Source organism: Fundulus heteroclitus, chromosome 6 (assembly GCF_011125445.2).
Source record: "Fundulus heteroclitus isolate FHET01 chromosome 6, MU-UCD_Fhet_4.1, whole genome shotgun sequence".
NCBI classification, from domain to species: Eukaryota; Metazoa; Chordata; class Actinopteri; order Cyprinodontiformes; family Fundulidae; genus Fundulus; species Fundulus heteroclitus.
The window spans coordinates 28,117,332-28,261,510 of NC_046366.1; the positions used below are offsets into that span (position 1 = coordinate 28,117,332).

The 144,179-nt window shown below is 40.0% G+C and overlaps 4 protein-coding genes across 5 annotated transcripts in view; 1 reads left to right on the forward strand and 3 right to left on the reverse strand.

Annotated features, from left to right (window-relative positions):
* The first annotated feature begins 32,356 nt into the window (after positions 1-32,356).
* Positions 32,357-58,104, forward strand: LOC118563479 (protein APCDD1-like). Its single transcript, XM_036138501.1, has 5 exons — positions 32,357-32,713; positions 39,527-39,698; positions 41,468-41,993; positions 52,287-52,608; positions 57,588-58,104. The coding sequence occupies exons 1-5, from the start codon at positions 32,674-32,676 to the stop codon at positions 58,046-58,048; spliced, it is 1,521 nt and encodes a 506-aa protein (XP_035994394.1). The 5' UTR covers positions 32,357-32,673; the 3' UTR covers positions 58,049-58,104.
* A 12,133-nt stretch (positions 58,105-70,237) lies between these two features.
* On the reverse strand, positions 70,238-102,668 carry vapal (VAMP (vesicle-associated membrane protein)-associated protein A, like). Its single transcript, XM_012871343.3, has 6 exons — positions 102,426-102,668; positions 84,955-85,107; positions 81,467-81,570; positions 78,441-78,518; positions 74,287-74,454; positions 70,238-71,191 (listed from the first exon to the last, which is right to left on the reverse strand). Exons 1-6 carry the CDS (start codon positions 102,481-102,483, stop codon positions 71,027-71,029), a joined length of 726 nt encoding a protein of 241 aa, XP_012726797.2. The 5' UTR covers positions 102,484-102,668; the 3' UTR covers positions 70,238-71,026.
* Positions 102,669-108,633: 5,965 nt separating this feature from the next.
* Positions 108,634-127,708, reverse strand: LOC105932262 (ras-related protein Rab-31). Of its 2 annotated transcripts, XM_012871339.3 has the most exons (7): positions 127,490-127,708; positions 120,495-120,574; positions 117,637-117,718; positions 114,179-114,250; positions 113,843-113,949; positions 113,193-113,302; positions 108,634-109,840 (listed from the first exon to the last, which is right to left on the reverse strand). In XM_012871339.3, exons 1-7 carry the CDS (start codon positions 127,523-127,525, stop codon positions 109,743-109,745), a joined length of 585 nt encoding a protein of 194 aa, XP_012726793.1. In that variant the 5' UTR covers positions 127,526-127,708; the 3' UTR covers positions 108,634-109,742. The 2 variants fall into 2 exon arrangements, with proteins under 2 accessions (XP_012726793.1, XP_035994400.1); XM_036138507.1 differs by lacking the exon at positions 114,179-114,250.
* Positions 127,709-131,461: 3,753 nt separating this feature from the next.
* The window catches only part of LOC118563478 (ralA-binding protein 1-like), a 13,199-nt gene continuing 481 nt past the window's right edge, over positions 131,462-144,179 (reverse strand). The window contains exons 2-9 of the mRNA XM_036138500.1: positions 139,682-140,113; positions 138,476-138,825; positions 136,427-136,588; positions 135,091-135,222; positions 134,023-134,133; positions 133,810-133,931; positions 133,609-133,729; positions 131,462-132,655 (exon numbers count right to left, since the gene is read on the reverse strand). Of these exons, the coding sequence (XP_035994393.1) occupies positions 132,344-132,655; positions 133,609-133,729; positions 133,810-133,931; positions 134,023-134,133; positions 135,091-135,222; positions 136,427-136,588; positions 138,476-138,825; positions 139,682-140,113 (1,742 nt within the window). The 3' untranslated portion in view covers positions 131,462-132,343. The remainder of the gene's footprint in view (positions 132,656-133,608; positions 133,730-133,809; positions 133,932-134,022; positions 134,134-135,090; positions 135,223-136,426; positions 136,589-138,475; positions 138,826-139,681; positions 140,114-144,179) is intronic.

Consider the following 144,179-nt stretch of genomic DNA (forward strand, 5'->3'; position numbering starts at 1 on the left):
AATCTGACTTTCATATTTTCATGCAAGAGTCTTCACATGTTTGGGAAAAGGTTTGCTTCTCCAGACTTTAAATCTGAATCATTTAAAAGATACAAATCAATTTCTGGGTTTAAAAGTAGATCCGATGTTTTATTCTAAAAATAATACAGTTTAAATGTTTCAGTATTGTAGATCTTCACTGAAAATAAAAAAATAATAATGAAACACTGCTGAATTGGAAGCAGCTTTTGCACCATTTTCATGAGTTGTTGGGGGAAAACAATAACAAAACACAACTAAATATAAAACCATAAAAACCTCACAAAGAAACTCTGGCAAACTGTATCTTGAGAAGTATTTTATTTTAGAATGGGAATATTCTAGAAACAAAGCAGCTTTCCATGAGGTTAATCATCTTAACTGTTAGACATCAAACATCAATTTGTTAAGATAAAAGTTGAATCAAAAAGTGCTTCAATGAACTTTAAGGCTGTGCTTACTTATGCCACCAGGCTGTTGTTTCTTTTTAACGTCTCTACTCAGATTTGTTTTTTATTTTAATCGGATGTGATTTGTCACATTTAAGGTGGAAAGTGGATGTTAAATTATTTATTCTGGACCTTTTTGCCAGCAACCCCTTCCCACCCAGAGAGTGATTTCTGTGAATTAAAACAGAATAATGACACAGTTAAAATTCCAAAGCACCTTCCCTCACTTACCTAGCACTAGTAATTCTATTTTATTATATCTTATTTACCCTTTTATATGGACATTGTATGTAGATTTTATCTGTAAGATGCACTGATATGAACTGTGCTAGTTAGCATTAGCCTAGCAAAGCAAACGCTTACAAAACAATAGTTGTGGCAGTGAACTTTATTTAATTGCATTCCATCAATACTCAAGACTAAAGATTTCAAGCTGTCAGAAAAAAAAGTTAACGTTTCATTTTATTCTGATTTTTTTCATCATCTTGCTCCCGTAATCAACTAACCTGCGGTTTATCTGTCCTTTTTTTTTTTTTCTTGCCATTTATTAAATCTGTTGGCCAGGCCCCCTTTATGTTTGCTTAGGCAGTGTTTTAAGTTTTTCTTTCTTTAAAAAAAAGCTGCAGGATATTTAAATAAAGCATCCATTTGTTTTAAGAATATGGGGTCTATACTGTATGTATGTCTCTTCAGCTGTTTAATTAAAGTTGATTATTTTGTCATAAATTAACTCCAACAATAAAATGAACTAAATTAACATCCTCTGGGATTATTTTACGTGTGTCTTTGCACTCACTTCGATAATTGACAGGTGGCTCTGACCCCTAAACTCCTTTTTTCTCCAATTTACCTGGAGCCTGAGGGATTTTGACCCTTTGTTAGATGTTCAAAGTCAGGGGGTCAAAGTTTGGACTCTAAATGAATAATTTGTAAAGAGCCTGCAGATCCATTTACAACTATGACCCGGCAGGGGCAGCGTATAGCTGGTGTGTGTGTTACTAAATAACCTTCCTACATTGATATTTTTCATCCCTTATTCCACATCACTCTCTGTTCACTTCTTTGTTTTGTGATTTATCCTTCACTGGGGAGCCACAGATCAGTTCTGACTCTCTGAAGAAACATCTACCGCTACTGGGACGTGTTTCTCTTTACTCAAAGCTAAACTATTTCTCAGCAGATTCAAGATCTGGAAACAAAAACCACTAAGGGCAAGGGGAAATAGTAAAATAATCTTTTTATAAAGTGAAATGCAACTTTTTAAATTAGTCAGACATAATAAACTCAGATTCACAGAATAATTTACTGTTTTCAGCTTGATTGGCCCTGACTGGTGACTGACTGCTCAGAAACTATTTTTGTTTTTTTTTAAGTGCACCAACTTTAAAAGCTACCAAGTGTAAAAGTGACCAGATGGTAACGACGACACCAGGAGGGAGGAAGACTCCTGAATAAACCACAAGACTGTGCGGATCTCAAAGGTAAAGGGCTATGTTATCTAGGGAACAGACACAAATTTGTTGTTTTTGTGATGTCAGCCATGTTAATCATTAAAAATCATTAAAATAATGAGTGTTTAAATTGTGAACTCTGACAACTTTTTCTCTAAAATATAAATAAAACCCTTTGTTACAGCTCTTACATCAGAAACAGACTCGTATCTGTGATTCGGACTTGAAAACTAAGATTTTAGATTTAGCCGTGCACTGTGCTCTGAGTTTATTATTAATGTTCCTGTTCAGCTACCGTAGTGTATGCTGAACAGGAATACACTACATGACAATATGTACCACTAAAAGTTAAAAGCACCTTCCATGTCTATTCTTGTTTCTGTTTTTTTTATTCAGTGCATACCACACAGATGTTTGTCACATTGAACTCTTTGGGTTGTCTCAGGCAAGTCAAGTTTATTCCTCAACAGGATATTAAAGGAAAGATAAAAAGAAAATAACACTGACCTTTAAGAATTTGGTTGAGAGCGTAATCTTTCATACAATTAAAAGGCTTGCATAAAAGAAACTGATGTACAAGTGCAGCTATTTAAAGGAAAGTTTGAACCCTACTTTAGATTTAATGGAACAGTGTGCAACTAATTTGGCTTTTAATTGGCAAAAATTAAGTATTGCTTTTATAAATACATATTCTGGCGAACTCTAATAACATTTAATTGAAAATTAAAGCGTTCTCATAACACAGTCTATCCCTTGTGGGGTCGTGAGGGGGGCTGGCGCCGAGAAGCAGGGTACATCCTGGACAGGTCGCCAGAACAGAGAGAACATAGAAACCCCATGCAGAAAGACCCAGGAACCACTGTGCAGCTCCAACTTAGAATTAGTAGTTTATAAATACATAGGTTTCGTGCATCCACTGGGAGGCGCCACCTTGTGTCGCTATTTCTGATTTAAGAAGCCAAAAGGAGTCCAACTTGTCAGCCATACACGTTTTCTGTCTGAGGAGGAGTGTAAACAAGCAAAGACGACCGTAGATCATTCTATTTGCCATTTTTCTTTTGAAATGGAGGACTATCCATACTTTTCACCCAGCGAGAGGGAATAGAGAGTAACCAAGAAAGAAAAAAGAAGTAATAACTGGCCAAAAATGAGTCTATATCGGCGCATCTGTTATTACCAGGTGAGGATGATTCATGAGGGAGCAGGAATTAAAAACTGGTTGCAGCTTTCTGCTGGACAGGTCAGTTAATTCAACGTAACGGTGAAGTTATGGGTTTTCAGGGAGTCTGTTCCAGAGGCGAGAAGCATTGAAACTAAATGCTGCCTAAATGCTTGTTTACATCATAAACACACTGAAACGCTCATAGGTTGTGAGACCAATAACAAATATTACATTTTATCAAGTAAAAGCATCAATACACATCAAATATGTAATGTTCCTGTTATTATGCGTCTAAAGCAACTCTAAACAGGTGGGTTTTCAGTCTTGATTTAAATGAACTCGGTGTTTTGGCTGTTTTGCTGTTTTCTGGAAGTTTGTTCCAGATTTATGGAGCATAGGTATTAAACGGTGCATTTCTGTGTTTGGTTCTGGTTCTGCTTCTGGGTGAGCAGAGTAGACCAGAACCACAAGATCTGAGGCGTCTGGAGGGTTGATACTGTAACAACAGGTTTTTAATGTATTTTGGTGCTAAGCCGTTCAGTGATTTATAAACTAACAGAGGTATTTTAAAGTCTATTCTCTGGCTTACAGGGAACCAGTGTAAGCACTTTAGGACTGGAGTGATGCGCTCTATCTGTTTGGTTTTAGTCAGAACACGAGCAACAGCGTTCTGGATCCACTGCAGTTTTGGGAAGACCTGTGAAGACATTGTTGCAATAATTAATACGACTAAAGAAAAACGCATGGATGAGTTTCTCTAGATCTCATTGGGACATCAGTCCTTTAATCCTGGAAATGTTCTTCAGGTGGTAGAAGGCTGACTCTGTAACTGTCTTTATGTGTCCTTGAAAGATCTGAGTCCACCATTACACCCAGATTTTGGGCCTGATCACTTGTTTGTAGTTGTAACAACTGAAGTTGCGTGCTGTCTCTAGTTTGTTCCTCTTAAGGTCCAAAGGTAATAAGTTCAGTTTTGTTTCTGTTCAACTGGAAAAGGTTTTGGCACACCTGAGCACCGTTCATTGCATTGATGGGTTCAGAGTCACCTGGTGATGTTGTAATGTAGAGCTGTGTATCATCTGCATAGTTATGGTAACTAATCTTGTTTCTTGTTATAACCTCAGCTAGTGGCAGCATATAGATATTGAATAGAATGGATCCCAGGATTGAACCTTGGGGTACCCCACATTCGAGTTTTGTCCGTTCTGATGAGAAGTTACCCATTGACACAAAGAAGTCCCTGTTCTTTAGGTAGGATTTGAACCAACTGAGTGCTGTTCCAGAGAGTCGGACCCAGCTCTCCAGTCGCTTTAATAACATTTTATGGTCACCAGTGTTAAAAGCATGCACTGAGGTCCAACAGATCTACTGTGGTTTTTCCACAGTACTCCACAGTATTTATATGGATTTCATTGAACACTTTGACAAACGGGGAGCAACAGCAATGATTGATGAACTGGAGTAATATGATCTATAGTTTTTGGAACAACTCACCTCTAACATCTAAGTCTGTCGCTGTTGAGTTAGCATCATTACACAGACTGCTAGGATGTTCAAAAGTAAAAACATTTCCCCTTTGACATGCTCAGAAATTTGACATTCACTTTCCCTCACTACTTTGTAGTTTTAAGTCCACTACATTGGAGTGTATTCCAGCAAGACCCATCTGTCTAAGGTCACGCAACATCATCTCAGTCAGATTCAAGTCGTGACTTACAGGCCACTCCATAATCTGCTGCTCCGACTGCTGAGCTTTAGGTAAATGTCCTGCAGCAAACCTCAAGCGTTTCAGCTTAAGGTCACAAGCTGAGGGCCAGACATTTTCTTCAGCGTTTTCTGTTGAAAGAATTTAAACATCACGTTGCCACCACTTTGTTTGATGCACATATTTTACGCGGAGCTTTACCTAAAACCCTTGCAAAAAAGAAGTGTTGCAAAGCGTTTTGTCAGTCTATTTTATACAGTCTGACAGTGACACGTGATTCTTTCTCTTCAGTTGGCACAACCTGGTAGTGCTTAGATATGGTGCGTTCACTTACCATTAAAGATCAGATATTTTTATTTTCCAGTTTATGTTCAGGGCCAGTCTAGTGTTACGACCTGCAACGTTTGTTTGTCTGTATGATGTCGTTCTTTTGAAACGCGGTTTGATTTTCACCAGATGTAACGGGACGCATGCCTTCTGAAAAGTTTTCACTAAATATTTTCCCACAGGTCTTGAGTCCAGCTGTTTTTGGCAAACATGGGACTGGACTTCCTGTTCCTATTTGATCAACAGTGGTTCTGGCCTTGGAGCTGCACCATGGAGGCCATTTTTGCCCAGTTCATGTCACGTTCAGTTCTGGTTTATGTTTATTATTTGGTTAAAGTAGCTCTTTTCGCCCTTGGATTAATTTACGTTTTTGGATTCTAGTTTAGCCCCTTTATTGTGTTGGTTATCTTGTCCCTGTTTTAGCTCTGCTTTTAGTTCTGTGCTTGATTTGTTTGGTTTTGTCTTAGGGTTATTTTCTAGTGTCCTGTCTGCTACCTTAATCACTCCCACCTGTCCTTGATTAGTTTCCCTCCGCTCACCTGTTCTATCAGCCTATTTAAACCTGCCTTAGTTCTCTGCTCCCCGTCGGTTCGTCACACTTGTCACCCATGCGTCCGCTGCCTCAGTTTGGTAAGAGCTCCCAGCATATTGATCCTGTCTGTAACCTGATCTGTTTTGTTCTGCCCAGTTCTGTTGCCGGTTCCCTGTCAAGTTGTCTGGATGTCTGCCTTACCCTTTTTGGACCCTGTTCTGTTTGACTGTTTTGATTCCCTCTCCTCACCTTCCCTCCATTAAAACACCGTCAAAAGCATTTCTACAGTGTTTGGCTGAATTCTGGGTTCTTCACCACATCATTCATTACAGTTCAATCCTGAAATCTCAATCTAAACTGAGACAACCGAGGCCGGCAGTGCTTTAGATGTTCGGGCGTCTGTTGTGATTTCCTGGATGAGTTGTTGAAGCTCTCTTGGAGTACTTTTTGTAGGTCAGCCACTCCTGCGAAAAGTTTTGTTTAGTGTTACATGTTTTCTCCATTTGTGGATAATGTTCCTCACTGTGGTTCACCTTGTAAGCTTCTTTCAAGCCCCTGATAGATGTCAGAGACTGTTTCTCACCTGAACTTGAATTTCATAAGACTGGGGCACAATGTGCTACATTTTAAGCTCTTTCAACCTACCTCATGTTATCAGATAGGTTATTTTTTTTATCCTATAGGTCAGGCGGTAATCAGGTTTGGATGTGGATAGTGAAATTGAACTCAGGTGTCTGTAAAATGTGGTTAATCGCAGTAAATTCATGAATTAAAGACTGGTGGCTCAGTTGTATTTTCGCGTAGGTTGGTTTGGAGGTTTTTTTTATTTGTTATTGAATGAAAGCATCATTTGGAAACTATAGTATTTGTACTTGCCCAGGTTATATTTATTGGATTATTAGAATCATTTGAGCGTGACAAAGCAAAAACAGAATGCGTAAGGGGGAAAAAAATGTTTCATCTCTGTCAAGAAAAGGAAGAACACAACGTCTGGAACCTCGTTTGTGGTTAATTTTTTCCTCCCTGCAATTTTAAGATGCCAAGGATATACATTGCTTTTCTAGGGCTTCATCAGCCAATACCTGTTCTTAAATGACTTGGGTCGGTATCGGGACAAAAAAATAAAAAAATCCTGATTGGGACATCGCTAGTTTGGGCCTCTCCACAACCCCTCTGCTCCATCTTTTTGATATCTCATAAGAATTCAGATCGCTCCAGCCACAGTTGAAAGAGTAACTTGATATCGCCGTTTTTACCTTTTGCATTAGTTGCGCGAACCTGTCTCAACAGAGTTTAATTTGTTCCTTTAGATCTCAGCTGTCAGGCCCAAAGAGCTGCAGGAAGCGGCACGTACACATGTTTGTGTTTTGGTGCCACTGATTGACAGAGGATGTAGCGCCAAGGTCATATTTCCAAAGGTAACGACACAGCTTTCAACATTTGATCTTAGGACGGTTTAGAGGGCGTACGTGCCCAAGCCTGAAAACAGGAAGAGGCGTTTTGATCAGCCTTGATGTTTTTCATGAGCAGACATGTTTGTGACGGGATTTCTAAGCACACACAGACACACAAAGAAGACTGGGGCTGTGGTTAAATCTGGCAATTACAGTTCTATTGACATAATCTCTTAAAAATGATGCTACACTAATATAATAGAGACTGACAATAAACTTCCAGAGCTTTAAGACTTCTTGGAGGAGCCCCTAAAGCGTAGAAAGAGATGAGCGTGGGAGCCAGACGATCTGTATGAGGGAAGCGGTTGGAGCAGGAAGATTGATGGATTCTTAAAGCATGGCTATTGATGTGTGCTGCAGTTTTTCCATGTGGAAGGACAGATTTGTGGGGCATGTGTGTGAAACAGAATTTGTCCCAGATTTTTCTCTCTTCTTCTTCCTCCCTCTGAACTCTCTTCTCTCTGTTGGCTGGATTGTTTAGAAAAAAAAAAAAAAGCTTTGATGTGGCATTCTCAGTGTTGTGACCACAAGCCCAAAAGGAACCAGATGCTCTTTGGACTGGCTTGGCAAATTTATAAATAAAAAAAAAAAAAAGAAAGAAGATAGACTATGTTTGTGGGGGCGTGCTAATTGTAAATTTGGCCACTCTAAAGCAGACGTAGAGGACCGTCTTAGTAGCTTTACTGTCACCGAAAGTCAAAAGAGACTAACGGAGACATGAACTGAAAGTACCCTCTGTGTAACTGCTTGTTAAGTTGTTTTTAAAGTTTTGTGGCATAAAACCTAACATCGTCTGCATAGATGGACACTTTATTTTAAAATCACAGCTACAAAGGTCAAAAGTACCCGCAGGATGACACAGCATACCAGGGGTTTCTTTGAGAGACTCAGTGGAACTGAAAGCGCTTTGTGGCAGAGGAAAGCTGGTCAACAAGTTAATTTGAATTTTTTTAGCATTTCTGGACACGGTGATGTAAAACGGTGAGTTGAAATCAGGGGGGCGTCAGAATGAATAAGCGGGGCGCCCCACTACTGAGCATTTTTCTTCTGGATAACTTTCACCTAAACTAGTGCACTCTCACAAACACCCACAGGTGATGGGTTCCAGGTTCTAAGAGTTCACTTCTATACAGAAAGCCCGTGATTTATTTATTTATTTGTGTACTTTCTTTTCTCAGCTATGACATTATACATGTCAGAATTAAATAATAATACACATAATTCAGCAATGGTATCAAGGTGTTACTTTATTGTATCTGTTATACTATATCCGTTGGTTGTGCTTTTCTTTTTACATCTGATGAAGCAGACTGAAGACGTTTTATCATTCTTTACCTTTTATCTCTTCTTTCTTTCACCTCTTCTTTTTCTTTTTTTCTCTCTTCATGTTCTTCCTTTACTCTCCTACTTTCCCATTGTAGTGTCCACATAATTTGAAATACTTCCCGCAGGAATCACAATAAAGCTATTTACATGCATAAATCAAGCGGAGCACTATGGCGAAAGCTGATTGCTCCACTTGGGAAAGTAATATCTGTCGAGCTCTATCTGGCATTAAGACATTGATTCTTATTGCCACATTGCTAGACAGGACACTGGAAAAAAAAAAAAGAATGTATAAGCTTGGAGACAAAAAAAATGCAATCTATGTACACAAACAAACACAAAGCGACATAACCTTTCCACATTTTGTCACACGAAAGCCACAAATTTAACTGCATTTTATTAGGATTGAATAACTGAAAATGCGGCGTGTATCGGTAATGGGCCTCCCTGATTAAATATTGTGTAGAACCACCATTTGCAGAAACTGTAGTTGGACGTCTTTGGTAGTATGTTGGTGCGTTCCATTTGCCTCGGAAATCAAAAACAGGAGCTGGGAATGAAAAACGTTCCAGTTAACACAGTCGGAAAAGTCAGAATTCCAAAATAAAAACAATAGGTTAGTATTCCAATATGGCGAAGGCCAGGAAACCTGTTGTTTTGTTTGTAGTACCTCTTATAAACGTCCTTTAAAGCTGTACTTTCCACATTCAAACACCACTTTTAATTTGTTCTGTTCAGAGTTGCAGCCGCTACATGTAACATTGATTTTTAGAAGCACTCTTACAACCGTGTCTTGTGAACGAAACTTGCTTTATCACAGCTTACTGTTGTTAATCTGAGGGGCTGCCATATTGAATCAGACAATCACCTTTGAAAAATTTCTCCAGTTTTCCGAGGGGAAAGTCCAACAATAGTGTCCGTTACAGTTGATTTTTCCGACCGGAATTGGGGATTTCCACGTTCCAACCGTAAACGGAAAGCAACATGTGTCTAGCAACTTTCTTCTTCTCTAACCCCCAGTCGGTCGAGGCAGATGACTGAGCCTGGTTCTGCTGGAGGTTTTTCCTTCCTGTTAAATGGGAGTTTTTCTTTCCACTGTCGCTTCATGCTTGCTCAGTATGAGGGATTGCTGCAAAGCCATGGACAATGCAGACGACTGTCCACTGTGGCTCTACACTCTTTCGGGAGGAGTGAATGCTGCTTGTCAAGACTTGATGCAATCAACTGGTTCCCTTAGATAGGATTTTTTTTTACCAATCTGTATAATCTGATTGAATTTGACTTTGGAAAGTGCCTTGACATGACATGTTTCATGAATTGGCGCTATATAAATAAAATTTAACTGAACTGAATTGAACTTTCCAGATTTAGAAACTGAGATTTTGCCCATTCTTTTTAAATCAAATTCACTCAGATTGGTAGGAACGCGTCTGTGAATATCAGATAACAAATCCGGCCACACATTCTTAATTTTATTCAGATCTGGACTTTGGCCAATTTAAACACATTACTATGCTTTTATCTAAACCTATCCATTGTAACACTTCCTGCTTGGCGATGGACCTCTGCCCCAGTGTGAAGTATTTTTTAGCCTCTAAATATGCTTTCTTCTAGGATCATCCTGTCGTTAAGTTCATTCATCTATCCATAATCTACAATTAGCTTCACTGTTGATGCAAAGGAAAAAACACTATAGAGCTGCCACCATCATGTTTCACGGTAGGAACACTGTGTTCAGGGTTAATTTTCAACCGCTCACCGTCTAATCTGTACAGAGCACCTTCTTCCACATGTTTGCTGTGTTTGATTTATGGCAAACCAAATAACCACATTTCCAATAGATTTTTTCAACCCCACAATTTTACAAAAGGCTTCATTAGAGGTATGCAGAATCTCCCACCTGAGCTTCTTTTCTGGTTATTGCTCCCCTTGGCCGACCTGTCAGTCTACATGGAAAGCCACTTCTTGGTAGGTTTAATGTTGAGTCACACTCTTTCATTTTCAGACGTAGGATTAAACATCGCACAGAGATCAGGATATTGTTTTGTAACCAAAACCCGCTTTAAAGCTCTTTACAGCTTCAGCCCTGTCTGCTGCGTTCCCTGGTCTTTATGATACTGTTCGTTTACTGATGGCCACTAATAAAAAATGACAGTGACCTTTACAAAACGGCTACACTCAGGTGGACTCCATTTAATTCAATTCAATTTCAATTCAATTTTATTTATATAGCGCCAATTCATGAAACATGTCATCTCAAGGCACTTTACAAAGTCAAAATCAATCAGATTATACAGATTGGTCAAAATTTTCCTATATAAGGGAACCAGTTGATTGCTTCAAAGTTCCGACAAGCAGCATTCACTCCTGGAGAAGCGTAGAGCCACAGGGAGAGTCGTCTGCATTGTACATGGCTTTGCTGCAATCCCTCATACTGAGCAAGCATGAAGCGACAGTGGAGAGGAAAACTCCCCATTAACAGGAAGGAAAAACCTCCAGCAGAACCAGGCTCAGTATGAACGGTAATCTGCCTCGACCGACTGGGGTTACAGAAGACAGAACAGAGACACAACAAGAGAGACAAAAAAGCACAGAAGCACACATTGATCCAGTAATCTGTTCTACATTAGATGGTAGTAGCGGGTGATCTGTCTTCATTTAATCAGGTTACTTCTTGTTGGGGGAAAAGGAAACGTCTCCACTTTTTTCCCTTTAATTTTAAGCAGTTGTAGAAATTTAACCATTTACCGAAAAAGCACAAAAAGGGTCCTGTAAAAAAAGAAACGTTGCCGTAGATGTTGATGTTCCCTTTTAGAGGACCCTGAAGCGGTCTGAGTGTGTGATGACGCAGCTGTTTTTTTTTTTTTATATACGTTCATCGCTCCTCTGCTTGAGAACTGACCGCCGTGTCGCCAACAACCGCGCCAACATCAGCATCATTGCCCAACGAAAAACCCAATCGAATCCATCGTCATCCCAAAAGCGGCCTGCGCTGCACCATAGCATAAAACCCCACAACATTTATGATCCAGGACCGTAATGTGACACAAGCAGAATGGCAGCAGGCCTACGCTGCTCCATCTCCAGCCGCGGCCACAAGAACACAAAACCGTACATTAAGAATTTCCCCCCGAGCGGCTGGAGAGCAAAGAGAGCTTCATGCAGCTGAGGAGACTTAAAGACAAATTATACTTTCATCTCTGTTTGCTTGGAGAGGAAGAAGCTAGTATTACAAAGTAAAATTCAATATTCACTTTGTTTTATTTTTTTGCATGTCTGCTCTTTTGTTCGTTGGCGTTCTCTTTCAGGGGTGCACATGATGTGACGTGTTTATCTTACGCATCAGATGACTGTTTATACAGCGAGCCGGTCCACGGCAGGGTAGCACAAAGACCGGGCAGGAGCCTCTGGATGGTGAGTACAATGAAACAGCCTCGCTGTTATGATTAGAAGGCAATCAAACCCAGCGGAGAATAAACAGAAGAGAAACTGGGTGATTGTGTTTATTAAAATGAAGACAAATCAGGGTGTTTTTCTTTTTTTTTTTTTTACGAGCTGCAGGATCAGAACTTGTTTCGTTGTCAGTAAGCAGCGAAAAGTTTGTCTTGCTGACATTGGTGCAGAGGCGTACTGACATCTTAGATATAAACAATGACATGTTTGCACCAGAACCACATGACAATCTCTCTGAAAGCTGAGAGAACGTTTTGGCACCAACAAAAGCAGATTCCTGAATTTGGGTTTTTTCCTCCAACGGCCCCAGCGCCACATGTATCGGAGCTGTCAGCAGGAAGGCAGAAAGCCTCCGGGTCCCATCGTTGTGAAATGTGCCGAAGAAGAAGATGATGATGATGGGTTACGCTTTGATCTGCTTTCTTTGAAAAGCCAAATTGGCATTGGATTTCGATGTGTGGGGCCTTAATTTTATTGCTTTTAATTTGTCATTTTTATTGACAGCACGTCATTAAGATTTGATGGGAAAGAGGATAAAACAAAGTTCTTCAAAGTAACAAGCAATTTTAATGCCTTGGATTTTAATTACTCCTCTACGTTATGTTTTAAAGATAATATATTTTTTTTAAGATTCTGTATTCAGTTAATCTTTTAAGCCTTTTTTTGGACCATTTTTTTTCATGAAGGTACATTTAATAAGATGAGGTACATTTGTTTGCAGATTTTTGTGAGATGATTGATGATCCATGGCGTCATCATTTCTTGCAGAGTGCACTATAAAAAAAACATTTCTGCAAACTGCGGGAGGTTAATTTTGCTGGAGTTGGTATCTGTTTGAACATTGGTGGACCTACGGCATCAATCCATCAACTAAAACCAGAAGAAGAATTAGAAGAAGAAGAAATCCATTTGAACACTTGCTTGATCAAGTTGAAATTGTTGTGAAAGAAAACTGCTGTTGCACAGGACCTTGTAGCAACCTTGTAGTATGCAACGAAATTTCGTTGCATACAAAATGACAAATAAAGTTGTCTAAGTCTAAGTCTAAGCTCTATCCCCGCTGTGAAACATGACGGTGAAAGCATCGTGCTCAGATGACGCTTTTCTGCTGACGAGACAGGAAAGCTGGTCAAAGTTGACAGGAGGATGGAGCTAAATACAAACTCCAAAAGACTTGTGAACGGGGCAGAAGTTCACGTTGTAGCAGCACAATAACCCAAATACTCCCATCATTATATTGTATGTCTAGTTTTAACATTACTTTACTAGCACAATGCCATCTGGATGCTTCATTTCCTTCTGGATTCTGAATGTTCGAAATTGAAAGAACTTACCTTCTTGGTTAGGTGTTTGAATAATTTTAAAATTCAGTTCTCAGACACTCAGTTGATATTTTAATATCCATCCATACATCCATTCCTCTATTTTCTGTACCAGCAAATAGTTGCAGCACCACAGGGGGGGCTGGAGCCCATTTAAATCTGAATGGGAGTCTACAGTGAGACTTGAATCTGACTGATTTGGAGCTAGTTTGCAGAAAAGAGAGCAAACATCTCCAGGGCCGGCCCAAGCCTCCATGGGGCCCTAAGCAAGATTAGATGTTGGGGCCCACTATTTCAGTCATTATATAGGGCCAACCCCGAGAAGCAATCCAATCAAAGGTGAAGCTATACAAATACAAACATTTTAGTATGTTTTTTTTACTTTAAAAAAAATAAACTTCTCTTGCTTTTAACTATCTAATTTGCCATTAACAGCTTGGCTACACAATTCTCTTTTATAAACATTAGCCTACCAAGCAAGCCAAGATTGAAACCACCTGTGTTTTAGATGTGCGTTGTGTACGCATGTCTGGAGTCGGGACTTGGCGTACACTTATTTTTTTTTTTTTTTTTTTCTTGGCAGGAGGCAACGGTGCAACAAAGCTTTAGTTACAGAGGCAGTAAGAATAACTTGGCAGCACTCTGTTGAAATTGTGTTTTTGCACAATATCTTTGATTGTATAGATGTCACCATTTATAAAAAATAAAAAAATATTTTTTTGATTGCTCTTGGGGGCCCCCTAGTGGCCCTAAACCAGCGCTTATGCCTTGGGCCGGCTCTGAACATCGTACTCTAGATGCTGAACCAAGGTAGATGTAGAACCCAAAAGACTTGCAGCTGTTGTTGCAGCCACAGGTAGGTCTATGAAAATACTGACTCAAGAGGGCTGGACAGTTTCTGATTTATTTTTATAATGGATAAAAAGGTAAACCTGAAACTGTTTCCTTCCACTTCAATACTATGCAATAGCTTGTGTAGGTATATAACATAAAATCCCAATAAAAATACATTAAAATTGTGACGTAACGTGATAAACGTCATGATTTGAGTTATTGGTCTTAGTATTAGTCTAGTTTTAGTTTGGGTTTCTGTCTCAGGTTTGGTCTTTGTGGTTATTTATGTTATGGATTGGTTTAGTTTAGTTTCTGTCCCCTTCCACTTATTTTCTGTCAGCTTGTTTCCTCCAAGACCGCCACTGTTTGCCTTCCTTGTCCACCAGTATTCTGTCCTGCAATAAACCTTTACAACGTTAACTCTGTGTCTCGCTGAATACCGGGTTCACCTGGTATTCAAGGCACTATAGATCTGTGTTTATGATAAAGTCTCTGCGTGATTTGCAGTAAAATAGGAACCGTCTTGGGTTCATAAAAATTAACACGTAAATCAAAAATATTTCCAACACACTTTACTGTCAAAACAGGCATTTAATCATGTTTTTAGATCAAATCTTATTTCCCTGAAATAAATTATCAGGCTGTGTGATTAAAAGATGCTGATGTCACTTACAAAATCCACTAAAACCAGCGTTAAAGGATCAGAGTTGAACTCATAGATGCTTCCTTACTCCCTGAGGTCTTCTTTTCAGAAGAATCTGATGCTTTCTTGTAGGGAGCAGAATATCCTTTAAGTATAAAAAGCCAATTATCTGAACCATGCAGCTGCTTTTATCACCCAGGAGAAAATAATTTGAACAAAAATAGGATAAAATTTTTAACTATAGTTGACATGTCTTGCAAAATCCACTTTTTTTAGCCCTTAAATACATTCAGTTTTGTACTTGGAGTCTCTAGGAGTGCAGGAGGAAGTTATTTCCTGAAGATCTTAAACTGGAACTCCAAACGGTGACAAAAACAACACTGCCCATTACTAAGAACAAGAACATGCAGGAAAACATGGTGGTGGCAGCATCATGCTCTGAGTTTACTTCCAAATACTGGTCAGGTCAGACATAAAACCTTCAGGTGTCTGAAGACAAAAAGTGATTTTATTTTAGGCACCAAAATAACTCACATGCATCCCTGCAAAGAAACAGAGGAATATTTTGTTGAGAGGATTATCATCTCTCTCCTCTTTCAAGCCGCTGCCTGCTGTGATGTCACCGTCTCTGCAGATGCAGCTTCCCAGCGGCTTCAGGGAATCATGGAACAGAACCAGGAACCCTCCCGATATGCTCAGTGGCTTTATTTCTGACCAGGTCCTGTGCCTGGCTCATTACCCAGGAGACGTCACCATAATCTGAGGTAGTTGGAGACGTTTTTGCATGGTGGGGTGGTCAAATACTGTCGTGTTTGTAGGTGGGATACCTGTGCAGGGTTTTTCCCCGCCTCTCGCCCACTGAACACTGGAGATAGGCACCAGGACTCAGAAAATGGATGGATGGATGGATGGATGGATGGATGGATGGATGGGATGGATGGATGGATGGATGGATGGATGGATGGATGGATGGATGGATTGATGTAGGTGGGATGCTGACAGGCTCCAGCTGAAGAACTGAATGCTGAGTGTGCTTCAACAATGCATAAAGTTTATGGCCGTGCACATTTATGCCACAAGGCTATTCTATCAGATGCGTTTTTGCAGGTGAATTGTTCAGGGTAGTTATAACAATATATTTGGAGAAGGTTTTGAGTTTTTACATCACACAAACCAGGCCCGTTAACAAGGATGTACAGATTTTTCAGAATATCTATATTGTCAGTGTTTCTGTACCAGAAGTGTCTGCAACTGCAGGTTCTGTGTGTGAGAAAATGTATTTAACATGGTCTGGTTAAAAAAAATCATTACAAGAGCTGACTTATTTATGCTGAAGACATGTTTTTCTCTTTTTTTGCTCTTGGATGTGAAAAGAAAAAGAGAGAAAGCCCTTTAAATAACTGCAGGCTTCATTTCTTTCTTAAATACGTAATGCACAAAAGATTAAACCACTAATTCTCAGTTTATAACCTGGGCAACGGCTCCATTACTGCTGGCATAGACTGGTTTCTGGTCACTACAGGCCCATTTAGTGAGGAAAAAAAGTAGCTTTTCTGTTTGAATTGGAATTTTTTTTATAGTTTTTCTGTACTCTGATTAATAAACTTCTGTTGAACATCACTATCAGAGCCCATTTTGTCTTTTTTTTTGTCCTTAATCACTATTATCTGAAGGGGTGAAGGTAAAACAAAACCCTTAATTAAAGATATTTTGCACCTTTAATTGAACTGCTGAAGCTAAAACTGGACTCTGTATCACATGTGTCCTGCATTGTTTACATCTCAATTGCTGTACTGTGAAATCACTGTGCACTTTATTCTGGAACTGTCCTGCAAAATTACTCTTTTTAATCATGCAAAGTTACTTTACTATCCTGCAAAGTTACTCTATATCCTGCAAAGTTACTTTATTATCCTGCAAAGTTACTTTATTTTCCTGCTAAGTTACTTTATCATCCTGCAACGTTACTTTATTCTGAAATCCACTGCAATTCACTGAAATTCCTAAGCTGTATGCAAATGAAATGTAGTTCTGTACGCACTCTGTGCATACAAAATGACAATAAAGTTTGTGTAAGTCTAAGTCAAAGTCTAAGTTAATTGTTTGTTGTTGTTGTTGTTTTATTTACATGTTCTATGTTTACGCTCTGTGCTCTGCCCAGTGGCTCCAAAATATTGCATTGTGTGCATTTATGGTGGTACATAAATCACAGGCTGTTTCCTGTGCCGGGCCCTTCCAGAGTTGCCGAGTCAGCCTGTATGTTCACCGCGCAGCTGGCACCACAGACAGGGGCCCGTCAGATGAGGTCAGAGGCCCCCGAGCGGGCCGGAGGCCACAGGAACCACAAAAATCCTGACTCCAGCGTGGGACAGCGACTCGCTTTTAGGTCTGTTTCAAATAAAAAAAATAAAAGAAACACAGTGGTGCTGTATCATGGTCTTTATTGGATTTACAGGATTTGGTCTTATTTTTAGTTTGAGCCATCACTTCTCTTTTTGCTTTCGCTTTGTTCTTCAGAGCAGAGCCACAGCCAGAGCAGCCGGTTCTCATCCGCCAATGGAAGACGGCCTCAGCGGGCCTGAGAAAAACCGCCCACGGTAAACAATCCATCAGAGAGAACATGACAGCTAATGGGTTCTGCGAGCCATTCGGGTTTGTTCTGGCGTTTTCTGTAGCAGAGCCGGGCGTCTTCATGTCATCGCCGCGTCACGCCGCGCTCTGCTTACTGTCAGTCAGAGCGGCAGCAGAAAAGCAGGTTTAATGGAGAAATCAAGCGTTCGTATTCCATCTGGTTTTGTTACTGGATCGCACACACTGCACGGCAAAACGTATTCACTACTGACTTCGATATATTTTGTTAGAGTTTTTATGTGTCAGGACCAAGTAGAACTTAATTGTAAAGTGGTGTGATTTTTTTTTTACATTATTCCTGGGTTTTTCTTTTTTCCTTTATAAATAAAAATCTGAAAAGTGTGGCATGCATTTGTATTCGTGCCCACTGTGGAGCCATGAATGGAACTTCTTTTTAGCTCTTTTTAGCTTTCATCAATGGGTTTGTTATTATCGTACTTCCATAAGGACCAGATTAGTGGACTGCGTGAGCAATTAGTTGATTACCTGTCCTGTTTATAGATTCTCCCTTCTGAGCCGTAGATCTCTGCAGCTTCTCCAGAGTCTCAAAGGACCTCTTGGCTGCTTCTCTAATTGTTTCCCCGCCCATCAGTTTAGATGGACAGCCATGTTTTGGTAGATTTGCCGTTTTTGCCAGACAAATATCTTTCTGTTTTCAGACGATGGACTGATCCGAGCTCTGTGAGATGTTCAAAGCTTCTGAAGTTGTTTTACAACCTAACTCCACTTTAAATCTTCCCCCTGACCAGTCTGCTGCTTCTCTTGGTCTTCATGATCATTTTTGTTCACTGATGTTCTCAAACAAACATCCTAGGCCTTCACAGAGCAGCTGGATTAATGCTGAGATTAAATCACAGACATCTCAACTTCTACCCGCTAATTAGATGAGTTCACAGGGCCGCTCGCTGCATGCTCTAGATTTTATTAAGGGGTGTCAGAGCAAATGGGGCTCAAATACAAATGTACACCTCACTTTTCAGATGTTATTTGCAAATTTTAAGTATAATTTTGCTCTTGGTTGTGTTGCTCTGTCTCATAAAAATCCCAATCAAGCATATTGATGCTTGTTTTAAATGTGACAAAATGCTGGAAAGCACCCCTGAAGCCCGACCATAGTAAATGTCGTGACCAATGGCTTTGTCATATGCAGAATGAGTCCAACAATGGAAATCAGCCGTTCAGATTTCCTTTTATGGGGTGAAAAACACATTTGGCACAGTTTTGGCTCATTTGGCTAAATTGTGCCAAAATGACCGCTCCGTCTGGCACACTGCCCACGAAAACCATTGTGGATCAAATATGCTTCAACTGATTGAGTCCAAATGTGCTGCAGTTATAGTGGAGATGTTGATAAATACAATCTGAGGTGTCAGCTATGTTTTTAAAAGAACTTCTTCACTGTTCATTTGGAAAAACTTTAAAAATTACATTTGTTTCTTTGTTTAATTACAAATAAATCTGACTTAGCGACAGTTATCATAGTGGCTCCACAGGAAAATATTATTTTGTCTTAGCAGTACACTGGTACCAACAGGTTGAATTTAGACCTGATAATCGTGGAGCTATTCTTGATTTATGTCAGTTGTGAATTTTCAGGTGGAAAATGCTTCTAAAACACTCGGGGGACTTAACAGGCTGGAGATTAATACTCTTGCAAGGAAGTGAAGATGTTCTTGAGGACAAAAGTTTTAAACCAAGGGTGTCCAACATGTGGCCCAGGAGCCATTTTGGGCCCTCTAGATAGAAATTCAAGAATTATGCAAATCATTTCCCCCCAGCACAAGTAGTTGATTTACATGGGGACTTTTTATCTTTAATTAGTGTTAAAAAAAATACTTAACAGCTTAAAATCATCTAACAATGTAAAATGTTAGGCACAACACAAAGTACGTTTCTATTTATAACCACGGTTTATGCATTCTGTTTCATTTTATAGTAGATGGGACTACTTATATTCAGTGATTTCTACTCCTATCGCTGGGAATAGACTAAAATGTTTTCTATTATTTATTTAAATCGAGGCCAAAAGAATGTGCAATCTTTGTGCCTTGGTTTTAATGAGGCAAATATGCATAAAGCTTCGGAGCTACAATTCACACGTCTCAGTGCTACAAAAACAATCCGACTATTTTATTTGACCAGTAAAAAATACGGAATGCCTAAATAGTTAAAGCTTAGTTTATTGTTGAGCAATAAATGTGACAATTTCGGCCCCTCGTAACAAAAAGTTTGGACACCAGTGATTAAAGCAATCAGTCATTTTTATGTATTTGCTCTTTTCTATTCGGTTTTTAAGGAATACAGACATTTACATCCCGAGGGACAGTTTACCCTTGACCCGGGGAGCTTTTTTATTTTCCGAAGAGCTCCACACAACGGGGTCCGTGATTGCACATGGGGGTATTTACTGAGGTAACACAGATGAAAAGACCTCCCTCCTCTCCCACCTCCGCTGTCCTCTCCGCCTCAGTTTCCCTCTCTCCGCCTGGATTGATTTAAACGTCTTTGAGGCAGCAGATGTCGGCTGTGGCGAAGCTGAACTCGGGGCCAGTTGGGGTCTGGGGAACGTTCTCATGTTTGATTCAGTGTCTTGCTGCAGCTTTTCATTTTTGAACTGGAGGGTAAGACCAGAGGCGATGAATCAAAGCTGCTATGGTGCGTTGAAGGCAAACCATCTAATACAGTTTGTCTGTTGTTTCCCTGCTGACATAAGGATTCCTCCAGGTCTCTATTTCATCTTATAAAGTGTCACTTTGCATCAGACGTCAAGAGACGAGAAGCTGAAACTAACTAGAAAAAGCTTTTCCTGCGTAACAGCGAGTGAGAATGCTAATCTGCACAATGATTTGAGCAGAAGATCCCTGCAGAAGAGAAAAAGTAGCTGAAAAACATTGAAATCAGATTTAAAGAATTTGAAAAAAATTGAAGAATTAGAAGAAATAGAAGAATGTGAAGAATTTGAAAAATTTGAAAAATATGAAGGAATTTGAAGAATTTTAAGGAAGATGAAGAATTTGAAAAAGTTGAAGAATTTGAAAAAATTTGAAGGAATTTGAAAAAATTTAAGGAATTTGAAGAATTTGAAAAAGTTGAAGAATTAGAAGAAATAGAAGAATGTGAAGAATTTGAAGAATTTGAAAAATATGAAGGAATTTGAAGAATTTGAGAAAATTTGAAGGAATTTGAAAAAATTTAAGGAAGATGAAGAATTTGAAAAAGTTGAAGAATTTGAAAAAATGTGAAGAAATTTGAAAAAGTTGAAGAATTTGAAAAATTTGGAAGAATTTGAAAAAAAAATATTAAATTTGAAGAATTAGAACAATTAGAACAATTAGAAGAATTGGAAGAATTTGAAGGAATTTGTATAAATTTGCATTGATTTCAATGGGAACAGCCAAAAAAATCGCACAAAAAGTGAAATATTTTAAAAAGATTAAAAGTTTGCTTTACCATGAGATATAGCAGTCATGCCGGGAACAAGCTGAACGTTTTGATACCAAAATTGTTGAAATCGGTTGAAGAATGCGGGAGTAGTTAGACGGAATAATAATAATAAAGAACAGGAAAAGAATACGTGAGAATACTGTATAGCATTCTCACTGATAAAAAAAAGCAGGCCGTGACAACATAATCTACATGCATTTTGCTTCTAAGGAAGTCTAGCAGTCTTCATCAACAGATAGTCAGGCTATTTGAAAATCAATTAAAGTTTTTCTTTAGACTTTAGCTGCTTTTTCACTAACCCTCTTTCCCATCCTAGTACCCGGCGTGCCTAATATCAGCTTTAAGACGAAGGCGCTCCAAGTTGAAGCAGCAGGAAAGTCAGGAACAGTGAAAGTTTAAATAACACCATGACCCGATGGAAATAAAACAATTTTGAAACTCCATGAAAACATAGAAAGTTAAATCAAACTGTATCACGCTATGCTGTTGTCTATCATAAGATGGAAACAGAAGGTGTGTTTTTCTGACCAACAAGTGATCCTGGAGGTTTATTGTTTTTCTCTCACACTCTCAGATGGCTCTGCCTTGGTGCCCTTTTTGATCAAATCTCCTTTTGTACCCATTTACCAACATAAAGTAGTGCATAATTGTGAAGCAAAAGGTAGAGGGACATGTTTTTTTTTATCTATTTCTACAAATAAAGATCTGAAAAGTGTGGCATGCATTTGCAATCAGTCAACCTGAGTCGACATTTTGCAGAACCGCCTTTTCCAACCATCACAGCTGCACGGCCTTTAGGATGTGTCTCCATCTTTGCACGCCTGCAGACTGAAACTTTTCTTTTGGAAGAGACCGTACTTCCTTCAGTGGATACACTGCAAAAATGGATCTAAAAATAAGTAAAATGTTCTTAAAATTTGTGTTTTGGTCCTAGATTTGAGCAGGTAAATAAGATGATCTACCAATGGAATGAGTATTTTGACCCCTAAAATAAGATAATTAGACATACTGCACTTGAAATAAGATGATGAAGATGAGCTGTTCCTATTTTAGGTGCAAAAGTCTTATCCCATTGGCAGATAATCTTATATACCTGCTCAAATCAAGGACAGATACACTCATTTTAAGAAAATATTACTTATTTTTTGTTCTGTTTTTGCAGTGTACAAATAATGCTGAACACGTTGCCTCCTTTTTAATTTTTTTCAAATAACATCACGGTTCGTTGTTGCCAATAAAATTAAGACTTGCCTCAAAACATGTGTGACCAAGTGAGGTTTGGACAGACATGTTTGGTACTAATGTGTAGCACCAAAACATCAGGGGTGAAACGATTAACCCCTCATAACTTAGAGGGACGTTCCCACTTGACATGCAACTCTCCCTTCCTCATCTCGCCTTTTTACAGCGCCCTGCAAACATGATGCGAAGATCCGCGGGGAGACGTGAAAGCGGTAAAGTCATCCAGTTCTGCAGAACAACGGTTTAATAAGAAACAGAGAGACAGCAGCTTTGAAATGTCCCCAGACGCATTCGTCTGGCGCTGGCATGTTTAGAGACGCTAACGAAAGGGGGCTTAATGTGAAAAACATGTTGGGAGAGAAATTCATCAATCAGAAGGCAAACTCATAATCAACATAGCTGAGTTTCTGTGACACCGTTTGACCCTGATGCAAACAGGATGCAGGTTTTCAGGTGGCTTACTGTCCCTTTGAGCTCCTTTGACTATCAAAGCGGCCTCATTTCCACCTCATGTAGATCTCATTCCTGCAGCGGCACAAAGAGGGTGCAGCGATGCTTTGATTAGCCACACGGGACAACAGTGGGGTCAGCGCAGCAGAACAAGCCTCCAGGCTCTCCTCAATGCAGACTTTCTTATTAATACCCCTCGTGGGCTTCCTTCTAAATCCCATCACCGTGTTTGTCCGGATCTTGCTCAACGGCTTTTCCGGTGACAGAGAAAAGAGGCAGAAAGGAGGCCTGGAATCAGTCTCCCAGAGCGAGGATCCAGGATTAGAGCTAAAAGAGCAAACACTGTGGAGCGTTGCAGGGAAGGCGGCAGTGAGGGGTTTAGGACTCCAAACAATGGAAATTAATTAGAAGTCCCTCAGAGGAGCATTGCTCTTCTGATTAAGGAGGAGGGAGATTAGTGGTTAAGCGCATATGAAACACTGTTTTTGTAGTGGTGGGGCCTCCTTCACCAGGACTTCTGTGTCTGTGTGGAAACGTGGATTTAGACCCCACACTGCAAACAATATCCCAGCGCCAGACTGCACAAAATGTGCAGCAGATGCCCAAATCCACTTTTTGTCCTCCTTAGTATCTTAAATCAGGGGTTCCCAATGTGCGGCCCGTGGGCCACTTGCGGCCCTTGGGATGATCTTGTTCGGCCGCTGGCTGTAATTCACCAATCATACAAATTTGGCCCGTATGCACAGCCGGTTGATGAAGATCTATGTTTATTAGTTTGTTTTTTAAGGCGACACATCAAAATCTTCTGAAAATATAAGTTAAAGCACAAATAATTCATCTTTTACTAACACATTTTCTACCTTTCACTTTAATTTTATAGTAAATAGAATCACAAACATCCAGTGAATTTTACTTCAAAGTACATGTGGATGAATCCATTTTTTATCATGTCATGTCTTGATGACATCAAAACCTAGATGACTTTAAATTTCCTGCATCTAAATTCTGACCGAAGTTGTAATCTTTGGGCCAGAATCCTCAAAAAACAAACTTCTTAACCAATCACTTAATCTGGGTGGCATTAACCTGCCCTCTGGTAATAAAGTAAAAAATCTTGGTGTTATTTTTGACCAAGACATGTCATTTAAATCCCATATTAAACAGGTTTCCAGAGTTTCCTTTTTTCACCTCCGGAATATCGCCAAAATTAGAAACATTCTGTCCAGGAGTGATGCTGAAAAACTAGTCCATGCATTTGTTACTTCAAGGCTGGACTATTGTAATTCTTTACTATCAGGAAGTCCACAAAATGCAGTTCAAAGTCTTCAGCTGATCCAAAATGCTGCAGCAAGAGTTCTGATGAAAATCAACAAGAGGGATCATATTTCTCCAATTTTAGCTTCCCTTCATTGACTTCCTGTTAAATCAAGAATAGAATTTAAAATTCTTCTTCTAATGTATAAAGCCCTTAATAATCCAGCTCCATCATATATCAGAGCTCTGATTACCCCGTATGTTCCTAACAGAGCACTTCGCTCTCAGACTGCAGGTCTGCTGGTGGTTCCTAGAGTCTCTAAAAGTAGAATGGGAGGCAGATCCTTTAGCTATCAGGCTCCTCTCCTGTGGAACCAACTCCCAGTTTTGGTCCGTGAGGCAGACACCCTATCTATTTTTAAGACTAATGTTAAAACTTTCCTTTTTGACAAAGCTTATAGTTAGAGTGGCTCATGTTACCCTGAGCTACCTCTATAGTTATGCTGCTATAGGCTTAGAATGATATCAGGATCTAATTTTCTCACTCTATAGAGTTCTACTGTTCTTCAATTATGCATTGTGTGTCGTCATTTCTGCTTTAACTCTGTGCCACGTCGCCCCATAAAGAAAATCAGATGGGATAGTTTTGTTAACTAGGATAAATTGTGTATGGGAAACTTTTATATTGATCCTAAAACAAAAGTGTTCATCATCATGATGCTGCAGCCCCTTTGTTGGGAGCGGGGTTGGATCTGGACATTCGGGGACCCCAAACATAATGTTTTGGGGGTTCTACATTACCATAAGTAGGATGTTAAATATACTTGAAACCAAATGCTGTAAGCAATTATAAACCTTTGCATAACATTTGACCTCTATGACTGTGGTGTATCATAGTTAACTGCTAATTGAGCAGCTGAATGCTGAATGCATGTATGGATGAATAAATGAGGGCACAGATTGTGTTTGTAAAGCACTTTTGAGTAGCCTGGTTGGCTAGAAAGGATCTACATAAGTACAATCAATTTACCAATTCAATTCAATTCAATTCAATTCAGTTGTTGGCATAAGGGAGACATATTGTGCAAAATCCACTTTTTAGCCATTAAAAACATTTAGCTGTGTACATGAAGTCTTTTGGAGTGCAGAATATTTTAATATAGCTGGTTAGATATCTTCACATTCTTTTTGGGTCATATTTTTCAAGCTGTTCACTTTTCTCTGTTATGTTTTTTTAAACAATCATGTCACAGTATGTGCTGCAAAGCTGCTAAAAGTGCCTCCTTTGTGTTTAATGAGACAGCACCTCACAATACTTGTGGACGTTTATAACAACACATACAGCAGCCATCTCACAGAACAAAAGGAATGCAATCATAGATTAACGTATGTTTTTCACATTTAATCTAAAGAATTAACAAGTAACAAGACAAACAACTTAAATGCTAAAAAGAAACCTCAAAACTTCAAACTAACTAACTATTCTCACTAGTAATAAATAGGACTCCCATTGAAAGCTTAACAGTGTGAATAAGGTAAAAACTGCAGCAACAACAACAACAACAACAAAGAAATTCTAAACAAATGAATACAAAGTTACAAAATAAATAAACAAAAAAATCCTCTTTTTTTAATTTTAACAAAATGAACAAGTATTTACAGAGAAAAAGGCAATGAAATAAATAAAACCATTCAGAGAAAGAAAATAAAAAAAACTTCTTATGAAATGAGAAATATATTCAAAAACGAAATAAATAAAATCCTTCCATTGTCTTCCATTAATCCGAGATTGGGCCACAAGGAAACAGGTCCAGGAAAGAAACCCAGATTATCCCTCTTCTCATGGACATCCTCCAGCTCATTTTGGGGGACCCGAGAGGGTTACAGGCCAGAAGGGATATCTAGTCCCTCCAGCAGGTTAAGGGTCTCCCTTGGTTGGCTCTCCTCCCAGTGGGATGCACCTGGAAAACCCTCAAAGAGAGGCGTCCAGGGGGCATCCTGATCAGATGTCCAAACCACCTGAACTGTATCCTTTTGATGCGGAGAAGCAGCAGCTCTACTTTGAGCCCCCTCTGGATGATGGAGCCCCTCGCCCTGTCTCTAAGGCTGAACATGTTTACTCTCTGGAGGAAGCTCATGTCAGACGCTTGTTTGAATAAATAAACAATAAAAACCTCACTGCAGCAAAATCACTTCCCTTTTCGAATGTGTGTTCTCTTTAATAAATAAAGGTAACGATTAGTTAAAAAACATCATTGCATCATAATCTCTAAGAGTACCTGTCAATCAATTTACATGCATGTTTCAGTAGCTGTTGATTGAGCCAAATTGTACATGATTAACGTAGTCTCTAAGGTGTTTGTCAGGCATTGGAGCTACAGCGAGTCCGTTTACGGTGCATCAGTCTTGGGGGCCCCCTAGTGGCCGGGGGACCATAATCAGCCGCTTGCTCCGCTTAATAGCAGTTCCGGCTCTGGTGGGGAGGACTTGCAGGATCGCGGTACATTTGAGTAAAATTAAACTGAAAATATAGTGGATATGTTGGCTTAGGAGGACAAATGTCTCTGGGATCTCATAACTCATCTCTGAACTTGGGTGTTTTGGACATAAGTCAGAACAAAAGCTCTATATATAGTTTATACAAATGCGCTGTGGGATTTTGTTTGTCAGTGAGAAACACGCTTACCAGAATAACGATAAATGTACTGAATAACTGTAAACCATTGTGCTGACAATGGTCAGTGGTTAAAGGTAAATATTTGGGATTTGCAGTGACACAATCACACACTGGAAACTTTAGAAAAATACAACCTCTCTCTTTCTTTTATAACTGAATGCTTATAAAAAATTATCATCTCATTATGTTTATGAACTATTTTTCATTCTTCTTAAAAAAATGCGTATAATAATAAAAAATGCAACAATATAGCATTATTGTTGAGGTATTTGTATTTAATTCCATGAGTTTTTGTATCAAAATGTCTTTTTTTTAAAGTCCTCTTTTATTTCATACTGCCACTTTTAAGCAGAATCATTTCGCCTGACAATTAAGAGCAACAGGGCGTGGCGAGCAGTAGGATTGGCTGCTTCTTTACCCAGACCAAAGCAATCCAACACAGAGCTTCAAGTTGGGCCTAAAGGGCCCAGTTCAGAGCTGCATCCTTTGAAGGACCCAGTGTTTGTGAGCCGGGTAAGGAAGAGATCAGCTTATAAATTGGTTTCGGGCCCACATAATTTTCTAACTATCCAAACTGCTCTGACTGTAGCGGGTTTGAAGCTTCATAGCAGGGTTTGCTGCCAGGACGAGGTGCAGCAGCTGTCTGTGAGACTGCAGAAGGGGAAAGGCCATCATGGCTCCCTCAAGTAACTGGAGAACTGCTTTCACGGTGAAGTTGCTAATAACACAGTAAAAAAAAAAGTTCCTTAATTGAAAATGAATAAATCAGTGAAGCAGGAGTCTGAAAATTTGCTGCCATCAGCGCTGCTGTGACAGAGACAGCGTCAGCCTCCTCAGAGAATGAAAGCAATCTGTGGGATTCTATATAAGTCAATGGCACAATCGCTACGTCACAGTTTCAGTCTGGCAGATACCAGAGCGAGCCGGCGCATGATTAGCTTGGATTGTTTTTGTTGTCAAGAGCAATCCTAACCTTTGCAATCACTGAGCAGGCCCGGGCCACCAGGAAAACTCTTGGTGCTCTCGAGTCCTACCCCTGACTGTACACGGTTATTATTTTTCCCTTTGTGTATTCAATATGGCTCACAATCTTTTTTAATGCTGTTTTAATTTTATTCTCATGCATTATTCAGCCAAATGTGACGTCTGATACCTGTGTAATTCTCACTGCGGAAAGCCAGCAGGAGTCTGAAAGCAATGTGCCGGTAGAAAGCCGTTCTCACCTTCATCGCCCACTGGAACATCAGCGGTCTACAAATACGGCCTTCGAAGGATGCAACCCAGAACACTTTCTATAGTGAGCTGTTTATGGAGCTGCCAGGAAAAACTAATCACTGTTTAAGGATCAGCCAATAGGGAGCAGGTCCAACCCACTGACGCTAATAAGCAGGCAAAGTGATTCTGTGGATAAGTGGCATTATGAAATAAAAAGGCCATCAAAAATTACATTTTGAAATAAAAACTGCTGGAATTAAATAATAATGCCTCAATAATAATAAAATTATGCGAAATAGATTTTTATATTATCATTTTAAAAAAAGAATGACAAATATTTCATAATTATGAGGTGATACATTTGTAAGGGTTCAGTTATTTCAGAATTACATTGTGACTTTGAATATTTATATCTTATCTGTTCAAGTAGATAATTATTTCATAAGGTTTTATTTGCCTATTTCATTTTGAGCACTTTGGTGAACAAATGGAACAATTATTGCAAATAATGTTACAGAGCATTTTAAATGGCTAAAATATACAGGGGTTGGACAATGAAACTGAAACACCTGGTTTTAGACCACAATAATTTATTAGTATGGTGTAGGGCCTCCTTTTGTGGCCAAAATTGGTCACAGATGCGCCAGCAAGACGTGCACTAACAATTTGTCCTCTTTTGAACTCTGGTATGTCACCCATAATGTTGTGTGCATTGCAATATATTGAGCAAAACTGTGCTCTTACCCTGCTAATTGGACCTTCACACTCTGCTCTTATTGGTTCAATGTGCAATTAATGAAGATTGGCCACCAAGCTGGTCCAATTTAGCCATGAAACCTCCCACACTAAAATGACAGGTGTTTCAGTTTCATTGTCCAACCCCTGTATATATATATATATATATATATATATATATATATATATATATATATATATATATATATATATATATATATATATATATATATAAACATATATATATATATATATATATATATATATATATATATATATAATTCCAAATGATGTCCATACATCATTTTCTTTATATAATTCCACTCCCAACTCTTATTCTACTCCCAATTGGTGAATCCAGGCAGATTTCCTCTGCAGTGATGCACTGTTTAACACAAGGACTTCAGTGAACGCCTTGAGCCTGAAGTTAATGAATAAAGGTTTAGATGTGATCTATATGAAAACTGTTGTTGGCTAAGGAAAAACTAACTGCTGGGCTTTGCTGGACTATGTGTTTTGGTCAGAAGACACTAAGACTGAACTTCACAGTAACAAACGCTCCAGGTGAGTCTGGTGTGACACACTTGAATGTGTGGAAAAGCCCCTCATGTCCACCGTTAGGTACTAATTATAGGTACAGATCTGTGATGCTGTGGGCCTGTTTCTCCTCCGCAGGTCCGGTCCCACAACTTTGTTGAAACAGCTGGACATCTTGAAGGAGAATCTGGTGGAAGCTGACACAAAACTGAAAACGATCATTGGGTCTTTCAGTAAGATTATAGTCCAGTAGAGATGAACAAATCAACTCAAAAATGCTTCAACAGGCATAATGTGTCATTATTTTTCATGTATATAAATAAATTACAGAGGTCGGTGGCAAAGACTTTCCTGTCCTCTAAAAAACGTAGGATTTGCTCCTGGTATGGGTAGTTTTAATTAAATTGGGTTTGATTATATTTGCTTTAGGCACCTGATCAATTTCATGGGTATTAAAGACAGTTTCACACCCAACTAAAGGCACGCTTAGCTCTCCACAACCTAAACGCCCCGCTAGGAAATGGATTACAGCAAATTTAGAAAACCACTTTAATGGGTTTAGGATTAAACAATAAGGTTTACCTCTTCCTACTATCCTCATCAACACGAAGAAACCACAAAGACATCTCTGCAGCATATCAAAATATACCACACATTATAGGGGCCCCCTGGTCTTAATGTACCCCAGAAGATCTCACCAAGACCCTGCAGAGACCTTCATCCAGTACGAAGCCACCCTTGAAGAAACATCATGAGGTGCCGTAATATAAACTAAAAAAAACGTTTTGAAATGGAAAACAATGGTCTGAGTGCCAGATGCGATTAATTTTAACAGTTTGACCGAGGAACCGAAGAGCCGCCCGAGGGTCAAAAGGCCAGAGACAAATAGGAAAAGGAGCTCAAGTTCAAAAGACAGCTTCAAACTCAAGGGTCTCCATCAAAAATAGACTCAGCAGATGTTGAGGAGGAAAAACACTGTGAAGCCTCTTCTGGCTCCAGGCGGAGAAGTTACAGTAAGAAGGTGTTTAATCTGAGGGCCACAAAGAAGAAAAATGTGGCCTCCATCATGACTGATACCCGCATGGAGTGGTTCAGACGGAAATTTAAGCAAATATTTTTAATTTTTACGTTTTATTTGGGATTCTGCTGGTCCACTTTTAAACAACAACATTTGAAGATTAAAAACCTGTAAAAAATTTGTTTCATCACTTCTTATATTGTCAGTGATTTTGTTTCCCTTTGACTTTTAATACTATCTATATTAGGGCTGGATGATATAGAAAAAATGTGTATTGATTAAGAAGAAATAATATTGATCTATATTGATAATTATAAAAAAAAAACATATTTTAAGTGTAGCCCTGACCATCTTATGTTCTTGCTTGATGACCTATTTTTAAACAAAGAACACACTGACACTGCATTCAAACGCAACCTTTTATGTAACCAACTTTTTTACCATAACTGCAAGTTTTAAATAAAAATAAGTCTTTGAAGGGGCGGAGCTTGGTGACATAGCATTTGTGGATCTGTGTTTGTGATTGGTTGGGAGGGTATGATGACTCTAGCATTAACCTGCATGGCTAAAATGCAAAAGGAAGGAAGTTTTTATTGACCCCTTTTCTGTCCTACCACACGTCTATTGATCAATATCTATTATTATTGAATTATCGTCCAGCCCAAGTCTGTATCACTTTAATGTATAGCACTTTTAGTCTTTACACTTACCTTATAGACAGTTTAAATTGTATTGCTCCTGGTGTACAAGATAAGTTTATTAATCATTCTCCTTTCTCAAAAAAATAAATGTTAAAATAAATAATTTAGAAAAGAAGTAGGTTTGAAGGTTACGCAATTTACACACACACACATAGATAGATAGATAGATAGATAGATAGATAGATAGATAGATAGATAGATAGATAGATAGATAGATAGATAGATAGATAGATAGATAGATAGATAGATAGATAGATAGATATTGAGAACCAGGACAGTGACGTAAACCGCAGATTAATTTCTTGTTGTGAACATCGTTATTTTACAGGCATTAAAAGCCAATACAGTGGACACCAAGCGGTCCGCGGACAGTTTCTGAACTTAGCCTGAACAATAACGCACAGAACGAAAAGTTAGCGCCTAATTAATTATCTGTACCACTGGAAATGTGTTATTTTGATGGTCATGTATGCAGTTGGAGGTTCAAGCGCTCAGTATCAATTCTGGCCAACTTAATAAATTACCAAATGTTATGAAATGTTTTGAATGCTTAGCAATTAATCCAGGCCAGTTTGCAGACAGGAAGGAAAGGAAGACGCTCTTTCATCCATCATCCCCTCTGCTCTCACTCACCTGGAGATCAGATGTATCAGGCTGCTCCTCCTTCACTTCAGTTCAGCATTCAAAACGACTGACCTGCAGAATATAGTCGGCAGATTGATATGGCTTTTACCACCACCATCCCTCTACGACTGGTTAATGAACCTGACACACAGGCCCCAGTCAGTGAGGATCCACAGAATGTCCTCCTCCCTCATCAACAAAGGTCATCCTCAGGGCCGTGTACTCAGCCCCCTGCGCTACACTATGTTCACAGCTTCATTGTGAAGTTTGCAGATGGCATGGCAGAGCTCGATTTCCCATGACGAGGAGCCGTCATGCAGGCAGGAGGTAGAGGATCTGGTGGACTGGGGCAAGAACGTGAAGAAAACAAAGCAGATGGTTGTGGACTTCACACCCACTGCCCTCTCTTCATCGTGGTAGAAGTTGTAGCGATGATTCTCCTCCATCATCAACTGGTGTGTGAGCTGCTCATCTGCAGAGGGTGATGCGAACAGCACAGAAAATAACCTACTGAAGCATGCCGTCCATAGAGGACAAGCTTTACCTTAGTATTGACACTTGGTCCCTATATGTGTCTGGTGACTGTAACTTAAGGATAATGAGCTTTATTTGTCATTATACATAATAATGTGTAATGACATTGTGTGTACCTTGTATGTAAAAGGTACATACGGGTCTGGAAACGTGAAGCCAGTGATATTATTTATTTTTCTTTCCTTCAGGACAATATTTTACCTTATGTTGCTTACTTTAAATCTTCTCACTATTATATATTATTATAGATTGCTTCTTGCCTTGGCTTTGCATTTGTATCACAATATATAGGATCTGAAAAAGTGTCACGGTATGATTATTAATTCCACTAATTAATGAATTAACGTGTATATGTGGGGGGATTATTTGATTCCAGTTCTAATCTGCCCTTTTAAAAAAATCATTGAATATCTTTATTGAAATTTGGCCCCACTGAATCAGACAGACCTTGTTGGGAACATCAAATATTGTGCATGTATTTAATAACCTATCTAGACTGTTTCACTGACACAGTCTGGACCTCAAATGGGACCCTTAAACACAGCCTCCACGCCCAATAAAAGTCTCCTTGGGCGGGGCGATGACTCGGGTGTCTGAACTCACTCTTTAAACACTCCTACCGGGGCGCAGGACGCGTGAAGGACGCGTAAAAAGGAGCCCAGCTGCCTCTATTGAAAGCCACAGCGCTGAAGCGTTCGGACTCCTCTTTTACATCCATGTGCGCGTTTTTTTTTCTCCCCTGCGAACCTCGGATGCTTTTATTTCTTGCAGAATCGGAGGCCCGTTTTCTACCATGATGCTCGGATTTTGCGGGAGTTTTTGCCCCCAACTCTGGATTAAGCCGGGATTTCTGCGGCAATAACTAAAGAGGAAACAAGAGCGACGCTCTTCAGCGGGAGTCGCAGGGAAGCTCGTTCAGTTTGCAGAAGAGCGAAATGGAGCTGATTCCTGCAGTGGTTCTTGTTGCTTTTCTAGGTGAGATAACTTTATATTATTGTTTTTGCTGTTGAAAAAAAAAGCGGTGCTTGAGTTCCCTCCTTTCATACCATCGCACCTGCTAACTAATTCTTGAAGCTTTATAGAGCACCAACCAATATAAGTTATATTTAGTTAGGTGGTTCAATTTAAAACTTGCTTGCACGTTGTAGTTGTTCATTATGCATAGAGTGGTATGCATATGCGAGGAAGACTGCTGAGTTGACAAATGTTCAGCAGACCAGAGTTGACAACCTGCACAAGTCTGCTGAGCAACAAAAGGTAATCGCTGATGAAGCTGTGTGCTAAGCATGGTAATGGAAAATTTAGTGGAAGGTAAAAGGTGGCGGATTGAGATGCACAAACAGCAATATCTTATAGTAAATTAGGAGTAGGGCTCAGTTCATTGATCAGATGTGAGCTTTTATTGTGCAGATGCCACCAGCATTTTGACGCCCTGATTGAACACGGATGGTGGTGAAATGTTCATCTAACAGGAAGGTTACATAATAAAAGCTGAAAATTAGTTTGTAAGCTCCAGCCCTGCTTCATATCCCACCAAGTTCAATGTCCTTCAGCTATCGTTTGGGCAAAGAATCCATATTTCAGTCATCCAATTGGAGAACATATTGAATGTTGAGAGACAGCAGGTCTAATAATAAAGATGCTCTTAAAGCAACCTGGGCGTTTTTTTTTAACGCTTCAACAGAGCGACAGGCTCCACGCTATTGGTGCAGTAATTCAAGCAAAAGGAGGCCCAATTAAGGATTAATTCCATACAGGCTACACTACATTGACACACCTTTTCACCAAGCTGACGTTTCTGTTTTCAAATCCCTTTAGTTGGTTCAAATTTTCTAGGAAATGTAATTTTGTGTTTTCATGGGTTTTAGTCCAACAATCATCACATTTAACAACGTTAATCACTTGAAATGTATCACTCTGTGTGTAATCTCACTTTTGTCTGTAACTACGGGGGGGTAAATTACCTTTTAGATTGTATTGTAGTTAATTGATTCCTGCACCTGTTAATCAACAAGGCTTCCATAATAACGACTCCTTTAGTGACTCCTGTTTGAAGGTTAGAGGGCGAGACGAGCCCTCCCCGAGGCTGCTCTGCAGATGAAAGCTCCGGGAGGGTTAAGAGCCACTTTAAACATCCGTCCCTGATAAAAACCCGTGTCTGAGCAGCGCCGGATTATGGGCCCGCCGTTGACCCGCTCCATCTGCTGCAGATGACAGTACAAAGCAATATTTTGGCAGCAGGCTTAAAGAGCTGGTGCAGATAAAAAGGACGCTTCGGCGCTCCGCTTATTCTAAAGTGTCTTTAAGTGTCTTGAGGTCTAAATTAAGTGGTGTGTTATAGCAGGTTCTCATAGAGGCAGTGAATGTGCTCTGTCGGTGTGGATTGCAGTGCGCTGGAAATTTACTGGGGGAGAAAAACCTCAAAACTGACATGCCAAGTGTTTTTTTTTAAAAAGAAAAAAAACAGAAACAGCCGACTGAATCTGTTCTGTCACATCTTTATGAACCTCTAAAGTTAAGTTAACTTAACTATTTCATCAGTTTTAGGTGTTGCATTTAGTGTGAACAGGAAGTATAAAAATTGCACATTAAAAATATCCTTAAAATAATAAAAAAAGGGCTTCATGTTTGAAAAGATAGCTGTAATCACAACTATCCTTTATTAGTGTGTTTTGCAGTTAAAAATTATTCTTTCAGACCATTTATGACACGTTATTGCTTTCAGTTGTTTTAAATAAAGTAGCTGAATAAGGTCACAAGTTAGTTAGCCAATTAAAAGCTCAATTAGCGGCTGATTTCTGCACGTTTAGAGGAACCTGTTGGATCTGAAAATACTGGATAAGCGTTTAAACATCCGAGCCTAAATGAAGCTTATTTAGGAAATTTTATTTTCTTCTACACTAACTGAATTTCAGTCTGAGCGGAGCGCCACCTGCCAAATCCGATAAAAGCAGTCAAGAGTGGGCTTCTGGGAACAAATGCGGAGCAGCGATGCTCGTCAGCGGTCTGTTTCGGTGCAAACACGCAAGGAGAATCTTAACTCAGAATGCTATCAACACTAATGTGGTAATGATGGAAATTATCTTTAAATTTTAAGCCAATCTGTTCCTTTCTTTAGTCTTTTTCACACTCGGGTGTTGTACATCCCTAAATCGTACAGATACAGACGTTCATTATGAGCTCATGGCAGATATCTCTGCTGTGGAACCTCCTACATCCAGTGCAGACATGGACGATTGGATGGATGTGTGGAGGGTTTGTCAGACCGATGGATGACTGATGAATGCAGAGACAGAACGGTGGATGGATGGATGGATGGATGGATAGATTGATGTGTTGAAAAACAGATGGAAATAGTCAAATCCATGGAAAAATGGATGAATAAGCACGGACGGATGGACTAAAGATGGTTGATTTGGAAACGGACAGATCAATTAATGGGCAGATGGATGGATCTAGCTCATGGAATAAAGTCTTGATGTAAAATTTTTATTTTCCATACATCATTTTCTTCTTTTTTTTTATTATCCAGGCATTGCAGATTTTTCCCGAACCGTGTCTTCCTGCATGTCTGCGGCGCCTAAACTCTCAAACATGGTGATACTTCCCTGTGTTGTTCAGGCTTCCTGTCACACCGACTGACCTTTTGGATCCGCGTCCATGTTGCTCTAAAACAGTCAAACAGTCCTCAAACGAGCAACTGTTTTAACGTTGGCCCTTTTTTCGTCTCTGCTCCTCAAACTCTGAGATAAAACAAACAAAAGCCCTTTTGTGCGGTTTCCGGCTGCGGCGCTCTGGACCTTTCTCTTCCTATAAATGATGTGCCGTCTCCGCTGTTGTCAGCGCTCCCAGTGCTCTTACCTCACCGGTGGGATCAGGCCAACTGGAAATGTTCGCTGTGGTTTTTAGGGCTCTGGGAGTTTTGTGGTCACTTTGATTTGAGGTAGCTTGGGAAAGCAGCAGCAGAGAACGTCTCAGTTGTTATGATTATTGCCTTTAATGAAGGAAGAAGTTAGAAAAAAAAGAATATCGATGGAGCTCCGCTTGTTCACCTGTTTAATGTGTGAAAGGAAGATGTATGAGACTTCGACGGGGTACACTTGGGCTCCTTATAATCATTTTTTCATTCGTTTTCCCCCGCCGGTCTGTTTTTCATTTTGCAGTCGGTTCGATTTTGGCTCTAAGGTAAAAAGATGTGTAATTGTGATTTTAAAAACTGCTCAAAGTAATGTTCACCGTCTCAGTGTGAAGTTGAGATTCTTACAGGATGTGGATGAAAGCTGCTGAATTTGGATCAGGTCTGTCTGGCATCAGTGTAAGCAAATAAAAGAGACCAAACATCTCTGTCATCTGCCAGAAAGTGAACAATGTGATGCTCAGATCAGACAGACTGTGTAAAGAAAATCGCCGAGTCAGCAGAAAGCAAAAGCAGTATTGTGGTGAAAGCGACTCCCCATTGCTAAGGGGCGGACCAGTTTCAGTTTAATTTGCATGTTATCTAAGCCATAACAAGGCCTTTTTGGGCAATAATATAAATGATTTGAATTGAGAAAGATTTCTGGGTAGGAAAGCTAAACATCTTCAAACTTTGGAAAAAAGTCCAGTTGTTTTGTTGTTTTTTTTAACTTCATTAGAAAGCAAAAGCAGTATTATAACTATTATTATTGTTGTTATTATTATTAATTATTATTATTATTATTATTATTATTATTATTATTATTATTATTATTATTATTATTATTAGGAACGCCCCATATCTAAGTGCTAAACAGACAGACCAGCAGCATGATTGTCCTTATTCTACGTCCACATAGTTGAGGCTGTAGGTTGTATGAAAAAGACGTATAAAGAGTTCTTTTTGGGTTGTGAGAATATTGGCGTCGTGTTACATCGGTTCCTGACCGTAGGCACAAGAGCACTTGAGTTATGCAGCAGGAAAATGAGCCGACGCACAACAGCAAGCCCACGTGTGAATGACTAAAAAAAAACAAACAGAAGGTTTTGGTGTGGCCTAGTCAAAGTCTGAGCGTTAATCCGGTTGAGATGCTGACCTTAAAGAAGTTGTTCAGGTTTGAAAACCTTCCAATGTGCGTCTTCACTGATTACTCAGTTTGTTCAGGTGGCCAGATCAAAAGAGGGTCTTGTTGGGTAAAAACTTATTCAGTTTCCAAATAATGGCTTTATTTTTTAAAGGCTTTAACGACTGCCCATTACTAAGGGGTGGACCTGTTTCGGTTGAATTTGCACATTGCAAAAAAAAAAAAAAAAAAAAAAAAAAAAAGAATTTGCACATTGCCTAAGTCATTACAAGGCCTTTGTTTGGACAGTAGTATAAAGCTTGATGCTCCACATTACTCCAGACTTTTTGAATTGAGAAAGCTTCCTGGAGAGGAAGCGAAACGTCTTCAACTACGGAAAACAAGTCCAGTTGTTTTGTTTTTTTACGTTTTTTGGAAGAGTTTCCAAATAACCAAGACCACAGAGCTGTTGGGGACTTTCAAAGCTGCCAAAACCTTTTCACCCTTCCCCAGATTTGTGCTTCGTCTCTGAGCTCTACAGACAGCTTTTTTGTGTTGTCAGCTGTGAGAACCTGTGTGGTGAAAGTTTGGACCTTGCCAAGTCGTGTCCAAGCAACTGAACACCAACCGAGTTGTAGGAACATCTATAGGGGAATCAGGGGGACACAATTACAGTGTTCCCCCCCCCCCCCACACACACACACACACACACACACAATAAAGTAAATAAACATTTTCTTTGTAAAAAAAAAAAAAAAGATTTAAATCAAAAACTGTGATTTTAATAAATAAAAATGTATTCACATGAAAATGTTATTTATTTAGAGGAAATCTTCTTCTACAGTTCATTCATTCTTGCTGACAATAATAATAATAATCATAATAATAATAATAATAATAACACATTGTTTTATTATGTGTTCTGGTTATTTGAGCATGATTAAACACGCTGCCTTTAATGTGGCTATAAAACAATTTGTTGCTTTTTGGGGTGTTTTTTTTTTTTTTTTTTTTTTTTTTTTGAAGGTGTGGGGGATTGTGGGTGTGTGAACCCAGTTGGGACATAGAAGGGGTGCATGGCTAAAAATCGTTTGGGAACCGCTGTCCTATAACTACAGAAATGCAGAAGTGAGACGACATGAATACTTTCTGGATATGCTGTATGTTTTGTACCACTCATCCTATAGAATAGGGTCTCTCTGCATTTCAAAAACTTCCAAGTTTAATTCAGCATATTAATGTTTTTGGTCTCACCTGCATGAAATGGTTTCCAGTTGAAAACGAATAAACAATCCAGCTCCCCGAACGTTGTGACTCAGCCAAAGCAGTGTAGCTGTTGCGGCCAGCCGAGTCTCCACACCGTGATGTGTTGATTTATACGGACCAAGCCGGGGCGAGCCCTGGTGTCAGACAGCTGGTGGCAGCTTTGGTTTTCACTGGACTTCTGGCTTCTTTTAATCAGATGGTCCTTTTAGTCCCTCTTTGTCTCTTTGGTCTCAAGTTAAAAGCACCAGAACAACCCGCGCCGGCATTCCAGATATTCGGATGCTATTTCCAGGCGAGTCAAGTCTGATAGAAAGAATTTAAGGCCAAGTCTTCGTATTTCAAGGTAGATTTTTATTATATGGGGGTATTACATGGAATAAAACCTCAGTGGAATGTGAGCCTCAGGGCCAGTCTTTGTCTGCGGGCTTTGAAAAATGCTTTCATTTCCGACATTTTATCTCTCCGAGCTCATTCCAGCGCTGAAGTTATTGTTTTCCATTTGGTTGGATGGAGAGCAGGCCGGCAGGAATCAGACGGGGGTGTTTTTTTTTTTTTTTTTCTCTCTCGCTGTATCCCAATGTCACACCTTTACCATTCTTACTTGGTTAAATTGTTTATTCGTGCCGCAAATTATCACACGATGGGACACATTTTCCATTCAGAAGAGGCGTCACAGGCCTGCTGTCAACATGAGTTAAAAGGATCAAACTACTCACACAAAGAGGTTTAAAGCTGTAAACCAGGGGTGTCAAACATGCGGGCCGGATCCGGCCCGCCGAACAATTTAGTCCGGCCCTGTGGCTAAATGCATTATCATTATTAAAAAAAAAAAAGGAAGAGAATGATAAAACAGTTATTGAAAAAAACATGTACTTCGTTTAATTGAAAATATGCAGTTCCTATATTGTCCACGAGGGGCGCTGTGTTTTAATTAGCAGATTAAGCTTCAGGTGTGGAAAAATTGAAATCATTTCATAATTTTTATCTGTTTGATGTATTTTGTCATGCAGGACAGTGTTTTTAAGTTCTAATAAATGTGAATAAATGTTTTTCAACATTGTACAATCACTGTGATCAGTTCTTATGCATAATGCACAAGTAAATGTTTAACTGAGTAAAAGTATTGTTGAAATTGCACATACTTTTCTTAAAAATGCTGAGGTTATTCATAATATATTGTGTAAAAGTGAAATTAATTTAATATAAAAATCAAGAACAAGTCCCCATTTATTAGTTCTATTTAATCTTGCAATGAGTTTACTCATGTGGCCCTCTTGAGATCAGATTAAGCTGTATGCGGCCCCTCAACCAAAATGAGTTTGACACCCCTGCTGTAAACCAATGGTTTTCTTCTTTCCTTGTTTAATCTCACTCTAATTTACTAATTTATGAGTCCCATTGAAAGTAGTTGTGCTTAATTTAGTAGAGTGTGAACATTTAATGACCCCTAAGATGATCCTCTAAATGCAATTATCGGTACTATTTGTTTTTTTCCCCCCCTCAGTTTGGGTTGAAGGCTCAACTCTGCCTTACTCCAGTCACCGCTCCTTGAGGAAAACCTTCGGTCTGTCCTCCAAAGACTCCCTGTGTAACCACATGCTGAAGCACCTCCACAACGGCGCCCGAATCACCGCCCAGATGCCTCCCAACGTGGAGGGCCACTGGGTCTCCACCAGGTTAGCTTGTTTTACCGCTGTAGCGGTACTTTTGCAGAAAGGTTTTAGTCTGCGCGCTGAATGAAAATGTTGTTGATGGCCTTGATTTTTGGTTTTGTCACAGATTGTCTGCCAAATGCTAGACATAAAGTAAGCAATCACCACTAGGATTGCATTTCCAGGATGTTTATCAAATTGGGTATAACCTATTTTGTAAAAGGGGGTCAGTCCAAGGAATCTTATTAAGCAAAATCCCTTGATAAGCCTTGTTTACATTTTAAAGAAACAGCAAACCTGAACTGTCTTTCTAACCTATTTTAACCTGTTTGTAACCTTGTTAGCATGTCTGCATTGTATGTTTATGTATGTTTAAGGACAACCTCAGCAGCATTACTCAGCACCTCACAGTGATGTATTTACTACAGTAATACATTTTATGCAATTTAAAGTCTAACTCTTGGACTGAAAAAAAAATCCTGAAAACCGTTGAATAACTTCCAGAACAAGGTAAATTTTGAATATTCATTTATCAAATTAAGTTTAAAAATCAAATATCACGCATTTTTTACATCTATTATGGTATTTCGCGTTTGAGTGCTGCCTCCGTTTACGATCGGCCATTTCCGACGTGTGACGCAGTTCAAGAACACCGAGAATGCGCAAAGCGAACTTGCATACAAACACACATTGTTTACATTGTACAAGGATATATATGGATGTTTTCCAGTATCTTCTTTCACACACCAAATCTGCTGATCCACGTCTACTTTGAGCAAGCGCTTTTAAAAAAAAATCGGCGAACTAAGTCCACAATAAAATTCCTTCTAGGTGCGTAGTTGTTGGCTGTAGTGCAGACAGCGGTGAAGTTGGCTTGACATTGGAAATTCAAGCTCCACGGAGTCAGCGGGATCTAGCTCACGGTTGATCCGGTTGAAGGACTCCGATTTCAGCCAGCGTCTCTCAGCTGCTCCCTTCTCTCATACGCGGTGGGACCGTCAACAAATCTGATTTGATTTTTGTTTCTCAAGAGTGCTCCGCTGACTCTGAGGAGCTTGAATGTCCAATGTCAAACCAACTTCACCGCGGTCTAGTGCAGGCCAGAAAGTAGCACTACATAGTTGGCCGAGGGATCAAAAGGTCCGAAAGAAATGGGATAAATTCGTAAAAGAAACACGAATGGACTGGATTGCCGGCAGAGACGAAAGTGTTTTATGCAATTCACACTTCACAAGCGAGGTTATGAGGGTTACTTACAATGGAGCATGAGCTCTATGTGTTGGGCAGCGTTAGCTATAGTCTCAGGTTCACCTTGTTCAAACTCCGTTTCTTCGTATATATATTCGGTATCGGAGTCGCCGATGCTTGAGGTGGAGTTTGTAGATGTATCAGACATTTTTTTTTTATAATTTTTTTGTACGTAGAGTAAGAGTTATTAATTAAATTGAATAAATCGGGAGCAAAAGTCGTAGTGTTAGCAGCTGGATGCACGGTACTCGTTCTGTTTGTGACGTCACATTCCGGAGCAGCCCGATTGAGAAATGTTCGGGCTCTTTCGCTTATACAGCAAGTTTTATCGAAATTACTTCCAAACGGCGCACATAATTCACATATAATAGACATTTCTTTACTCTGGTGACTATTTGAATGCATCTGCGTTAAAATACATTCAGTCCAAGAGTTAGACTTGAACAAGGCAGAATAAAATAAACCGATCATCAGTTGTGCTTCTGGTTGACACGAAGATGAGTTTTACCAGGTTTATCGGAGTTCCTCTTTACTCTTTGTTGCAGCTGTGAGGTGAGACCCGGTCCAGAGTTTCTAACTCGCTCCTACAGGTTTTACCCCAACAACACCTTCCAGGCCCACCAGTTCTACTACGAGGACAACCACTGCACCAAACCCTCCTACACGTTGATCATCCATGGTCGGCTGCGCCTGCGCCAGACCTCCTGGATAGTCCGGGGCGGCACGGAGGCAGAGTACCACCTCCACCAGGTCCAGACAGTGTCTCACACAGCCGCCAAGGCCGAAGAGCTGAGCCAGAGGCTCGGCCGCAGTTGCAGAGGGGCTACGAAGGGCCCCTGGGAGCCCGACAGGATCTACGAGCTGTGGCACGAAGAGGGAGGCTACGACTGCTCCAGAGAGCTCAACTTCACCATGCACGAGCTGCAGCTGCTGCGGCTGGAGAAGCAGTACCTGCATCACAACCTGGATCACCTGGTGGAGGAGCTGTTCCTGGGAGACATCCACACCGACGCGACGCAGAGGCTCTACTACAAACCCTCCAGCTACCAGATCCCCCTGCAGAACGCCAAGGTTGGTCCCCAGTGCAATGTTTTCTTTTTAATATGCTTAGCTTGTCTGTTACCTTTAATATTTTTATGATACAAATGTGATATTTTGTTGGCAGCTTTAGAGAGAGTTATTTGCATTTCCAAAACCAGTAGCTGTCTTTAAATTTCATGAGCGCAATAAACTGATAGCTTTCTAAACGTAATTTAAACAACCTTTGAATCAGCCAGGCTGTCCGTGGTGTCACTGAACATGGATCTGTTCAGGAGAAAACAAAGCTGTAAACTGTGAATGTTTTGGACGAGAGTTTCCCTCCTTATGAGAGAAAAACAAGATTTGCAGAGTTTCCCCTTAAAGGTGAGGGCTTGGTGAGCGTTGTATTTGCACACAGGGGTACAGTTAGCTGTTATTGATCATTCTCTCCTGGTTTAAAGCTTTATTATAAACTAAAACTTGTACCCTTCACCATCAAACCTCATAGGATATTCTGAGTTGGTTCTTCTTCCTGGTTCTGTCCTAATTGGGCCTAATGGTGCCTTCTGCACGCAGGAAGTAAGCTTAGGTCGAGGTTTACATGTTTACATGTACAAAGCCACACCTCAGGGCACTTTTATGTTTCCTTGCCGATAAATGTAGCCAGAATAATCTGCGTGATGACTTTGGGTCAGTTTAAACAGAATCAATATTGTATTAGGGAGAAGCCCCAACCTTGTAGTTTTTTTTTAAGGGTGGCCGCATTTAAAAACTCCTAAAAGTTTTTTGGGGGGTTTTTGCATGTTACGGTCTGACAGATCAAGCTCAAAAAGTCAAGTCAGAGCCACTTTACTGAGAATTTAGCTACAATAAAATGTCCAGGCAGGGAGATATTCAGTATGCTAATTAGCAGATATCGTGCTCTGTTGATGTTTCTACGCTTCATTAATTAGCAAATGATAAATTAATGAAAACAACATTTTTTTTTGGGGGGGGGGGGTTTCTGTCAACTTATTTCAGAATGTTTTTGTGGTAAATTATGAAGAACTTGCACATCACTGACCTATATCTAATCCTTTTGGTAGCTCTGCTCCTATTGCTTGTCCTGATGGTGCGGTTGGTAAAAAAATATTTTGTTTTTTATTGTTTACATTGGTTAATGACCAGCACCAGGATCGGGGAGGTTCTCAAAGGGTTCACTGTGCTCGCTTATGAACAGTTTTATTAACTTTGTCGTATTCTATACTGTTAATATGCCCCCCCCCCCCCCCCCAAAAGGTGCAGCTGATGAACTGGGCTGTCATCACAAATAAGATTTACTGTTCTTTTAAAATGGCACCAGATGTTGATACTCCTTTTTAAAGAGTTGTTCAAAACATTTCCTGGTTTGTTTGTTTGTAAGTTGTTGTTTTTTATTTGTTTTTAAGATTTCCACCTCAGGTAACTAATTTTACCTGAGAGTTGCACGTTAAATAAGTAAACTGCTGCGCTCTTCCCTTGCGCCTGTTCTCCGTCTCACTCAGTGGAGTAGCAACACAGCAGCTTATGTGAGAAACTGCAAAAGAAAAGAACAGCTCACAACTGTGACTCCATTCCCACTGTTTGTGTTAAAGAGCCAGTCAGTGGATTCGGCTCATTGGTGAACTTCACAGACTCTAGATGTCGAACAAAGCCAGAACATTTCTTTCTTTTTTTTCTTTTTTTGGGGCTGTTGAGGCTATAATCTCCCTTACATGCAAGTACTACAAAAGTCTCCAAAGATTTTGTTTTCTGACATCTATTCCTCAGCTTGTGAGTTTTCGTTTCTTCAGGTGATGAGGGTGGAATCCAGATGCTCTTGGTTTGATTGGGCTCTGATTTATAACAGGAGTCCGTCTTTCACCAGCGGAGGGGGAAACAGTTTTCCCACCTGCAGATTTGACTTTAGTGTTTTGCTGGAACATTTTTCTGGGTCCGGGATGGGGGGCGTGTCTTCTATCTCGAGCATGAGACTTGGTATGAAACACCCCCTGTCACCTCAGAGACCACACACACATTTTCAAGAGCGTGACCTGACCTTTTAAAAATGTTTCTACAGCCAGAGCTGGGAAAGCACATTTTGAAACATGTTTAACTCAAACAGTCTAAAAAGGAGTGACCTTCTAAACAAGTGCAGGCCATCAACATGTCAAGTAATATTTTCTTAAATCTTGCTGTATTTTGAGTGAGAAACCCCCCACCACTCTTTGCATGTTGCTTTTCTTGTCAGAGCGTATGTTAATATAAATAAAGCCCTTTAACCTCGCCCAATTAGCAGTTGCATTAAGAGAAATCAGAGCCTGTGTTGATTTCATCTCAAAATCTAAGATTTGCAAACCCGTCTCTCTCTCTCTCTCTCATCTCTGCTGTGCTGACAGGATGTAATTTCTCTGTTTACACTGCTGAACAGGAGTTTCCCTGCTGGCTCAAAACCCAAAGTGATGTTTTCACTGTCACAGTCCGCAAAGATTACAATGAGATCCTGCTGGAGTCAGCTATATAAATAAATACCCTTTTTTTTTTACTGGCATAATGGGCCGTGGTGTTGCTGATCAGAACATAAACAGAGCGTGGAAGGATCACACGAGCTTCCCTGTTGGGCTGTAATGACCACAGCCTCGCTCCTAACGCACCCTTTGGCCTGAAGAGGCACAATGTGAAGCCAGGGCATATCTCTGGGAACAATTAGCATTCGGTATTCGTAGAATTTGGCATCACAAATCTGTGTTAAATATTGCAGCAAGCGCAGAACGGCTCTGGTTTCACGTGTGCCTGAGGCTCGAGTCAAGCTGTTGCCCGGTTCTTTCTTTCTTCCCTCAGTTTTCTTATTAAAATAAAAATCAGGTTTTATTCTTGGCACAGCGATCCATGTTGAGGTGCAGTCAGACCACAACTCTCGCACCTTTCCTTTTAATGCGAGGTCACCGACGTGATGAAGATAATTATCGTATTGTGGTTTCCAAATGAATTTATTCTAAATTGCAACTTGATAATGGCCTCTTTAAACGTGGAAATATAGAGTTTCTAACCTTAATGGTGCAGCAGGAGACTCTCACATTATTATTATTATTAACTGTAGAAAGAAGCAACAAATGTTGTTCTGTTGCTAAACATCTGTACTGTCATGTAATATATTAATATAATATTATAGCACAATACTATTGCATTAATAATGCAATATAATGTTATCTAAATATTGTATTTTATTACTCTTCTACTTAAAGCTAAAAATAACTTTGCTGTTTAGTTTTTCGGTCCTTATTTGTGGAAAAACCTTTTTGCTATTCTGCTTTACTTTAAACAACATGAATGTCTTTTATAAATGAATATGAAATGTTTTAAAATGGCCATGTTTGTCTCTCTTGTTAGCATAGGTAAAGTGCTGGGGGAGGGAGGGGGGTCATGTTAATGTATATGCTGCATGGCCAGAGCAAAACTGGTCACTGTGGCATATTTTTATGGATAGTATGGAGGAAATCTGATCATTTTAAAACCCTTGACACCTGTGACCAGCCTAAGCCCATTCTGTAGCTGTCCCATCAGTGTTTTTAACAACTCTGTTGGGGATCTAATGCAGTTTTACACTGTCACAGCAGGGACATAGCTGCATTTTGTGAATTGCTCCAAACACGCTCCAAATGGTCGATATAAGCAATAATGACGTGTCTATGCTGAGGATGCTAAAATATATCAAACCTTAATGAATTGATCTGTAAAAGCAAATATGTATTTTTTTTACCACATTCAATTATTTCAACTTAATCATGAATCAATTTTACACATGAAATATGTTTTTATCAGTTATCCCTTCATATATCCCTTCGTATAATTAAGATACTTGCGTCACAAAGAAATGCTAGCATGGAAAGTTTTAGCTGCCATAAACACCCAAGCTAACGGCGGCTCAAACCGAATTTCCTCCATCAAGACGATCTAAAAGTAAAACTTTTTTTTAAATCTTTTCACGTCGACTTTATTTCATAGGCAGTGTTTTTGTGCCCCGTTACTTTTAAATGTGGCGGTTTAAATTGAGCTACTTCCTGAGGCGAGAGCTTTCATGTCGCTACGCTAACTGTGTGCATGCCGGTTGCTAAACCAGCCAAAAAATATGCATACCCTGTCAGGACTTGTTCTTTCGCTATACAATATAATCTGACCTGTACATATATATAATTGCAGTCAAGGATTTTGAAGCCAAGCGTTGGAGGGGATTTGTAGCTTTTCTCCTGTCCTAAAATAGTCAACATTTTAACATAGGAGGTCAGATGTGTATAAATCCTCAAACATTATATGGAAATCCTTCATGAAGGTGCACATCAGAGACAAGCGTCTTGTATTACGTTGGATGGATGTTTGTCAACACTTCTTAGCAGTATTAGAGAAGTTAATTTAAATTAGTTGATTTCTTGTCCCATAGTCCCTACATTGTCAATAGGGTTGAGGTTAGGGCCTTGGAAAAGCCATTCAATCTTAAAATTAGCCTTCTCTATGTGTTTAGGTTCATCATCCTGGCAATTCACCCTTTTGTGCGCAATTTCTAACCACCTAGCTTTTGATTGGAGATAAAGGATTTTGCTGTAGACCTCCTCCGTCCCCAGTGCCTCTAGTAGGAAAACAAGCCCACAGCATGATGCTGCCACCATGTTTGATAATTGGTGCAGTGTGTTTAGGTTTTAAAACCTCACCTGCAATCGTCCAAACATTTTTATTTTTTTTTTACATTGTGGCCATAAAGCTTGATCTGTCTCATTTGACCACACAATTTTTTTCCCCAGAAGGTATTTGGGGGCTTGTCTGTGTGAACAGCTGCAATTTTTGGTCAAGCTTGAAGATGTTGATTTTAATGTTTTTTTTTTCTTCCATGTTAATGTTTAACTTCCTTCACCGTGGCCAGAAAAACCGGTTTGTCCAGCCGAAAAGCTCAAGTCCTGGCTGATTTTCTTTACTCTCAGGTTCACTTTGAATCTCCTATTTGATCTTGACAAAGTGGTGACGTACTTCTAACTAGCATACAGGCGTCTACAGATCTTAAATGAGTATCCTGTTGGGTATTGGTCAGTTAAATATCAGCTTACAAAAAAATGCTGGCACAGAGTAGCTGCCAGCTGCTCTCCATCATGATCACTAACAGGAATCTAATAGGCTTTCACCTGTGGAGGCGAGTTTACATTTTTCCCTAAACGAAGCAGAAACAAAAGTGATTATTGGAGACAGATTCATCTAAACACAGATGAATAATAATGTAACTAATAACTAATGTAGTAACTCATGGACAAGCCCAGTTGGAATTAGTTTTCCAGCTGGCTCTCAAGCTCTAAATGCTTAAAGTTAAGGTTGAACTGCCTGTAGATGTGTTTTTTTTTTTTTGTCTTATCAACCCTGATTTTCATAATTCTAGTTGTCTACTGACATGAAAGTGTAGCTGAATTATTTATCAGCGGTGAACTATCAGTAAATTTGGTTGTATTGTAAGTTTCTTGCCGTTCACATACTGTTCAGCTCCACCACTTCTTTAACCAACTTTTTTTCTCCCTTATTCTGGGGGTTTTAGTGACTATCCGATCCATTAATTTTAAGTTGCTGTGCCCAGAACATACTGGTCCCAGCCCAGCACACTTGCTGGTGCCAGGATGTTCATTTGTGGTTACTGGGTGGAGCCCAGCAGTGATGCAAGAGAGAAATGTGTTTCTTTCATTTTCTCTCGCCCTGCCTCACCGCTACGTCACTGAGGGGCACTAATGACTACTTGGTCATGATCTATTTCAGGTCGCACCCTCTGTTTTTATACGTTCGCCTATAAGCCGTTTACCAAGCCTTCCTATGTTGCTTTAAGTTAACCTGACGTTGAATTGTGTTTTTTAACAATTGAGAAATTTAGCAGGGCATCATTTTATTGGAGAGATTCTGGTAAACAGACAAAATACAAATAATTTAAAAAAAGGCTTTATCTTAATTCCTTACACGTTTTCATTAAAAGGGAATTGGGCTTATGAGTGTACTTTATTTCTGCATCACTGCTTGTTTTTGTCCTCTGTTGTAAAAACAAGGAGTTTATAATATTCTCCCTGCTGACTTGTTAAACTTGTGTTTTGCTGTTTCTATCTCACTGATTGTTCAAAGAGTTTATCTCTTGCAAAGCTAACGTAATCAAACGGTTCCACTAACACAATTCATACGCAGTCTTAAATCACTTTCGTAAAATCGGGGGTGGGGGGGGGGGGGGGGCAGCCCAGAAGCACTGGAGTACTTTCTATGGGAAAGTAAAAGAAAGGGTTCCTAGAGCTGGAGACAGCAAAAGCTCCATTGGTGGCAACTAAACACAGAAATCTTGAGTCAGGAGCACTTTCTACGGGAACAACACAAACCAGAAACTCAACACAGTTAATGGTGGCAATAGCTCAGTTGTTCCATCTTAGAACGGAGACTCAGCCAAGCATAAAGAATTTATTTCTATGAAAAATAAAAGCTGTTTGCAACCGCCAAGAAAAGAGGGAGCTAAAAACTGAAGCGTTGCACTGCAAAAATCGAAAAAATAAGTAAAATGTTCTTAAAATTAGTGTTTTTGCCCTAGATTTGAGCAGGTAAGTAATATTATCTGCCAATGGAATGAGTATTTTGACCCCTAAAATAGGATAACTAGACATCCTGCACTTGAAATAAGACGATGGGGATGAATTGTTCCTATTTTAAATGCAAAAGTCTTATTCCATTTGCAGATCATCTTATTTACCTGCTCAAATCAAGGAAAGATCCACAAATTTTTAGGAAATATTACTTATTTTTAGTTCTGTTTTTGCAGTGTGTTCAGTTTTACAGTTTTCCTTAAGTTCAAAGACTAAAAGAGAGCTGAACCAATCTGAAATGAAAATCTCCATCAGCTGTAGTCGCACTCCATCAAACCTTTTGTTTATGGCAGGTTCTTACTTTGGGATAATTACGCTGCAAAGATAGTTAGAGGGGGGAACGGTGGGTTTATCTAAAGCTATAAGCAGGAGTAAAAGGACAAGAGCCAGCAGAGCTTCGTAAACCAGTAATTTCCACAGGCTCTTAGAACCGTCACAGTTTCCTGCAGGATTATAACAAAAAGCCTGATCCGTTTTGCATAGTTTTCACGGTCTGTCATTTGCTCATCACACCTTGTGCGCTGGTTTTGTCCAGATGTTCTGAGTGGAAGAATAAACCTGGAACCACCTAGGAAGAATCCTCACAAAAAATTATAAAAAATAAACAGACCGGCTCATTTTAAATGGTGTCATTCGGTTAGTTTTTGATTCCCTTTGGAGCTGCAATTCTTTCTTTTCTTTTTCTTTTTTCTAATTCTGCCTGTCTTGAAGCAGCTCTTGTACATATGAACAACTATGGTGGTAAAACTATAAAAGAAAAACAAATAGTCAGAGTCTGAAATCACAGAACGCCTCAGTCCCAGTCATCTCGTTAACCTCTCTCTCTCCAAAGTGCTTATGGAGCTGCGCTGGGAATATCTCCTCTGCACATTTCTCTCCTCCTGTTTTTTTCTTTTCTTTTGTTCTTCCTGAAAACATTTTGCAGACAGATTGTCTGGGAAAACGGTGATGGCGTTTAGTGAGGTATCAAACCACACCCACCCTGCAATAACAGAGTCAAACCAGCCTAGTGGGAGTTTAGTTTTTTGGAAGAGATTTTCTCGAATATCTCATGCAGGCTTCCAGTTGTTTATGCAGATGGAAAGCCACAGCTGCCCTCTGTGGACAAGACGTGATATTAGCCGTTACCTTGCTTTGCTAATGGTGATATTGCGTCACGGTGACCTTTTGTTCCTGCTCGCTGCTTGTTGCTACGAGTCTTTGATTACTCAGAGACAAAGCTGGAACATTTTGTGTTTTCTTCTTTCACCTCTAAGCGCCATCCGTCATCTTTTATGTGCATTTTGTGACGGAGTGCGCTAACGATGGATTTAACGGCAACTCAAGCTATGAAAGCCCGTGTTTGTTCTAACATATTTTGATCAATGGCTTTTTTTTTTTTTGGCACTGGTGGCCTTTATTTGACAGTATGCTGACAAAAAATTGGGTTGAGAAAGAGAGAGAGGAAAGGAGAAATGCGGCAAAGGTCAACGGGCCAGGAATCGATATGAGAAAATTTAAATAAGAGGAGGTGGAAGTGGAAGTATCATGGTTTGGTGTTGCTTTGCTTCAACAGGACCAGGCCTGCTCACCAACCAGCATAAATTCCTCCATCTATCAGAAGCTACTTGAGGAAAATGTGAGACTATCTGTAAAAACCAACAACAGAAAAACTAAACTAAAACAGAACTGGACCCCTTTAATGAGCTATAAGTAAGATATTTACTGTAAAATCAACCTAAATCCTTCTTATTTGTCCCCCAGGATGGAAGTAACACTCCCTATAAACAATCATTCCTCTCCATCAACAATGTCTTAGTCATGTTTTTCTCAAACCTCAAACCTAAAAGGTACGGTCTGGAACTACTTTGGTTTCAGAGTGTAGCCTGTGTTTACTTCCTGGTATTTTATCTTGGCAAAAGTGCAGCAGCCTGCTAACATGGAAGCCAGTAAGAGAAGCAGAAAAGAAATAAAACAGAACGCAACATCATATACCTATCCCATGGAAGTAAAAATTCACAACAACAGCAGCAACACCGTTTAAAAACGGCATATTAGATTGTTGTGATCGGAAACCTGTTGTACCGATTTGAGCCACAAGGTGTCAGTATTACAGCTACTTTAAAATGACTGAGAATTAAGAACTGGACTAATTAAGTCTTAGGCTGCATCAAAGCCCTGACCTGGATCTCAATGAGATGCTGTGGGGTTGACTTTAAATTGGCTGAACATGCAAACGTCTCGGAGCCGAAAGTGAAGAGTGAGGCAAACCTTTCTCAGACCAACGTCAGAGACTGGAGAGATGTCTACAAGAACTCAATCACTGAAGTTATTTCAGTCAAAGATGTTAAAGGAAATCTTTTTACACCACTCTATTTATAAAGCACAATAAATACAAAAACAAAGCTGACAAAATGCTGTATAGGACTATATAATATAAAACAATGCTGGTGAAGATTCTGTCATCCAGGTCATGGTCATTCCAAAAAAAAGTGAAAAACAAAGCAACTGGACTTGTTTTCCGTAGATAAAAACTGTTTTGTTTTTTACTTTTTTTGGAATATAAAACAATAAGAGTACAACATATATAATACATAAAAGCTCAGATAAAGTCAACATTTCACACTTGGGTCGAGACCAGGGAGTAAAAATTTGGTTTTAAAGGAGTTTAAAACATATTAATATTTTGTTGAACGAAATACATTTTTAAATAAGTAAATGGATTTCTATTCCAGAGATAAATACTATAAAAAGAAATTAGATAATGATTTGTGAATATTTACAGTTTTTTGGGGAAAAGCTGAATATTTAAAAGGGTGTGCTTACCTTTTTTACATGACTAACATGCCGGAGCCTCACTTGTAGCCTCCGAATGTTTGCTTTAATAACAACTCTTGTCATTTTCAAAGTGGGAGCTTTCACTTTCGTTTACCATGTGTATATATATATATATATATATATATATATATATATATATATATATATATATATATATATATATATATATATATATATATATATATATATATATATATATATATATATATATATATATATATATATATATATATATAATTTCTCTACAGGTGCAAAAGTGCTGTGTCACAAGATAAAGTTTTATAAATACTTTATTATTTCTTCTGTTTGGAGTATAACGATGTGAAATGAGGCGTAAAAGAAATGAAAATCTACAGAAACAAAATGATATTTCTTCACTGCAAAAATGGATCTAAAAATAAGTAAAATGTTCTTAAAATTTGTGTTTTCGATCTAGATTTGAGCAGGTAAATAATATTATCTGCCAATGGAATGAGTATTTTGACCCCTAAAATAAGATAATTAGACATCCTGCACTTGAAATAAGACGATGGAGATGAGTTGTTCCTATTTTAAGTGCAAAAATCTTATTCCATTGGCAGATCATCTTATTTACCTGCTCAATTCAAGGACAGATACACTAATTTTTAGGAAATATTACTTATTTATAGTTCCATTTTTGCAGTGCTGGCACTCCAGGCTTCTTAAGCCTCATTTGGGGAAAAAAAAAAAAATGCCCCCTGGTGGGTACCCATGATTTTACACATTTTAGGAAGTAACGCCGGTAAAGAAAACAGATTTTATATATCAAAAACTTACTTTTTCTGCACAGATATGGCTGTTTTTCAGGTACTAAACTAAACTCCTCCATCTTGACTAACTGAGCACGCCGTCTCTTTATTTTCAGAACCACGACCACGGCTGCATCGTCTGCCGGATCATCTACCGGTCGGACGAGTTCCACCCGCCCGTCCTGCCGCCGGGGGCCGACCTGACCGTGGGCCTGTACGGCCAGTGGGTGAGCCAGCGCTGCGAGGTGCGCCCCGAGGTCCTCTTCCTCACCCGCCACTTCGTCTTCCACGACAGCAACCACACCTGGGAGGGGCACTACTACCACTACTCTGACCCCCACTGCAAACACCCCACCTTCACCATCTACGCCCAGGGCCGCTACAGCCGAGGCCTGCCCTCCACCCGGGTCATGGGAGGGACCGACTTTGTCTTCAAAGGTTTTTGGCCTTTTTTCTTTCCTTCTTCCACTTTAATTTGTAATCAAGAGAAGAAATCTTTTGTGTCCTGGAGCCTTTGACTGGTACATTTACCATCGGATGATTCGTCCCAGCCTTCGTCTTTCACAAGACTCTGCTGGGGTGTGATTCTATGCCTTCACCTGATCCTCCTTTAAGATTAAAAGTTTAAAAAGGTTGCATACGTTTCTGCACAGAGGGTTCCTATGCAGTCTGGAAAAAGTTTGGAAAAGGAACACGAGAGTCTGGAAAGATTTTATTTTGTGAATTTATTCCCTGCCGTAATAATGTTGTCTGTCCATTCTTCCTTCCTGCCTTCTGTCCCTGTCTCCCTCCTTTTTATCCTCCTTTAAATTTGTATTGGGTCTTAACATATTCTTTATATCTTTTCTGAAACCCTCATCTTCTTCCTTCCTTCTCTTATGCTCTTGTATCACTTATGCATTTCCTTTCTTCCTTTCTTTGTGTCCTTCTACTCTTCCACCCTTTCCTTCACTCTCTCTTTTGTTCTTCCTCTCCTTCTCTCTTTGTCTGCTTTCTTTCTTCATGATTTGTCTCCAACATCCTTTATATTCTTCCCTTTCTTCCTTATTTGGGTACTGTCTCAAATATATCCTTCTGTTGTCGGGTTACAAACTGGGTATAATGGTGCTCAATGCAACATTTTTGTCCTCAAATTACTTGGAAGTAAAATTATTCAATAAAAGTGCACATTCCAATACGTTTTATATGGAATATAACAAATTTCTCATCGTGCAATCACACTGGCTTTTTAATCTGTTATCGTTGTCATAAACCTAGTTTTGATCAGTGAAGTAAATAAAAAGATTTAAAGCAGAGAATTTCTTCTGAATTATGTTTATTTTAGGTTTTTGAAGTGAACATTTGTGTCCTTAATGGATCAAAAGGGAAGCCAGTTTAAAATTGGCAACAAAACCAAACCAACAATCCCCACCTCCCCCCAAAAATGTGTGAGGTTGTTTGTTTGTTTTGTCAAACATCAGCAGTGACAAGTTATTATAATGGTAGATAATGGTAAAGTAAATGGGCCAGAATTATCTAAATTAAATATTTGGAAGCTATAAGCAAGTCTGACGTTGTTTAAGAGACTTGGCCACAAAAAGCAGAAAAATAGCATTATTCTGATACATTTTAAGGGTTTAGATTATAGGGTTTTATAAGGTTTATAGGGTTTAGATTTTTCTCTGCAATGACGTCAATGTCAACTTTATTTATATAGAACTTTACTACAAACAAGCAGCACCAACGTGCTGCACAGCCAGAACAAAATTATTGATAGAAGTTCAAAATAAAAGAGAGAACAAAAGGACATGAATAAAAAAAATCATTATATTAAAATGAACACTTTCTGGGGAGTTCAGCTAGCTTAAAAACAGCTGACACAGAATATCATGATATACAAGAACTCAAATTATTCACACCCCTTTAACAAGCTGTGTCTATTATCATAATTAAAACAGCATTTCAAAAAAATTGCTTGCTCCAAAATATGACTTTCAGTATCAAGAAGAAAATATGCTTTTGTAAAACAAATAAATAATTATACTTTTTTTTGTTGCTTCCACTGAATAAACACTGCAAAAACGGAACTAAAAATAAGTAATATTGTCTTGAAATAAGTGTATCTGTCCTTGATTTGAGCAGGTAAATAAGAAGATCTGCCAATGTAATAAGATTTTTACACTTGAAATAAGAACAACTCATCTCCATCATCTTATTTCAAGTGCAGTATATCTAACTAGAAAAATTTCTGAAGAAATTTAGCAAGGCGCCTGCCACTTGGTGCGTACCGTACCGTCAGAAATAGCAACAGGAAGCAACACTGCAAATTTCAGCTTCCTAAGGTCTTCACAGCCCCCGCAGCGGCTGTTGAAAGGTGCCATGTTAAGTCAATGGACCTCCTAGGAGCCTCTTGCTAGCAGCATTGTCATGGAGACTCACTGACAGCTGCAGCCCTCTCTGTCTGTAAAGGTAGAAGAACTCTGGCTAAGCAGCAGTTGGTAGGACCTTCCTAAAGCTATTTCCGGTAAGCAACATGCTAACGGTTAGCCGCTAGCATGGTTGTGTTCAGTATCAGCGGGTGATGTTACTCTGTTAGTTTGGTTGAAATCCTGTACTGAGAAGTGCCTAAAAAGGGAGAAAATCCTAAAATTCACCAAATCTGTAAAGCAGGAGTTTGTAGAAGCTTCTTATAGCTACTTCCGGTTAGCAACATGCTAACCGTTAGCCGCTAGCATGGTTGTGTTCAGTATCACTGGGTGATTGTACTCTGTCAGTTTGGTCAAAGTCCTGTACTGGGATGTGCCTCAAATAGGGAGAAAAAACGTTTTTTATAACGTTGCCATGGTAACTCAAAATGGCGGGTGGTACAAAAAAATACTTCATGGGATCAGCACACATGTTTTAATATACACACTGTGGGGATTATAATACAAAAGTCTTAGTCTCCCACGCCGGGAATCGATCCCACGACCTCTTGCATGCAAAGTCTGCACTTTACATCAAAGCTACTCTGCAGCACCATATATGGGCATGCATTATTGGGAGCATAAGGGGTTTGGTCCCCCATTGAAAAGCATTGGATGTTTGACACCTCATAGCTTGGAAATGCTTTATGCGACGTAGCCCAAATTTCTTGCGGAGCTTTCTCTCTAAAGTAAGAACAGTTTCTGTGAAGCAGAAGTTGGTGAGACCTTCATAGAGCTACTTCCGGTTAGCAACATGCTAACAGTTAGCCGCTAACATGGTTGTGTTCAGTATCACCAGGTGATTGTACGCTGTCAGTTTTGTCCAAATCCTGTACTGGGAAGTGCCTCAAATAGGGGTGCCAATACTTAATGTCACCAAACGTGACAAAAGTTCATGGGACAGATTGGCCTCCTTTAGAAACTCAGCCTCACCACATCTGGGCCCAGAACTCAACATTTGACCAAAATGGTGTGTAGTGCCATTTCCCACATGTGGGTGGTGCTGTATTGGCCAATTGGGTCATGTCTGGGCATCATGCCAGGTCCTGTTAGAAGCAAAGGCCCAATAGGAAAGCATGTGAAATCCAAAATGGCACAGAAAACTGACACATGACTGAAAGTCACATGAAAATTTTAAAATGTTAAGAGGAAGTAACTGTGCGAATTTCAGATTTCTACATTAATCACAGCCACTGCAGTGAGCGATGAAAGTTGCCATTGTATCTCAATGGAACGTCTCCCACTGGCCCTCAGAGTTCCGTCGTCATGGAAACTCACTGACACAGCTGCAGCGGCCAGTCTCCCGAAGTGCAGAGACTTTGCTCACAATAAGTCCCATTGGATTATAATGGAGAACTTTGCCCCAAACAACGCTTCATATCTCCTGATCCATAAATGGTAGAGACGTAATTTTTTATGCGTTTAGTTCGTAACGGATAGGGGAAGAAGAAAATCTATCGTTTTTTGCTAGAAAAAGTTTAATAAAGGCGTAAAAAATTATGATCTAAATGGGATTTTTATGGATTTTCAGAAATCCTCTTAAAACGCTTCCGAACAAATCGCTGTAGCTCAAAAAGTATAAGAGATATCAAGATAATTCTTTCACCATGAGTATCAGCAGGCTTTTGAGGACCATGAAGCTCATTTTTATGTTTGTACAAAAATCGGTGTAGACACAGCGACGATGTAAAAAAGTGGATGATGTGGGAAAATGCAGCTCCAAAGCGATTTTAGGATTTTGCACATTCGCTACTCCCAAACAAATTGTTCCTGCGGAAAAACCGTAACAGTTATCCACAAAATTCCTTTTTTGTGAGTGCCAGAAGGGTTGGGACATTCATGTGTGAAAGTCTCATGTCTGTACATAAAACGGTTTAGGAGTAGCGACGATGCGAAAACATGTGATGTTTTGGATTTTTAGACGTCATTTTTCAAAACCGCTCCATAGGAAATGAATGGGGGAGGTTTCGGGTTTGTGTCGGTCTGAGGTGATTTGCGAAAAATCTATAAATGCCACACCAATGAGGGTTACATTTCCCGAATCCTGACAAAAATTCCTACGTTTTGTTGTATAATTTGTCTACATAGAGTGAAAATTGAGCGAGTAAGGTCAAGTTGTTCGGAGTTTTGAAATCTTTAAAAAAGTCTTTAAAAAAGCTAGAGTGGCCCACTCTAGCGGTTGGAGAATTCCGTCATTGACTTTCATTGTAAACGATGATTTCGCTGATTTTTGGACATGAGCTTTGAGGAGTAACTGTGAAGAGACGATAAAAGATATCCACATCCCGTTTTTACTTCTGAGTAGGTCACAGATATATCTACAAACTGGAAGTTAAACGGTGTTCGTAGGTGAAAGCATGACGACACAGTACAGCGTTGAAAATGGTCATTTGGAGGCTTTTTTGAGGCTTTCTTTCTACCCGACTCCATTGATTATTATGGGTTTTTTGGGGGGTGGTTTTTCGCTAATTTTGTTGCCATGGTAACTCGAAATCCCAATAAAAGTAGTAGCACACTATTCCCGACCGAGCCGCAAGTTTCGGTACCTATATTGTGGGGGTGCACGCTACGGTTCGGGCTGCATTAATCGTGGAATAATAAAGAATATTAATAAAGAGTCCGTTTAGAGGTGAATAGTAATAGGCCCTGCCCATGCATTTGCAATGAGGAGGCAGTGCTGTGCTTCGCACAGCACTGCCTCCTCATTGCAAATGCTATGGCAGGCGCCTAATTATCTTATTTTAGGGGTGAAAATACTCATTCCATTGGCAGATAATCTTATTTATCTGCTCAAATCAAGGACAAAAACATTAATTTTAAGAAACTTTTTCTTATTTTTAGATCCGTTTTAGCAGTGAATCTACAATATTCAAATGTAAATGTTGCGTGTTTCCAAATATTCCAGCTTCTAAAGATACTGATAAACCAAACCTCAGCAGAGAACTGATCCTTCTCGTCTCCCGCCTCCTCTAGTGAACCACATGAGAGTGACGCCCATGGACGTGGCCACCACCTCCCTCCTCAACGTCTTCAACGGCGACGAGTGCGGCGTGCAGGGCTCGTGGCAGGTCGGCGTGGAGCAGGACGTCACGGCGACCGACGGCTGCGTGGCCCTGGGCATCCGGCTTCCCCACACCGAGTACGAGCTCTTCCGCATGGAGCAGGACGCCCACGGCCGCTACCTGCTCTACAACGGCCAGCGCCCCAGCGACGGCACCAGCCCGGACCGCCCGGACAAGAGAGCCAGCTCCTACCAGATGCCCCTGGTCCAGTGCTCGTCGAGCAGCCAGCGGTCCGATGGCGGCCGGGGGGACGGCGACGCGGACCGCTCTCTCCTGTTCCACAACGAGGCGTCGGGGCGGCGCGGAGGCGGCAGCAGATGCGCCGCTGCCGCGCTGCTCGTCGCTGCTCTGCTGCGACTGTGTCAGAGTTAGGCAGCTGTTTGGGCTTTTTTCGTTCCACGCAACCTTCAATCGGCGAGGGTTAGCGAGGAAAAAAAGTACTGAAATGTAAAACTGTTGGTGTCTAAAGGAGGGCGAGAACTGAATTCCTCTCCAGCAACCAAAGACTCGAACGCTGCTGCACCGCAGGAACTGCACTTTAGAGTGGAGCCACTGGTCTGTGGGTCCACAGCTACATGGAAAAACTCTTTATACCTACACAGATCTGAGATTATGTTTCCCTTTTCTGCATCGTCTTTTTATGTTTTTGACAACTCTGTCTTCTGGGGGGAAAAAACTCCTGGGCTACTGTTGACTGTAACGTGGCCCGCAGACCTTTTTTTTACACGTACACGTCTAAAGTGTTGCTTTTAGTCATTCAATGCAAACAGTGAAACTAATGGATTCATTACACACTGAAGGAAAATGTTCATGCATTTATTTCTGTTGATTTAGAGGACTATGGTTTACAGCTAATGAAAACGCAAAACTCTTGTCTCAGAAAGTTAGGGTTGGGCTCTAGGGTCTTATATCACCAGCTAACTTTTGTATTATTCAAGTTTAAATCTCTATTTAACCAGGAAGAGACTCACCGAGTTCACAAATCTCAGGCAGGCACACTAAAATGCTCCTGCAGTTGGAAAGCGCAGTTTTTCCTTCCACTAAACCTTCGATTCAGAGCATGCTAGGATGCAGCCTTCTGCGTTACCTTCACTCCAAGTTTCAGGGAACCGAGTCTTCCTGTATTCTGGTCGACTGAAATATGAAGTCATTCATTGAAAAGTCTGGTGAAGTTCAGGGAAAAGGGGAAAATTGAGTAGGAAAAATTGTAGAATTCCCACACTAATGCATATTTTACAAACTAAAAGATCAAATTCTGATTTTTTTTTTTACATTTTTAAATGTAAAAAGCATCTGAAGGCAAAGCTGTCCGCAGTACCCTTTCTAAACAATTACATTTTATTTATATAGCGACAATTCATGACACATGTCATCTCAAGGCACTTTACAGAGTCAATTTCAATCAGATTATGCAGATTAGTCAGAAAGTTTCCTCTCTAAGGAAACCCAGCAGATTGCATCAAAGTCTCTCCAAGCAGCATTCACTCCTCCTGAAAGAGCGTAAAGCCACAGGGACAGTTGTCTGCATTGTTGATGGCTTTGCAGCAATCCCTCATACTGAGCATGCATGAAGCGACAGTGGAGGGGAAAACTCCCCATTAACAGGAAGGAAAACCTGCAGACTGAGGGTTAGAGAAGACAGAGCAGAGACACAAAAGCACAGTTTAGTTTAATCCGTTTGCACTTTTTGACTCCCTGAACAGTTTTCCAGGACTTCCTTGGAGACCAAAAGTCTCTCTTCGTTGCCCCCCCTGAATTCCTCCCATGGCTAAAGTTTTGTTTCTGCCACCTTTACTTTTTTATATCAAGGATAAAAGGGCTTTTGACCAGAAATTTGGAAAAACTAAATCTTTTAGATTAGATTTAAAACACTGGTCAGCAGTCTTCCATGTTGTGTAGATAGTTTTATGTAATAATAAATTGTTCAAAGCCACTATTTTATGTTCTCATTAGCTGGACACCATTATCAAAATGAACAGATATATATTACTTTGTGTGAAGTAAACCTATAAAATACAAGTTTAACGTTTTGAAAAGAGTTGCTGAACTTATTTTTTGGGGGGATGGAGAACAAATGCAGAGAAATGTGCAAAAATGATGATATTCTATACTCTAAGTCATTGAAGTGCATCTGGTCTGTAAATGCAGTGAGCTCATTAGCAGATGTTGCTGTTCTTAAATCGACCGATCAGGAGTTTTTTTACCACAACAACTTTGCCTGGATTCAGACGAAATATTTCTTTCTTTTTTTTTTTCCTGTGGCATCTTTGCTGCTCTACACGAGGCTTTTCTAAACTCATGTAAACCTTAGTTTGACAAAGAGCTGCAAACTTCACATTCCCAACTATTAAAGAGAGTTTACTTACACCGTTATGAGTCCTGAGTCGTCCAACTCATTGTTTTGTCTCAAACCGGCCGCTCCTTCATCCTAAATGTTCCGGTTTTTAGAGCCTGACGTGATTTCAGGTCTCCTGGTGCAGCAGCAGTCTGCTGGGGCTCCAACCTGCCACGGTTCAGCCAATAAAAACACAGACAGAAAGTCTTAATTGATGAGCCGTGACTAAAAGTGATGTTTTCTTCCAAGATTATTACATTTAATGAAAATCAGTGAGATTATTTCATTACTTCATTCATAAAACAGAACCAGAAAAAAAAATCATGTTTTCTGCTGTTATTGAAGCACAAAGTTATTAAATTATGTTATTCTGATGAGAGGAAATTATATCATGATTGTAGCAGATGTTCAGCCAAGTTAAATTTCTACACTGCTTATTGGAAGATTATAAATTATTTTTCAACAAGATTTAGTTAGTAGTATTTTGGAACTTCTACAACAGGAAACAGTTTTTTTTCCCATTGAACACAAAGTTTATAAACTTGCTTTGGTCAGAAGGTTAGATCATTTTAACCGTTTTATTTCGATTTTTTTTTCTACTTTTCCTTTTCTTTGCAGTTTGCAGGTCTTGTTCTGCATGTAAGTTTTTTTTTTTTTTATTTCACCCATTAAACCACTCATTTCTTGACCATCAGCACTGAAGATATAATATCTCATATCAGGTGCTGAGACTGAAACATGTCTGTTCTTGTAATGTTTGTGAGGACAGGTTGACTTACTATTCAGAGTTTTTAGGCAAACGCACTTTAGCTTTCTAGATAACTTGTTAAAAATCCTGTTTACTGGTTGGTGTTTGACTCTGTTTATCATTAATGAATGCGAACCGATTTCACACCCAAGGCTAAAAGTTTCCCAGTTAAATAAATATGCTCTTAGCATTTGTAACTGTAATAATTGAACTAAAACTGAAAATACATAACGTACCTAATTATTTCACTGCGTGACGATATAAAATACATGCTTACATAACTGAACATGTGACGGAATCGTGGAAACTGGTTTAAAAGACTTGCAGTGGCCGTTAACCAATCAGATGTCAGGGTTTAGTCAGTTTACAATGAAAATGTTAACTATTTCAAAACTGCAGTAAAACAACTTTAAAGTTATTATATAAATACTGATATAACTATGATTTTTAATTTGCAAAATTTATTTTAACATTCACATGTAATTTTTCATTTTATATTTAACAAAACATCTACATATTCAATTAAAACTAGATTGCGGTTCTTTCCATAAAGTTTAACTGAACAGAAATCCTCTAAATATTAAAGATGGAAGGAAAAAAAGTGGGGGAAAATAAGAGCAGGGAGGGCAAAGTTAATTTATGATGCAATATTATTCTGGTGGTCACTGTTCAAATAGCTTTTTGCTCTAAGTGAATTAAATTGAAAAGCAAAGATATTAGGGCTTTATTGATCTCACTTAATAAACAAAAAGAAGGTGCCAAAAGGAGGAAAGGTGCATAAGGTATGAGGCATATGGTATATACAGTGTGTCCACATATGTAGTGTATCAAAAATAAAGTAAAAAAAGAAAATAAAAAGTACAGGGGAAATTAAGAAGATATTTAGGGTGACTTAGGAAAAGGAAAAGAGTCCAGGATCAGGATCCGCTCTGGGTGTCTCCCTTTAGGTTTTTTTGGGGGGGCGCGTCCCAAGACTCCAGGGAAGACCCAGAACTCGGTCTCGGATTAGTGGAAAGCAATGAGCAGATGGATGAGTTAAATCGGCAACTGAAAACTGCCTGTTTTGTTTACTACGAAATTAAAATTAGCTTGTTGCTCTGAAAGAAGAGTGAAAACTAACAAGCAGAAGAAATCAGACCAAGGGCAGATACATTTTCCCAGCACTGTATTGTCCATTGAGCCACAAAAGAACCAAACTGATGTCATCCCAGTCTGTCAAAGATCATAAATTATCCATAAAGTTCCCCGTTTAAGGCCGACTTTTCTTCCCCTCTGGTGGTTACAGATTTCTGAGAGAAGAGAGGGGGAAAGAGATAAAAAAATAAAATAAATAAATACCTCATATGTGACTTAAAACCAAATTTAAACCTCTTCCATTGAACAAACCTTCGTAGCATTGCTCAGCAGATTAAAAGATCACTACAAACTCTCAGTTTTAACGGTAAATACGGCAATAAAAGATGGCAATCTTCCATTATGTTGCAGTCGTCGTCGTTCCTCGCCCAGGACGGAGGAAACCGTGAAGAAGGTTGGTAACATTTGGGATCTTGGAAGCCCAGATCTTGAGTTCCTTCAATAGGAAACATATTTCCATTTATGGTCCCCCAGCAGAGCCATTAAAACCATTAAAACCTTGGATTTTAATGGGATTGTGGAGTCGACGTGTGAGGGAGTTCATCTGGGACGCTGCTGAGTGCAAAGAGCTCTGAACGGGAGCCAATAGAGTCGCGTTTGTCAACAGTAAGATTTATCTTTCTGCTGTAATAACCTCATTATCTGTTTGCCAAACCCCAACACTAATTTAAATAGAAATAAAAGTGAGCATTAGGTGGGGGGAAATAAAACGGTGCCGATGATCCTAAAGACAAAAGCAGATGATAAATGAAAAACAGATAAAAAAAACAAGTTAAAATACTTTTAATTTAGATATCAACTAGAAAGTATTCACACGCCTGAAATTTTTCACCTTTTTTCTAAGAAATAAAACAACTTTCAAGGCTTTTTATTGGGATTTCATGTTATAGAAAACCGAAACAAAGTGAAGTAGAAACAGAAGGATGATGGTTTTCGTAAAATTTTTAACAGCTATATCTCTGAAAATCGTGGCATGTCAACGGAGAGAATAATTTGTAGCGTTCACAGCTGCAGCTGCTTAGCGGTTTGTCTCTACCAGCTTTGCAAATCTAGAGGCGGAGATTTCTCCCCCATTCTGTGCAAAACAGCTCAAGCTCAGTCAGACGGGACGGAGAGTGTTCGAAGAGAAATTTTCATGTCTTGCCAAAGATTCTCAACAGGATTTAGTCTGGACTTTGACTGGGCCATTCAAAAACATGAATATGCTTAGATATAAACCACTTCATTATTGACCTGACTGTATTTTTCAGGGTAATTGTTTTTGCTGGAAAGCAAACCTTTGCCTCCAGCTTTTCCAGCCTCCAACAGATTTTCTTCAACGTTTTCCTCGTATAGACCTCCATCCAAATGCTTATCAACTCGCAGAAGCTTCTCGATCCCTGGGGAGGAAAAGCTAATTCACAGCAGGATGCTGCCAGCACCGTGTCTTCATGTTAGGGATGGTGTGTTCAGGATGATGTGCAGATTTTGCCATCTTTTTTGCATGTAACAAGGCCGACCGCTTATGGCTTTCTCTAAACAGTAAATTTCCTCTTGCAACTCTTTCATAAAACCTAGTTTCGTGGAGTGAAGGCAGATTACCAGCAGATTCTTCCACATGAGCTGTGAATCTCTTCTGCTCCTTCAGAGCTACCATGGTAGTTTTGGCTGCTTCTTAGACTTGGACAACTTTATTGTCATTTTGTATGTACAGAGTGCATACAGAACAAAATTTTGTTGCATATAACTTACAACGGTGTAATGGGATTGCAGGTGGAACAAGGCAACATTACAATATAAAGTGCAGCAGTGATCAGATGTAACAATGCAGGAGAAAAACAGTGTGCAGAGAATGTTCAACTATTGTTTATGTGCAAAAAATAATGGTGCAAAAAGCCATTTGTATGCAAAAGTATTGTACAGTGCAAACAATATGTGCATAAATGCAGTAAATGTTGAGTTGTGTACTATTTCAATGGATAATGAAAGTTCGGCAATGTTGGTAATGCCAGGTAAAGATGCAAATGTGATGCAGAGTCCAGTTTAGAGTTCAACAGTTCAACAGTCTGATGGCAACAGGGAAAAAACTGCTGCAGAACCTGGTGGACCTTCTCTTATTATAGCTGTGTCAGTTCTGGCGAATGGCCATGTCTTGGCAGATTTGCAGTTGTACCATACTCTTCATTTTAGAAGGGACGTTCATGCAAAATCCCCTGTTTTGCCCTTTAACACGTTTTGTTTTGTAGTCTCTAGGCATGGGGAAAAGTTAAACGTAGTCTCTCCAGAAGCTGTGTAGATGTCTTTATATTCTGCTTGGGTCATCATTTTCAACATCTTTCATTTTCTCTGTTCTCTATTATGTTTTTTGCACAACTACATTACAGCATTTACTGCAGAGCTGCTTAACAAAGTCATGGACTTCTGACTTAATTTTTATTTCTAGTAGTCCAAACTAAAAAAGATGCCGAAGCTACAGGTGGATAAACATTATTGCACATTTTTAATTGTGTACAGCAAGTATGAATATTCTTTTGTGGATGTCAGCCGTTTGAAACGCATTGGCACTATATCAAAACTGCTCCATAGTGCAGTTATATGTGGTTTGGATGAGGAGGTTGGGACTATGGTAATAACACACGGCTTGAACATGTGAGGCTGGATGGACGTCTTCCATTGTCGACATCTTTTATTTAATTCGGGAATTAAATAAAAGATGTCGTCGACTTCAGGAAGAACCGGACTCGCCATGCTCCACTGCTCATCAACAGCTCAGGTGTGGAGGTGATCATTCCTGGGGAAATTTGGTGCTGCTGACCTCACCTGGTCTGTGAACACCACGTCACTGGTGAAGAGGGCACAGAAACGATTGTACTTCCTGCGGAGGATGAGGAGAGCCCACCTGCCCCCGCCCATCCTCACGACCTTCTACAGAAGCACCATAGAGAGCATTCTGACCAGCTGTCTCTCTGTGTGGTGTGGATGCTGCAGTGCTGCCGACTGGAAGAACGTGAGGAGAGTGGTGAGGACAGCAGAAGGGATCATCGGGGCTCATCTCCCCTCCATTGACATTTTGTCCCAGCGCTGTGTGTCCCGAGCCCGTAACATCATCAGGGACCCCACACACCCCCACAATGGACTGTTCTCCCTGCTGCCCTCTGGGAAGAGGTTCCGCAGCATCCGCTGCAGGTCCACCAGGTTCTGCAAAAGCTTTTTCCCCGTTGCCATCAAACATTTGAACTGTTGAACTGCTGAACTAAACTGGACTCTGCACCACATCTTCACATTTTGCTCGCATTTTTGCACAAATGCCTTTTGCACCATCATTTTTGCACATACAAATGGTTCAAATATTCTCCTGTACACTGTGAACGCGCATTGTCTCTTTCTCCTGCAATGTTTACATTTCAATTGTTTACTTTTTAATCACTGCTGCACTTTATACTGTAATTCATAAGCTGTATGCCACGAAATTTCGTTCTGTATGCACTCTGTACATACAAAATGACAAATAAAGTTGTCTAAGTCTAAGTCTAAGAATAAAATGTTTCTATACGCCGCTAGATGATCGTATATCTGCTACCAAACTACAAAAATGGCCGCGCAGGGTAGAAGGGAACGCTCTGAGGGAGTCCCTTAGATTTAAAGAGAAAGCAATAACACGAGTTGCTCTCAGACGCGTCTCAGAACAGGGGCAAAAAGGGGGACCGTGGGGGTAAATTAACGAGGAATTTAGCCTAAAGCATTGCTGTTCCACTTTATTTAGACCACAGCTCAATTATTCCAATGTGAAAAGGATTTCAAAGCACACGTCCCCTTTAAGATCAAAGATTTGAATAGTGCTCCAAGAGATATTCAAAGGGTGAGATACCATTTTCTAACCTAAACCTTTTTAAAATCTCTCCCCAACCTTCTCCCATCCCCGTCTGCTGTGTTCCTCGTTCTTCATAACAAGGGGTATCAGAGTAAAGGGGGCTTAATCCATACCCAACCCACTCCTCATTTGTAAGATCATTTTTGAAACCCATGCATCATTTTCCCTCCACTTCACCATTATGAGCTACTTTGTGTTGGTCTGCAACACAAAATCCCAATTAAATACTGCTTTTACACAAAGACTTGCTGTGGTAAGGTGATGAAACGAAAAAAAAAGATTCTGTGTGTAAACAAATACATATTTTCTTCAGAAAATCATGTAAGCATCTAAAGTAAAATAAACAGCATATGTTCAGAGAGCGTTTTTTAAAGTTGTAGTTGACCACACTGTGATTAATGTGCATGCCAACACGTTTCTACGCCGCTCCTTTTTGACCCAAACAGCCAGAGTTTCATGTTCAGTTCCCCACGCTCCGCTGCCAAGAAGAAAAACTCAGCATTTCAACATTTCTTTTCCCATGATCCCGTCCGCAGGGAATCGCCTCGGTTTACTCCGCTTCAGGCTTTGATGAAACGACTAAAGGTTTCTGTTTGTGTGGGAAATTGGCACCTCGTAAAGAACGCCTCATTTCAGCTAATTATCTGGCTGAATTTACCATAACAGACTCTTTCACGCGGAACGTCATAATGGCCTCAAAATGCATGAAACAGCCTGGGTTTGGTACCGCTTCGAGTTGTTAGGTCATTTTAGTTTTACAAGAACATCTTCCCACAGCAGGTTAAACTGAACCTTTCATTTATTTCCAGGTTTAGAATAATTGTGCGTTTTTAAACCCTCCTGGCATTTTAAAACTTCATATTTAGGACATGGTTTCTACAGTCAGTTTGTCACCAAGTCACATTATTGCGTATCCACCTTTTGTTTCAACGACACAGGACAATTATTTTCTGTTCTACATATTAACTCAACTCAAGTAATTTTATCTCTAGTAAAACCAGGTAGCAAGGGATGCTTTGGACTAAACATTTTAGGGTACAAGCTTCGTGATTTTGAGTACACAGGCAACACTCCTGTAACATCTTTTTTAAGTGGCTGCAACCAAGAGCGTGATTTAAGGCTCTTTTCCATCAGTACCTGCTCGGGTCAGGTCGTTTTTAATTATAATGGAGAATTACCCCCAATGTGGATGGGGTTGGCGTGAAAAGTAACGTGATGCGATTTGTACGCAACAAGCCATTGTCTAGACCCCCTATGTGTTTTCTCAAACAAGAACTAAAACGTCTGCACCTCATCATTGGACCAAAGTGTTGGTCTTAGTGTTACCAATTTCTTTAAAGGTCAGGAAACACTAAAAAATGCAGCTTTTTTGGCGGGGGGGGGGGGGGGGGGGGGGGGGTGGTAACAGTTAACAGTGGTGGCGTCGTTCCCTCTCCATTCATTTCCTATGCAACAGTTGCTTGCTGTCCTCCAGCCAAGCGCCGGTGTTACCCCTTGCAACCACGTGACTCCGTTACCCAGAATCCCTTGCGTGGCGGCCATATTGGTTGGCACGCCATTTGACAAAATGACGAGTTCTCCAGGTATTTTTCTTCTTTAGATAACGTATCACAAGATCGTTTTAAGAGTAAGTTGATGGTTGAGGGTATCAGATTGCCAGATCCACACAGCAAAAGCCTGAAGGGACGGAGCGAGTCTGTGAAATGCTGCCAAGGGTTTCGTACGGCGACATAGCTGCTTTATAAACACGCAGGGCAGTACGGACAAGAGAGCACGAAAGCCCCTGAAACCACTGGACGGCTGCAATTATTTTATATCAGGAAAAAGGCTCCATCAACGCCATGAGGGATTAAGAGGGTCAGAAAATGGATGGATGGATGTTCAGACATGTTTGTGTAACAGCACAAAGCAGAGAGGAAGACCCGCCCGGTAGGTTAAAAAAAAATCACTCACTACGGATTATTTAGGTGTTTTTGTCTTGTTAAAATGGGTGGAGGTGTCGGCGACATTGCAGCGTAAACACAGACATACTAGCTCCCGTGAACGGGCGGAGGGGAGGTGGCGATCGTTACACTGACCGAAGAGCCGCCGCTGTCTGGAGCAGCAGGAAGCGGGTGCTGCTCCAGACGGCGGCGGAGACAGCAGACAGCTGCGGCTCTACACGGGCCGGAGAGCCGCCTCCGCCGCCGCGGCTGCTGCCTCCGCCGCCGGAGAGCCGCCGCGGCTGCTGCCTCCGCCGTAGTGGCTCTCCGGCGGCGGAGACAGCGGCGGCTCTCCGGCGGCGGAGACAGCGGCGGCTCTCCGGCGGCGGAGACAGCGGCGGCTCTCCGGCGGCGGAGACAGCGGCGGCTCTCCGGCGGCGGAGACAGCGGCGGCTCTCCGGCGGCGGAGACAGCGGCGGCTCTCCGGCGGCGGAGACAGCGGCGGCTCTCCGGCGGCGGAGACAGCGGCGGCTCTCCGGCGCTGTCTGCTGCTTCAGACAGCGGCGGCTACGGCGGCTGCTATAGCGATCGTTACACTGACCGGAGAGCCGCCGCTGTCTGAAGCAGCAGACAGCGGCGCTACACGGGCCGGAGAAGCGGCCCGTGTAGCGCCGCTGTCTGGAGCAGGCTTCTGCTCCAGACAGCGGCGGCTGCTATAGCAGCAACAGCGGCTTCTCCGGGCCGTGTAGGGATCGCTACCTCCCCTCCGCCGCTATTTAAGTAGAACAATGAATAGAGCAGAATTAAGTTGTATTTACCGGAGATGAAGTGTAGACTGCAAATTCTCTCGTAGTATGATGCGCCCCCCCCCCCCCCTCCAGTCCATTGGGAGTGTCTGCCTGCGCTCTTTTCATTGAAAATATCCATTTCTTTCTTCGTCCTTTCTCCTTCGGTAAACGACAGAAACGTACATCCGACGATTTGGAATGCCTCTTTGTGCAACCGGGAGCACAACAAGTCGTAGGCATTGCTTAGATTCCAAAAATAAACTAACTAAAAGTACGCTCTAAATCACCCGTTTTGTCATGTAGTAGACGGGCTGTCAGGCTAGCCTGCCCACCAAGATGGAGGCGCGCACCCCCGATCACGTGACTGTGACGTCAGATGCAAGGGTCTGTTCCCCCATGGAAATCTGTTTCACCTGTGTCGGGAGCGCGCATTGCAGCGAGGGAGGCTGGGCTGAACACTGTCACGTGACGTCCGATATATTTCTCAGTTAAAACCAAAAATTAAAAAAACTCAACTCAAGGTTTTAAAATTTACTTTAATCGGTAGCTGTTTACAAAATTATAAAATACATTATATTATAAATATAATTTTGGAAACATCTACCGACTAAAGTAAATTTTAAAACCTTGACTTGAGTTTTTTTAATGAACATGTGACGCAACACAGGAAGGTTGAACAATGTTCAACTTTTGTCGCTGTCGCTTGGCACTGCAGCCATTTATCTGGATCCGCCGTGAAGTGCGCTCCAGGCCGTTTCCTTGTCCGTAATGTCCATCAAATAAAGCCGATAAGCCAAAGTGTTGAGCAGTGTGTCTGATAAACAGAGAGCATGCTAGCTAACCTAGCCTGGCTAATTAGCCTGCTAATATTGTCTGTCGAGTCTGTACTTTAGCTTTAGTTTTCCACCACAGTACGACTTTTAAAATGAGCTGATGTTTTAAGTGATGCGACTTAAAATTCGTTTGACTACTTGTGACTGAAGCTAAATTTATTTCCTGATTTTTCTTAATATTTTTAGCTGATGGGGGTAAAAAAAGAAACTGACAAAAATATGAATGAGTTCTTGACAACAAATGGTGACAACTTAATGTTTCTATGATAAACATTTTAGCAGCAGCAATTTAATAGTTGTCAAATTAAGCCATGTTTATACATTTTGTAATTCAAAAGTTTGGGTTAATACCATGAAACCAACATATTTTTAAAAGGAGCTGTAAGTAATACTGACACCTTGTGGCTCAAATTGGTACAACAGCTTTCTAATCACAATAATCTAATATGCCGTTTTTAAACGGTGTGTTGCTGTTATGAATTTTTACTTCCACAGGATAGATATATATGTTGTAGTATTTTGTTCCATTTCTGGTCCGTTTCTCTTACTAGCTTCCATGTTTCCAGGCTGCGGCTCTTTTGCCAAGATAAAATACCAAATGCTGCCTGTTTTCAAAACCCTGGGATGTCTCATATGATTGGCTCAGGAACCAGGAAGTAAACACTCTGAACCGAAGTAGTTCCAGACAGTACCTCTAGATTTAAAAAAAAAAAAAAAGAAAAAGAAAAGAAAAACATGACTAAGACATTGTTGATGGAGAGGACCGATTGTTTACAGGGAATATTACTTCCATCCTGGGTGACAAATGAGAATGATTTAGGTTGCTTTTACAGTAAATATCTTACTTATAGCTCCTTTAATCAAAAGCTGGGCAGAAAACAATGACAAACAGCAGTTTCTGTAACACCTCCCCACCCCAAGTGACAGAAAAAGATGGCTATGAAAACCACATTTTTTTTTTTCAATTTTATTTTGTCAATGATTAATACCATGGGAGTGAATTTTACCTCATTTCAGTCAATACTTGCCTCATAAGTAATAAATGTATTGAATAATGTTTATTAATAATAATAATAATAATAATAATAATAATTCTGAATTGTGAAGAAAGGGACAGGACAAATGCACATAACGAGGCACCCATTTCCCCAGATGGATCTAAACGTTCCAACAGAAAGTAGAAGAAATTACAAACAAATTTACTTCAGAGGCAACCCAGCGACAAGTCCGTTTAAATGAAAGTTCTGTCCGTGTTTTTGTTTGAAAGGATTTAAAATGACATTTACAAGACGCCTAGCATTTTATTCAATTCCTATTAAAAGCACAGAGAGAAAGAAAGAGAGAGAGAGGATCAGAAACTGCACTGCTTCTTCCCGATGGCTCCCCGTTTTTCCGTGATCCTTGATGCCAGATGGTAAACATCTTTCCATTGTCCTACCAAATTACCTGTAAACCCATTAATCAAAAACTGAAAACAAGAAAAAAGGGAGAAATCACTTTTTTTTAAGCCTTCTTTAGTGAACTCTCTGGGCTCAATAAGTGTGCAACATTGTAAAAAGGCGACACCTTTGGATGATGCTGTACAGATGTGTTCACTGTAGGCCACACAACCAATGATATGGCAAAGTCAACACAAAGACTTCTTGCTCTTCCAGGCCTTTTTTTTTCCTTTTTCTTCTTCTTCTTTTTTTCTTTTCGGAGCCGGAGCGGAGGGATATGGCCGGCATACATTATACCAGTCTACAAGATGAACTTTCCGAAGAAAAACCCGATGAAGATGGCTGCTATGACGACGAGGAGGGAGGGCAGGAAGGCGGTGCTGGTTTCTCGGCCGACGACGTTGGTCGAGTTTGGTGTCATGTGGTCTGAGCGGGGGGGCATCTTTCTCATCCTTATTCCCTCGTCCTGTAAAAATAAAAACACGGAGCACATGCATTAATGTGTTAACAACCTTTTTTCAGGTCATGGCGGTCTAAACATGCCATGACCAGTTTCAGTCTCATCGTCTCATCACTGTTGGAGGGGCGTCAGTTCATTGCTGCCTCGATTAATCTCTGCTTGATAATAACCGCCTACACCAGCGCTTCCCAAACCTTTCAGCCCACGACCCCAAAATAACAGCGCCGGAGACTGGCAACCCCATATTTGCTTTTTGTTGTTTGGAAATTATGAGAACAAAGTTGTAAAATTAAAAGAATAAAGTAATATTCTCTTACAAAAAGTGAAGCCTTTCTCATTCCAACAATATATTTTTTTTTTTTTTACAGTGTCCTGTCTGGCAATGTGGCAATAAGAACTGTTGTCTTAATGCCAAAAAGAGCTCATCAGGTTTGACTTTCACAAGTGGAGCAGTACTGCTGTTGCCATAGTGCTCCGCTTGATTTATGAATGTAAATAGTTTTATTATGATTCATGCGGGGAATATCTCAAATGATATGGACACTACAATGGGAAAGTAGGAGAGGAAAGGAAGAACAAGAAAAAAAAAGGTGAAAGAAAGAGGAGATAAAAGAAAGAGAATGATAAAACAATTATTGAAAAAAAAACATGTACTTCGTTTAATTGAAAATATGCAGTTCCTATATTGTCCCCGAGGGGCGCTGTGTTTTAATTAGCAGATTAAGCTTCAGGTGTGGAAAAATTTAAATCATTTCTTAATTTTTATCTGTTTGATGTATTTTGTCATGCAGGACAGTGTTTTTAAGTTCCAAAAAATGTGAATAAATGTTTTTCAACATTGTACAATCACTTTGAAATAAATTTTTAACTGAGTAAAAGTATCGTTGAAATTGCACATACTTTTCTTAAAAACGCTGAGGTTATTCATAATATATTGTGTAAAAGTGAAATAAATTAATTTAATATAAAAATCAACAACAAGTCAACATTTATTAGTTCTATTTAATCTTGCAATGAGTTAACTCGTGTGGCCCTCTTTTTGACACCCCTGGTCTGGAGTAATGATGAGTATCAAGCTTTATACAGGGTTCCCACACCTTGGTGAACATCAAATTCAAGGACATTTCAAGGACTTTCCAGGACCAATTTCCTCAAATTCAAGGACCACACGTGGCGGCATTTACCTACTGTGACCGCTGAATAGGTTATCATATTTTATTACAATGCAAATTCAATAAAAGACTAAACGGCATAGAAGTTGTTGGGTCAGAAGCAATGCAAGAAAGTGGACTTAATTTATAGCCTACATTGATATCCACAGTACATGGCTATGCCATACTACATTACATATAAGATGTACATCAGCCTACCGTTTCATGGAATTTTTTGAAAAAAAAGTGCAGCATTGAGATGTTCAGAATTATATCAATTTGTTTCACTTACTTTCATCTTTGATTAAGCTAGTTTTTGACTTTGACTCTGAAAAGTCGCTAAATATAGCGACAAAGTCGCTGAGTTGGCAACACTGCGTAAATGTAACTTATTGGACGCACGTAGGCCTAAACCGTAGCCTAGCAACTAACGAAGAAGAGCGAACGTACTTTTGCAAATTAAAAGTCTGCGGAATCAACATAATTTTAAAAGATCGTGTGGTAGTAAAATAATGACACATGAGTCGTCATCCGTGTGAACTTTCAACCCCACAAAAAAATTCAAGGACTTTCAAGGACAAGGTGTTTTTTTGACTGTTTTCAAGAACTTTCAAGGGCCTTAAATAAATTTTTTCAGATTCACAAACTTTCAAGGATTTCAAGGACTCGTGGGAACCCTGTTTATACTACTGCCCAAACAAAGGCCTTGCAATGGCTTAGATAACATGCAAATTCAACAGAAACAGGTCCACCCCTTAGTAATGGGCGGTTGTTAAAGCCATTAAGCCAGCAGATCGAACCTAAACTGGTCCACTCCTCTGTAACGAGGGGTCGTTAGGGTTGTTATTGGCTTGGCTTGAAGGAACGATGTTTTGATCACCCATATGAGAAGCCTTTCTCAAAACGTTAAAATGAGAAATGTGTAGCACTTCGTAATGTTAGACTTTGATATCGGTTTCACAAATTAGGAAGTGCTAAATCTTTTTAGCACATCAGCATCAAATCATCTTGCGACCCCCCGGGGGGTGCCAGACCCCAACTTTGGGAACCCCTGCTCTGCACTGTGGTCCACGGTCCATCTACTGCCTTGGAAATTGTTTTGAACCCTTCTGCTGACTGATACTTTTTTTTTTTTTTGTTAGTTAAATGTAAAAAACCTTGGAGCTCATTAAGCTCCAAGGTTTAAGCTGTAAGATGTGTGCTTCTGTGCTTTTTTTGTCTCTCTTGTTGTGTCTCTGCTCTGTCTTCTTTAACCCCCAGTCGGTCGAGGCAGATGACCGTTCACACTGAGCCCGGTTCTGCTGGAGGTTTCTTTCCTGTTAAAGGGGAGTTTTTCTTCCCACTGTCGCTTCATGCATGCTCAGTATGAGGGATTGCTGCAAAGCCATGGACAATGCAGACGACTCTCCCTGTGGCTCTACGCTTCTCCAGGAGTGAATGCTGCTTGTCGGGACTTTGAAGCAATCAACTGGTTTCCTTATATAGGACATTTTTGACCAATCTGTATAATCTGACCCAATCTGTATAATATGATTGAACTTGACTTTGTAAAGTGCCTTGAGATGACATGTTTCATGATTTGGCGCTATATAAATAAAATTGAATTGAATTGAAGATGCATCTATGATGCTTTCAAAAAAAAGCCGACTGAGATCGGCTTTAAATGATGCCAGAAGTGTAGCAACTACTATTTAACATTTGGTTTCAATGTTAACTCTGAACACACACCAATTGAATCATTTTTGTTTTTCCCTCTTAAAATATTTTTCTTTTAAGCTGTGCAGGTTCCAGAAGAGACTCCCACACCCACTGACTAACGGTGGCATGTATTTCTATTATTTTGCTTCTCAATTAAAAATGCTGTGCGACTTTGTGAACTAAACATGTTTAAAGACCAAAAAGGGTGACAAATTCACAGCTTCATCTTATATTCTTTTCAGCACATCTAACCTTCAACTGCCTGTTCTCATCGTTCAGCTTGTTGATCTCGGTCTGCAGCCTCTTGCACTTCTCCAGCAGCTTCTTCATCTCTGTGTCGTCTGCGGCAGCAGCGGGAACCGTCGGCTCGGCCTTCATAGAGTTTATCACGGGGGCTGCTCTTGTCGCGTCCACGTCATTCTGGCCGACAACAGAGGAGGAAAAGCATGACTGAGGTGAAATCCAGCGTGGCCACACTGAACCTTTTAGATGCGACGGATATGCCCGAAGAAAGGCGCCCCTGTCTGCGTTTCTCTCAGCGTCAGATCAAAAGAGACCAAAAAAAGCGTTTGATATGGCTTTGTTTGTGAGACGGCCAAGATGACAACATGAGCCCATAAAGGCCCGACTTCTGGGAGCGCTGAAATACAACTACTGCACTGTGGAGGAAGATGACGTCATTACCGCTTAAACAATCCATCGGTTTATTGTACATAAAGCTGAATTATATTCAAACTGATGTTCTAACGTGTGAAAACGCTCCGATTTATATCCGCTGGTACAGGTTGGTAAAAAGACAACTTATAATTTTTGATACGTTTCTACAATTTAGGAATTTTTTTTTTAAGCAAATTTTATTTTATATAGGTTTTGAAAACAATGAAAAACAACTACGTTTGCAAAAAGAGGATGGATATAAACATTTGTATGGAATGTTTATTTGTAGAAAGTGATTTAAAACAAAAAGCACATAGTTTCCAACCTGACGACGGTGGCATTGGATATATCCAGTGGTTCTAGTATAATTCTGGTGCCGAACTCTTAGTTTCTAAATGCATTCTAGCACAAATCAAATTCTGTACATACAAATGTTAATTTAAAAATACTCACTTGTACACTGTGACTTTCTCCTGTATTGTTTACACTTAAATTTAAATTACAGTGTGAGGTGCAGCAGTGATTTAAAAGTAAACAATTTACTGTAATTTACAAGTTGTGTTCTTGCACAAATGCCCTTTGCATAATCAATTCTGCACATACAAATGGTTTTTAAAAATACTCACCGTACACTGTGACTTCTCCTGCATTGTTTACATTTCAATTGTTTACTTTTGAATCACTGCTGCACCCTATACTGTAATTCAATTTTACTGCAATTTACAAGCTCTATGCAACGAAATTTCGTTCGGTAGGCACTCTGTGCATACAAAATGACCAATAAAGTTGTCTAAGTCTTTTTTTTTCTTTTCTTTTTTTTGTCACGTAGACGTAAATAAAGATATAATAACAAATGCAGGTTTTGGCATTTTTTTCTTTTTCTCATGTAGACTTAGACAGCTTTATTTGTCATTTGTATACACAAAATGACCAATAAAGTTGTCTAAGTCTAAAATGACAAATAAAGTTGTCAAAGTCTTTTTTTTTCTCATGTAGACTTAGACAACTTTATTGGTCATTTTGTGCATACAAACGACAAATACAGCTATCTAAGTCTACATGAGAAAAAGAAAAAAATGCCAAAACCTGCATTTGTTATTATATCTTTATTTACAAACAGTTTCTTATCATTTATCATTTTATTAATCCCAAAGGGAAATTAAATTATTAAAACCAGTATACGACATTGAGTGCGCTTGATGAAACTGGCATACTAGGGCCTGACGACATAGGAAAAAAAGCACATCGATTAAATAGAACTCATATTGATCGATAATTATCAACAAATTCAAAACATATTTTTAAGTGCAGCCCTGGGCATAGCTAAAATTCAAATATGATTTTTTTTGTACCTTTTACTTTTCCCATTTTTCCATAAAGGTCAGACTCTTGGATAATTGTCTGGTCAACAGATTCACAGACATGAGCTGTGCGTTACTGCAGCTCTCCCAGAGTTACCAGGGGCCTCTGGGCTGCGTCTCTATTAAAAGGTTCTCCTTGCACAAACTGTAGGTTTAGGAGGTCGGACACATCTTAGCAGGTTGCAGTTGTGCTATACTTCTATTTTCAAATGACTCTGCGAGATGTTTAGAGTTGGGGGCTCTTGTCTTATAACGCATCTCTAATTAAACCTTCTCTCCAACTTTTCCCCTGACCTGTCCGAGGAGCTGTGGTCCTCTGGGAAATCTCTGAGACCTTCCCAGAACAGCTGTATTTATACTGAAACTAAATTACACTCAGGACGACTCTGTTTACTAATTACTTGACTTCTGAAGGGACTCGATTAGCCTAGAGAAAGTGTTATCAACACAAACAGCATGTCCAGTAGCTGCTTTTCCTGTTAAACCTTGTCAAGATATAAAATGTTTGGATGGGTGTGCGCGACATTTGGGTCGTCTACTGTATAGCTGCCCCCTTATTGGTTTATTATGCTTGGCTTTTGAGCAGGAAGTTACCGACAACATTCATGTTTTCAAAAAGCCGCTACAAACAGAATAACGTCCATTAAAGCCAAACGACACGGCCGTCCAATCAGCGAGGTCTCATGTTTCCCACTGGTACCTGCCTCTTCCTCTTGAAAATGTTGCTGTAATTTTTTATTTTATGTTTTTAATTTGTTGTCCTGCTTTTTTCATATGTTGCGTTTTCATTATGTTTTGTATTTTGTTATGTTTTTTTTTTATTTGTAGCTGTGTTTATAGAGACTTTTTTGACGTGGTTTGAACTTCAGGGCCACCATAGGCGCCAATGTATCCGGTTAGCCTAGCGGGTTAGCTTCAGTGTTAGCCGCTCGTTGTAGCTCTGCTGCTCTCACCGTATACTCTGAACATGAGCTGAGAGTCTTAAGAAGTGAACCGCGTTCATGTTTATGAGGAGAAGAGGAAGGCCTTGATAAAAAGAAATAAGACCAGAGTGGATTTGAAAGATTTTTTTTTTCACGTGATCCCCCTGAGGAGCGGAAGAGCAAGGTATAACAGTCTTATTCCAAATAAAGTAAAAAACAAAGGAACTGGACTTGTTTTGACTGACTTTGTTTTTTACTTTCTTTGGAATGACCATGACCTGGATGACTGAGGCTACACTGCAGGTCTTAATGCTCAATTCCAATTTTTTGGTGAAATCAGATTTTTTTTACGTGTCCGTTCACATTTCCAAATATATGCGACTTGTATGTGATCTCCTGTGTGAACTGAATGCGTTCAACCCAAGTGTCCCGCATGCGCACTGGATGACGTGATGACGTCACACGTAGCAAGCGTCCTCAGTGTTTGCGGAAGTAAACATGGATTATAATGCCAGCGCGCATTTTGCGGTCATTAATTTATTTTCTAACCGGAGCTTTCCCTCCATTGACTGCTCTCCTCATTGTAGTCCGCTATGGGTGTCGTCTTTCTTCCAGCTTCTGTATAGCAGGACGTAGAATAGTGACGTTTGTTGAGTATCGGTGAGGTACAGGTCGGATAAATGCGACCCGGCCGTACAGACACAGGTCGCATTTGAGAAGATCAGATATGTGTTGTTCAGACTGTCATAAAAAGATCAGATCCAGGTCGCATATGGGCAAAAAATAAATAAATAAATAAATAAAATCGGAATTGGGTCACTTCAGGCTACAGTGTGAACGTAGCCTGAGAATCTTCACCAGCGTAAGACGGTCTTGCACAGTTATTCAAAAAGGGACTTGGGGAAACTTCCAGAAAAAACAGCAACTCTACCTTCAAGGCGGCAGGATAATTTGCCTGATTAGTGGCTAATCTTCCCCTTTCCAACAGGCCCTCACCATCAATATATATCTTAAGATAGATATTCCTGCCATCTGTTTTGTGTGTTAAGACTCCGGTAAATCAGTCCACAAACTGTCGCCATTGTTCCTCCTGGTCGTCAATGTTATTTTACTCTGAACTCATGTTTGGTCTTGAGACGTTTTTTCAAGATTTCCCGTCTGACATCCGAATGATCCCGAGTAAAATGTAATGTGTTGTGCTCACCGTCTGACCAAATCTGTTTTATAAACTATTTATTATTGTTACGTTTGGTGTCTCTTCAGGCTTTGAAAAATCGGTAGACCATTTTAAAATATAGCCGTGTGAACCAGCCTTTACGGCAGATTTTTCCTCCACTAATTCTTTCTCCTATAAAAGAAAGCAAAAAGCCTCCAAGAAGTTAAACAGCACTCATTCTCGGCGCAATCAAACAAGGTTCAGGTTATAAAAAAAGTTTGTTTAAGATGCATAAAAAGCTCGTCTTACCACTTCGTTTTCAGAAGGCATCTCGAAGACACATCTCAGCTTGGAATCCATGAGATCGTCAGGTTTTGCATCTTTCCACTAATGAAAAACATGCCATGTCATTTGTTAAGTCAAACTGTATCTAGATGGGCTTTTTTTCCACACACAGAAAAACATAATCACATGGGAACATAGACACATCACTGTATCCCTCTTTACTCTGTAAACCTTAAAGAACAAAACCCCAAAATATACATCTGTTTATCTACAAAACAGAGGTAGCAGTCACCCGACTTTCCTCAACATTTCACATGTAAACAGTAACAGCATCTCTTGTAAGAAATATATTTTATTGTTACTTTCAACAGTCAGCAGATCCTTATTTAATTAAAGACATAAGTGCACCAGAGTGTCTGGATTCACTATAAACCAGGTCACAAATGTCTGTTTTCCTGTGTGGCTGAGCGTTTGCTCCCCCCTGGTGGACAACTGGGGGAGATCTCATTTTATTTGACCTTCTCTAACAGAATAATACCTAAAACACTGCAGAATGGGATAAAAATGCGTCCAGATCTGGATTTTATTCACCAACCTGCTCAAACTAAATCCACTGAGCGCATTGTGCATTCAAAAATAAAGACTATTACCCTTCTGATTTCTGCCTTTGAAAATATAAATGAGAATTTCAGCGTTGGATTATTTTTGTTTTCAAAGTGATTTGTTGCGTTTTGAGCAGTACAGAAAAAAAGTCCTTTGAATAGGTCCTGTCCCAGTTTATTGGTTTGTAGCACTGAACTGAAATATTGGTGAAATCCAGAAATAGACGACTTTCAGCAGGTAAAAAAAAGCAAAGATGCTGCTAAGAAGATTCCTCCATCTACAGAAGGTCCTCCACTGCAAAAACGGATCTAAAAATAAGTAAAATGTTAAAGTTTAAATGAGTAAAATGTGTAAAGTTAGTGTATTTATCCTTGATTTGAGCAGGTAAATAAGATTATCTGCCAATGTAATGAGTATTTTGACCCCTAAAATAAGATAGTTAGACATCCTGCACTTGAAATAAGATGACTGAAATGAATTGTTCCTATTTTAAGTGCAAAAAAACTTATTCCATTGGCAAATCATCTAATTTTCCTGCTCAAATCAAGGACAAATAAACTAATTTTAAGAAAATTTTACTTCCTAGTTCCATTTTTTGCAGTGGCACAGAGGGGGAAACAACCAAAGTAACGGGTTTAGGGAGCAAAAGGTTTTCAAACAGGACCAGGATGTTTTGGAAAGCTGCATTTTGCATTTACTCAGGTTAGCTTTGATTTTAAAATTAGTTTGATGACAAAACAAAAACAGACTATTTAAGGGGCTGAATACTTTTTTCCCCCCACATCACTGAATTCAATGTTTTCTCCTTATTGCTGAATATTAGTAAAAATTGTTACGACTTTATAACGAAAATGTTTATTGATCCAACTGTTCAGTTTTAATACATAAATACACATTTAAATCATAAAATAACCTTTTCTTCTACAATTTGTTCAACACATTTTATGCAATTACATAGACCAGAGTACACCATTTATACAGCATATACATTTTTAAACCCACACATGCGTAATAAGAATAGTAGTAATGAAAATAACGTGCCTTAGAGAAACTTTATGAGTTGAATATCTGAACGAAACTGCTTCTTTTGCAGCCATGTCAACAATCACTCCCACGGGCCAACTGGGATTAAAAACTTTTGCTTTTAACTCTATCAACAATTTCCAGCTGGCTAGATAGGGGATAGGATAATGCACCTTTCAGAGTAAGTGATTAATCTGCATGGCTGCTATCCGACCATGTTGTAATTACTGATTTTTACTGTCTTCTAATTGTTTTTTTATTAACGCCAGTGGAAGGAAAATCTCATCTGATCAGGCAAACTAAAACAACAGAGCAAACAATGAAAACTAAAGAAAACTAAAGGTTTATTGTTAGTTTAAATCAGTATTGGGTCACACTGTATGAAAACCTAGTTAATGTGATTTATTCCACAGAGGGACTAACCCTTCAACCTCACTTTGCAATCTTGATTTCTTTCTCCAGAACTCTCCCCTTTAACATCCCTTTATTATTTTTGTCATCTTCCTTTACAATGACTGACAGTATAGACTACAAGGGCAATATTTACAAAATCATAATTTTGAAATGTCATCACAGATATTTTAGACATAACTAAAAGTAAATCTTTGGTAAGTGGTAAAGTGTATAACAGGGACTGTAATGTCCCTGTTATAAATAAATAAAATAAAATGTGATAGTCAAATATGTTCACGAATACTTTAAATACTTTAGCTACCTGTATATTATGCTCACAATTCTGCCTATAGTAATAGCCATCTGTACATATATTCATAGTACATGTAAACTCTGTTATAATAACAACCATCTGTATATTATGCTATTGTACATATCTGTAAAACTCTATTCATAGTAATATCCACCTGTATGTTATATTTGGTACATATCCAGCTGTAAATTTAGTTCACAATACTAGTTATCTATATATTATACTCATATAACAAATCTATCAGTAAAATTCTGTCTACAATAGTATCCATCTCTATATTTATTCAGTAAAAACCCATGTCCTGTACTTATGGAACCATTGTTTATCCTGCACTTGCTGCTATTGCACTTCTGGTTAGACCTAAACTGCATTTCGTTGCCTTGTACCTGTACCTGTGTAACGACAATAAAGTTGAATCTAATCTAATCTAAATAAAGAAGTTAAAGTAAAAAGAAATGTATCAGTTTCATTCGAATTTACTGAATTACAATTAGAGCTAAATTTGTCACGTTAACGATTTAAAAACAGTGAAAACTTGGAAGATTATCCGAAATTAATAAGCTGGGACATTAAGAGCCAAGTGTCGTGACCAAAACCTGCAGCTTCTTCATCACTGCCATCCTATTAAGATTCTTCTGTATCAATTAGTCCAACTAAGAGTTTAGCAGCCATCTTTCAGTTCAGCACACACTGAGGAAAGTTTATTAATAATACTTACCAAGGACTCATTGTCAGAATTGTTTGATGAGGCGAAAATCGTCTGCACCATAAATTTGTGTTTACTTTTCTCATTGGGGTCGTAGTCGAAGGGCTGTAGCATAACTGTGAATAAAAAAAAAAGACGTCATTGTATATGTGGAATAAAAGTATGATTGGGTAAATTTTAATTCACAGTTAAGTACCATCAGCATTGTGTTTACCCAATAAAAGTTAACTAGTTACTGATTCACTGTGTGCAGTTCAGTTTTCCTCCACACTGAAACACTAAAGTACTTTACAAAAGTTTGTATTTCCTCAAACTTTATTACTAGCCGTTCAGTTTTTCTGTGCCTCTGAAGTTGTGTCACAGAGCAATTAATAAAGCTACTCCTGCCATTAACTCTGTTAATAGAAAGTACACCTGGCACTGTGTTCCTGCGTTTAGCCGTGTCTCTTTCCAGGGCGGAGTCACGGTTGAAGCTAATGCTACCTTTAACTCTCTTCGGTCTATTCTTCGTTGTATGAAGCTCTATAGATTCAGGGCTTCAGCATCTTTCCAAAGTTTCCCTTCCAGTCCTCTCAACCCACGGTTGGTTGTGACAGATAGTTGCTCATTCTGAGCTCGGTTCTGTTGAAGGTTTTCTCCCGTTAGAATGGAGTGATTCCTTTCCACCTTCGCCTCATGCTTGCTCATAATGAAGGATTCCTGCAAACTCAAAGACTCGGGCTTCCTTACTTTTGGCATTAAATGCTAAATTAAATTACAATACACTTTGTCAAGAATTGAGTTGGAATCCATCTCTCTAAGTCTGATTATCTGATAATTGGATCTAGGGCTGCAACTAACGATTGTTTTAATAATCGATTAATCAGTCGATTGTTTTTACGATTAATCGGTGAATCGGACAAAATCGGACATTTCCACTTCTTTTTTCCTAAATAGAACATTCGGACTGATGGAGCTAATAAGCGCACAAAAAACAAGTTGCAATTTAAGTGTTCTGCTGTTAAAATAATATTAGGTAATAAATAACTTTGCTTCAAATAAAGAAGTTTGTTGACAAGATTGTACGTCAATCATTTAATAGTCAATGTTGTCCATCTGAACAGTGATTTACCAAAACAACAGTGAAGCTGTAAAACTTGGGTGTCATTGCAGTTTGGTTGAACCTCACCCTTGCTCTAGTGCATTAGGGGGAAATAATTGGGCATAACAATGAAACCGAAGCAAAATAACCACTTCTGACAATCAGATAAACCTCCAGCCTGTTTCATAGACTGTTTCAGCACAAGCTGCATTTTATGAAAACACTACATTCTACATATTTTACTTCCAAGGTCGTTTATTAAAATTTTTCTTTGAAGACTCAAACAGGGCATTATATATTTAATACTTATACTTTTTCAGGGTGTCCTTTAGGAAAGCTTACGCCTCGTTTTCTGTAAGTGTTTTTAAATTAGGTCTCCCAGTTATCATTCTCAGTGTCTCACCAAAATGTCATTATGGCTACATAACAATGAAGACATTTGAATAGTTAGTTCAGAGCCCTGCTCCTCCCTCCCATACAGTACCTTCACTCAGACCTTGTCATCAAATTAAAACTTAAACCTTAATCAACAAATTATTAACACCAGAATGAAATTGTGTTCTGGTTGAGAGGGCTGGTTTATAATCTATAATCCGATCAGCGTCCATCTAAACACTTGTTGCTATTAACTCATGAACTCACAGCGCCTGCATGTGGAGGATGGAGCCGCTGTGCAGCAGCACAGAACATTTTGGGACTGTCATCATTTCCTCTCGCTCCCTCAACAGCAACAGCAGCAGTTCTCAACCATCTCAGAACCTGGTGCCGGTCCATTTATGGTTTTTTTCCCCCGCAGGAAGAAGTACAAAACTTCTGGGATTGTTTTGTGGAAATTCAACAACTCTGCTAACGTCAGAGTTTCTACTTTGAAACGCACGTTATGATCGGATTATTTAACTTTGAGCCCAAATTAACGGTGCATTCAGAATACTTTCTTTCCTTTTAAACCAAACACATTTAAATCCGATCAGGGAATGTTGGGCATGTAAACGAGCTCCTGTCATTAACGAGCTCACAGCCGCAGGCCAAGCGCTGTCGTGGTTTTCTCACTTTGAAACAGAACAAAGGTCACGTATTGTAATGACTTACCTGTTGTTGAGCTCCTATCACCCTCATCAATGACTCCATGTTGTTTCAGCTCCTGTGTCACTGTGGAGCCCTCCTGCCATGTCTAATCTTGCATGTTACTGATTTTTTTTGTTTTGTGAAGCGCAACGTGCTCCCTGTCTTTGGAGGACATAATTCAAGCCGTTTTCTCTGTAGAATTTACTACAAAATTAATTGAATAATGAATGAGCATCGCTCAGCAGCCAGTCAGCTTTGACCGTCTGCAGGGGCGGTAAGCGGCTCCGCGACACAACGAAGCGATGATGAAATTCGTTGCCAACGCTTTTAATTGTCGATTTTTGTTGATTTTATCAAGTCATTGTTGCAGCCCTGATTGGATCCATTTGCAATCTACATAAATTAATATATGAATCAGACCATTTTGTCTTGTAAAACTGTCTTGATGTGACATTTGTTTTGAGTTTATCAAGAAAATAGTACTCTGCTGCACAATGCTAAGGTCTGGTTAACGTCTGGACTGAAAAACGTGTTAAGGAAAAAAAAGCAATCAGAGCAAAAACTCTGGAAGCCTAAAGTAGCACTGGAAGCTTGTTGATCATGGGAGCATCAAAAAATATAAAATAAATGAGAAGAAGTCGGATGTCAAATAAAGTATTTGGATTCTGCCTTCCCTTATCAATGTAACCCCTGGATTGAGACTGCTCAGAACTCTCCCCGCTCCCTCCTTCCCCGCAGACACCTGTGGATGCTTTTCTGAACTGTTGGCCGGCGGATAACATCAAGGACAATGGCCTCTGGAGAGTGTTCACGGAAATATAAACACTTCACCCATACAGACACATAACTGTTGCTCACGAATACTGATGAATTTACACACGACAAATCTACAATGTTATCCTTCTGCTATATGTGTCTCGTCTTATTTGTGCTTTATGTGCTAGAGGTTTTTTGATATATCAAACTGTATCCTGTTACAGGATAAAGTTTGAGTTATGTTTTTTACCCTCTCACCTTCCCTTTTTTTGTGGCCTTTATCTTTTCACAGAGTAATGGCAGCGCCCTGTGGGCACCGTGTAAGGCGGTTGACCTTGGCAGCAAGGCCTCAGTAAATCGTCTCCCCCTGAAATGTTTGTGATGTTTGTTTGTTCATGTTATGGCGATTGTCCTGAAACAACAATGTCCCCCTGGGATTATTAAAGTATGTCTGATTCTGATTCTGATGCGAATTGTGCAGAGCTACGGTTTGGACTGGTTGGAGGTAATTAAGCAAAGGTAAGGATCCGTTCTCTTAGTCTTAACCAACCTTTAAAAAAAAACAACTAAAAACCAAACATATGCTTCAAAGCCTTACCAGAGATGTTGACAGTAGCGCCCGGATCGATGACGCCGCTGTTCGGCCGTACGCAGTACCTGCGCGGCGCCGTCGTCTTCACTTTGAAACATACTCTCATGCTAGAAGGGTTCTTCAGTTTGAGGTTAGCGGTTACTACATCTGTGAAGGGACCTGGAGGACGGAGGACAAACAAAGACGCATTACTGGTGTAACCAAGAGCACACTGTCCTGCTCCGACAAGAAAACAAAAACTCAATCTGCAGATGCATGAAACTGCAAATTGTTCAAAGTCAGCTGGTAAAACTAAAATCACCATTTCCAGATACATGTCCCAAGTAAAAGGACAAAAGGCTGGCAGTGTTCGGCTGTCAAGGTTCAAAGGGGACATTTAAAATTAGAGGGAAAAAAATGGGCGAAAAGCAACTCGATTAGACCGACACAATTTAAAGGCTTTATTGAATAGCGGGCTTGTTAGCTTGCAGCTCGACTGCACCGTCTAGCATTAGGGTGTCTGAAAAAAAGCATGCATGCAACTATAAAAACATTAAAAAAAGAGGAAATCATATTGTTCAGAATGGGTAAGATTAAACAAGTTTGTCCAAGAATCAAAATTCTGATACATTTCAACCAAAATGCGATTTAATTTTTTACTTTTCTCTGCAATAACCACAAGCAACAAAAATGGCCTGTAGATAAAAATGTTTGTAAACAATGACTAAAACAAGCAACTTTTTATTAATTAGAAAATTATTATTCAAGAGAATAACTTGTTGACCCTACAGTACAACCAACAAACAAGTCTATGTATTAAACTGATTGACCAGTACTTGATGCTATGGTGAGATTCCTGAATGGTAAAAAGTATGATTATATTAACTCTAAAACAAATAATTTAATTATATTTATCTCAATGCTGCAACTGTCTTACCTTCCACGAGGAGCAAACCCACTTTAAACATATAACTAACACCTAAAGGACGCGTCTGATCCATTATTTGTTATGTAGCCAAAAACTGCAGACCTTCGCAATTAAAAAAACAATTTCCAAATTGCAAACATATTGTAAATGCTATTAATTGTTCAGCCCTATATTCCAGTACATAAAACTGCACTAATGTATTATGTACAGTGCCTTGCTAAAGTATTCCCACCTTTTGAACCTTTTCACATTGTGCTAACCACACACTATAAAAAACATTTATCGGCATCTTATGTGGTCGACCAACACAAAACAAAAGTCCAGAATGACGAAATGAAAGAAAAATACGATAGTTTTCAAAACTTTTATGAATTAAAATAAAATATGTTTTATATGTATTTGTAGTCAGCTCCCCCAGCCCTCCCTGCTCACGTCCTTTCAGATACAATCCAGCACAACCAATCAATCTGCGGCAGATTGGTAAAGTTCAGCTTCCTACCGTCGTCATAAACCGACACGCAAAACGTTACGTGTGGCAGAAATGTAGCATTGCACCGTCATGGATAGCGAAGGTGGTTGGAGGCGATGGGAAGGCTGTGAATACTTAGCCTCGTGAGACCATCCTGATCTCGCGAGCTTTCAAGGTTTCACTCGCAGATCAGTCTGGCTACTTTCCGTTAAAGAAAATTTGGAGCAGTTCACCAAACGAACGTCCAATCAGCGTTGGCTTTGAGGCGGATTCAGGTGTGACGCAACGAGAAGCGCGACAGTTCAGTCTAAAGAATATGGCGGCTTCGGCCGATGAAACTAGCGTTAGCGTGGCTATCGAGCAAGTTTTATCGGAATTACAGAGTATTTCTCTGCTGAGCTAACGAGCCTTTACCTGCAGCAGCAAGAGTAGCTTGGCTTGTGGTTGTGTTTTCGTCGTCGCTCGTAACAGAGCGACGACGAAGCATGTTGACGAGTACGTCATATGTTTCGTTGATCTGATTGGTTTATTTGGCCCTTCTATCACCAACATAGGCCAATCAGCTAACCAGTATTTCGCCCCTTCCGAAAATTACTTCAACGGAAGGTTTCCAGATGGATATGCGGAGCAAATTCATCTGGCAGAGTTAGGTTAGTGAATACTGGCAAAAGCTTAAAAACTGGAGCAGCGGTTCAGCTTCCCACAGAGAACAGACACTAAACACAGAGCGGGAGACGTGAGGAACAATGAAATAGCTTAGATCAGATCACATTAATATGTTAGAGTGGCCCAGTCAAAGTCCAGACCTGGATTCAATTCAGGTTCTGAGGCAAAGACAAAACAAAAAACCCTGTTCACAGATCATCTCCACTCAGTCTGACTGAGATTCTGTTCTTTTGCAGGAAAGGAATTGACAGATTTTTAGTTTCTAGATGTCAAAATGCCTGCTATGCGTTCTAGGTTTTTATTAGCAAAAAAAACAACTTTTGAAAACAAAGCATGATTTACTTTAGAGCCAGATTTCTGCAGTACTTTGTGCGGGTCCATCACGCTGGATCTCCACTGTAAACAAGAGTAGGTATAAGCTACAGGCTTAGCATCATCATTCACTCAACAAACCACCTGAATCAATTACAGTCACCGCCCCCCCAGACAGATGATTTCATATAGACGTCCCATGATGCTACTGGAAATGGGAGTTCTTCCCCCCGCCGGGTCTTTTATCAGGGGATCAGTGGTCATGCAACAGATCTCCATCTTGTGACAGCGCTGGCTTCAAATTAGAGCCTTAACCAGGGTCAGCACCAGCCGCTTTGAAGTCAAAAACACCAGCGGCTGCCAAGTCAGAGGTCGCGCAAACTCAATCCAGCCCAATTAGCTTGGGAGACGGTACAAGTGAGCGCGTCTCATGACAGCTATCTGACAGCACCTGAACCGGGTCAGGGAACCGCCGCTGAGATGTTGTCAGACCGGCCAAAGCTTCGTTTTCTACAGAAAACACACCCTGAACTGAACTAAATGTAGCCGCATTGGTTAGAGGCGCATTGTGCCGGTTCACCTTCAGTGGATGTAGCCCTTACAATTTAGACGGCTCAAATCTATCGGCTGCTTTTAGGCCCAGTTTGGAGCACCGAGAAAAAAAGAAAAGGAAAACGGAGCACTTCATAAACGAGATTAATCTGATGCAGACGGTAAACATCAACATCAAGTCGTCTTTTAGCTGCAGAGAACAGGAATGTCTAGGGTTAAACAGTGGATGAACTTTAGTTTACACTTGACTTACATGTACAGTTTAAGAGATTCTGCAAGCATAAAGCACAGTGAGTCGGTTTAATGAATAGAGGATGTAAAGAAAACTGGTTAAATAAATCAGAGCTAGCAAAGGTAGCCAAGATATCCAGCTTTCAGTTGGCCAGGTAGCCAGAGCAGGTGCATTTCTCAGTGGTAAATGAAATTATCTTTCGTTACTTAAGGTTTTAACCAAAGAGCTGCTTTCCTCTGTTGCGTACAGCAGCTGAGTTCACCAGCAATCAGCTCCCTATTGGCGGGTTTCTAAACAAAACATGGCAGACGCAGCCTCTGGTTCTCTATTAAACTGTCAGGATTGTAAAAAGGTATGCCAAGTTTTCAAAGACCCCAAAATCATGAAAGCACTTAAAGTTAGGCGACAATCAACCAGGGGTTTGGACACTCTGTACGTTTTTGTAGAGTACCGCAATGATACAAGCATGATCCACGACGAGTCGTCTGAGGAGACGACGGGTCCACAGAAGGGACAAAAACCACTAAGTTTAAAAATACCTGCTGCATTGACCCAGACAGGGGGCTGTAACCTTTTTAATCCAAAGATTGAAACTATTCTCCCCCCTACTCCATGCAAATAAAACTTTAGAGCCACAAATGTTGTTTGACCCTTTGAAAAAAAGAGACAACTAATAATATTTAATAGATACGTGCTTTAGGAAATGTGTTATTTTTAAATAACCACTGTTACATTTCTATTTCCTGGCTTTAAAATCTTTTATGGGAGAGTGAAACTTGGAATATAGTGTAAAAAAAAAACCAAAAAAAACAAACAAACAGTAGATTCATGTAATTTTGTTGTGGAAATTCAATGCAATTATTCCGTAAATATTTAAAAACATCTTAAAACCTACATTTGTTATATCTATATTTAAAAAAAAACTGGATGGTTCCTTGTGATTTTTGGCCATTGTGGAAAGTCCAAAGAGCCACTTATGGCCCAGGAGCCGCGGGTTGCAGATCCCTGACCTAGACAATTATATTTTAAAGCAAATATTGTCCAACCTAATGGTGTAAATTTGAGTTCTGTCCAGTTTAAAGTAAATTTAATTGTTAATATAACCTTAATCTATGAAATATAGTCTCATAAACTCATAAATAATACATACCGTAAATATGTATTCCCAGTTTATGGGATGTACGACTGCCATGACTCTAGAGATTTGTTTTATTTCAGCCATATTTTTAATATCTGTCAACTACAAATGAATCCAGTCTTTGTATAAGCTACTCATGCACCTTTAATTTTTTCTTTTTGAGACGTTTAAAGATGGATATGCTGGTATGTTTTGGATCACTGAGCCTTCAAGGTGCTTTAGAAGTACGTCTGTGGTTGTCTGGAGTCCTAAAGGTTAGAAATGTCACTTAAAACCCTTTCAAACTATTAAACGTGTCAGTATCAGAAATCAGCTTTAATCACCTAGTCTGTGCACACAAACAAGAAATTTGACTGTGGTTCAACTTTTTAAATATTTTAAACATTAATAGCCTATATAAGGAGGGATATGAAAGGTTTTATTGCAAATACGTATATAAATAAAAAAAAAATTTATAAAATAGGAACAAATACTTGAATTAGTGCAAACCTGCAAGGGGTCTGCAACCTTTACAGTCTAAATAGCCATTTTTCCTACAGTCCACTTGAATTAAACTCGTTCACAGCCGCAAATATTGCCTGGCCTTTTGAAAAAAGACAAGTTTTAATTTTAGATGAAGATGTACTGTAGGAAATCTGTTGTCATGGTTAAAGAAATACCTTTTTATGCCTACTTTGAGGTTTAAAAAAAAATGTTATTTGTGGATAATGATGTAAAAAATAAAATCATAGTTTCCAACATAATGAAAATATATTGATTTAAAATGAAATATTACTGGCATTTTTAGTATCATTCTGTTGTGAAAATTAAAAGCAATTACTCCGAGAAAAAAACTGATAAAACCTGCATTTATTATCATCATTACATTTAAATATCATAATAAAAATATAATTTGCAGCCAAAGTTATTAAGAGCCACAGATTGCAGACCCCTGACCTCGGATGAGCCAATACAATACGATTCTCGATATAGCTCAGCTTGATTTGACTCCAATAATCGATATTACTTTAAAATTGATGCTCAAAGTCATTCAATCAACAAAAACAGCAAAATATGATATTTATGTTCACTTTATTGAACACTGATATATTAACAGGACAATAAAGTGCATTTGGTTCAATGCTTTTAACGTATCACAGAAACCAAAAATGCGCCCAAATGTCTGATTTTAGACATTTGGGTGCACTCACTTTTTCTTCCTCACTGAACAGTAATGGTGCGCTGTAATAACGTCCCCTAGGGGTTGGGAGGTATATCGATATTGAAAGCCAGAATATCGATATTAAAATCGTTTTTAAAAACCATCAATATTAATCTTTGTATCGGTTTTATGCACAGCCCTAGTTCCAGGGAACCAGAAGTGGTCCACAGCAGACACTGTGTTCTTTAGGATGGTGAGGGGAGGAATTCCATCATCTCCACTGTCCTGCTAGGTAGGTCCAGTCATCTGACAGTAACGTCGCTTCTCGCCTGTTCTTGGATGCATTTAGGTCGGGTTATGATGTGTTGCTTTGATGGGTTTTCGTTCATAACTTAATTTAGTGAACGTAACCAAACACACCAAATAAGTTTGATATTAAAATGTGTTTGTTGATCTGAGAGAGCTAACACTTTTTCACAGCCCCGTACAAAGAGCAGCAAAGTTATGCACCTTATGAAGTGAAAACATTGTTAGAAAAAGGTTCTTTTTGTTCCTCTTTTTACTTCCTTGATCAAGAAACTTGATCAGACGGACGTACTGATTGTTGTCAGCTGGTTTTCCATCCTGCAGCTCTGTTAAATATTCATGTGCCGCTATGATCAACTCGGACACCATCCATTCAGCCTCTCACGATCACAACCTCAAACTCTCCAGGGATTTGGGATTGAAACATCATGTCAAGTTAAATGTAACAAACTCAAAAGCTTCTTTTATTTAATATTACAAATAAAATAATGAAAAAAGCTCAGAAACTCCGCTGTTAGCCGTCATCCATCCTCATCACAGAGCGAGATTAGCAGGACTGCTGGACTACCTGACTCCACCCGGCTGAACAGGGAGTTTTACTCATGACTGGGGAATTGTTTTCAGCACAGGTGCAGCACAGAAAGCATTCCTTTAAAACTTGAAATACCTCAATCCCGGGCACAGCCTTTAACTGTCTCTCGTTCTGGTCCGCTTGTTAAGTTTTATTATCTCCTGCTGCAGTCAAGGAAGTCACGAGAAATATGAGAAACTTTCTAAAAATCTACGTTACATCTTGAGACGTTACAGCTTGAACTTTAACAAGTTGGCCAACCCAAGAAAGGCCACCGTCTGGTTTTAACAAAGCAAACAGGCAAAGCGTTTCACTGGAAAACTACCGATATCATTAATTTGTTTCAGCTGACGAGGCGCTGGACCGTAGCCGACGGAGCGAGGGGCGTCGCCATAACCTCGTTACCGGGATATCGGAAAAGACTGCGGCCGTGGAAAATGTGTTATCTAGCAGAAAGGGCAAAATATCCGACCAAATTAAGAAAAATCTAAACAAAAACAAAGAATGTGTTTCATGAACCTAGAAGGAGAGAGATGATCAGCTTCGAGGAAGAGATGCGATTTAAAAGAAATTTAAATTGATTGAAAAAAAATAAAAATACCAGGAAGCTTGTTTCCACTCCAGGAAACCAGAAGAGTTTCCTGGTTTCCTTTTTAAACTTCGTTTCCACAGATTAATCAGGAGGAAACTTACCTGGTAGACAGATCACATTAGGGCCGGACGATACGGCCTAAAATTAACATCACGACATATTGAGCAGTTCACCTCGACGACAATAAATGGACGATAACACTAAACACACTCACACACTTCATAGCCAGTTATATTGATGGTATAAATCACCAGGAAAATCATATCTAAATTATCTTAATAGATGCAAATCCCGACTACACATCTTCCCCTAACAGCGCATAAAGATTAAGTGATAATAATTACGCTATGAAGCGCTGCACCTTTGGTAACTTTATTAAGATTAAGTGCAGCCTGCGCTAGGGCTGGACGATGATTCAATAACAATATCTATCAATCGATAGACGTATATCGAAAAAAAGGATAATAAAAAGTTCAATAGAATGAAAGCTTTCCTTCCTTTTGCATTCTAGCCTATGATGTAGGTTAATATTACAGTCATTACATCCTCCCAACCAATCATAACGCAGAAGCAGGAACCTCCATCACCAAGCTCCGCCCCCTTCAAAGAGTTCAGAGAGCACACTTTTTTTTGTTTTTTTTTTTGAGTAAAACTTGCAATTTTGGTAAAAAGTTGGTTGAGTAAAGGGTTGAGTTTGAATTCAGTGTTTGTTTGTTCTGCATCAAAAAATATGTTGCATAAAATGACCATTTAAAATATATATTTTATATAAATTGTAGTCGGGGGGGGGATAAATACATTGAATATGTGTCAGCTTGAAAGTACAATACATTGCACACCGTTTACTGGCAAAAGTAAAAGAAAAAGATAATCAAAAACAGCAATATTCCAGTGAAGTGGGTTTTATTCTATTTAAATGCTAACAAAAGGAACAAAATAAAACTAATGCATTTCAGCATAGTACAGGATGCGGCATACAGACAGCAATATAATGCGTCTGCCTAAAACAACAATGTGCTCCGCTGTTCCTAATTCCTCAAACTCACCGATACATCCTGACGGTGAGAGACAAGCAGGTGGGCAGGTGTTTAAATGCCTTGTGCTTTTCATTTGTCGAGTTTTTTACAGTTTAGGAATAAACGTGCCAAAAGAAACGGCCATTTGTCCAGATGTTGACTGTCAGAGACCAAATGTACAACAGAGGGTGGGAGAGATGTTCAATGTTTGGCCAGGTAGGGCTGAAAGCACAAGATTCAATACTGATGGCGTTTTCATTTTTAGCATTTGAGCTGTTTTTGGTTCTTCCCCCCATGTTTAAAAGTTGATCTACAGGTTTTGCAGGTTTTAAAGAAACATGCTGAATTTGAACTTAAAGGGGACATATCATGTTTTTCAGTTCTTTCTTTTCACATTGAAATCATTCAGCTGTGGTCCATATGGAGTGGAACTGCAACGCTTTGGTCTGAAATCCTCGTTAATTTATCCTACGTTCCCCTTTTTTTACTCCTGCACTGAGGTGTGTCTGAGAGAAACTCGTTTTGGTGCTGTTTCTTTAAATCTAAAATAGTCATTTCCCACCCTAACCCTAATTGATGACTTATCCACCTGTAGGCTGCATCTATAGCTTCCTATGCTAAAGGAACTATTATAGGAAGCATACAGGCTCCTTTTCCTACCTCCTTCCTTACAGACTGAATGCACTATTCGGACAGCACTTATCGTGGCAAATGCTGACCCAATTAGACCCTTTCAGATGCACCTGTAGCATCGGCATCCTTCAACTTGAACTGCATAATCGCTCAGAGAAATTAAAATGGCGGATTTGGGAGACTGGTAAGCTGGAAGTCCATGACCTTGTTTAGCTGTGATGTAATAGATGAAAAAAAAATAAAAATAATAATAATAATAATATTATATATATATATATATATATATATATATATATATATATATATATATATATATATATATATATATATATATATATATATATATATATATATATATATATATATATATATATATATATATATAAATAAAAGATATCGAAGCAGCTCCTGGAGAGACTAGATTCAACTCTTCTGCCCTCCTAGAGTCTCAAAGGACACAACTAAATGTATTTAAGGGCTGAAAAAGTGGATTTTGCATTATATGTCCCGATTAAAGAAGAGAAAAATAGCTACATGTGTGTGAGAACAGCATGTAGATAAAGAATATGAAAGTTAAGCATGGCTAAGAGAACAGCTGCTTCCTGAAATGTTGCTTGGGAAACTGAGCTAACTTTGTTGATTTGAACTAAACCCCCAATAGTTAATGTAGGCGAAAGACTTTAGGCTTATTCTTCATCTTGATGCGAGCAACTTATCCAAATGAAAGCCACAATCGAGAAAAAGAAGAAAGAAAACAAAAAGTGCTAGCTCAATTAAATTTTGTGTCTTCTAATTTTGGCCGGGGACTATCTCCCTTAATAAATCTACCAGACCTCATTAATCAACATACAGCAGTCTAATGCTGTGCAGCGACGCATAGAAGCGCAAAAGCAATGGTTTAAATCCTTAAAGTGAACTGAAATATTTTATGCAACAGATGCAGTAAGACATGTACTTCAGATTTAGCGAGAAACAGACGCTTGAAATTCAGTGGCTGAACTGGCTAACTCAGGTTTGCACAAACACCGGCGCATCCGACACCCCCCCACACTGACTGCATCCACCGCCTCACTTCCAGATTCTGCCTCCTCCTCACTCACTCACTCACTCACTGCAAGCTCCGTCTTTTTCATCTGGCTGCGTGTACGCTAGGTTAGGGTCCCCCAGGCCAGTACCGCTCTAAAAATACCAGCCAAGGAGAGGAGGGCTGCCCTGGTTGCTTTGCTGGAGGAATCCCGGGGGAGCCTCCAAAACAGTCCAGGTCTCACATGGACACGGACCCATTTAGCTCGCTTTCTCTGTGACAGCGGGAGACGCGGGCCCAGCTCTACACTGCAAAAATCAATCTAAAACTAAGTAAAATGTACTTAAAATTAGTGTATTTATCCTTGATTTGAGTAGGTAAAACGGATTATCTGCCAATGGAATGAGTATTTTGACCCCTAAAATAAGATAATTAGACATCCTGTACTTGAAATAAGATGATGGAGATGAATTGTTCCAATTTTAAGTGCAAAAATCTGCTCAAATCAAGGACAAATACTCATTTTAAGAACATTTTACTTATTTCTAGTTCTGTTTTTGCAGTGTAAAAGCTGCTCCTAGATCCTAGACAGGAATCGCCATGTTTCCTTCCCTGCTGCTCATGTTTTAATAAATAAATAAATGTTTTAATAAATAAATAAATAAAAGACTAAATGATGTAACTGTTTCTTTTTCCAATTTACTGTTTAAATTAGATTACTCCGGTTAAATAATTGAATTAGAGCTGGTTCATACTCGGGTTACGCTGTGCCAGGAGGGACATGTATTTGCAAAACAAAAAGATCCACTGGAGCCTCCACAACATTTGATTCGCACGGAGCCAGCGGCCGACTCGATGGAGGAAGATTACATGTTCGGCTCCCTGTGGAAGAAAACACTGCGCGGTTGAGATTGCATTTCTTCCTCATTTTAATCCATAAGAACAGCTTTAAAGCTTTAAACTGAACATTGACACTTCAAACGCAGCAGAGTAGTTTGGCAGAACGGCAGAAGAAGAAAAAAAAAAAGTCATACCAATGCAATTTAGGCCTTCATCAATTTGCGTTTACAGCGAGCAGAAAAGGTTAATCTGATGAGGGAAAATGTAAACCCTGTGACTGATCATTTATCGGAATAAGTTGAATTACAGCTGAATTTCTTAAACAGGGTAAAATATGGAGGTCGGTTATAAGATTACGCTCTATGGCTCCGTCAGCTGGCTAATTCTCCATATAAGGCTCAGCTGAGGCACAAACCCTCGTTTATGGCATTAGGAGTTAACCCTTTGCCGCCTGAGCCTTTCCTACCCAAACAGACGCGGACCGAAGGCGAATAAACACCAAGGGCCGGGACACGTTTTTTGGCAGAAGCGGCTAAATGAAATGATCAGACCAGGTAGTGGAATAAACACAACCATTAAAATCAATCCCCGACAATAACATAACACAAAAAAAAAATATCAGTCACTAAAACCCTGAAGAAAATAGTGAAGAATGATGTAACGGCGACAGAAGAAAGCACATTTTTGGATGAGTTTAACGAGACTTCGCCATATCGGGACATCACGAGGACGTCTAGCTCGGAAAGCAGCTATCCAGTTGGAACCGGCGTGACCGTTTGGCTAAAACTAGCAATAAAAAAAAGCCTCAAACTGTTGAAGTGACTTACTTGGGGACATTTTGGGTAAGCAGGAGAAATAAATAAACTTCGACAGCCATGAAGAGACAGTTTACGAGCTAGGGCTGGACGATATAGAGGAGGGTAAAAAAAGCATATCGATAAAATCATATTGATCAATATCGATAATTATCAACAAATTCAAAACATATATTTTAAGTGCAGCCCTGGACATTTTATGCTTTTGTTTAGCGTCTTATTTTTAGATAAAGAACACAAAAACACTGAATTCAACCTTTATTCAACCAACTTTTTACTAAAACTGCAAGTTTTTAAAGAAGAAAAAAGCCATGCTCTCTTAACTTTTTGAAGGGGGCGGAGCTTAGTGACGGAATGTTCCCTGGTTCTGCGCTGTGATTGGTTGGGAGGATGTAACGACTGTAATATTAACCTACAGGGCTAGAATCAAAAAGGAAGGAATTATTTAACCTTTTTTTCGATATACGTCTATCGATCGATTTATATTGTTATTGAATTATCGCCCAGCCCTATTTGGAGCACTGGAGGACAATATAGTGAGTCGTATGTAAATTTTTAATCTACAAGTGAAAGTGCAAAACTATGATTTCAAAGCTTTTCTATTAGGCTGCAGACAGGAGGACGAAATTAGCATTTGACTTGAAGCTTGATGCTAAAATAAAACGCTTTTTGAGCGTTTTTAATGAGCTGTTGTCACCTGGACGGCTCTGTTAGGAGAAAAACAAAAACGTCTGCAGAACACAGGCGACATCCAGTTTTACTTCCTCAGTGAAACAAAACAAGAACGTCGTCTAATCCTGGATCTCGGTTATTTTGCTGATGTGCTTTTAACATTAAGCCGGTCGAACCCTCTGCAGTCACCGCTCCATTAAATTACTCCTGCAAAAGCAGGACATCTCAGGAATGACCCGAACACGTGTGAGCGGGGGCCACGTGCCTAATGAAGTTGTGCAAGCGAAGCGGTCAGCTGTTTTACGGGTTAGAAACTCTTTGCACTGATGCAAAGTTCTGTGCTGCCACCAATATTTATCCTCCTCCTCCTCTTCTCATCAGCTACCCGGGTGACCCGACATAATGACGCTAAAACGCGGATCGATCTTAGCCGTGTGGATGTCTGATTTATTATCTCCTTAAAGGTGTTAATGTACTTGTGATGTCACAGAAAGCCCAGCGGGCCTGTTGACCGCTCAGCTGATACTCCATTATGTGTTTATCTGCATGCAGAGTGTAAACAGTCGCAGGGCCGGTCCGCTCATGTTCTCATTAGCCAGGACGCACAATGATACCGGGTCCGAACAGAACCTAAAAAAACACATCAATTCTGAAACGGATACTTCTATGGCTGTACTTGTATAGCGCTTCATCAAGTGTGACGGAGATTTATTATCTCTCTCATAGTAATATCCACCTGTATATTATATTCGGTACATATCCAGCTGTAAATTTAGTTCACAATACTAGTTATCTATATATTATACTCATAGGTCAAATCTATCAGTAAAATTCTGTTTATAATAGTATCCATCTCTATATTTATTCAGTAAAAACCCATGTCCTGTATTTATGAAACCATATTATATTCTGCACTTGCTGCTATTGCACTTCTGGTTAGACCTAAACTGCATTTCGTTGCCTTGTACCTGTACCTGTGTAATGGCAAGAAAGTTGAATCTAAATCTAAATCTAAAATCTAAAAACACAGATTGAATTACTCCAAATCCTTCACTTTATTTGTGAATACAGAGAACTGTGTGAGTTTGCTTTTTTTTTAAGTGCTTTTTTATCCCCCCCTATTAAAAAGAAATAAATAGTGATTCTTAGTTTTTAAAATATTGTTAACAAAAAATTGCATGACCTTATCCGATGGCTGAACTGTATCGTTACACCTCTAGTCTCTAGTCATGACAACATTCAGGTAGTTTTAAGGTTTTCTCTGAAAACACCAGAAGACAATTTTTTCTCAACCTGCCGTCCTCTTCCACGTGTTTACATTTAGAAAAGACTGGAAACTTTATTGCACTGCAGATTATACTATAGAAGAGTTGCATTTCACATCCAAATAAGTAATGTAACAAAACATATTTTTAAACAAAAGGTTTTATATCACCTTAAAATAATCCCTTCATATTTTCACCAAGTATTGGGGTCTTTAGGGGTCCGCATGTCAAAAACAAGGATGATTACAGCCTGCCATATAAACAGGATCCAATATGTGAAAGGACATAGAAAAAAGGATCATCTCCAAAAAAAATTGGAATATTGAGGGAAAAGTTTCATACTGGAAACTCTTAGGGTCACATTTTAATCATCTAAATAACTCAAAACACCTGAAAAGGTTTCCTGATCTAAATGATCTCAGTCTGGGTGAGCAGGCGACACGGTCATGGTGAGGACCGCTGACTGGGTAGACGTCCTGAAGAGAGCCATTAGCTGCATTTCCATTACAAATGTGCACAAAACATTGTCCATATTCTGCTAATTTCGATAAAACACCAGTTTCGCAATTGCGGTGTTTCCATTAAATAAGAAATGCAACTAAATCCATACGTTAATATGTTTATTCACGCGAGGGAGAAGTATTTGAAACAAATTTAATCTGTTCCACCGAGCTTACTCTTCTCCGGCAGGTATTTCTGCTTCAATTTTCCATTTTGAACTTAAGATTTGCCACTTCCATCATGGCCGCCTCAAGATCTTGGTAAATGCTCGCATTTCTTTGCTGTTTTGATTCTAGTATGCTGGTAATACCCCCGTCACGAACTAAATGTAAAAAAAATATGCTGTCTCCATGCCGCGGCATCATCCTGCTACTACTTCCTGTCGTCTTCTTCGTCTATTTCATCGGTAGTAACATCCGGTTGTCGATCACGTGACTCATGTGATGCGCTAAAAAAAATATATATCAGTTTCCATGGCAGTTTTGTGAAATGTACCGATTTCGATATGGCTGGAAAACCACCTCATCTTCGCGCAAAAGAACTTTTATTGGAAAATAGGAGTGTTTTCAAAATTGCCGCGTTTCCATTAAACAAATTTATTTTCCTAATTACAATTTGCGCAATTTGTTGTTCAATGGAAACGCGATTAGTGACTCCCTCTACAAGGACGGTAAGCCACTAAAGGTCACTGCTGAAGAAGCTGGTTGTTGTTCAAACTTCTGTATTTAACCGTATTAATAGAAAGTTGAGTGGAAGGAAAAAGTGCACCGGTAACAGGGAACTCTGCAGCTTTGAGGTGATTGTCAAGATAAATCAATTCGAGGATTTGGAGGATTGGACTGAGGATGGAGTCAGCCCCAGACGAACGCCTTAGTGGATCAAAAACACATTCTGGGCTACTTTTAATAAATATTACTCTGTTCCTTCCTAAGGCTTTGGATTGGATAATTCCAACCAATCACAGATTTTGATGACGTACAACAGATAAATAAATTTAAAAAAAGTCTTACTCAAGTGTCCAACCACATTTAGGAGAAATCTAAAAGGAAAGTAACTTGTAAACAAAGATTTTAAAGATTTAATTCCTCAGTTGTTCTCACACGTCTTTTCCTTTTGAGGACCAACAAAACAAAAGGTTGATAGATTCAAGAGCTTAAGGTAACAGCCCAGTCATTAACAATAAAGCAGCTTCTCCTTGGCTAGAAGGCCTCCAGCTCAGAAAGAGAGAGAGAGAGTAACTGGGACAACTACCAGAGAGGCAGAAACACATTCTGGGTCACAATGAACTCCAATAGGAGGATAAATAGCTTTCCTCTTATCAGTGCTGTTTTACATCACCATGCACTATGATCTTTATGAAACGGCCTCCTGTTCAGAGCAAAGGTCAGAAATCATCCCAATGCTTGAAAGAGATATGCGACGGTGTTTTTGAATAAGGAGCAAAAAGGTGACAAGTTGCCAGAATGGAAAAAACTATTTCTTACCACTGAGCTGATAGTAAGCGCAACTCATACTTTTGAGTAAGCAGGAAAAAAAAACTAAGTTGGTTTCTGATTTACAGCATTTTAGTGCTTTAAAAGACTACTTTGCTGCTTTCAAAGGAATCTGGTCCACATTTAATCAGCAACAGTTTGAAATCTAGTTTATTTCTAATGGCCAAACCAAGTATTCCTAAATGCACAGGCTGGGATTTGTCAAGCTTATGAGGTGCATGTGAAAACGCATTTAGACTAACCTATTTTAGAGCCGACTGAAAAACTTTAACAGCGAGGCGGGTCAAAGCTGCACTGGACAATTCGCGCAGATCCTTTAAACCTTTGGGGTTTTCTGATCAGTGAACCTCTGACTCCCTTTGTTAAAACATAAAAATGGGCCACATCCAGCCTTGTAACAGCAGTAATTAACCTGGACTGGATTATTCTACACCCGTTAGAAGCACTTCAGCACTTCCTACCTGTGAATTTCTTTTAATGCCTTTTATTTTTAATTCTACCGGGCAAAGAAAACAAAAAAATAATTAAAATCCCTATTTTTGTGTGTTTACAAAAAGAGTCTAACTAATACCCAGTACAAACTACTTTATACAGAATATCTAATCATGTCAAAATCAGGACTGTCAAACCATTATGGATTTAAAGTTAAGATTTGTACTTGTATTTTTTAACAAATCTGCCCAGAATCTGTCCCCATCGAAAAAACAATCAGGCTTAGGTATGACAAGACTAGTCTAAGTAAAATGATTCCAAAACATGACAAAAACTAATCTAGATGCAACACAAAGCACTAAAATTGGTCTTTCTGTTTCTTCCCTCTACACTGAACCCAGTTTTCCTTTGACTGGATCATACTACAGCAGGCCAAATACTGAAAAGCCAGATTTTCTTTCCCGTTTACTGGATTTGCTAAAAGTTAAATAAGAAAGTGTAACTTTTTCCATTCTGTGAGCACATTGACCAGTTTCTGTTACAATGAACTGTTGATAAATTCAGAAGAAATGTATAAAAAAAAACATATAGTTTGGAGGTGTCACAATGCAAAGTAAAGGAATTGGCCCATCAAGAATAAAAGAAAACTTGCCATCTATACACAAACACAGGAAAGAAATCAGTGGATCTCTCTCACACAGACCCCATCAAAACAAGCCTTAATAGGTAGAAGAGGATGTAGAATATACTTTTTTTATATTTACAAATTATATTAACTAATTATGTTTACAAACAAAATAAAAATCGAAGGCTTCAGAGAACACCGTCACCAGTTTAGAGTAAGCCAGTCCAGTTTTGACTTGTCTAGTAGCCTTGGTTTTTGTTTTTTTCCCCAAGCAGTACATTCAACATGCCACGAAAAGCAAGTAAAATTGAATGAAAGTTACAACAAAACAAAATATTTGTTTATGAAATAGGTTAGAATGACTCAGCTTTGGGGTTTGCTCAGTGAAGATATGTTATATCCTATAAAATGTAGCCCAGAGTCCCTAAAAACGGTGAAATAGCCCTTTACTCTAATGCTAACTCGGATGCTAACTTCAGCGTTAGCAGGCTAAGCTAACTATGGTTAGCCAACAGTTAGCCGTCACATCCTTATCGCTGTCAGGGAAGAAATCAGTGGCAACTCAGTTGTTAGATCATTTTAGAACCAACTGAGAGGGTTCTAATAGAAATATTTCAGTAAAACACGTTTAAAATAAGCCCCTTAACGCCTAAAGGCTTAGGAGAAGCGGTCTAATATTAGCCCAGCGCCACTAAAACGGTATAATGTTGCAGTCGGCTAAGTTTATCATTCAACTGTCAGCCACTTTATCAGCTGAACATGGAGACGTCTGTCTTTAATGTCTAAACTCCCATGGGTGACCCAAAAGTTTAAGCTGATCCCCGTTGCCTCCTTATTGGAGAGCAGTAAGAATATTGGGGCTAACATTGGTGATACTTGCACAGTAACAAAAAAACAAATATGTGCAATTCAATTGAAGGCACACCAGCAAACGTAGAGCTTAACCCTGTTCCTTTTAACTTTTAAGTCCGTTTTTTAGACGCTGGTTTACGGCACCCAGTACGTCTTTCAAAGCTGTGCTAGCTTTGTTTTTCAGCGAGGACGGTAACCAGTGGCGGCCCGCCGAAGTGCGCACTGCGCCGGCGTTCCACGTCACCACAGTCCGAGGCTCCGGCGGCCCGTGCTTTCCTCCCATGGCTAACTTAAAATGGCGGTGAATGCTCGCTAGCCTGTTTAGGCAAGCGCAAAGAAAATCATCCCAGAGTGTTAAAAAAAAAAAAAATCCGCCCCAAGCCACAGGACACTTTACATGCCAAGACATTTTAATTGTCCTACCTTTGAATCTGAGGTCGGAGGGAGGGTCGAGAATTAGGATCTGGTCCAACTTGGACATTTTAGCTGAATGGGGGGGATGCACTTAGTTGTCGGTACCGTGGAGTGACAAGTGGAAATCCTGGATGCCCTGCCACGGAGTGAGTCAAACGCTGGCGGAGTTGTAGCGGCGGAGCGCGGCAGCATGCGGGTAGAAATACTTGAAGACGCTGGAAGCTCAGCCCTGCGCGGCGGCGTCCTCGTGGCTCTGGGAAACTGATGAAATTACGCCACATTAAACTCGTTATACACTAAAATTAGAAGAACATTTGATAAAAAAAAAAACTGGACAAAATATCCCGATGTGACCCTCATGAGATTAAATGTGCCTTACTTGGTCTGTTTGTGCTTTACATTGCCTGTGTTAGTTTGTGGAACATTTAAGTTGCAAGCACGCCATAATAATAATAGGATATCTTTAAAGACCAAATTGTTGTCATGAGGATAACATAGCGAATATTAAATTGTAACTTTAAGTGATGACCTCCTATAAACGACATTTCACTTTATTGTACTAAATGACATCTGTTTTAAATCTTATCTACTGACCAATTTAAGATGTAAGCCTATCCCCGGCATTGATAAAATTACAGTTCACCTCAGGGCCAGATTTAGGAGGATGTTGGCCCCTGGGCAGTCATGGTGTCCTTTACTCATGGAAATTGCAATAAAATGTTATTTTAAAAGTATATGCAGTCATACTCAATACATTAGAATAGTTAATTTATTTCAGGAATTCAGTTTACTAAGTAAAGCACATTTAAATAATTATACACAGACTTATGTATGTATATGTATTAAAATATTATATGTGGAACCATTGGTGTTTTAGTCTGTTGTACATTTGTGATCATTTTAATTGATTTAATTCTGTATTTTTTCTTTCATTTTTATTTTATTGTTCCTTTTTCTTATTTATTTATATGTATGGCTGATAATATGGACTTTTTGTTTCTTTAATAAAGCGATGACGATGATTAGCTTCACTACCGTTATGATAAATAAGGAAATCTGAGGAAGCTAATGCTAGCCGCTTACTGACAACCACCGGCTGTCACTCAGTGTCCCATGCCTTCAGACAAACGATGCTGCACACACAAAAATGGCGAACATGACAACAACTGCATGTTTGGGGGGAGGGGGGATAGCTGTTTTAGTTTAGCATAAACTACTTTTGAACTTTAACTTTTACACGGCAGTGGAAGCTTATGAGAATAATATTTTATCCATCTGTGCCCAGACCGCAGCATTTAGAAAAAAACAGTTTGAAAAAACAGTGTTGCCAGTTATTGCGAGAGAAACAAGCTACCAGCTCTATTACCTCCACCTTGTAAACATTATAAATGAACGAGCCCAAAGTCGCTGATAATAAGCGGACGTGGCAACACTGCTGGAAGCCTGGAACACAGTGCTGAGCTTTTCTGGAGGTCCCATTTCCCCACCTATTGTTGTAACATCAGTGATATTATATATTTAATGTGGACTATTTTTGAATTGAAGGGTATAAATAAAAATCGTTTCATCATTGCTGTGTTGAAACAATTCTTCTTCTTTTTTTTACAGACTGATTAAATGAGTCCTTCCTACCGGTAACAAACCCAGAAACCTCGATTACACTACTAATCAAAGGGTGAGGTGCACACAGTGGCACACTGTTGACAAAAAAAAAAAAAAAAACAGAAAACGCTGATACCAGCGTCTCTGTTTTTGAGCAATAACAGTCGACAGCATCATAACAAGAAGCCAAAAAAATAAGAAGAAAACAGCACAGCCATTATGGAGCCGTGACTGCTACTGTTTAGAGAAGTCTGTGTATTGAGAGTGAGGACAGTGCCATAAACAGCAAATAAATATCTTGTTGTAAATGTTATCGTTCTTACAGTTACCTAAACCCAATAAAATTTACTCTGACTGGTCCGCAAATAATTTCTAAACTTAGCTTAGCTTGAACGATAATGCGATGAACAAAAAGTTAGCATCGCAATTATCTGTTATGTGACCTAGAGCGGCGCGCTAGGTCAATTCAGTGACGGATCCAACCCTCTTAAGTTACATAGGACAGTTTTTGAGAAGCGCAGCCCGCACAGAGCAAGATGTGCCAAGTTCGGTATATTGACCTGAAAAATCATTTAATATATCTCAAATTAAGCTAATACTTGGGTCAAAAGTTACATGGTGCTGCTTTAAATATCCAAACAATAAAACTCCTTGCAGTGAAATGGTAAGTGTTCTTTGGAAAGTACAGTTAACGTTATACAACCCTCCATTAGGATGACTTCAATATAACATTAAAAGTCTGTGTAATACACACACGCCTAAAAAAATATAAATAAAAAATAATACATTGGCTTTAAAAAAAAAATACGAGAATGGTTTAATATATTACTTTTTGTGTTCTAAAGAATTTTTAGGAAAACAGCCTTTTTAGGACATAAGTTAAAGGGGCCCTATCATGTAATTTGACCATAAAAAGAGAACACAAAAACCATATGGTCATCTTCAAATAAATACCGGGTGTAGTTTACTCGCTTGGCTCCATTAGTTCTCCTTGTTTACAATATCGTACTTCCAATCACATGGACTTGGTATGGGAAATATGCACAAAAGCGCTTCATTTAATACCAAATAGAACAAAAACTAATTGAAAACACATATAAAATATAATAAGTATGCTCTATGTAACAAGAGTGAGCGACTGGTGGAGGAATTCATAGTCATAGTGTGGGACTAGGACCCTTTAAAAAGTGACTAAAAAGCGCCACAAAATGAAAGCAAACAAGACTTTTTGAAATTCAAAATAGTATATATTTATATAATTAGATCTAACAACTCAGATTTAAAATCCACAAACAAGACAGTCAAATATATGTAGATTTTAAGACTGAGCTGAATAATCAAACGTTCAGAACACTAAAAAGGAATGGTCTGATTTGGATGTATTTTGGTAAAGATCTAGAGTGGAGCGTGAGTGGTGGGATGATTAGCAGCCAACAGTCAGTCAAAAACAGTAAATAAAGGCCACCAATCAAGGATGATGCCCTTTAGACACATTACCACAAAGCTATGGAGAATGGTAGAGGTCATATTTTCCTAGCAATGGCATTGCAAGTGGATTAATGTGCTACAGGAAGTGGCAGAAGCATCCAACAGTCAGTCAAAACAGCGAGTGGAGACAAATTAGACAGCATTGTCTGCTCTTACTTATAGTGGTTGATGGAAGTCCTATTTTTAGTGTATATGTTCAACATGTATGTCGCCCTCATAATGTCGGGTAGGATCACATAACGTGTGCAAGTGTCCTCATTTAGGTACTCATCCTGACATTATATTGAAATGGAATACCTGCAAATACACAATGCAAGCCATTTTAAAGTGGATTAAGATCTGATATATGTGTCCAACAGTCTTGTAGTGGGATTATACTACACAAATAAAGGTTCGTAAACCAATCAGTCTGAGTTTATCTGGGAACAACACGGAGGATTTATAAATTTTTTTGTCCTATCCACTGAATGATCCATCACCTTTTGAAGAATTTGGGGATTTCAGGTTATTTCTCAAGCTTAAAATTTATTCAGGATGACCAGAACATTTATATAATTATTGATTTCAAGAAAAACACCTGGTAATTTATTATTATTATTATTATTATTTACTAGAGATGTAATGAGTGGCAGTTTGTGGCGTAGAGGCAGAGCTGGCGCACCTTATTAGAAACTATTGGTCTGTGATGCTGCTTTTGCTCGTTCCATCTTTCTGTAACAGCAGACTCAGCTCAGGCGAATAAGCTACAAATAAAGTTGTTGTTTTTTAAATTACTTTCTGAAAAGTAATTGCAGCCTAAACAGGAATGGAAAATACTTTTGTGATAGAGTGCTGTGGAGACGTTTTGGCCCACTGCTCCATCCAGAATTGTTTTAATTCAGCCAAATTCAAGGGTTTCCTAGCATGAACAGCCTGTTGATAAAAACAGCATCATTGTCAGATTTGAGTCCAGAGAGTGCATGTATATAACAGTTTAAGTGTTATTTTAATCCAAAAAATATATATGTTTTGCACAGAGAAGCAGAATAACGGGAGAGGGGGGAAAAGACAAAGGGTAACCTTAATATCACTGATGTTTAGTTGTTGTTTTTCCATTTTGTGTCTCTTCAGTTTATCTGCCTCCGTCCCACACAGGAGATCCACTTTGCCCATATTTTATTAAACCTGCCCATCTGCAAGTTGAGCGAGTAGGTATGAATGTATGTCCTGGTTTCCGCAGCCTCTCCAGCATCTGGGATCTTCCCCTGAGTAATGAGTTTTCATTTTCGGAGTTACGAAACGTCTCATTAAACCTTTCCATGCAAATTCCCTCCATGCGTAGGAACTGTCACATTTCCAATGTAACTCACAGTAATTATGCCATTCTTCTTTTATTTCAGTGCCACCGTCTTTTTCCCCCTCCATCTATTCTTCACATAATCAGTGGAGTGAGATTATTTATTTTTTTTGTTAAGATGTCTTTAAACATCATTGAGATGGCGCCTTTAGCTGAATCTCCTATGACCGTAAAAGTATTGCATCCTCCATTTCTATTGGGTGTATTTTATTGCATTTATCCACAACAATTACATAATTGTAAATATCTATAGAAGTCCTGCTGTTCTAAAGAAAGTTATCTTTTTAAAGTTGAAAAGTTCTTGAGTACTCTGTTATTTGTGAGTAAAATCTTGCCCAGGCTTTAAATATTTTAACTCTTTTGTCTAATTGATTGGGTTTAAAGTCTGGGTCGTATGGAGACCATCTGATTGGCCGTAATTTACCCATTAGTTTGTATTAAATTTTGATTGCGTTCCAAGTCAAGAGTTGGTGCTTCAGCCATGGATTTTCCAATTTGTTTGATATTGATCCTATTTCCTTATTACCCAGTACTGCTTACATTGGGAAGTCCTTAATTAAGTTCTTTTCTATGTCTTTCCATCTTGCATTATATTCCGGATTACATTAATTCAATAAAAGGTTTGATTTGAGCTGATTGAAAGTAGCTTCTCAGGTGAGGGACAGCCTTTCTGCCTTCTTTTTGTTTTTAAAGCATTTACATTTAATTTCAACAGGGAGAGCCTGAAATAAAAAGAGAAACCTAGGGAGAATATTCATCTTGTTGGCTTCTATTAAATTAACTTTTTCAACGTACTGCATTTGCATGTGACCATCAGGTTCTTGTGAATGCTCTGTACATAATATCAACCACAGCACAGCGGACAAATAATTATCAACACAGGTACTTAATGGTGAAGCTGTAACGAACAGGACAGACCATTTAAATAGAGCTGCAGAGAGAAAACCCTGCAGGACGTTGAGGTGTGAGTGAAGTTACTTATGTGCAGCAGCACCACAGCAGTAATTTGTTACATAATCTTTCACATAATTCTAATGCACTTTACCGATGCGTGATGCTACACCAACGTTAAAAGGATAAACATCCAAATTAACTCCTTAAAGTGTGTTTTGAATCATGCACTTCAAATTAACTACAGTTGCATCAACTTTACAGCTGTGTGGACTTGTGTTGTGAGTAAAAATGTCTCGCTCACAATCCCTTTGGATATCTTCATTAAACTGACGATGTACTTTTTACATTTTTAGAAGAAAAAAGAAACACTTCAAAAGCAAAAAGAAAACTGTATGAATACTACTTTATTGCAATGTTTTAAAATACAAAATTAGACCTGCTTTACTGGGAAAACAGGGATACATGATTTATACATACTGAATGAGATTAACTATAAAGAGTGGGCACTTTCAAAGTGCACAGTTAGACTGTACCAACAATCCTTGTCTTAGTGGTGGTCACTTTAAACCATGTGGTAAATAATATATATTTTAAATCTTAGCAAAAAAAAAAAAGGCACTTTTTTAGACAATAAAAGTAACACTTTTGGGTATTTCGTCAAATACTGAAGGTCATAATCATACCTAACTAGACTGAAAAAGGTTTTAACATTCAATTCACAGCAGGCAGCTGCTACCCGTCTCCAATCTCTCGTTTTAAAGTCATAAATGCGTCGCAGTGCAGTGAAAGGCCGCGGTGACACGTCTGACGCTTACTCCACATAAGATTTGATGAATCTCAAAGTCGCATCGTGTCTCACTTCAAACGGTGTGCTCGGCAGCATCTTTTTTTTTTTTCTTTTCAAAGCAAGGTAATACATTTCGGAAGATTCCCAATAAAGCTGGATGTGATTTTTCATTACGACAACATTCAGATCAGCGAATACAAGAGTCTGGAAAATGTCGTGTTATAAAGCACAGAAGAGATATCCATGTTACATAAAATGTTAGGGGGAAAAAAATAATAAAATACCTTCATCCCCCCCTTTGACTAAATCCTGTGTAGAGCTCCAAAAGTAATTGTTTTAGGCATTTTATCAAACTATCATCAAAAATGCTGACGTAACTTTCCAAAGTAGTCAAAATCAAAATAGTACCATTTTAAACAAAACGAAACAAAAACAAAACAGAATTTCAACATAATCCTAATTTTACACATTAAGGCTAAGAACACTATCATTTTCCACAAAGTCAAAATCCTGGCTTTTATTCCCATGCAACCTTTAAAAATAATTGTTAGACAACAACAAAAATGGTTTTAGTAGATGACCTGCAGTTTTTAGGTATAATTAACCATACAAATGTAAACCCCCTTTTTTCTTGGTATTAGGAAAAGAAAACAAAAAAAAGCTGCTGTGAGCAATTTACACAGAAATGTTTCCACGTGTGCTAAACATCTTCAAAAAAACTCATGATGACGTTCATCCTACAGAATTATAGTAAATCCTTTAAGGAGGAATGTAAAGGCTTGGTGTGTGAGCGACTTAAATATACGCTCAGCTATGGTGTGTAAGCCTAACTTTGAGAGTAAAACAAGTTTGTACAAAAAAAAAAAAAAAAAAAAAAATTAGTCCAAGAGCCAGGATAAAATACTCAGATAACCAAACACTGACTCTAAAGAGCAAATCAGTCTGGATAATTTGGGATTATAAAAATGTGTAGTAAATGTAAAGTTAGTGAAACCACCACTAGAGGGAGACAAACATCTGAGTTAGATAATCACAGCTAGTGCAATTCTGTTAAATAAGTTGGTGTTTTGACTTAATCCCTACAGTTTTTTCCTTTTTTGTGACTCCAGGTCATCTTCGGTGTCGTCTCCCCAGCAGGTAGGATGTCATGTGCGTTGTGGATGTTGTTCAGGTCCCGGTGTTTGTCAGGGTTGTTGAAAGAAAAGTCCTTGGTGGGTCACTAGCAGCACCTCCTGGTGGTCTGACTGGGCTGCCGGGTGAGTTTAAAGGAATCGTTGCTCTCCACTTCAGCATTTTCCAGCGGTGGGATCTGTTTACCTAACGAGGCACAAACCGCAGTTACTGACACATGAAAGGGTTTCATCAACAACACCAGGAGGAGCTGGGCACAGATCTGGTGAGGGGAAGACAAAGTTGGTTCCTTCTTGAATGACCCCGACGAAGGCCACAGGCTGAAACGCAGCGGTCTGTTAATGCATGTAAAATGTTACTGGAGTCTTCACCTCACCAGCTTTCACACAACCACTGGAGAGCCCTTTTCTTTTCAAAACCCCTAACACAAACACACAAAACGCCTACATCTGCTGTGGTGGTTTATATGGGCCGAAGGGGAGTTGCCCAGAGCAGCATTAGAAAAAGTTGTGGGTGAGTGAGGAAAAGAACAAGCACTGGACAAAAAAAAATTAAAAAAAATAACCGGTTGTGCCCTGAACACGTTTTCTGTTGCTTTGACTGGAAAGTTGTTGCGGCTTGCTTCCAGTCCAGAACAGGGAGAATATTTTACTTGTTTTGACTGCGCTGCACATTATCCTGACCCAGAATCCTGTACCCGTATTCACAAAGATCCCTAAGACTAAAAAAGTAGCTCTTTAGTGACGTCGTTTTAGGAAAAACCTTAGAATTTCCCGAATTCTCAGAATTTTACCTCGGTAAAATAAAAGTTATTTTAGGCCTTAAGGTGTCAAAATGTTAGGAGTAGCGAGGAGGACTTTTATGGAGCCTAAGAGTGTCTGAAGCAGGGAAGATGGTGGAAACAGAGAGAGCTGATCCGTCACCTAAACAGTGGAGGAAATGAGCAAATAAAGTTCTTTAACAATCATACAATTATAATATTTAGATAAGATTAACTACATCATCCCCATAGGGGGGAAATTCATTCATAACCCGTCGGGTTAAATGCACGGCTCTACCTAACGTAACTTTATGGAGGATAAAGAATAATAGAAAAATGTTCCATGATCATGAATAAAAAGTGGAGAAATGTACAAAGAATATATATATATATATATATATATATATATATATATATATATATATATATATATATATATATATATATCTATATATATATATATATATATATATATATATATATATATATATATATATATATATATATATATATATATATATATATAAATAAGAGAGGTGAGAAAGTATTTTCTGCATTGCATGATAATTTTAGTAGCCTAAATGGTCATCTATGTGTGCTGGTGTGATGCCATCTCCTCGCTGTGATTTTCTGCACGGAGCGTTCACTTTTCAGGCTGGTGCACAAAGCAGAGAAAAAGGCGCCTTGATCTGCAGCGATACGCCTTAAACTCTGTATTTGTACCGTAAGCCGGGGACCAATTTACCTTTCAACACTCCTCCTCCTCTTAGAGATAATTGGACAGATGCGCTGCTGTTCAGTTTTTCCTTCTTATTTTTTTTTTTTTTGACAGATCCGTCCGCTTTATACGAGCAGGCAATCCCAGTAAAATGCTGACGGGTGAGTGCACATTATTATCATATAGATAAGGCAGTAAAATGACTGGTGAGTAAAAATAAGCAAATCAAAATAATGATGAGGATCAAAATAAGCTGCGTTAGACTGGCGATTTATCCAGAGTGAACCCTGCCTCTCGCCCATTGACAGCTGGAGAGAGGCACCAGCACCCCCAGGAGGGATAAGCGTGTCGGAAAATGGATGGATGTAAATAAGGTGCTTTAAAACATTTTGATTCATCATCACAACACATATTTCTTAATCCAGTCTAATTTCTCTCCTTTCATTACTAGCAGCGCATTTTTTTCTTGTACTATCAACCAATCACAGGTCTTAAAAGACAGCGTCACACCTCCTCACTAAAGATTTCTGTCTGCTCACTCAGAGTCGCTCTCAGCAGCGATCTGAATCGCTCTAAAGCTCCTAGGTAGGAATACTTAGGCTAAGACAGGAGCTCTCTTTATGAATACGGGCACTGATGATTTAAGGCATTTTCATTAGTATTGAAATGAATACACTACAAAGACGAGATATTTAATGCTCAAACTGATAAGCTTTCATTCATTTTGAATTTCATGTGTGCAACATGTTCCAGAATAGCTGGGGCAGGGCAAGAAAAGTTGAGGAATGTTAAAAAAAAAGCAACAACGGGAAAGATTTGCACCTACAAAGCTTCAACACTTAGTGCCAATCCGTTCCCAGACGCCCATGGAGCGTTGTTTTAAATAAAAGTGTCCCTGTCCCAGATTTTAGGAACGTGTTGCAGGGGTTTAAACTCAAAATGAGAAATTAAGCACAGACACAAAAAAACATTATTTAATCTTTTCTTTGTTTTACTAGTACTACTAAAGAAAACAGGTAACTTTTAGCTGGAAGTGTGTCAGGGTTTTTTTTCTATTGTTTTCCCAATTTTTTCGCCGTTTTGAACTTCCACCATCAGGGTCTGCTGTTGCTCTGCTGAACCCCCAAAACAATATGAGGCTCATAAAAACAAGCATCTAAATGCAGCGTGCACACAGACTTGTCTGTAGCATCATTTAATAATGGTTAACCTGTTAAATTATATATTGCAACAAAAAAATACTAATATTACTAGTACTAGTAATAAAAATTACATCTTTGCTGCCACCTTCACTCTTAATGAATTACTTCAAGGCTTTTTTTCCCTAATTTTTAATCACATTTAAATAAAACTGTGATTATATTGATAACAATAATGAATCTGCACACAACAACAATGACACTAAATCGTCGTTTTATCACATTTTTGACACCCTATCCAGCACCATTACCTGAATTTGACAAATATAGCCATAAGATGGCAACATTTGCAGAGACGTTTAAGTGTAGGTTTCGGTTTGGTTTTGTAGAAATGAATCCTCTGTTCTGATGCTGTTACTTTATTCTGAGAGAAATGTGTCTTTTATTCATACATGTCACAAATGATGTGGGCGAGGCCCCCACGACTGTGACTAAACAGGGCTGTGGAACGTAAATGACGATTGTTTCCAGCTGCTGCTTTAATGAAAATCAGATTGTTTGTTTACAGAGACCGGCCAGTATACCCATGGTTCGTTTAAACCCCAAATGAAACTTAAGTTTACGGGGTTTTACACCAGGTTTTGACACTTGAGGCGACCGGCTGTTGAGTAGATATCACAGAATTGAAAACGAAAAAAAAAAAGCACAAAAGTGCTACCTAACAAAAACCATCTCTTGTAGACATAAAAAGGACAACTTCTGTCTGCAAAAGCGCATTTCTGGATATTTCATTGCACCTTTGCCAACAGATTTAAGGAAATGTTGCATGGAAGAAGTGAAAAAAGTCAAAAGTAAAGGACTTTGTGCCAGAAAGGAGCCCCAGACGTTAAACAGATGGAACAAAAAGGCATGAAAACCTACTGATTTTCTGAAAGAGCTCCTCGACATTGACCGCATTTCTGGCGCTGGTCTCAATAAAAATAGCTGCAATTGATTCAGCAAACTCCTTCGCTTCCTTCATAGGAACTTCCCTGTGAAGCAGAAAAACAGTTCAGATGGGGGGAAAAAATTGTTTTTACAAAGGACTTTACTTCCTTTCAATTTCTAACAAAAAAAATAAATCTGTACAAACACTGAAAAAGAATTACAGCCATTAGGAATCCAGTTTCTTTTGGTGAGCTAAACCTGTAGGACTAAGCAACCAGTCAGTTTTCAGTATTAAAAAACAACAACAGCCTACTTCCATTAATCCCACAGATCACAAGCAGTGCTGTGATTTTTTTATTTTTTTGCATTTTTATAGCAAAGATATTCTGAATAAAAACACCCTGTTTTCCAAAGACGATTTAATTGACCCCTAACAATAAAAGTTAGGGATCAATTACTTTTTGTTCATAGGGCCAGGTTGGTTTGGACAGCTTCTCTCACCCTTCATCAAGGAAATCATCATTAAAAAAACGCTTTTTTTAATCATTTGTACTCTTTGTTATCCTTGTTTGATGTACAGTAAAACATTTAAGTGCGACAGTCTTTGGTTAGAACCTAGGAGAGAGACAAAGAGTGTCTCTAACCTGATGTCTCCTAAATCATTCTTGTTTCCTGCTATGGCTACAACGATGTCCTCTGGGCCGTGCTCCTTCAGCTCCTTCACCCACTTCTTCAGTGTCTGGAAGGAGTCCTGGTGAGCAGGAACAGATGGTGGTCAGCTCTGGGAAATGCCCAGCCTCTTTATTACCTACGATGGGGTTTTCCACAGCATCCCAGACTGATGGACAAGTAATGCGGCTTTACATCAGGCTCCGGTTGTCAGAACCAGTTTTTTTTTTTCATTAAATACAAACAGAAATTAGCTTTTTTTTCTCTCTCTTTTTACTGATGGTTGGAGACCGGTTTGTCGCATCACTCACCAGTTTAGTGATGTCGTAAACAATGACAGCAGCAGCTGATCCCCTGTAGTACATAGGAGCTAACGAGTGAAACTGGAAAAGAACATGTTTTGTGTAGTTAGAATCAGCAAACAAGTTATTTTCCACACTTAAAATTAACAAAATTAAGGCTAATTTTCTTTTTCTTAAGATTGTTTTTCTGGGTTTTTTTGTAGAACCAGTGGCTAATTTTTTTTATAAAGTAGGCTGACAGGAAAGGGGGGAATAGAACAGGCCAGAATTGAACCCGGGTCAGCTGCGTCGACGAAGAGGGGGGTACCGCGTTTGGGTGCACAGATGAAGATTAATGTGTTCACGTGATGAAATGTGCAACGTCAGTAAAAAAAAACGCCTTTTTGCCGTGGTCAGCAAAAATCTGCATCGTGTTTTCCATCTGGTGAGACGGGCAGAACAATTTCAGCAGCTTTGCCTTTTCTCTGCTCCTCTCGGTTATGGTTACATATCTGTGTGACAGCAGCTACGCAAAGCAACAACGTTGTCTAGAGTTTTTAGCCTGTAGATCCGTGCTTTGGATCACAGAGAGCCCCGTGTAGCGCGACAACTCCAGCGACATCCAGGAAATACACGAGCTAGTAGTTTTTTCCATGCAGTAAGCAAGTTTGGCAGGCGCTTGGTAACCCCACCCACCCATACCCAACCACATATACGCACCTTAAATGAAATAGATCAGTGCTGTCAGCGTCACTCACATTCTCAGGGACAAACATACTGTTTATTTGGCATTACTAAAAAGTATAAAGCCACGATTATGGCAGAAAAACAAACAAATGTGTGGAGAGAAGACAATTTATGTGGCTCAACAAGGATAAATATGGAACGGTCTCCATACGTTTCCACATCTTTAGCTCAGTCACTAAACAGACACTTTCTTTCAGTGCTGCAGAGTCAAGAGTTTAATTAAAATAAAGCTGTGCTTTATCTTAGAAGAAGTGAGCAAAGTGTCCAAAGGTCCAGACAAAACTCATCCTGGGCTGGTCTGTAGGTCCAGAAACCTCCACAGGTTGTGAGAAAACTTGCCGGTTGGACTTCTGCGTCTCTGAGATGCAGCAAAGACCCCAAAAATGTAGCTTTTTTTTTTTTTTTTTGTATAAAAAGGAGTGCGATATGTTTTGTTAAAATAGCAATATAGAATTGGTGCCTAACAGGTACCCATAAAGTCGATGATGCTTGTAGAAGAACACACAAGTCACAATCACACTTTTAGCTTTGGATGAATGTCCGCTAGACGTTACAGGTTTTAGGTCCCTTTAGTAGTATAATAATTGCAGAGGCTCATGGGAATGGATCCCAACAATCTAATTCAATGTTGGTGTTACCGTACATGTGTTCGTACAGAACCATCCCCATACAGACGTCACTCAAAGATGCATGCACTGCAGGAACGGAAGTAAAAATAAGTACGATTTCCTTGAAATGACTACGTTTGTCCTTGATTTGAGCAAATAAATAAGATGATCTGCTTATGGATTGAGTATTTTGACCCCTAAAATAAGATAATTAGATATCCTGCACTTGAAATAAGATGATGGGGATGAATTGTTCCTATTTTAAGTGCAAAATAATGTTATTCCATTGACAGATCATCTTATTTACCTGCTCAAATCAAGGACAAACGTAGTCATTTCAAGGAAATTGTACTTATTTTTACTTCCGTTCCTGCAGTGCATGCATCTTTGAGTGACGTCTGTATGGGGATGGTTCTGTACGAACACATGTACGGTAACACCAACATTGAATGGCGTACCGCGAGCGAGCTATTTTTAGAAACGTAACGTCACATCACGTGGTACGCAGTAGGGCAAGCTTGCATAGTCCGCTGCTGTGTCGCTGTAAAAGAGACGTGCGTTACCCTTGGTTTTACTCGGTAAACGACTGCTTTTTCCAAATCTAAAACCATGGTTTTTAAACATTGTTGCTATGGAACGTGCAACAGCGACTTGAGGTATGCTGATCGGCCGCATATGAAGGATGTTTTCTTCAAGACTGCCAAGGAGAAATGTGTGCGCTGGGTCCACCGGTGCGGTCGGCCTACACAACAGTTCAACCCGGAAAAAGTTACCAAATTCACCTACATATGTAGCAAGCATTTTGTTGGAGGAAAGGGCACAACCGAAGAACATCCTGACCCAATTCCAGCGAGTAGTGAACAGGTAGAGTATTTTGGTGGCCGACATGTTAATATTGAAGCGCCTGCTACTATGACAGCATATAGGCTATCATGGTAGCAGGCGCTAACTTGATAGCCTGCTACCAGGATAGCTTACTCAAAAACATTTCAAATAAGACAAACATTAAACATATACTGATCCCTGGACGGTGATTGCAAACAAAAAAACGGCCGACGACGGCATGACCGCCACGCAGGAAAAAAAAAACAAAGCTTACCGTTCGATCAACTCGGCCAGTTTTCCGTTTTTTTTTAAGCCCTCAACACTCAAGCCATCGTTTGAGCTGAAGGTTGGTGTGTTCTTCTACAGTGCGACCAGTAATCCGTGCGCCTGGGACATCGTCTTGGGAAAGTTTAACGGCTGTAAAGTCGGTCATATCGCTGTTTCTGTTGTGCGTTTAATAGCTGGTTGCTACGGGCGTTCTCTCCTGTATGCCCTACCAAAGCGGCAAAAGGGGCGTTGCTCTTGAGACGGTGACGTCACGTGCGCGGTACGCCATTAGATTGTTGGGATCATTTCAAGAAAATCTTTACTTATTTTTAGCTCTGTTTTTACAGTGTGGCGTCAGGGTAGACTCACCACTCTGACATTTAAAAAAAATGCACTTGTTTTTATTGTTTTAAGTGCCACAATGAAACTAAATCCCAAAACTGAGCTACTAGCTAAAGAACTCCACACCAAACCAATGCAGAAACGGCTGGTCATGCAGTTTGTGGTTTCTGTGATTTATGACAGCAGTGGGAAGGGAGCAGGGGAATGTACGGCAAGCACAGTGGTCATACAAATAAACACGTTTACGGCAAGCTTCTGTTTGCAATTATTCTGTATCCAGCAACACTTAATAAATATGCAAGCAGGCATCAACAGACACCGAGGGACAGTAGTTTCTTGACAAGCGCCACTTAGTGTTTCCACATTGTGCCACCAGGCGAATGAGCAAAAGGCTTTACATTTGGCACGTATTTATAGCCGTATGCATCAAAACAAGCACTACTCTATCATATTTTTTTTTAGGAAGTTGGGACTGAGGTGAATACTCGTCACAACAAGTATCAGTGTTTGTGTTCCAAAGGCGAAACGTCTCCTAACCTTTGGACCCAATCAATCACCCTGCTGCGCTGTTAAAAATAACACCCTGTGATGAGTGGCTCTCTGGTCCAGATGTGTAATGGAAAAACGACCCGGAAAAAAAAAGCATGATTCATGGAGTCGGGTGTTTAAACCAAAACCGTTACCGGATGAGTTACTCACCCGTTCTTGTCCAGCTGTGTCCCAGATCAGAAATTTATGTAGCTCATTTCCACATGGCACAGTCTTGGTCAGGAAAGATGCCCTGCAGACGTGGAAGTGCATTTCTCAACAGTCATTCTTCTTAAAAATACCTCCGTTCAAGCCAGCAGGAGAATTTATAACAGTGAAAACAATAGACTTCCACGGTGAAACCAGGTGACGTCAGAGGCTATAAACTACTACCTTCTGCATTTTCTGAGCTAAAATTAATCCTTTATTCTGTTTTCATCAATCCACAAGTGTCGGGTCTAACTTGAGGTTTGAAGTGTGAATTTAGTAAAAAGAAAATGCTGCCACAATATTTAAAATGCAGGTATCAGAAATGATTCCTAACCCCTTCACCTTTGCACCCTTTGTTGCATTAAGAGGTTACTCTAAAACCGATGTTATTAGAACTTTCTTTTCTTTAATCTACAAAAACTGCCTTTAATCACAGCATGAGGAACATGTTTTAAGGTATTTTTGGAAGATCAAGTCTTAAATCAGTCCCAAGTTGATCTTTTGGGGTATCTCCTTCCATTTTCCTCTGTAGGTCGGTCAGATTGGATGGATAGAGCAGATAGATCAGGGGTTTCCAAACATTTTGGCATGTGGGCCGAAATTGTCAAGTCAAAAGAGCTCCATGGCCAAAACAGTTGATAAAAAAAAACTATATAAACATAACCAAAAAGTTATGCTGTGATTTGTGATTTTTTTTACCTGCTCAACTAAATATGATCATTTTAATTAAACAAATGAAGTCAGATTTTCTGAAGGAAAGGGACGTTAAAAGATTGTTGAGCTGGTTTTGCTCATTTGCTTCATTAAGAAATGGTCACCCAGTTTGCAAATCACGTTAGTCTCGATTGAAAAGAACTGAATTCTTTTTGGTCTAGCAGTATGAAGACAGGATTTGGGAAACAGTTGCTGTATTTAGCTAATTTTAATAAATGAATTCAAAACAGCTTTTAATGCACAAACGTTTGCATTAAAGTCCTGAGATAGAAGGTCCTATTTACTATGAAATTTAAGAGAATGTAAAAAGTGTGGTTCTTAAAAGATGAATACATTGTGTTGCACCCAACATTTTCAGTTGTAAGATCTTAACCTGTCTAATAATTTTACCCGAATAAAAAGAAAACATTTTTCATCTGCATGAGCCACAAAATCAGACAAGGGGCTGCAAATGTTCCCCGGGCCGCCCTTTGGACAAACCTGAGTTAGATAAAGGCCAGGGTTCAGTCTGGACCACTCGAGGACATTTAGTCATGTTGAAAGATTGGACTGAGGTCCAAAGATCCCTGGAGGAGGTCCTCTTAAAGAACCTCTTTGGCTGTTATGACAGAACCCTCTGTGCAAAGTCTTGTTAGTGTGTATTAGAAATGGTTGACCTACTGGACGGTTCTCTCTCTATAGGGGAACATTGGAGCTTCATGAGGGACCGTTTTGGGCTCCAGGTCACCTCTGACCAAGGCCCTTCTTCCCTAATTACTTCATCTGGTCAGGTGGGTCAATCTGAGAGTCCAGGTGGTTCCAAACGTCTTCCATTTCTGAATATCAACCACAAAGCTTTCTGGGAGGCCCATTGCTGCCAAACGTCTTTTGTGCTTTGACCCAAGCCAATCTTGAAGGTCTTTTTGCTTTGTTTCTGCTCTGATAAGAGTCAACAGATGCAGATGTCAACCCAGATGCCAACTGGGAGACCTTAAACAGATAATGGAGTCCAACTCAAAACATGTTCAATCGGCTGACTTTTACACAGGTGGACTCAAATCAAGTGGTATTAAGTTTCTTAATGACCAACGGTGTAATTCTGATGGCCCCTAAGCTCTGTTCTGAGTGTCATGATAAGGGGAGTGAATATTTAATGCACAGTATGCTTAAATATTTCCTATTTTAATGTACAAGTTTTCCACTTTATGAATACAGACTATTTTGTGTATATATTTTAAAAGAAAGCTTTTCCTCAGATTGCTTTCAGAATAAGTCTGTAACGCCAACAAAATGTGGAACAATTATGGGGCGGTGAATACTTTTTGGCGGCATTGTGGAAATAAACAACTAATGTACACATAAAATGACAATTACCCTTCTAGTTTTTCTTGTAGCAACACCCAGCCATGGGACACATATGGATCATATTGGAGGGGTGCTAATCGTGTGAATCCCACTGGGTTTAGACCTACGCAGGTCTAAACTAGGTCCCAAATAGGCAAATAGAAAATCAGCTACAATTTACGGTATGTATCACACTGAGGAACCCATTATGGGTCCCTCCTTTGATCCAGAGATGACCTGCATCAAATCTATAGGCTTTGGTCCTATGGGGCGATTACATAACAAGCAGATAATTCCACCGGAGCCCAATTTTTCAGCACATTTTCTATAAGGGCCCCATTTGTTATGTGGGCAAAGTAGTCAGTCTGCAGAATTGCTCATTTTACAAGCAGGGTGCATTTTAACTCAATATATATACCATCAAATGTCAACCAATTACTATCCAGTTATATAGACACTAAAATCCTTCACATCTAATCCAATTATATGCATAGATTCCAGTTCAACCACCACACACATTCCTGCTCGTGTCAAATGGGGTTTATACTGCCAAATGGTAAAAAGTTATACAGGCAAGCCCAGTCAATGGCACTGATTTGCAGCAATCCCCCCTCCTGAAGGAAGCAGCTCACAGCCACGATAATATTTTAATTATCTCAACCTTAAAGAGTTGAATTCTGATCTCAGCTTCGATTTGAACTTTGACCGAGCCTCCCCCACAAACAAGCTTGATCGACTTGTTTCGCAGCAGTGACAGAGCCTCATGTGATTCATATACTCACCCTATGGTGGGGCTTATGTTGTGATCAAAATGATCTTGAACAAATCTGCAAACTATGCTGGATTTGCCCACTCCCGTGTCCTGGAAGCAGAGAGGGTCACATGTCAGCCACAGTAAACACAAGCACACAATCTAAGGTCTCTTTGCACCAAATCGATTGAGCAACTGGACGGTCAGGAGCTCTGTGATCAGTCTTTTAATTGTAACACTGGCCCAGTGTTTCCAACACATTGATCGTATAAGGCTGAACAATAATATCTCCAATATATCCCTATCGCAATATCGGTGTGTGCAATATCCACACGGCAAATGACTTTTTAGAGCGCAATAACTGTTGGTTAATATATTCCAGTTATTATAAACTTCTGTTGCAAGACAGGGATGAAAGCAATGGGTATATATTACAACTGTCATCGCAACATTTATCAATATTATGACCATTGCAGGATTTTCTAATGTCATGCAGCACTAACTAAGTGCAGCGAATATGCAGTGCTGTGAAAAAGTATTCACCCCCTGACAGATTTCGTAGGTCTTTGCTTAGTGATTAGAAACATTGAAGTGTGTCAGACCACCAGGACAAAGACCACCTGAGTAAACACAAACACCAGTTTCCAAATTATGATTTCATTTCTCAAGGGGGGGGGGGGGGGGGGGGGGGGGTATTCTAATCAACTTGGACCAATGTGAAAAATAATTGCCGTCTAAACCCAATAACTGGCTGTACCAACCTTGGCGGCGCCAACAGCCTCATTTACGTCACTGTGGACAAAGTTTGGCCCAAGGTTCTTCATAGAATGGCCTAATTTAGTAACCTGACAACAGCCAGCTGCATGTCTCGCTCCGCCTAGCTCCACTCACATACATCTGGGACATGGCTCATTGAAAGTGATTTCCCCAACCAAATTTTTGGTCTGGCCAATCAGGACGCAGGGCGGGTGTTTCATGGATGTGACGTAGTGGAGAAGCCACCGTGAGATTCCAACAACAATGGCGGCTCGCATCGAGGAAGCAAGCGTTAGCATTGATGCTGCTATTTCTTCCGTGTTGTCCAATCTATCTGATATTGTTTCATTAAAAGAACATCAGAGAACGGCTCTGAAGGCTTTTGTTGGTGGAAACCATGTTTTCGCCCTTCTCCCGACCGGATTTGGCAAGTTTTGTTTTCCGGGGCGCGTACGCGGACGCGCAACGCGCCCCGGAGCGGTTAGCGGTTAGCGCAAACCATATTGGGAGGCCTTTAGTCCTCGACGCGGTCGGCGCGGGATCGACTCCGACCCGCGGCGCTTTTTCCGCCTGTGTTCCCCCCTCTTCCTGTCAGCTCACTGTCAATAAAAGGTGTGCCACTACAGTGTTTCCTGCAGGAATTTGCTTATGCGAGGCGGACCGACTCGCGGACCGGATCGCGGTGCGGGGGGGTGGACGACAACACGTTTTCCGCGGCCGCCTCGCCAAGATAGCGCTGCGGGAAACCCTGCACTAGAGCCGCAAACACATAAAAAAAAAAAAAAAAAGGTTGTTTTTTTCCTGCGTCGCTCTCACAGCGTCACGGGTTAGCTTCGGTGTGAGTGGTTGAAATAGCACGTCGATAAAGATGACAGACAAGTGGCTTATCCAATCATATGCAAGGAGTTTTGATAAGGCCCAGCCTTCAGTAAAGGCAATTCCTATGGAGAGGTCCCAGATGGATGTGAGTGGAGCTAGGCGGAGCGATACATGCAGCTGGCTGTTGTCAGGTTACTAATTTAGCCCAACTGGAGGAGTTTTAAGCATAGACAGCCCAAATTAGGTCATCCCAAAGCATTGCAGTCAGATTTACATCTGTACTTTGACTAGGCCACTCAAACTTTTTTTTTTGTTGTTGTTTTTTTTTAGCAATTCTGCAGCGGAGTAGTTTGTGTGCCAAGTGTCTTTTAACTTAAGGTCATGAACTAATAGCCTTACATTATCCTTCGGGATTTTCTAAGACAGAGAGCAAGATCCATGGTTCCATCAATCACGGCAAGTTATCCAGGTCAAGCTGCAGCTGAGCAGCCCCAGACAATCACCTGGTTTGATTTTAGGTTTGATGTTCTTTTACTGAAGTGAAGCGTTCCTTCCCCAAAATGTGTATTAGCAAATGTGAGCTAGGCCTCTCCTGTGGCACGAGTGGTTGAAGAAAGAGAGGGGGAAGACATGCGACAAAGGTCCACAGGGTGGGAGTCGAACCCGGGATAGAGGTGTCCAGAACTAAGGCCTCCGTACATGAGTGGCACACTTGCTCCTTGGGTTTGTATTGTTTGTTTTTCAGAAACTCTTCAATGAATTCCAGTTTCTCCCACTTTCTTATTGTTAAATTTTGAACTCTGACCTTAGGAGAAGCAAGTGATGTCTGCGGTGGCGTTGTTGGTCTGGGTATGACCGTGTAGCTCATCTGTTCTTGAATTTGTTTTAGATTGGGACATGATGTGTTTTTCTTATTTAGGTCTGTTTGCCTACTTCATGTTGTCTGACAGGTTCCTTTAGGTGAATTCCTGACAGGCAGTAATTCAGCCTGGGTGTAGCTAGTGACATGGAGTCCAGAGTTTGTCCAGAGTACTGGACAAAGTGGTTAATCATTGTTTAATTCACAGTGTAAGCCAAAAGTATTTGGTCACCCTCCAAATAATGGAAATTGGGTGTTCCCATCACTTCCATGGCCACTGGCGTATAAAATCACGCTCAAAGGCATGCGGACTGTTTCTACAAACATTTGTGAAAGACCTTCTACAGAAGCACCATAGAGAGCATTCTGACCAGTTGTCTCTCTGTGTGGTGTGGAGGTTGCAATGCCTTCGACTGCAAGAACGTGAGGAGAGTGGTGAGGACAGCAGAAGAGATCATCGGGGCTCCTCTTCCCTCCATCAAGGACATTTCATCTGAGCGCTGCGTGGCCCGAGCCTGTAACATCATCAGGGACCCCACACACCCCCACCATGGACTGTTCTCGCTGCTGCCCTCTGGGAAGAGGTTCCGCAGCATCTGCTGCAGGTCCACCAGGTTCTGCAAAAGCTTTTTCCCTTTGGCCATCAGACTGTTGAACTGCTGAAGCTATAACTGGACTCTGTACCACATTTGTCCTGCATTGTTTACATTTCAGTTGCTGTACTGTGAAATCACTGTTGCACTTTATCCAGTAATTTTATCATGTAATTTACTTTATTCTGAAATCTACAGCAATTCACTGAAATTTTCGAGCTGTATGCAAACGAAATTTCGTTCTGTACGCACTCTGTGCATACAAAATGACAAAGTTGTCTAAGTCTAAGTCTAAGAAAGAATGGGTCCGTCTCAGGAGCTCAGTTACTTCCAGCATGGTTCTGTGATAGGATGCCACCTGTGCAACAAGTCCTGTCGTAAAGTTTCCTCGTTCCTAAATATTCCCCGGTCAACTGTCAGTGGTGTTATAACAAAGTGGAAGCGATTAGGAGCAACAGCAACTCGGACACGAAGCGGTGTGCGCAGAAGTTGGCAACTTTTTGCAGAGTCAATCGCTACAGACCACCAAACTCCATGTGGCCTTCAGATTAGCTCAACGACTGCGCAGAGAGCTTGATAGAATGGGTTTCCATGGCCGAGCAGCTGCATCCAAGCCATACATCAACAAGTGCAATGTAAAATGTCCAGTGCAGAGGTGTAAAGCACGGCACCACTGGACTCCACAGCAGTGGAGACACCTTCTCTGGAGTGATGGATCATTCTTCTCCATCTGGCAATCTGAAGGATGAGTCTGGGTTTGGCAGTTACCGGGAGAACGGTACTAGTCTGACTGCATTGTGCCAAGTGTAAAGTTGGGTTGAGGGGGGATTCTGGTGAGGGGCCGTTTTTCAGGAGCTTGGTTTGGCCCCTTAGTTCCAGTGCAAGAAACTCTGAATACTTCAGCATACCAAGACATTTTGGACAATGCTGTTTTTCCAACTGTGTGGGAACAGTTTGCAGAGGGTCCCTTCCCCTTCCAACATGACTGTTCACCAGAGCACAAAGCAAGGTCCATAAGGACATGGATGAAAGAGTTTGGTGAGGATTGCCTTGACTGGTTTGTATACCTGGTTGAGACCTGGCCTCAACCCGATGGGACACCTTTGGGATACATTAGAGCAGTGGTTGAGAGCCAGACCTTCTCGTCCAACATCAGTGTCTGACCTGACATATGATCTTCTGTAAGAATGGTCAAAAATTCCCATAAACACACCACTGAACCTTGTGGACAGAAGAGTTGAAGGTGTTATAGCTGGCGAGGGTGGACCAACGTCATATTAAACCCTATGGATTAAGAATGGGATGTCACTGCAAGGTAGAGCTGTGAATTTTTCTGGAAGTTTCCCCCAAGTCCCTTTTTCAAAAACAGCGCATGCACAAGACCGTCTTACCGGCACTTCCACTCTTCAGGGGGATTGTATGAAAAAACATCTTCCAAATATACTCTGGTCTTATTTATTTCTACTGAGGCCTTCCTCTTCTTCTCATAAACATGTACGCGGTTCACTTCTTGCGACTCTCAGCCATGTTCAAAGTATATGGTGAGAGCAGCGTGGAGCTACAATGAACGGCTAACACCGAAGCTAACCGCTAAGCTAACCAAATACACAAACACTAGTAGTGCGCATGTCCAGTCAGCAAGCGGAAACTAGCAATCAACGGTCCTTCGGTCCAAACTGCAGTGATTGGTTAGAGTTTTTACAGGCCTGCAGCTTTCACATAGATCCAATTTTTTAAACCTCCTATTTCTGAATACATAATGTATTTACTACTGTCAGGACGGAAGGACCATGTCACCCAGCAGGATTACCAACTAGAACTTTCAGTGACCTTGAGAACCTCCAGACGGCATCTGCTTTTTGTGGATGCCGTGGTGCTGTTGTCGTCTTTGGGTCACGGCCTTCAGCGTGCACAGTCGGTTGGCCGCTAAGTGCGAAGCAGCCGGGATGAGGGTCAGCTCCTCCATCGTCCTTGTAAGGGAAAATGGTGGCTTGCCCCTTCTGAGTCCGGAGTCAGTCAAGCAGAGGAGTTGAAGTATCTTGGTGTCTTGTTATGTTGAAGAAAGAGCTGAGCCAAACAGCAAAGCTCTCAATTAACTGGTCCATCTACATCCTGACCCTCACCTATGGTCATGAAGTATGGATCATGACAAAAGAATAGGTTTCCAGATGCAAGCCGCCAAAATGAGCTTCACTGCAAAAACGGAACTTAAAATGAGTAAAATGTTCTTAAAATTTGTGTATTTGTCCTTGATTTGAGCAGGTAAATAAGATGACTTGCCAATGGAACAAGATTTTTGCACTTAAAATAGGAACAACTCATCTCCATCATCTTATTTCAAGTGCAGGATGTCAAATTATCTACTCATTCCATTGGCAAATAATCTTATTTACCTGCTCAAATCGAGGACAAATACACTAACTTTAAGAACATTTTACTTATTTTTAGATCTGTTTTTGCAGTGTTCCTCATCCTTAGGGAAAGGGCTAGGAGCTCAAAGTAGAGCCGCTACTGCTTCACATTGAAAGGAGTGAGGTGAGGTGGTTTGGGCATTTGTTCAGAAAGCCACCTGGGCGCCTACATTTGGGGATTTTCCAGGCATGTCCCACTGGAAGGAGACCCTGTTGAAGAGCCAGAATTCGCATTCATCCCGTCTGGCCTGGGAACGCCTCGGGATTGTCACTGGGGAGAGGATCGTCTGGGTTTTTTCTGCCCAGATATACGGAAGGCAATGGATGGATGGATGAAAAGTGAATACTTCTGGTAACATAGTGTATTAATTGGAAAGAGGGGACCGCTTTACTTTGTCACACAGGGCCAGGTTGGGTTTACAGAGCTTTTTTTCTCCATTTTAATAGGTCAGGGGTCTGCAACCTGTGGCTCCAGAGCCGCGTGTGGCTCTTTACACCTTCAGCTTTGGCTCTTTAAAACTTAGACCAAAAATGCAGGGGGAAAAAAATGGTCAATGTTTCTAAATGTAAAGGTAATTTAAAATTGCTAGCTTTAGCATGCATTATTTCTGCAATATATGCATAACATTTCCAAAACGAAAGAAACTAATGGTGTATAGAATATTTTACTATAGCTAAATGAAGTATCTTTTTGTCAATATGTTGCAAACAACTTGCTTTTTCATAATTTTGATGCCATTTGCTATGAAAATTAAGAGAACGTATTAAACCTGAACATAAAAATACTGTTGGTTAAATAATAAAAAATGTTAAAAAAAAAAAATTAAAAAAAAAATTAAACAAATATCCTATAGTACACTATAAAAACAAGCTTTTGTTTCAAAGAGATGTGTAACATTTGTGGCTCCAAACTAAATTTGTTTAGCTGGACCAAGGGCAAAAATGGCTCTGTAATAGGTGAAATAACCGTCTGAAAACTGCCCACAGGTTAGGGTCCAGATTTTCTGATCATAAACACAAACAGATGTGTGAGTGAGTTTTGGTGAGCATGTCACACCGAGGCTAAAAGCTCTAAAAAAAAAAAAAAAAAAAGCCCTTTATTTCAGCGATAAAGTCCCGTTTGCTTCAGCAGACTGTTGGAGACTGCCCGTCATAAAGAAACCAAGCCGGGGTTTGCCTGTTTTGTTTTTCTGCAGACGCAGCAGGAAATCTAACGGCTTACGTGTAGGCCGCTGGTCAGGGGATGACGTCATGGGCAACAAACTGTCAAACGGCTTAAAAACCGGCGATACAAAGCGGGGTAAAAAAAGAAACAAAAAAACACGATTATTTGATTTTAAACGGTACCACAAAGCAAAGAACACGACTGCTGCGCCCGCCGGGGTGGACAAAGCTTTTTTTTTTCTTTTCCAGGCGAGCCATTAACAAGTTTTTCCGAGGTTAAACACCAGAAAAGAGCGTTTTAACTGCCTGAATGTAGTCGTTGCGTTGCTTTTGACATCAAAATGTCCTCCGTTATTTCCACTCACTAAAGGAATTTCCTCCCCTAAAAAGAGAGAGAGAGAGAGAGAAAACATCTTGCACTTACCCCTAAAAGGCAAACTTTGAGCTCCCTTATAGCCATGGCGGGTTCTTTAAAGTGTCTTAAATCATCATTTGATCGAGTTTTATCGTTGTTTCTCTCTCGTCATGTCTGACACAGCTATTTTTTTTCTATCCTTTCTCTCCTCTCTCTCCTTGGATAAAAGAGAAACCCAGCCCCTGACACAGACAGGCTGACCATCAACAAGTCTAAAAAAGCTGGAAGTCAGCGTGTCGCTTCAGAAAAGTAACACTTCCGGCTGAGCTTTTCAATATAAAACAGCTTTCACTGCTAACATTTTCAAACAGAGGTCTACAGTTCATTTATTAAAACTTTAATTTTACAAAATCCACCCAATTCTTAAAAGTGATACTCACTGAGCGAAAAATTTCAAGCCTTTTTGTAATTTTAATGATTATGGCTTGCAAATACCATTGTGAAAAAAGTTAAAACCCCCAATTAATTAACTTTAAACACCTCCAAAATGGTTCCTGAGTATCTAAATGGTCTCGCTCTGAGTCAGCAGGCTACACAATCATGAGGAAGACTGGTAACTGGGCAGATGTCCAGAAAACTGTCACTGACATCCTCTACAATGAGTGTAAGCCATAACAGGTTGGTCACAGCCGGGTTCTGTATCCAAGCAAATTCATAGAAAGTTGAGTGGAAGGAAAAAGTGTAGCAGGAACATGTGCACCAACGACAAGACACATGCCGGAGGTTTTCCTTCACGTTAATGGGGAGTTTTTCTTCCCACTGTCGCTTCATGCTTGCTCAGTATGAGGGATTGCAGCAAAGCCATGTACAATGCAGACGACTCTCCCTGTGGCTCTACACTTCTCCAGGAGTGAATGCTGCTTGTCAAGACTTGATGCAATCAGCTGGTTTCCTTATATAGGAAATTTTTTGAACAATCTGTATAATCTGACCCAGTCTGTATAATATGATTGAACTTCACTTTGTAAAGTGCCTTGAGATGACATGTTTCATGAATTGGCGCTATATAAATAAAATTGAATTGAATTGAATGGGCTATAGGCATTACATTCCATGCTTTAAGCCACTAGACAGAGTTCAAAACCATGTTACCTGGATTAAGGAGAAATAAAAAATAAAACAACTGGACAGTTCCTAAGTGGTCCAAAGTACTCTTTTCAGATGAAAGTAAAGTTTGCATATCATTCGGAAATCAATGTCCCAGAGTCTGGAGGAAGAGTGAGGCGCAGCATCCATGTTGGTTGACGTCCAGTGTGAAGTTTCTAGAGTCAGTGATGGTTTGGGGAGTTATGTCATCCACTGATATTGGTGCACTGGGTTTTCTGAAGTCCTCAGACAACCTTTTGCCAGGAAACTCTGGAGAACTTCACGAGCTTCATGGAGATGCTGGTTTAATTTTCCAGCAGGTTTTGGCACCTTCTCACGCTGCCAAAGGTACCAAAAGCTGGCTCAATGACAATGATGGCTCTTGTTTAGTCAGCAGACTGGACTGACCTGAACCCCATAGAGGATCAGTGGAGTATTGTAAAGCAGAAGATGGGGAAACACCAGAACCAACAACGCATTTGACCCTGAACGCCTCAGCAGAACCTCGAGCTGATGCCTCCATGGCACACCGCATGGATGCAGTAAGTCCTGAACTACCATTACATAAGTGCAAAGAAAGTAAAATACTTTCCAGAAGTCTGACACTTGTTTAAAATGCATTTTTTCACTTATCTGATGTGACGTTCTAATTTAAAAGTTATATAATGCTAAGATTATAATTACTTAAATCAGTACAAACATCCATTGACCCTTTCATGACCTCCTGAATGGTTCACCAAGGCTCTTTTGATGTGACCTCGGTGAGCTGCTTACTTCCCAGAAGGTTTTCCACTGTTGATTGTTTTTACTGCGGATAATGGCTCCCACCGTTGTTTTCTGCAGTCTCAATGCTTCAGGATCAGTTTTGTAGCACTTTTCAGACTGATCGATGTTCGTGGCCCTCTCTGATCATTAATTTGTTTAGATCAGGAGATGTGTGGCTTTTCAAGAACTTCCATCCTACTTCACGTTGTCCCAAGGGTCCAGCGTAAATGCCGTGAGTGCAACCAGTGAAATTGAATTCATCTCTGCATCTCTGTTAACTGTTAATTCACGATTTCAAAAACATGCTATTAGTTTTTCACACTGGGCCAGGTTGAAGCTTTTTCCCCCGAAAGAATGAAAACATTTGGAAAACCATGTTCAGCATTTACTTGTTATTGTTGGGTGATAGTAAAATTTGATGAATTTTATTTATATGGCACCAGCTCAGAACACGTCATCTCAAGGCACTTTACAAAGTCAAATTCAATCAAATCAAATAATACAGATTGGTCAAAAAGTTTCCTCTCTAAGGTAACCCAGCAGGTTGCATCAAGTCTCTCCAAGCAGCATTCACTCCTCCTGAAGGAGCGTAGAGCCTCAGGGACAGTCGTCTCCATTGTACATGGCTTTGCAGCAATCCCTCATATTGAGCATGCATGAAGCGACAGTGGAGAGGAAAACTCCCCATTAACAGGGAGGAAAACCTCCAGCAGAACCAGAACCAGGTTCAGTTTTAATGGTCATCTGCCTCGACCCACTGGGGCTTAGAGAAGACAGAGCAGAGACACAGAAAGCTCAGAAACACACATTGATCCAGGAGTACTTTCTATGTTAGATGGTAATGGCAGATTACCATCTTCCCTAGATGATGACACAGTTAACAGAACGCCAGACCAGGTGTACCTACTATGAAGATGGAAAAAGACAGATAACAAAAAGTCAAAAGTTGAAATAACAATAAACAATCCAAATTGGAGAACAGTAGGAGAACTCAGCAGAGTGAGAGAAATAGACCCTGATGTCCTCCAGTAGCCTAAGCCTATAGCAGCATAACTATAGAGGTAGCTCAGGGTAACATGAGCCACTCCAACTATAAGCTTTGTAAAAAAGGAAAGTTTTAAGATTAGTCTTAAAAGTAGACGGGGTGTCTGCCTCACGGACCAAAACTGGGAGTTGGTTCCACAGGAGAGGAGCCTGATAGCTAAAGGATCTGCCTCCCATTCTACTTTTAGAGACTCTAGGAACCACCAGCAGACCTGCAGTCTGAGAGCGAAGTGCTCTGTTAGGAACATACGGGGTAATCAGAGCTCTGATATATGATGGAGCTTGATTATTAATGGCTTTATACGTTAGAAGAAGAATTTTAAATTATGTTCTTGATTTAACAGGAAGTCAATGAAGGGAAGCTAAAATAGGAGAAATATTCCTCTTGATTTTTATCAGAACTCTTGCTGCAGCGCTTTGGATCAGCTGAAGGATCTAAAACATTTAAGTGTGACAGGAAAGGTAAGGACAAAGACATTTGTAAGCAGGAACTACTTTTTCCACAGCACTGCATACCTTAATGTTGGGGAGAAAAGTCTAAGCACTGTGGTTTTTCTAGTAGATTTCTGGGAAACTTGACAAAAAATACTTTTTACTTACAAATTAGGGCAGTGGTGTTATCTCAGTTTAGGATCACTCTCCAACACCCTTAAAAAAGGAACACTTTTATTTAAACTGGGACAAGGTATTTGAATAATGTGCTCTGGAAAGTGCTGACACTTTCATATAAAAAGCTAAACTTTTTAGGCCAAGAGCAAAAAAATAAATACATAAATAAATAAAAAATACACAGATCCAGATCAACACTTTATTCTTCACAGCATTAGTCTGTCTGCAACAGTCTGCTAAAAAAAAAGCTCCAAACAAAAGGAAAACAACCCCAGGAGAAGCTTTAGTGTCGGTTTCAGTCGTAGGATTAATACAGTTTATATCCAGCCGGTGACCAAAGCAGGGGCAGCCACACTAGGATCATCGCTACAAGTCAGCAACAATATAAAAATTAACATATGCGGACACAAGAGCTCATAATAAACTGTGTTTTGCAATGTTGCTCTAATATACAATAAAGAAAAGTCAGGCTGCGCCTTTGCTTAAAATTGCATTTAATCAATGACCGTCCTTCTGCAGGAGTCATGGATCCGTCATGAAATGATGGAACAGTTTCTCACATCTAGAATTATAACAGTTAAAAAAAAAATGCACACATTCAACATAAAACAACCCCACAGATGTGTCACGACGACATTAAACCTAAATCTGCAGGTTTCCTCGTCCGGAAACGGGAGCGAATGAGTGCACTTGTCTACGTTTTGCTGTGGTGGGATTAGGTTTTTCATTCAGTCGTCTGTTCCTCATTCTTCCAAAAAAAAAAAAAAACAGCAATAGATCTCTCTCTATATATAAAGCTTTAAATTAAACCATGGCATTTTATGAGCATTATATATATATATATATGTACAGACATCATGTTAGAATGATAGTAAAATTTAAAACGTAAAGATAGACCAATCATAAAATCCTTCAGCAATCAAAGAGCTTTATTTTGCATTCGTGGCTCTCCGGCATTTTGAGCTATGGCACAGTGGTCGGCGACGTCAAATTTCAGGGATAAACGGAGTTACAACAACAACAACATTATGTTTTGTGATGATTTCTTGATTTAATTACCAGTGAAAAATAAACTCTAATCTCTCTGACATCCACCCCGCTCCCTTCATTTTTTTTCCACCCTCTCCTCGTCATCCTTTCAACAGGCTTGGCACAGCAGATTTGAATAATATGGTCCCCGGGAGTCCCCACAGGAGGAGCCGCTCACCTGCGACAGCTGCTACTCTCTTCCTAAGGTGTGCTGTTCTGAACGGGGGGGAATGGGAGTCAGGATGCCACAGGGATGTTCATTAGCCCCCCTACTCCAGGTTCCTGTGGATCGTAAGCTACACTCGATCAGAGCCAGACGCCTCACCCATCTCACATGTTGGTGTCTCTCCTGTCTTTGCCCGGCGACGGCTTTGAAGGATCCTTCGGTGTCTTCCCGTTGGTCGGGGCAGGTGCGTCCCCGGCAGCGATGGCGGCGACAGCGGAGACGGAGCGTTTGGTTTGTTCCTCGCTGCGGGCCTCCGGGCTCGGCTGGGTGGGAGGAACCGGCTCGGCGGGGGGAGAGACGGTCCGTTCCTGCTGCTGCTGCTGCTTGTGGCTCTGCAGCAGGCGGAGCTGGACTCGGAGCTCCAGGATGGCTTCCTGCTCCTCGTGGATGGCCTGGTTCAGGTGGGTGTTCTTGTTCTGCGGGGGATCAACGAGGCTACTTTACGAAAACCGAGAAAGGAGCGAATTTCCAACATGTTTCATCAGGATTTTAATGCGACGGATGAAACTGGAGGCGGTGCACAGTTTGTGTGAAGTGGAAGGAAAACGCTAACCTGACAACAGCCAGACGCATGTCTCGCTCCGCCTAGCTCCACTCACATCCATCTGGGACCTCTCCATAGGAATTGCCTTTATTGAAGGCTGGGCCTTATCAAAAATTCTTGCATATGATTGGATAAGCTACTTGTCTGTCATCTTTATCGACGTGCTATTTCAACCAGTCACACCGAAGCTAACCCGTGACGCTGATGAGAGCGACGCAGAGAAAAAAAACCGCACGCGTTTTATTGACAGTGAGCTGACAGGAAGAGGGGCAAAGACAGGCGGCAAAGCGCCGCGGGTCAGAGTCGATCCCGGGTGGACCGCGTCGAGGACTAAAGGCCTCCTAACATGGTTCATGCTAACCGCTAACGGTTAGCGGCTAACCGCTCATTAGCGGCTAACCGCTTGCCAAATCCGGTCGGGAGAAGGGCGAAAAAAACATCGTTTCCACCAACAAAAGCCTTCAGAGCCGTTCTCTGATGTTCTTTTAATGAAACAATATTAGGTAGATTGGACAACACGGAAGAAATAGCAGCATCAATGCTAACGCTTGCTTCCTCGATGCGAGCCGCCATTGTTGTTGGAATTTCACGGTCGCTTCGCCGCTACGTCACATCCATGAAACACCCGCTCTGCGTCCTGATTGGCCAGACCATAAATTTTGTTGGGGAAATCACTTTCAATGGGCGATGTCCCAGATGTATGTGAGTGGAGCTAGGCGGAGCGAGACATACATCTGGCTGTTGTCAGGTTAGGAAAATGCCGCATTGGTTTGTCAAACAGAAATCAGCGAAACCATTTAACGTGGGACCGCTAGTTCACCTCACCTCTAGTTCCTCGTTTTGCTTCTGCAGGTCTTCCAGTATCATCTGCAGCTCTTCCTCATCTTCACTCTCGCTTTCACTGTCCGAGGAGTACTCCTCCGTCTCGCTGCGACCCTGCTGCCGACTGGTGAGGAACGCGCCCGGCGTTACTACCTCATAACCACGGCGACTGCGTTAAAGCGATCCTCCGTTTCCCTCTCTTACCTCTGGATGTCTGCGATTTCCGCCCTCAGCCTCTCGATTTCTTCCTTCTCCGTGGCAATCTGTCTCCGTAACACCTGTTCGAGAGCGATCAGCTCCTCCTGCTCCGTCAGAATCTCGTTCTCCTGTGATCAGCCAGAAGAAGTTATGGATTAAAAGGCAGAATCCACCGGGATAGGGTTGATTTCATCACGTTTAGGTGTAAAAATGAGTCACCTGTGCTAAAAGCAGGTTGATAACTTCCTCTTCGTTCTCAGTCATTTCCTCTTTGGACACGTCTTCCTTTGAGAGACTGGCTATTTCTTGTGCTATCTTAGTCTCGCACTCCTGAAACGGCACAGATGGAAAAACGACACAGCGGCTGTCAGAACAGGCAGATCCAGGATCAGTCAGTCCAGTCAGTGGGAGGAAGACAAAGTAACCTCCATTAGGGAATAAAAGGTGACAAGTGTGTGTCGCCTTATTTTCAATCAACACATCACAACAGTTATCGTATTTTTCAGACTATAAGGCGTACTTAAAATCCTTAAATCTTCTAAAAGCCTTACATATGATTACCATTGTGCTTAAAAATCTGTTAAAATGTGTAAGTACGACTCTGGTTAGCAAAGAAGCCGCTCCACTCAATCGATACTCGGAGCGTTACGGTAAACTGTGTCACTACCTGATAGGACCCCTGAGCTGTCTATAATACTGCCTGACTGTAATGTCGAAACTAGAAGTACGGCCCAGCATAAACCTAGTAAGTTAATTTAATATAAAAGTTACGCTTATTTTGGCTTTATGTTAGAAACAGGGCAGTTTAGTCCAGCTACTCTGTCCTCCCAACAGAGACGGATAGCTCTCCCTCTCAGGAGAGATCTCTGTACGCGGAGAGGTGCACTGCAAAAAGGGAAGTAAAAGTAAGTAAAGTTTTCTTCAAATTAGTATATTTTTCCTTGATTTGTGCAGCTAAATAAGACTATTTGCTAATGGAATGAATAATTTACCCTTAAAATAGGATAATTAGATATCCACTACTTGAAATAAGATGGTGGATTATTTTAAATGCAAAAATCGTATTCACTTGGAAGAATATTTAATACGCCTTATGGTCCGGAAAAATACGGTACTGATGAAAACAATTAAAATCATGCGGCTGTACATGTTTACAATGAATAAATCTGAATCTAGAAACACGGCGACAGCAAATCAGCAGAAGACACGAGGAGCTATGAGCCTGTTGTGTGGTTTTATGCCTCCCTGTTTATTCCTCCACACATGACGTGCGAGTGGGAACATTACCTGCCGCTTGGCCTCCCTCAGCTTGCGTTTGAGAGCGGTGAGGATTCTCTGAACCTCCCAGAGTCGCTCCTCCTTGGACAGGTCCTTGACGCCTGCCTGCAGGTCTCTGTGCAGGCAGTTCAACAGGAACTCCTGAACACAGACACCTTTATGTCCGCGGGTTCTGTTCCCAGATCAGTGAGCGTGAGCAGGAGTCAAACACTTAAACTCAACCAACAACTGGAACAACAATAAGTCAGGGATGCTACAAATGTTTCATTTCAAAACTGCAAACTTATCCAGACTAATTTCTTCATTGGCTTTTATAGCATTGTGAAAACATTTGAGCAGAAACTTATCTGTAGGTTTCACAAATTGAGAAACAACGCAGAGTCTGGTGTAGAACCATTTCACTGCTATTTTAACCACTTGGACCGGCTCCAAAATCTGTAGCCTCTGCCTAATAAGCCCTGGACTATCCTACAAGAATCTGCAAAGCACAGCTGCTGAACTTTGCCAACTTTATCGTTATTAAAAAGTGTTTTACTTTAACTAGGCCCAGTTTTAAGACCACATGTCCAGTTCCACAATTTAAAGCCGTGTAAAATCCAAAATACTAATGAAGTTGACTTTTTAATTCAAGTGCATTCTGTAAATAAGTCATAAAAAAAAAAACTAAATACAGTTCCATAACATTATAAAATGGTGAAGAGTTGCAAATAAATGATTAAGAATGCTATATAACATAAATCAATATAAAAAAAATGACTGCATTGATTAATATTATTAGATTTCAAAAAGTAAATACAAGGATATTTATACATGTTTAGATTTTTTTTGTAGGAACCCTGCTAAGCATCCAAGAAAATGTCTTATAAAGACCTATACGCTGTTCTTTAATACGCAGTAATGTAATAGTTGGGTGAAGAAAGAAAAATGTGTCCAAAAACGAGTTTAGATGCAAATAATCAGAAATATTAACAGAGATTTTAAAGTATTTAGTGATAAAAAAAAGAAAATACATGAAAATATTTGCGAAGATGTGCAGGAGCACTGCCCTGTGTCTCGGCACAGCTTGATGAAGCTTTAAAAAAAACAATCAACAGCTGATAAAAGTTCAACTTTAATGCATTTCACATTTTGTCCTAAGCTTTTCTTGCATTTCTACCTTTTCCAGCCATGCAACACACAACATTTAGAGTTTTTTCATCCAGTTGTTTGCGTCGACCTTCACAGATTAATACATGCTTGTGTAATCTTGTTCCATTGTTTTTAAGAGAGGAAATAAAAAACATCATTTTCACAATGGTTAGAAAACGAGCGAATAAAAACCGGCCAGTGCTGGACTGACACTAACCTGCCGCCGGATTTCCTCCTTGATGTTCTCCTGGGTCTCGGGCAGAGCTGGCATGGTTGCCATGTTGGACCAGCGGAGCGGCCGCACCACCGGCTTCAGGACAACGTCTCCGAAGAGCTCTTTCACGTGGGTAAAGAAGATGTAGAGGACACGGTTCCCGATCTAGAGGGAAGGAGAACGCATCAGCAGAGTAAAAAGCAGGAAGACACGGTTTCCACCCTGCAGCTGAAACGTTTCTGGAGCAGTTCCTCTACAGCAGCCTGCTCCATATTTACATATTTACGTGTCCTCGTTCCACTAGTGCTGGATACCTCCATGTTTATTTAACGGATGTGTTTTTGGCTCAGAGTGAGTTGAACAGATGAATCCTATGGGGATAAATTAGCTGCACTAAAAACTGGGCCAGGGTTTCACAGACGAACTCACCGCTTGAACCAATGAAAACTTGGTTAACGTGTTGCTAGGGGAATGCTCGGATTTTTAGTGTCACCACTCCACACCTTTCCAGGTTCAAAGTCCTGGACTTTTATGTTCTTTTATAAGCTTAATGTTTAAAAAAAAGGAATTAATGATACATGAACATACTGTAGATATGGAAGCTGCAACAACCACAGGGAGGGTGGATAGATGATGAATGACCCAATGGATTGATGGACGAGCACACATGCATGAATGCATACATGGAAGGATAAACGGATGAGAACGAACCGATGAATTGATAGATGGTTAAATGAATGAATGCATTAATGGGTGTTTTAGATCGATGGGAGATTAATTCAAAATGCACACATTTCTAGACCACTCTTCCAGGGTTTATACAGGAATGAGGAACGCTAATTTATTGCTCTTTTAATGCTCTTAGAAATAATTTTAATGCCATTAACAAGTACCCATGACTCTAGTATATATATATATATATATATATATATATATATATATATATATATATATATATATATATATATCCCTTGCAGCTGATCTGTGGCTGTCCCTGTCCGACTTCATGTGAGATCGTAAAGCATTGACACCTTTTTTTTTTTTTTTTTTTTTTTTTTTTTTTTACAAACACGGCAAAAACCTTCGTCATCTTTACCGTCGACAGGCAGCAGCCATGTCCCGAATTCCTCGTTTTCCCTTCACTTTTGTTAAAATTTGCATTTTCCCCCATTCTCTAGCTCTTTCTCCGCCTCAAGCTTCTTTTCCGAACATCGTAAAAAGTACTGATTCAGGGTGTTTGGTTCCGCGCAAACACGCTGAATCAGTTATATCTGATATAATATATTTGACGAAACTGTTTTTATGAATGTATTTTTTTAGAAAAAAAAAATAAACCGTTTTAAATGCCGCCGATAATTACATTTAATGAATTTTAATGCCAATTAAGGCCTTTTAACAGGGTTCCTACAGCATAAGGCAAGTTAAATGCAAGACTTTTTAATGCCACTTGAAATAAAAAGTTAAGACCAACTTCACGATAAACAAGATAAACCTGGTTGCAACAACTTCCCCCAAATGTTTATTTTAACATAAACCATTACTTTCTGGCCCAGTAGACATGTTTAAAAATTTTAAAAACATTCCATATAGGAAGAAAAAAAAAAAAAAAACACAAATTACAGATATATTTTTTAACAACTACTGAACTGAATTCACAAACTTTGTTTTGTTCCCTACTAAAATAAACTATAAATCAGTTTTAAAAACCACAACATAACCAGTGCCAACAGTTTTTATTGGTTCCGCTATCGTGACGGAACCAATAATGGTTACATTGAGCCGTTCGGTAAATTTAAAAAATTATAATTGTGTCAATTATTTTACTGTTTGGTAAGGATTACAAAAATAAAATCCTATTTATGACCTGGTAACAATTTTAAGACCTAAGAAAGACTGATTTAAGACATTTTAATGCCAATTGAGGCCTTGGTTTTATATTACAGAATTCAATGCCTTTTAAGACTTTTTAAGGATCCGCAGGAACCCTGTTTTAATGACTTTTAATGACCCACGGAAGCCCTGTCTTCCTCCTGCAGTAGTTTAGCTGCTGACCTGGATGGTCGGGTTGAGGACGATGGAGATGTTCTGGATGTTCATCTTGGTGTCGGCCTCCCTGGCGATGACGTGGTCCATGTGCGTGACGAGCCAGGAGAGGAGCAGCCGGCTCTGCGGCGGCACCTCGGCCAGCAGCTTGTGAAACTCCGCCACCTTCTCCGCCTCGGCTGGCCGTCCGCAGGCGTCCTCGAAGCGCTGCGCCAGCTCTCGACTCAGCAGGTTCTCCGGCAGCTCGCGCAGGTACTGCTTCAGCAGGCTGGCGACCGTGTGGGGGTCGTACTCCTCCAGGCAGGGACACTCCTCCCGGTCGTAAGCCGCTTTCAGCTCGTCCACCTTGGACTTCATCCCTGGCGAGGAGAGATGACGAACAATTCATCGCATTTTCAATATAATCGTGATTTTAAAAAAACGCAATTTCCAAATCTCAGAGGTCTGCAATTTTTGGCTATGTAACAATTATGGAATTAGACTCGTCCATTAGGTGTCAGTAAAATGTTTAAAGTGGGTTTGCCTCCTCATGGAAGTGAAGACAGTTGCAGCAGTGAGATAAACTAATTTTATTACTTGTTTTAGAGTTTATATAATCATACATAGCATTAAGTACAGGTCAATCAGTTTAATACATAGACTTGCTTGTTGGTGGGAATAATATTCTGATCAATAGAAACATTAAAAGTTCATATTTAAAATAGTCCTTGTTTACAAACATCTTTATTTAGAGGCCATTTTTGTTGCTTGTGGTTAATGCGGAGAAAAGTCAAAATTGCAATTTTGATTGAAATATATTGTAGGCAGAACACAATCATTTCTGCTCCAAATTTAGATGCTGTGGGTCTTTTAGCAACTAATCCACATGGCGAGGATACAAATTGATGTGTTGTTTGTATATATTTTAAAACACATGATAAATTAAACTGGGGGAAAAAAAAAAATCGCAATTCGATTATTTTCCAAAATCGTTCAGCCCTAGACGAAGGTTAATGTTTTTAATGCTTTTCCCCTCACGAGATGAATTAAAAAAAAGCACGTTTGAGATGTTTGTTTCTTTCCACTGTCACCACATGCTTGCTCAGAAGGGAAGGCTCTCCAGCCGGTGATGGAAAGCGACAGACTAGGCTTCCTTAAGCAGACAACGTTCTGATTACTGGCCTTTTAAACTGAACCGTCTCCATAACAGAAGGGATTTTATTAAATAAATCATACCTGAGACCCTATAGATGCCCTCACACTTCATGCCGTAGCTCTCGATGTAGTCCACACATTCCCTGAAGATGGCCGGCAGCTGGATGCCGTCATACAGAGCGGTCCTCTTCACGGCTTCAGCCAGCGGAGCGCCGAAGATGGGTCTCACTGTCGGAGTCTCCACCGGCACCGGCTCCGCCTCCGAGGCCGGCTTTTTCTTCTTCTTCTTCTCCTTCCACTGTTTGACCACGTCGGCGGCGGTCAAGTCCTTGGACTTCTTCTCCTTGGCCTTGTCCTCTTTGGGGCCTTTCTCCTTCACCTTGAAGTCCTTCTCCTTCTTCTTGGAGAAGCTGGGCTTCTTGAACACGTGGATCCCCTTGGAGCGCTTCATCTTGGACGGGCTCTCCGCCTCGTCCGCCGAGCTGTCCTCCTGGAAGGCGGCGTATCCCTCGGCTGTGAGGAAAGGTTACAAACGGGGTTAAATCTGAGATGAGAAAAAAAAAAAAAAAAAGAAAACACCCTTATCTTCCTCCAACAGCAAAACTACGATAGCGGCGCGACAGAAACAGGAAGAGGGACGAGAGAGAGAGAAGACGGCAGAGAATGGGGACAGGGAAAAGAGGTCAGCCGCTGATTTAGCACAGCTCCCACAGCACCTCTCCTCTCTAAACCCGACAGTTCAGCTCCATTCCCAGCCAGCGGACTCTGCTCTGCTGCGGGAATCAAAGCGTCGTCTGCGATGCACCTTCCCTGGGAACCGGCCGCCGCCCTCCTTTTCTCTCTCTCACCGGGCACCAAGGTGGGAGCTAAATCTAAATCCAGATGTGGAAAAATGATGACACAGGGCGGACAACGGCGGAAAACGGCCCACGCCGTGGGCGAGGCCAGGATGGACGGGTGGAAACCTCTCTTATCTGTTTTCCTAAATGCGGCGCGTTGTCGTATCAATGATGCGCAGCGCCGTGCAAAAAGGGTTTTGAGTCCAGCGCCTGGTTTCTGTCAACGTCGCCTTGAAGCGGCCGGACTTTCTTCTTCTGATCAATAGTTCAGGGTTCCTACAGCGTAAGGCAAGTTAAATTCAAGACTTTTTAAGACCTTTTAATGCCACTTGAAATAAAAAGTTAAGACCAACTTCACGATAAACAAGATAAACCTGGTTGCGACAACTTCACCCAAATGTTTATTTTAACATAAACCATTACTTTTTGGCCCAGTAGACATGTTTAACATTTTGAAAAACATTCCATGTAGGAAGAAAGCTAAAAAACACAAATTACAGATATATTTTTAACAACTACTGAACTGAATTCACAAACTTTGTTTTGTTCCCTACTAAAATAAACTATAAATCAGTTTTAAAACCACAACATAACCAGTGCCAACTCTTTTACGCAGCTATGGTCCAGCCGCAACCGTTTTTATTTGTTCCGCTATCGGGACGGAACCAATAATTGTTAAATTGAGCCGTTCGGTAAATTAAAAAATATATAATTGTATCAATTATTTTACCGTTTGGTAAGGATTACAAAAATAAAATCCTATTTATGACATGGTAACAATTTTAAGACCTAAGAACGACTAATTTAAGACATTTTAATGCCAATTAAGGCCTTAGTTTTATAATACAGAATTCAATGCCTTTTAAGACTTTTTAAGGATCCGCGGGAACCCTGATAGTTGGTCAGGCTTTCTGACGGTATTCAACGTTTTCTCTGCAGTCTGGCAGATTTAATAAACGTGAACTAAAAAAAAAAAAAGAGAAATAAATAAGAATAAATCACAAAAGCACATTTTTGCCAGCTGCTATCCTCTTATCCCACAACGGGTCGCGAGGGAAACAGATCCAGGAGGGAAACCCAGACCTTCCTCTCCGCGGCGACATCCTCAGGTCAGACAGGATGAATTATGGGATGTCGTACCCAGAACCCCCAACCAAACCACCTCAATTAACTCATTTGTATGTGGAGATGCAGCGGCCCTACTTTGAGCCCCATCCCTGATAACCTGAACGCGGCCACCCTCTGGAGGGAGCTCTTTTCGCCTCCATGCATCCAGGATCTTGTTCTTTTAGTCATGATCCAGACCTCATGACTGTAGCTGAGCTCAGGAATGCAGACGGCCCGATAAATCTGCCGTCGTTACTGCAGAAACCCCCGTCCGTCTCTCCATCTCAGCTTCCATTAAATAATTACACACTTTTTAAGCGTGAGAAATGCAGAACAAATGAGAAGCTAGCGGTCACGCTGGAGACTTTACAGTTTTCAATCACTGGTCTTCCCTGAAAAAGTTGTATTCATCTGGTCTTTGCCTCACAGAGTCATACAGTGACTGCTGGTAGGACTTGTTGCCTTGCAGCAAGAAGGTTCTGGGTTGAAATCCTGGCCTGGCCTGCTTTCTCCAATTGCTTATGTCGGTCCTCTCTGTCACACCAAAAACATGCATGCAAGGCTAATAAGTCCCTCTAAACTTAACCTAAGATCTTATGCTGCGTTAAAAAGCCGCCCAGAGTTTCACCGCCTCCTGCAGGAGCTGCGCCCTGAGCAGTTTGACGACCCGCTGACTAGGGCTGGGCGATAAATCGATTTAATCGATTAATTCGAATTTACAATTCTTTAAGATTTCATTTTTGGAAAATCTGGATTTTATTTTGCCAATACACTCATTGGGTTTCCATGAAGAGAACAGCATGTGATGCTGGATATATGTTTAGGCAAATGTATTGTCAAAATATTGTTAAGTGGAGACTTTTTTTTTACCATAATACGAGGTACTTCATTTACTTATTTACTTTTTTTTAAACTTAGTTTGAAGTTCACAAGTGCAGTGAATCCTGTTCTTAGCTCAATGTTTAATACCACTAGCAGCAAATGTTTTGTTATATTTTCATTGTTTATAATGGCATGGCTGCCGTCTTGTTTTACAAGCATGTTTCACGGTTTGTTTTTAGTTGCACTTTGAATTCAGGTCAACTCCCTGACGAAATGCTTGACATAAAAGCAAGGTTTTAAAGTAATTTCTTTAATTTCTTTTTATGAAACAAAAAGGAGGAAAAAACTCGATTAATCAGATTTGGTATGATAAAATCGGAGATTTAATTTTTAATCCATATCGCCCAGACCTACTGCTGACCGGCATCAGTGACCGCATCTCCAGCCAGGACAATCTGTCCATCTGTCTCAGGTTAGCGGACATCATTCAGGAGGCTTGATGTTTGCATGTATCAGTGATAAGAAGTAAAAAATAATAATAATAAATTGTTCCCTTTGGGAAAATCCACCCTTATGACACATAACGGACTCTGTGATTGGTTGATGCTCCGCGTCTACCTGCAAAAGTTCAGATTTTCCGATTACTGCGTCGGTCGCTCTACAGGCGCTTAACGTGCGTCAAGCCAGACGTGCAGCGCTAACCGCGTGGAAACTTCAGAGATTTAGACGTCTCGAAGCCGCTGGAGGCGCGTCCGCTACAGACCCTGCAGTAGGGCTGAACAATTAATCGCATTTTCAATATAATCGTGATTTAAAATAACGCAATTTCCAAATCGCAGAGTCTGCAATTTTTGGCTATGTAACAATCAGGGAATTAGACACATCCATTAGGTGTTGGTAAAAGATAGACAACAAGCTTGTATGAAACAGTGTCACTGCTTTTAAATTGTTTTTATTGTTTTATATTTGTGCATATGTATTAATTGGTTTATTTTTGTAACCAGGTTGTAGTGTTTTTGCAGATTTCTGCCCAGGTCCCCCTTGAAAATGAGATCCAGATCTCAACGGGGTTTACCTGGTTAAATAAAGGAAAAAAAAAAAAAAAAAAAAAAAAAAAAAAAAAAAAAAAAAAAAAAAAAAAATCTTTAAAGTGGGTTTGCCTCCACATGGAAGGGAAGACAGTTGCAGCAGTGAGATAATCTAATTTTATTACTTGTTTTAGAGTTTATATAATCATACAAAGCATTAAGTACAGGTCAATCAGTTTAATACATAGACTTGCTTGTTGGTTGCACTTTATGTTCAACAAGGATTGATGTCCAATTAAATTAAAAGCTGTTCTTTTGAATAATATTCTGATGAATAGAAACATTAAAAGTTCATATTTAAAATAGTCCTTGTTTACAAACATCTTTATTTAGAGGCCATTTTTGTTGCTTGTGGTTAATGTGGAGAAAAGTCAAAATTGCAATTTTGGTTGAAATATATTGTAGGCAGAACGCAATCATTTCTGCTCTGAGTTTAGATGCTGCGGGTCTTTTAGCAACTAATCCACATGGCGAGGAAACAAATTGATTTGTTGTTTGTATATATTTTGAAACACATGATAAATTAAACTGGAAAAAAAATCACATTAAATCACAATATTAAGAAAAAAAATCGCAATTAGATTATTTTACAAAATCGTCCAGCCCTACCCTGCAGGTAAACCAGACGCCGTGACTCTCGCAGCGCAGCATTGGTGTGTGCATGCACGGTTGTGTATCTTATGTGTCTCTGTGTCCACAAACAACTGCAGAGAGGCACAAGCC

Coding starts and splice junctions, on each gene's coding strand:
- LOC105932262 (XM_012871339.3), bottom strand. CDS start 127,525: ATGGCTATAAGGGAGCTCAAAGTTTGCCTTTTAGGG. Junction 120,575..127,489: donor TCAAAGTTTGCCTTTTAGGG/GTAAGTGCAAGA, acceptor CTCTGCTTCCAG/GACACGGGAGTGGGCAAATC. Junction 117,719..120,494: donor AACATAAGCCCCACCATAGG/GTGAGTATATGA, acceptor CCACGTCTGCAG/GGCATCTTTCCTGACCAAGA.
- LOC118563479 (XM_036138501.1), top strand. CDS start 32,674: ATGGAGCTGATTCCTGCAGTGGTTCTTGTTGCTTTTCTAG. Junction 32,714..39,526: donor GGTTCTTGTTGCTTTTCTAG/GTGAGATAACTT, acceptor TCCCCCCCTCAG/TTTGGGTTGAAGGCTCAACT. Junction 41,994..52,286: donor TCCCCCTGCAGAACGCCAAG/GTTGGTCCCCAG, acceptor CTTTATTTTCAG/AACCACGACCACGGCTGCAT.
- vapal (XM_012871343.3), bottom strand. CDS start 102,483: ATGTCCAAGTTGGACCAGATCCTAATTCTCGACCCTCCCTCCGACCTC. Junction 78,519..81,466: donor ATTCTGACAATGAGTCCTTG/GTAAGTATTATT, acceptor GTTTTTCATTAG/TGGAAAGATGCAAAACCTGA. Junction 71,192..74,286: donor ATGAGAACAGGCAGTTGAAG/GTTAGATGTGCT, acceptor TTATTTTTACAG/GACGAGGGAATAAGGATGAG.